Source organism: Dermacentor albipictus, chromosome 2, assembly GCF_038994185.2.
Source record: "Dermacentor albipictus isolate Rhodes 1998 colony chromosome 2, USDA_Dalb.pri_finalv2, whole genome shotgun sequence".
NCBI classification, from domain to species: domain Eukaryota; kingdom Metazoa; phylum Arthropoda; class Arachnida; order Ixodida; family Ixodidae; genus Dermacentor; species Dermacentor albipictus.
The window spans coordinates 121,209,627-121,353,805 of NC_091822.1; the positions used below are offsets into that span (position 1 = coordinate 121,209,627).

At 45.3% G+C, this 144,179-nt stretch overlaps 1 long non-coding RNA gene across 1 annotated transcript; it reads right to left on the reverse strand.

Moving 5' to 3' along the window:
- Positions 1-12,391: 12,391 nt before the first annotated feature.
- LOC139056080 (uncharacterized) lies at positions 12,392-89,244 on the reverse strand. Its single transcript, XR_011512144.1, has 3 exons — positions 89,164-89,244; positions 18,041-18,142; positions 12,392-12,602 (listed from the first exon to the last, which is right to left on the reverse strand). It is a non-coding gene; the product is annotated as an uncharacterized lncRNA (long non-coding RNA).
- Between the last annotated feature and the right edge of the window lie 54,935 nt (positions 89,245-144,179).

Below are 144,179 nucleotides of genomic sequence, written 5' to 3' on the forward strand. Positions count from 1 at the left end.
TTGTGTTCACAAGCACTGTGTGACTGCATTTCATCAAACTGCAATAACCATATAAAGGCAACATTTGCGTACTTGAATTGCATACTTGGGTACTTGCACACAAACAGTTGGGATTCTGCTTCTGCACAATGCCAACTGTTCTACGAGTGACCAGGAACCTTTCAGGCTCTGCCCTTTTGCCTCGGCGCCCTGCTTTAGTTTAATGGGAATAAGCTTTCAGACTTACTTTTACTTCGCTTGCTTTCTGTAACACATTGGTTAAAGAGAACAAATTATCCTGCAGATATGTTAAAGGTGCTCACACAGCTGCCTTAGTACCCCTTGAAAGTAACAGCGGTTCTTATTTTCGACATGACATCGGCAGTAATTTCGCGTGGCAATCACTGCGGAATTATCGGCACCGTAGTAGCGACGGTGCTAGGGCTTACTGATACTTCAATAAAATGAGACATCTATTCACGGAGAAGACAGCGTCCGTCTTCAGCATTGCGTCTTCTGTGCCTCTAGTAAGTAAGTCTCATGAAGGATAATTATGTTGCTGGTATGTTTCCCACAGAATTGTTTTATGAATGCGTTTGGTTAAGGCTCGCACCTTTATTCATTTATTACAATAATTGCGCGACATGCTTGAGAAAATTCAGTTAGTTAAAGAAAAGATCGGCAAGCGGACTTCTTTCCACATTGAGTTAGAACTCACCAGATAAGTAATTCTGTAGTGACGGAAAAAAAGAAGCAGAGATGTGAGAGAAACGCGCTCAAACTACGAACATTTTTTTTTTGACCTCTTTCCTCTCATGTGTCTCTTAACCACTCCCCCCATTCACCCCCTTGGAGTGTAGATTTTGCGCAGTGCATTCATTATGAATCAACTAGCCTGCAAAAAAAAAATTTCTTTACCAGGTAACCTCGTCGTGTAGTGTGAGAGGACGCACAGTTACTGAATGAAGACACTGAGTTTGTGCGACACGCGTGTTTACCGTCTAGCAGCAGGTGTAAGGCTACAAAAACACCGTAGAGGGCATGGCGTTGAGGAAAACTGTATAAAAGTAAGTCACTGAGAGGGTGTGAGTGAGAGTGTGCGAGTGAGAGTGTGCGAGTGAGAGTGTGCGAGTGAGAGAGTGCGAGTGAGAGAGTGCGAGTGAGAGAGTGTGAGCGTGTGTGTGTATGTTGGGGGGTGGAGCACACAATAACTAAAAGAGCCTGCATTTGTGTCACCTGCAATAAATTTACCTACCCGCAAGCTTTTACAATTCACGCCGGTCGGACTGCGTCCGCCAACAGCTGGCATAAAAAAACTACGACCAAGTGATCAGTGACAGGATGCTATTTTCCCTGAGTGGTTGCAGGTGCTAAGATCGCGAGTTTTATTCACTGTACGTGGTTTCTTAGACATGTTTATTGGTGGAAATTTATTAAGCAATGTTTGCGTTTGTGCTAGTTTGTAGCTTATCGATATTAACAGTGTGAAAGAAAGATGAAGTGCAAAGAAGACGACAAGGCAAGCGCTGTCCTCTTAATCTTTTCTATAAAAACTCGAATAATCAACATTTTGTAACGGAATAGACACCGTGATCGGTATGGATGAAGTCGCGATAAAAAGCGTATCTTCCGATGGTCTTCAGGATCATTCGTCAGGTGTTGCACCTTGCTTGTAGAGAATCACTGCGGGCCCTCGTTGAAATTTGCAATACTGCCTAAAAAGGATCTTTGTAGCCTAGAAGAGACAAGTCGATGGAAGATGGAAACTTTATGCGATATATATTGAACGTTGAAGGCTTCCCCCCTCGAGCCTAGGTTTAGACAAGGGTACTTCTGTTTGCCAGGTAGGACATTAAAAAACGTTGTTTGTTCGACAATTGTAAACGCTTCCACTGAAGACCTACATAAAGATGAACATGGATACACATCAAAACATTTTTCCAAAGAAATGTTCTGAGATGGCCTCCACGTGATTTCTACAAAACTGCTTTGCCATGTGCTGGAAAGAAATAAAAAGAAGCTTCGTAAACACAACTCGTCTATTTAAAATATATTGCATAGATTTCACAATTTTATCAGTGCTAACCAATACAAAACACTATCTTTTCTTTTTTTCCTAACAATTAAAGCTTCACCAGCTCTTATCACGCCATCAACAGAGCGACAATGACATGCTTAGAGAGGAAACACACCCCAGAGGCAGCCATTAGCCAGACACAGTCACGGCACTTCTAAGTTTTGCCAGACTAGTGAAAGCGTTGTGATTATATGTCCGAGCTACAACACCAAATTGCTATTTTGTCGACAAAGAGCTATTTGGTTCTCATCATGAGTACATGCAGTGCGACAGCGCTAGCACTCCGGCCATTCTAGCCGAACACACTAGCTTATCTGCCACGCCTTGCAGCCGTTAATGACACTAGTCGCAGAAACAGGCGCGATGATAGATGACATCTATCCCGAAAAAAACACGAAATTTGGCTCAGTGTTTTTCTTTCTTCGCTCGCTCTCTCCGCTACAGCAGGTGAGTATAAGCACGAAACAACACCATCAATAACACGGCCTCCATAAGGCAAGAAGAAGCGTGGCTCTTTCACTTCGCGTATCACCATCACTAATCAAGTACCGCAGTCATCGTGTGGGGCCCATACGAAACGTCATTTCGAGGCATTATAAAAAAATATAAACGGATTCCCTGTTTGGTCACTGTCTCGTGTATTCACCCACTTGCTCCATCCTGGGCACTTTTGTTTGTGATGCGTGGTTTGCGCCCTCATTAAAAAAGAGACAATACAGTGATGAGCGGTCACTGTTAATTAAGAATGACAGCACGCCACCGCGGAACTAATCAACTACATTGAAGAAGGCTCACTGAGCGGGCAACGTGCTTTATGCGAAGATGTTTGATAGAGAACTTGTACATGGGGCCTCATGTGCTGGGATAACCTGGTAGTGAGTAATTTCATATATTAGCAAATATTCCGTTATTGTAGTCACACGTATGTGTAACATCAAAGCGCATGGTTTCGCTTGCTATAGACATCCTGCTTCGATCAAAGGGCCCGACAACGCTCAACGCGCCCATGCCGACGCCAGCGCGCAGTTTTGGGGCCCCTTCTACCTCAGGCATCGTTTTGCAGATCATATTGAATGCAATCCTACATCAATATCCCAACGGCTGTCATGATGTTGTGAAACGTTTTACGTGTCGCGCATCATATTACCAAGACGCTTTTCCTACGTGCAATAAAGGACCCGCACCCATTCAGAGAGGGGCGCAGTTTGTTATGATAAAGGCTTATCTAACTGCTGCTATTATCGACCTGTCAAACGTGAGAGACATTCAGACGTACGTTCCCATGACAAGATCATTTGCCTCGTCCCGGAAAAGGATGTTACGATAAGCCTGGGTATCGACCTGTCAAGTATAAGAAGCATTCAAGCGGGGGACCCTATACCGACATATCTGCACACTTCCTTGAAACAGCGTCACCCCTTTTATTCCCCCAGCGGACACAAAGGGAAGGACGAAGAAAAGAAAACCCGAAGGACAGGAGGTCGTCGACGGCAGAACCTGACAAAAGCACTAGTACTTTCACAGGTTCCCCAAAAAGACATCGACGACCACAAGACCACAAGGAGTAATTAAGCCCGCCTTGGCCGCCGTATGATCAACCTGTCAAGTGTGACAAACGTTCAAGCGGGCGTCCCCATGTCGACATAATTTCCCTTTCCTCCGAAACAGCGTCACTACTTTTATTCCCCGAGCTCACATAAAGGGAACGACGAAGAAACGAAAACCCATGGGCAGGAGGTCGTCGACAGCAGTACCTGACGAAAGTACTAATATTTCCACAGGTTCCTCAAGAAGACAGCGACGAGCACAAGACCTCAAGGAGTTATTTAAGGCCACCTTCTCTGCCGTGTTAATCAGAACCGCTCGAGACTCGGAGAAGAGTGAGTAAACATGTACCAGTGAAATGAATACAATATTTTCAACTTTTTTTAGTCATCACGATGCCTGGCTTCGTCGTCGTTTCTCGATTCTTGGGGTGAAGAGCCACCTCACCCGGTCCAGATCGTATCACCGCGACAGGCGCTTGCTCTGCGTTTCCCTGGATGGCGCTGCGATTCCACACAGCACCGGTAGCGCGTGTTCTTATTATTAGTGTTAATATTAGTATTATATTGTGCACTTTCGATTATCCGGATGCACCCGCGCGCTTTCCGGGCTGACCGTGCGCCGTGTGCTGTAGCCAACGTGATCTGGCGCGTGTGCAAAGGTGAAGTGCGAGCATGCGAAGTCAAGTCGAGAAGGTTGAGGGCTTGATGCGCGCTGCTTTCCTGCACTCACAGTGTTAGAAGTCATGCGAACGGCTGAGTATGGAGGAACAACGCCGTATAAGGAAGGGAGCGAAAGCATGTAGTGTTTCACACACCAGCGGTGTGGATGCGAGTGCTGGCACTCATTGAGCAAACTCTTCTCTCGTGCGTCACTGGACACGTGGCGTTATGCTTGTTTAGTTTCTAAGCGATTGCGTCGTGAAATCTACGTTGTCCACATAACTACGAGCAAAGCTTTGCTATTGCTGTCAATCGGAGCGTGATCTTATGTAGATGTTGCAATTAAAACGTGCTGGCAATCTCTTGGATACGTGGCTCACCTGCATCGCCAATAAAATATTTTGACGAAGTAAAAATTTGGCAGTAGTTCACATCGAACTAGAAAATGAACACGTCCTACACAGACAATATAGCAGCTTGAACAATGCATCAATAAAGAAACGCTTTATTAATAGACTGAATCAGTTAATGCGAGTACACAATGTTGGTAGATCGCTCGTGGCACACCACGCAATGAAATCCTCTAACTGGCTCTGACAAATAGAAGCATCTGGGGTTCATTTCCATGAACCGTAAGGGGACCAGACATCCCACTTTAGAGGCGACACGCGCTGCTTGAACCACCGTGGTCCCACTCTGTACAGGTAGAATGGCGTTTTGTCATGCTGTGGGCTTTCCGGACTCCGAGTTGTCCAGAAATACATGCGCTGTGGTGCCGAAACCTTTTGCAAATATCTGGGGTGTAGTGACACCACGGTCGAAGACTTGGGAGGCAGGCACCAAAGTGAAACACTGCCAGAAACGAGGCAGCCGCAGCTGCAATTGCATAACGGTTCGGAAAGTGGACCATTCGCTCGTGCTCATGTGATTGGCTACAATGACGCTTTTGCTGACAAGAGCAGGGTTCTGGTCAATCAAGCGAGGGCACGTTAACGGTTCGCTGTCCGAACCATTATAAGAGCGCACAGCTGCGATAACTCAGAACTACTTACGGTTTGAACGTTTTCTCTACCATGCAACATTGACTTCTCTATGCGTTGGTTAACGAGCCGTAGCCAAGCGAAATAGCAGACTCAGCCAACATTAAGATACCGTGTTTGTCCGGCATATGGTGTTCGAAGCACGTGGAATAATTCCAAAGCACAAGCACAAATTTACTGAATAGCTCAGGAAAAAAAATTCCTTTCACAGACACAAAACATGGAATTAATGTGAAACGTCGTTTCTATCTCTTACTCCTGTCCCCCTTTGGCGTCCGATGAATCTGGTTTCATTAGTAAGTACCCCATAAACGTTCCAGATTATTATATTTAAATAACACGTTAAGCTAAATTCCTTGGTACCGGGAGAACGTGAAATACACTAACGCATATGAAGTAAATCTGTAAATTGCCCATTTCTGCGAATGCCTTGGTGTTAGCAACCTTCCCGTGAAAGGGTCTCCGAACATCCGTAAACCGCTGCCACGCAACCAAGTGGATAAACAAAAGGTCCACTTATTTCTTCTTTGGTTGCTAGCAATGTCCACATGAAAGGGACCGGCTATAGCTCTTTGAAGGGTGGCACGGTCTTCGTCTCCTGCTTGCTGACGAAGCACCAGAGGTGCCACAACCACCTTTTGTGATCGCAGTAGAAGTGCGGCACCCACGTCGTATGGCGTATTTTTTTTCCTTTGCTCTACCGTGGAAACGCCTACTCTATCAGATGTCTCCCATTTCTTGCTTGTCACCAGCCTCAAGATACGAGAGAGACGGGAACTGTTATCCTACTCTGTGGTTTTATGCCGTAGTTTCTCCCACCTAAGGCAGCACGCCAGACCTTGCCCATTACCGCCCACCACTCCAACCTTCTTTTTGTTCGTGATATGCATAGACGACCACCGTCTAACTCAGGCCACCCCCGATACCTGCATCTATTTTGGAAGCTCTCGTCTGCCCGCACACAGAGGCAGCATCGATCAATCCTCCCCCCCTCCCCCCCAGCTGTCTTCGACAGAGGCTGAGAGCGAGGAAAAGCACAAAGAGCAGTGGCGTGCTCGCTGCAGTAGCGCAGCAGGTGTGGAGACCGCATCCTTAATCCCGGCTCTCCCCAACTCTGTGTCCCCAGATCGTGATCGATCTTAGCCTTTACTGCGCCGTTGAATGGAATGCATTAATGCCACGGCTGATGGCGCCTACAGGAAATGCTTCCTCTGAATACGGCCCGTTCCGCAGCTGGACATCTTTTAGCCATCTAGATTTCACTCTCTCTCCCACTCTTTGCGACATACGTTTATAAAGAAGGAGGAGCTTTGTCGCAATTTTTTCATCTGTGAGCTCTACCTTTCCTATCGTATCCCGCTTAGAGAAGCTTTTTTTGCATTATTACTCGCTAAATGGCCATCCTATCACTGATTAAAACGCTGCATTTCACTCACTTGAATGTTATCTACCTTGTTATTTCTGTTTTCGGGAAAATTGAAAAATACAAATGAACGCTCCAGTATTCGCACTTCCAGCATCACTAGGTGGAGCGGCGCCAATTCAACACGGCGGGTGATAAAGGCGATGGACTGGTCAATAAAACAGACGTGTCTGGAGAAGTAGGCCGCTTGCGAGTTCTTAGTGTCACTAACGCTTGGTCAGCGTGGACCTTGTTGTACACGTAAATATGTTAACGCTGCGGAGTTCTCCAGGAGAGGAGAATTCATTTCAGCTAGCCTTTTGTCTGGATGACATTTATTTCGTGTAACTAGACTTACAATTGCGTCACATATGAAAGCCACGTGAGAGAGCTAGTAGTCTGACTGAGACAAAATGCTCCGACGGTGTTCTTATTAACTTTCGCCTGAGGAAAGGTATCATTGGAAACTTCCCCCAATAAGCGGAGTGAGGGTGAGGAGGAGGGGTAGACAGCAGAACATGGGAATCAAGAGTCTAGTTCATGCGTAATTCGATGAAAAGAAACCGTCGTGGTAGTGAAACTTTTCAGCATAAAGGACAGTCTCTTAAGAGGTGCAGTATTAAAGGTAGTGAGCCAGATCTAGGTAAAAGTCAGGGTGGTGGAAATCTGGTCATGGTGTTGATTGTGGCCACACAAGTTTGATGTATACGGAAGCTGGCGGTGTTTCAACCCGGAAGTCACAGTCGCAGATCGACAAAATCATGCAATAAAATTCCAGAAGGTCAAAGCTGCCAACAGAGGCGCAACACCACACCGCTTTAAACAGCCCACTCATCCGAAAATGTTTGCTCTGAGGCTGAATTCACAAAGATTTCAGCTTCGTGCAGATTATATTTCATTGCCCACCCGCCTTCGCTTGTATCACACCCGTTATCTCGATTGTCTGTTATTCGTTTGTTAACAACAGTTTGAAATAAAATACTTTCTGTGAGTATACAGGTCCGTATCTGCGAATGCGAATGGTGGCACTTTCTTAATGCTTTATAATCAGGAGTGTCAAAATGAAAATAAAAAAGTTTATATATGTGGAGAATGGGAAGCCGATCACGTGGTAGAGGTAGAGAAGAGCTGCGAGAGCTTAGAGCTATTTGCTCCGGACCACCGCGAGTTGCACTTGTCTCCTCCATGATACAGGACACGTGCCGAGTGAGCTCCTGAATCACACTTTCCAATGTGGTGAACGCGGTTTAAATCATGCATCAGGGACCCCAAAGAGGTGGGACGTATTCCTAATGAATTTCTCCCACTCCACGGCTAAATCATCATTAATTTTTTTTTCACGTAGATTTGTACGTTGTACAACGCACACTAAACGGAATTTATGCTACCAAGCCTGCTATTTTATGAAAGATTCTCCCTCACTTCGTTGTGACACATTAGATAAAATGGGCTGTTGTTGCTACTAAGACGGTAGTAAAAAACGACACATATGTGCCCCAATATATACGACACGGTACTGCCAACTCCATCCTTTTGTAACCCCTCAACAACAGGATCGTTTTGTCGAACTTGTTCTTTATCTGTGAAGTTGAATAGCGTGTATGTGGCGTATGAGTCTGTATGCAGGCAGTAGAAGGGGGAAGAATAAGAATTAATGCCTTATACAAGCTTTATCAATGATGTTATGTGGAAGATAAACACACGTGCGAGAATATTTGCAGACTGTGCTACACGATGACGTGTTCTTCGCCTATAGCCGCTGCTTGATGAGGGTCACATTGTAACCCCAGGACGTAGCCCCAAAGAAGATGCGTGTGACTCTGTGTCTACGTTTTTTTTGTGTGTTTCTGTATGTGCGGTAGGTATACATTATGTCTTTTATTTACAAATCATATGCACAAAAGGAGCATTGCGCTGAGCGAGTTGGAGCCTCGCTTCCGCTCTTGGTCATCTTCGGTACGCCGAAAGGTGTCTGCCATTGCGGAGAACTGGCACCTGGCAATTTGAACATGCATCGGAACAAGCAAAACTATTCTGCGTTCGTCGTTAAGATTGCCTTTGCCATGCATTGCACATTCAACATCCGGATCCGGAAAGCTTGATTGCGAAATGTACGCATCTGTCTGTCATGGTTGCTTTTTGTTAAGACAGAACAGGCAGCACAACGTTCTTCTTGAAAACCAGAGAAGGCCCCACTTCAGTGATGCACAATTATCTGTCTCTCTAATAGCGTCGACCGTTGAAGAGAAAGCACAAACACACAAACAGGAAGGCCACGAGATTAATCAGACGGACGTCCGGCTGACTTCCCTGCTTGGGGTAAACGGTACTTGGTGAATTCAAAGAAAGAAGGCAAGGGAAAGGGAAAAAGGAGAGAGAGAGAGAGAGAGAGAGAGAGAGAGAGAGAGAGTGCCCGTAAGTTCCGTAGCACTGTCTCGTTTGGAGCAGGCGGTATTGACCAAACGTGCCGAGCAGTTTGTCTACAGCATGGCGCCGATGTCTGCAAATCACGATCATATAAAGCCAAGACACAATGACATCAACGAAAGCATAGGCGGAATTACATGTTTTAATTGAAATGTAGCAGTGACAAATAAGGGGAAATGAAAAGGTGGACGACATAAAAACAGGGCGCAGGTGGGATAGGAATGCACGTCATCGCATTACGCGGGCGGTGCTCTCACCAATTGCGCTATGGCGGCGCCGTTTTCCCATCTAATTTCTTGAGTGTTATGTGTACTAGATCTAGGACTTAGAGCGTTAACCAGAATTACTGGCGCAGCGGTGGCGCGGTTATAACCGAAAAAAGAAAGAAGAGCCATTCACAATTCACTTATCAGAAGGGATGATAAACTACGTGTGAAGTAGGTGGAAAAAATTAAGAGAACGAATCAAGCAAATGCGATGAGTGACTGGCAGCACGCCTGCCAACCACGACCGGATAGGCTGTGCTTAGAAATCATATACTTTCGCTGGAATAACAAAAAAAGGCGAGGTTCCATTCACCTTGCCCGAGCGAGGTGACTGGGAGGTACAGAAGAACGTAAAAGCTGAACTCTGCGGAAAAAAGAAGAAGATTCCAGCCTGAAAACTGGCGCTTTTGAAGGAGAATAAGAGAAACAGGTAAACAGTGAGGGCAGCTTTGGTTCATTGACTTTAGAAGAAGATACTTTATTTGATTAAGAAGAACGGCCAAAGTGGGCAGTGACCTGTCCCCTGATATTGACTTGCTCAATGACCTTTTATTTCTTTGATATTTTCATTTCCTTTTCATGTCGCGTAGAGGCGATTTTAAGGAATCCCGCGTCTCACCAACCTCCAGGTTTCTTTTCGCACCGCACTCGGCGGGTCCCTGCGCTTAAAGAAAAAAGAACAACGAAGAATCTGTGTATGTGAGAGAGGATAATAAAAAGGCGTTCGCAAGCAAAAATATGAAGGGACATTAAACTTCCGCAGGATAAACAAACTTTAATCAGTAAAGCAAAGAAGATATATGAAAAAAAGAGCAAACGAAGAATATAAAGCTTCTCCAAGGCACTTCTATCCTATAGAGTAATGAAGACACCCCGCTGCGTAATACAACGGCTCGAGGTTGCGTTCTTGTGAGTTCAGTGCACGACACGGGGGTGTTGTGTGCAGAGATAAGTTAATAACAAAGTGGTAAGAGAAAGGTGACTCTCTCCTGCTGGAAACGGAGACTTGACTTTTTTTACTCAGCCACACTTCTCACGTTTTTGAGATAACGTGGTAAAAGTAGCGCTAACCATGCTGATACTGATCGAGGGACACTGTTAGCCCGAATGTCGGAGCAGTGCGTGTAATTATAGAAGAAACGTGCAATGGTCCAGCCAATATAGCGCCACCAACAGTGAGGGTGATGACGACGACGACAACAGCAACAACAAGCACAGCGTCCAGAAACGTAAGTTTCCGGACGCTCGAGTGGGTAAGCGCCAAACTCATCAAGGACATCATCATCATCAAACGTAAGTAACAAAAGTGTTCGGCTTATTCTGCTCGTTTATGCAAAAAGCTGCTAACGTTAGCTTTACATGTCGTTCTAGCGAATATATCGGGAAATATTTTGAGCACTAACCATGGTAACTGTCAGTATTTCGTTTTTTCTCGCTGGCTAACGAAACCGGTGCGCTTGTGCCAGACGTCGGACAACAAGACAACGAGGGCCATCACATCACTGTGAAGTTCGCGATCGAATCAAGACGGTTTCATTGATAAATTTGTAATTCTTTATTTGGCCCCATGTTGCTTTGGACCATTTCAAAAAATTTTACTAGTTTTTTTTTTCATGCGAATTATTTTCCTAGATCACCCGATTCTTCGCCAATCGCCCATATAACGGACATAAGTCACTCAGAGAAAAGGCGTTTTACGTTCCTGACGTTCTGACGTTTACATGCCAAAACCACGATATCATTATGAGGCACGCCGTAATGGGAGACTCGGGGTTAATTTTTACCCCCTCCGTTGCATTATTGTACAGCCTGTGCACAGCATATGGGTATTTTTGCATTTCGCACGCATCGAAATGCGGCCGCCGCGGCCGGGAGTCGATCCCGCAAAATGCGTCGGTTTCGCTCGCAGGCGTGTTGCGCCAATGCAAGCACTGCATTTCGGGATTATAAGCAAAGCAGCAAATTTATCCTCCACAGAATGAAGCAGGAAGGACGCTGAAGATCCTGGGCGCATGACTGAAAACTTAAGAAACAATGCGCAAAATTATCTATGTGCTGCAAGCGGGTAATTAGATCGAATTAGAGAGGGGACTAAGCACACACACACACACACAAACACACACACACACACACACACACACACACACACACACACACACACACACACACACACACATACATACATACATACATACATGTATGTATGTTGTCACGTAGTAGTGAGGTTGGAGAATGCAACAAGACTTATTGACGAAACTAGCTTTTAATTGGGCGAAACTGCGCCCTCGAAAACAGGCTACGCTCACAGAACAACGATAGGGGGAACTCAGTCGGGGATCCTCGAAAATCTGATGTGCCGGTCAAGCGCGTCGGCTTTTATACACGAGTCATCGAAGGGTCCACAGTGATCGGTGGTGCGCGCGTGTCTTCCAGAAAGTTCTGCACAATTCGCGTCGCACATGCAATCAGATTAGACAAGCTTCGGTGACAATAGAACCATAGAGAAAGACATTCAACAAGAGCGGACATGCCCATAGAGCCCAACGGCCGAATTGACTGTAGCGCACCAAGCGGATGGGATTAACTGTGTCACAACGCTGGATGCGGCCACTGTGTTTGAAAAGTACCCAAAAAAGCAATGAAATTTGGTACAATAATGTTCGGGGTCAGAAGAAGCGCCAAAACTGGTCCCAGTAAGATTCAGGACACGTTAAAATGACTCACAAGGCGGAGGTTCTTTTCGCTAACCACGTAAGAAATGCACGTGTGTTGGGAGCGTGCCCAAAAACAACCAGAATAAGTTTTAATAATGTTGGGGCTCATAGAAAGCGTCGCAAACATCTCCCAGTATGAGTCATTAACTCAAATTGACTACGCCAGGATGGCCGAGCTGTTTTTCGCTAACTGCGTCACAAGTGTCGGTTCCATGCCGTAAAAGCCAAAATTGCTTGAAATGCTTCGCCGACTGTCAAACAAACTTTCTCACCTTGTCGTAGTGCAATAGTGCAGTGGTGCGGTGTGGAAGTGCAGAAGGAATGCAAGAACACGATGGGAGCCCAACAAACACGCCACATCCAAAAGAGATGGTTCGCCGAACAGGCGAACTTCACATGCGCAACCGGACTCGCTGGCTTCGGTGGCCAGTCTGGTCAGTCGGTGGTCATGACGCATGCATCTGCCGCCTGGCGTGCCGTTAGCTTCATGCTAGGTAACGCAAGAAAAATAGGTCGGAAAGTATATTTCATTTCTGCGCTAAACTTTTAATTTTAGCGGGAAAGAATAAATAATAAATAAGACGTCTGTAAGTTAATTTCACATTCTGTTTTCCGATGCTCGCGCCAATTTACGGGTGGGATTAACCCTAGGCGTGACGTGTTTCCTGTTGTCAGTTTTTGCCGAGTGTCCCTTCTTGATGAATGTTTTTCTCTAAGACAGAACCATCGATAACTTTCGAGAAGTTTCCCATACATGCGGGCGCGTCCCACGTGACCGATAACATTTGTTAAACGGTGAAAAGCGCTCTCCAGCAAAAGATAAACCAGTCCACGTGTCAATCAATATACATATACATATATACTCCCTGACGAAGGGCAGACCCAGGCCAGAACGTGGGAAATAAAGCTTCGTTATTTTCGTACCTGCTTCCTCAATCTACAATTGCCTGTTCCGCTACGGCATCCCGGCAGACACTCATTCTTTAAATATACCGGGCGTCGCTGTTAACAATTAGGTCCAGAGAAATGGTACCGACTCCATAGTAGCCGTAGTCGTGTGTACTTACAGGTAGTATTATTTTCATCACGAAGTATTGTTTCTAATTAGTGAGCTTTTTAATTATTGTTTTATTCGCAAACAAATTGTTACGTGGGAAGACGCCGACGAAAAGCTATATACAAGTATATTTACAAGGAAATACGCCGCATTTGGCCAAGTGGCAACAGCCCGCGCTAGCCTTTTATCATCGTCGTTGTCTTCACCCTGCTTGCCTCTTTGTCATCGCAAATACTGTTCCGTAGCAATATTAATGACGAAGTTGTAGGCCACCTCAAGTAACTTCCTAGTCAAGTATTTGCTTCGTGCTCAGTTTTGCCTCGTTGGTTTTTCCGAGAAAAACCAAACGCGCGTGAAACATCCAAATTACGCATTAGATATGCGCTCGTGCGCCCCTACTCAAGTGCTCCCAAGCAAATAGCCACGACACACAGCTTCACTAGCGGCGGCAGCTCGACACATGGATTCGCGCTATGATGGTAGCGACATCATGAGAACACGCCGCTGACGCAGTGATAAGCGTAGCGGAACCGTAGTAGGGGAAGAGGGATTTGAAAGCCGGGAAACCGTGACGCTGCACTTGGTACTGTAATTTTGCGCGCTCATGCTGTGGAAGTTCATTTTGTTGCCTTTAGCAATAGAAACAAATAAACCTTGCGCAGGCTATGCCCATCTAATGCGTTTTGACGGATCTGTACGGCCAGCATAGGCCGTTGTCGATTACGTAAATCATTTTTGCTTCACGTGTCAGCGCGTAGATAATAACGGGAGATCTCCACGCCAGTGACCTGCTCACCAAGCAGACAGTCCTACCTTTCACGAATGATCAGAAGCCTAAAATGATCCTTGCTCTGGGGCGGCGCACGGCGACAGCAGAAAGGCAGCCAAGCTGCGCCGGATGCTGCATAGTGGAGGACGCACTATTCCGTCAACAATACTTAGAACATGCGAAGTCCTTTGCAAGACGAGTAGCTTCACAAGAAAGCGGCACAGGACTCCGACGGTTGTTCAAGAAGCGGAAACGGATGTTTTGGCATTCGTGGCAGCTAACCTTCGCGGTAGTGTGCGTGACGCCAGTCCGGAGGCCGGAAACTCAAGGTAGCGGCCTCCGGACTGTATATATATATAAATATATATATATATAAATATATATATATATATATATATATATATATATATATATATATATATATATATATATATATATATATATATATATATATATATATATATATGTAATTACGCATTAGATCACATGAAGAAAACGAAGACCAGTGAACGTGCTTGCGGTCCCGAGTGGAGGAAGGAAGAAGAGGACGACGCTCAGGTGATAAACCAGCTGACCGCTCTTGCGGTCACCTTCGCGACTTAAAGTAAACGGTCCCCTTCATCCGTAAGGGTTACAAATGGTCTCCTTCGCACGCAACAAAGTGGTGGAGGTGCCGGGGTACCGCTCACAGCAACGGAACCATCACTGCCGCAGCTTCGTCGAAGCCGTCGACTTGCCGGCCTCCCGCCATCAGCCGTGACCATCTTCGACATGCCAGAAGAAGGAGCCACTCCGAGGGCAGCGCCTAGCAGTCCACTGCCTTACTACCGAGTTCCACCCACCTTCGGAGGCAAAGCGGGGAAAGATGCCGACGAGTGGCTCGTCCTCTACAAACGAGTGAGCAAATCCAACGGGTGGGATGCAACCGCTCAGCTCACCAATGTGGTGTTCTCCCTGACCGATACCGCCCTCGTGTGGTATGAGAACCACGAGGACGCGCTTACGACGTGGGACCATTTTGCGACGAGCTAAAGGCTTGTTTTGGGGACTCAGTCGCCAGAAAGAAGCGTGCGGAGCAGCCACTGTCTCAACGGGCGCAGCTACCAGGTGAGACATTTTTCTTATTTATTTTTATTTTATTTACAGTACACCCTGCAGCGCCGAAGCATTATAGCAGGGGAGTGGGTACATGCACAACATATATCGAAGAAGTATTAAAGCTGTGCAAGGTGGTCAGTGCTCGCATGTCGGAAGAAGATAAAGTCGGACATTTGCTGAAAGGAGTGGCTGAGGATGTGTATAATTTTCTAATTGGAAAGGAGAGCCTCAGTTCTGTGTCTGACGTCATTCGGCACTGCAGAACTTTTGAAACGCTCAAGATGCGTCGGATTGCGCCAAAGTTTGGTCGATTGGCAAACATTACGACGGTTGCCAGTGTGGACACGAGTCCTTGCCTCGACCTTCCTTCCACCATCCGACAGATCGTCCGCGAGGAACTTTCCCGCCGCGAGCAGTTGCATTCAACTGCTGATCACCATGGCGTGTACACGTAATGTGAGGCTATGATGACGCCACATTCGGCCCCTTGGCAACCGATGGTTACCGCAGCGGCCGTAGAGTACAGTGCAGCCCCACAGCCGAGGATGACAACACGCCCTCCGACTCCGCGCTATGACCAACGTGCTCAACGCACGCCTACTCGACGCCCGATGTATCGTCGTGAGACACGCCACGAACCAACCCACTACACGCGGGAAAATGATAATATCCGCTTCATCGACGCACAACCAAGGTTTCGACCTCTCCCGGTGTGTTATTCCTGTGGCGTCCCGGGTCATATATCGCGGTTTTGCAACCAGCGTATGACCACGTGGTATGGCCAGCCCTCAGAGTTTTCTCGGCCCTCTGAACGGTCACACGCTGCCCCGTGGCCAGCACACGTATCATCTGGCGACGAGTATTGGCTCAGTGGCTCCCGGAATCGCTCCCCGGCATCTGACAGGAGTTTGACACCCCCACCGCAACGTCGTGCTCCCCGTTCTCCCTCACTGCTGCGTCGCACCGCGTCCCCTTCGTCACCGGAAAACTAGCTAGCGCGGCCGATGGAGGTGAGGTCGCTGGAGACGTGCTATTGACAGAAATACCTCCTGTGTTGATGCTGAAAAACAAAGTGCGCGTGCTTGTAGATAATGTCCCTGTGATGGCTCTGGTGGACACAGGCGCAACAATTTCCGTCATGAGTGTCTCTTTTAAACACGTGTTAGGGCGAAAGGTTTTGTTTAAATGGGACGAAGATTCAAAGTTCTGTGGAGTGAGTGGTGAGCCATTGCGACCTATTGGTGTGTGTAGTGCTGACGTATTTTTGGGAGGCCATGTTATTACGACAGAGTTTGTAATTATTCCTCGGTCGACTCATGATGTTATTCTCGGCATGGACTTCTTGCGGGAGTGTGGTGCTACTGTCGACTGTCGCACAGGAAAAGTATTCTTAAGTGGTAGGATTCCATCAGGACTCCTGGAGAATCCTGTAGATCGCGAAACTACACTGTGTGTTTGTGGTGATACGGTCATACCTGCATCATCTACCGTTTGCGTTCCCGTTGTCTGTTGCGGCGCCGATTCCGACTACTTCGAAGCTACCGTAGAACCGATGCACTTTAACTGTATGAAGAAGAATGTGTTGGTGCCACATTGTGTGGTGTCGATAAAAGGTGGACGCACTGGCTTATGGACCGTAAACTGTTCTAAGGAGCCCGTTCTACTATCAGATGGCATGAAATTAGCCTTCGCCAGGGAACACGCGTCCTTATCAGTGGCTGAATTTACAGATGTGCCGGAAGAACCTGATGGCCACAGTTCGGAAACGGCCCTTTTGTCGATGGTATATAAATCGCTCAGCACGAGTGAACGCCGAACGTTAGTGGGTGTGCTTTCGAAGCACGTTTCGGTATTCGACTTTGCGCAGCAGGACAATGTACCTGCAATCCCTGCGTCTCGAACGCGCCATACCATCAACACGGGTTCGGCAAATCCGATTAGACAAAAGCCATATCGTGTTTCACCATCAGAGCGCCAGATTATCAATGAACAAGTGCACGAAATGATGAAAAAGGGAGTTGTACAAGAGTCAGCAAGTCCGTGGGTAGCTCCAGTGATTCTTGTTAAAAAAAAAGATGGATCTTGGAGATTTTGCGTCGACTATCACCGTTTGAATGCTGTAACAAAAAAGGACGTGTACCCACTCCCACGTATTGATGACGCAATAGACTGCCTTCATTCCGCCTCTTACTTTTCCTCAGCAGATTTACGATCCAGCTATTGGCAAATTCCGATGCATCCTGACGACAAGGAGAAGACTGCCTTTATAACCCCTGACGGGCTCTTCGAATTTAATGTGATGCCATTTGGATTGTGCAACGCTCCGGCAACTTTCGAGAGATTTATGGACACTGTATTGCGTGGCTTGAAGTGGAACATCTGCATGTGCTACCTCGACGACGTCGTCATCTTTGGCCGCACCTTCAGCGAACACAACTCGCGTCTGGATATTGTCCTGAACTGCATCAGAAACGCTGGTCTAGTGTTAAACTCTAAGAAATGCCACTTCGGAGACCGCCAAACCCTTGTGCTTGGGCACCTCGTCGACAAGGATGGCATCCGCCCTGATCCCCAGAAAACAGCAGCCGTTGAAGCGTTCAGTGCACCGCGCTCTGTAAAGGAGCTCCGTAGTTTTCTGGGGCTTTGTTCCTATTTCCGCCGATTTATTCCTAAATTCGCCGACGTTGCATATCCGCTGACATGCCTGCTACGGAAGGACACCCCTTTTGAGTGGACTCCGGAGTGTGACTCTTCTTTTCGTCAGTTGAAGTTCCTGCTGACGTCACCACCGGTTCTTCAACACTTCAGTCCTTCAGCTCGGACAGAACTCCATACAGATACCAGTGGCATCGGTATTGGTGCCGTCCTAGTTCAACGCTACGGTGACCGCGAACACGTGATCGCATATGCAAGCCGCTCATTAAGTAGGCCCGAGCAGAAGTACACTGTGACGGAACAAGAATGCCTCGCAGTAATATTTGCGGTTCAGCGGTTTCGTTCTTACCTGTATGGACGCCCCTTTACGGTGGTCACCGACCACCACTCATTGTGTTGGCTTGTGAATCTTCGTGACCCTTGTGGCCGCCTTGCGCGCTGGGCGCTCCGACTGCAAGAATACAGCGTTCAAGAATACGTTCACTGGTCTTCGTTTTCTTCATGCGTAACAATATATATATATATATATATATATATATATATATATATATATATATATATATATATATATATATATATATATATATATATATATATATATATATATATCATCAGCCTTTATTATGTCCACTGCAGGACGAAGGCCCCTGTCGCCCGCCAACCATTTCCAGCTAGCGCCTGCGAATTTCCCCATTTCTTAGCCCCACCTAGTCTTCTACCGTCCTCGACTGCGTTTCCCTCCTCTTGGTACCCATACTGTAACCCTAACCTGCGCATTACATGACCTGCCCAGCTCTATTTTCTTCTCTTAATGTTGATTAGAATATCGACTATACCCGTTTGCTCTCTGATCCAAACTGCTCTCTTTCTCCTAACGTTATGCCCTTCACTTAACTTAACGCTCCTTATGTTGGTCTTGGTCTTAAGCTCCTTTCTCAATCTCCAAGTCCCTGTCCCATATGTCATCACCGGTAAAATGCACTGATTGTACGCCTTCCTTTTCAATGACAATGGTAAGTTTCCAGTCAGGAGCTGACAATGTCTGCGGTATACGATCCAACCCATTTCTATTATTTTATGAATTTCCTTCTCGTGACTAGGGTTCCCTGCGATAAGTTGACCTAGGTAAACGTGCTCCTTCACAGAATGTAGAGGCTGACAGGCGATCCTGAACTCTCGTTTTCTTGCCAATCTACTCATCATTTTCGTTGTCTTCTGCATATTAATCTTCAAACCCGCCGTGGTTGTTCAGTGGCTATGGTGTTGGGCTGCTAAGCACGAGGTCGCGGGATCTAATTCCGGCCACGGCGGCCGCATTTCGATGGGGGCGAAAACACCCGTGTGCTTCGATATAGGTGCACGTTAAAGAACCTCAGGTGGTAGAAATTTCCGGAGTCCTTCACTATGGCATGCCTCATAATCAAAAAGCGGTTTTGGCGCGTAAAACCTCATAATTTTTTTAACCCCACTCTTACACTTTCTCTGTAAAGGTCCTCAATCATTTGTTGTAACTCGTCTGCAGTATTGCTGAATAGAACAATGTAATCGGCAAAGCGAATGTTGCTGAGATATTCGCCGTCGATCCTTACTCCTCAGCCTTCCCAGTTTAATAGCTTGAATACTTCTTCCAAGCACGCATTGAATAGCATTGGAGAGATTGTGTCTCCCTGTCTGACCAGTTTCTTTATAGGTATCTTCCTACTTTTCTTGTGTAGAATTAAGGTAGCTCCGGAATCTCCATAGATATTTTCCAATGTATTTACGTAAGCGGTCTGTACTCCTTGATTACGCAAAGCCCCTATGACTAGTGCTATCTCTACTGAATCAAATGCCTTTTCGTAATCTATGAAAGCCTTACAGAGAGGCTTATTGTACTCTGTCGATTTCTCGAAGACCTGCATAATTACATGGATGTGATCCATTGTTGAGTACCGCTTCCTAGGCCAGCCTGTTCCCTTGGTTGACTAAAGTCCAGTGTTGCCCTTATTCTATTGGATAATAATTTGGCAAATATTTTGTATAATATAGGGAGCAAGCTAATGGGCCTATAATTTTTAAATTCCTTAACATCTCCATTTTCGTGGATTAGTATAATGTTAGCATTAGTATAATGCTAGTAGCATTAGTATAACGTTAGTAATTAGTATAATAAATAGCATTCTTCAAGTTTTCTGGGACTCTTGGAGTCGACAGACCGTTCGAATAAAGAGCCGCCAGTTTTCCAAGCATTATGTCTCCTCTGTCTTTGGTTAAATCGACTGTTATTCCATCTTCGTTTGCCGCTCTTCCTCGTTTTATGTCCTGCAAGGCCCTTCTGTCCTCATCGCTAGTTATAGGAGGATTTTCTGTGTCCTGTTCATTACTGTTTCTAATGGAGGTATCCGGACTCCTATGGGTATATGGGACTCCTATGGGTATAGTATTCTTCTGCTTCTTTTACTATATCTTCGAGATTGCTGATGATAATACCCTGCTTGTCTTTCAGTGCATACATCTTGGTTTGTCCTATGTCAAGTTTCTTTCTCACTGATTTCAGGCTGCGTCCATGTTTTGCGGCTTCTTAATCTTTTTCACGTTATAATTTCGAATATCACTTATTTTCACCTTGTTGATCAGTTTGACAGTTCCATAAATTCTACCTTATCTCTTAAGTTGAACACTTTCATTCTTCGTCGTTTCTTTATTAGGACGTTTGCTACTTGGGAGAGCTTGCCTACTGGTCGCCTTGGTGCCATGCCCCCCATATAAATAAATAAATAAATAAATATATATATATATATATATATATATATATATATATATATATATATATATATATATATATATATATATATATATATATATATATATATATATACGCCGCGGTAGCTCAATTGGTAGAGCAGCGCACGCGAAATGCGAAGGTTGTGGGATCGTTTCTGCGGCAAGTTTGTTTTAGCACCACCGTTCATTTCCATAAATTTATCGTTCCTTTATTTCATTCATTAAGTACAAGTGATTTCCCCTATGTTGTCTTTGGCGTCAGTGTTTGTTGGCTTCCTATAAGATGACTGATAAAAATCGGGTCCCTTGGTGAACTCCCTTTATTCTAGTTTATATATATATATACATATATATATATATATATATATATATATATATATATATATATATATATATATATATATATATATATATATATATTGAAGAAATAAGAAAGTGCCAGTGAACGCTTGCCTTACTCAACATCCTCTGTTCAGTGAGGTGTTAAAGGAACACTAAAGGTGCATACTAAGTCGACGTGGACTGTTTAAATACCATTGCACAAACCTCGCAACGCTTGTTTCGTGCTAAGAAACGACTTCGTTTACGAGAAAATTGTATCAGAAGTGTCCGAATACCTTTTTCGAAATTTTAATCTCCCGCCACCCAACCGGGGGTGTGGTGACGTTACATACGCCATCACCACCCTTTGCTGCCGTCGGTGAGTAAAACGGCACCCGACAGACGGCGACACCGAATCAAGACAAAGCGACGGATTCGTCGCCGCTGCAACTTCTTTTTGGTCAAGTGCCGTGGACAGCTCGAGCACCCTGCGACATCACGCGGAAGTCGAATTCTCTGCTACTTGCACTTTGTGCGAGTTTCGCAAGGCAGCATAACCAGCGCAGCACTACGCGACCAGGAAAGTACTGAAACACGAAACCGTGTGCGGCGCAGAGTCAAACGAAAACAAAAGCTTTAGACCACCCACGTCGTTGTCAACGGCAACTAAAATTAGTTCTCTTTTCTAAACATGAAATGGAACTGGACAAGTATAGCATTTATTTGATCTGATAATACAATACGAGGGTATTTTTTGTAACGAGTAGCTGAGTCCTAGTGAAAGGATTTAACTGAGGACTGCTTTCACCATCGGGCAAGTGCTTGAATGACCCGGGGGAGTCTGTAATCATTTCCTGCATTTACCTCGATTTCTGCATTTTTAAGGACCTGCTCACGATTATATTGACGCCTTAGAGATTCGCGAGCGCTAATCCATCACTTTAGTTTGACTTAGTATTTCCTTTTAGTGTCTCTTTAAGGAATGACTTAAGTGATCGTCTACATGCTCGCCCACATACGAGATAGAAAGATGAGACAGAAAAGAGAAATTGCATGGTGAGGGGGGGGGGGGGGGAGAGTTAAGGTAACTGCATCTAAGCGTGACGCAGATGAAGTAATTTTGAAATAAATTGTGATGGTACCTTGAACAAAACCGGTGGGCTATTAGAGAGGCAAAATGTTTATGAATGCTAGGTAAACGCAACCCGACGAATCAGGGCAATTGGACGGACTGATGAAACTCAAACAATATGGTAGGATAACGGAAGTAGACTTGTGACTTACACGGGTGAGTTATGAGAAAGACATCGAAAGGCCCATGTTCTCATGCTTGCGTATATTTACGAAAGGATGAACCAGTACATCATCATTGTTTTGCTTTAGGACGCGAACACTTTCGCACCAGAAAAATATATATATACATATACCAACCTTAGTACACCCTACGATCTACTTTATTGTACACTGTGTCTGTTATCTCATCCTCTCTAGGTACCATACAAATACAACGTTTGCTAAAGTCAAAACCAATAACGCCGCGCCGAAGCTGAGCGGAGTCTGCGAAGGACTCTAGAAGAGACGGCCTGTCTAGATGCAAAACTGCATGCTTTCATGCACGAACACCGCGACCCGGCGGCTATCAGCTTTCATCGCATCAGCCGTCACCTCAGCGCCTTCGCTTTGCGCACTAACCAATAAATTCTAACCACTACAGTATCTGAGTGTGTGCGTTGCATGTGTTGCTTTGTGCCGATTCAGGCTCGGTCTTAAACGCGGATATGGTTGCACGAATACAGCCTTCTTAGAACGAAATCAGCACAACAGGTTTTAATTCACCCATACTACATATTTCAATAACGTTTACTAACCTGCAGTGCATATTAAAGCGACGAAAACAAGAACAAATGACCAACTGTCGGCAAGTGAACGCAGACCTTGTCTTCTGTCGGCCAGTTTCAGACGCCCTGTGAATTATCTGCCACAATTTAGGCAAAGGTATTCATTATATGGACAATTTTAGAATATTTGCATTTCATCAAAACGATGCGGGGTGCCATAGCGTTATATTTAGCCTTTTTAACGAACACTATATGTGCACTTTACGGTGTACATAGCGACGTACGTTTTATTGCCTTCACTGCTGTAATTTCCATGGTGCAGCGGTTGACGACGCGGTCTCTCGTTTCTCGTTTAGGAGCTTGTCAGTGGAACTAAAAAAAAACAGTTAATAATTGCACCAGGTGAATCATATAACCTAAATAAGCCTTTTGCTACAAGATTTCACAGAACCTTTATGTTACACTTTCTTTAGAATGGAAAATATGCGGAGTCATTTTTCCGGTATAGTTTTTTTTTTCTGAAATGTTCGTATTTGATTAGAAAAATTTGTTATTCATCCGCCCCCCCCCCCCTCCAGCCTGATTTCGCGCAATGTAGCCTGCAATCACATCGTCACTCAGTAACGGGCTGTCAACGTCACGTGCGCATATCTGCACTTCGCGATCACGCACGGCGCACGTTGTTCGGCGAACCACATGTTCCCCGAGGCCAGGAGCGATAGGTGTAATCTTTGTGGGGCGAGAGGGACCCTCGACCACATAATATGGGAATGTCCGTACTCTCCCGGGGGAACGCACAAAATAGGTAGTAGAGACACCTGGTAGACCCTGCTGCGCAGCTCGGACTCTGAGCTCCAGCTCCGGCTCGTCCAACTGGCTGAAGAGGCTGCTGGGACCCAAGACCTCCCAGCCTGCATCTGAGGCGGCGGCACTCGCCCCCTGACTTGCCTGTCGGGGGGTGGGTAGACCACCTAATCCGTTGGAAAATAAAGTTTATTCTATCTATCTATCCAGAGAGCCCACGATGCGGCGGTTAGGCTCGGCCTACCAGTCCCCACGTGGGAGCGGCCCGCAGCTCTGCCCTAGGGCAAAGCGTCTCAGGACCTTGCTATTAAAGTTCTTTGTCTGTCTGTCTGTCTGTCTGTCTGTCTGTCTGTCTGTCTGTCTGTCTGTCTGTCTGTCTGTCTGTCTGTCTGTCTGTCTGTCTGTCTGTCTGTCTGTCTGTCTGTCTGTCTGTCTGTCTGTCTGTCTGTCTTGTTATTCATCCGCCCCCCCCCCCCTCCAGCCTGATTTCGCGCAATGTAGCCTGCAATCACATCGTCACTCAGTAACGGGCTGTCAACGTCACGTGCGCATATCTGCACTTCGCGATCACGCACGGCGCACGTTGTTCGGCGAACCACATGTTCCCCGAGGCCAGGAGCGATAGGTGTAATCTTTGTGGGGCGAGAGGGACCCTCGACCACATAATATGGGAATGTCCGTACTCTCCCGGGGGAACGCACAAAATAGGTAGTAGAGACACCTGGTAGACCCTGCTGCGCAGCTCGGACTCTGAGCTCCAGCTCCGGCTCGTCCAACTGGCTGAAGAGGCTGCTGGGACCCAAGACCTCCCAGCCTGCATCTGAGGCGGCGGCACTCGCCCCCTGACTTGCCTGTCGGGGGGTGGGTAGACCACCTAATCCGTTGGAAAATAAAGTTTATTCTATCTATCTATCCAGAGAGCCCACGATGCGGCGGTTAGGCTCGGCCTACCAGTCCCCACGTGGGAGCGGCCCGCAGCTCTGCCCTAGGGCAAAGCGTCTCAGGACCTTGCTATTAAAGTTCTCTGTCTGTCTGTCTGTCTGTCTGTCTGTCTGTCTGTCTGTCTGTCTGTCTGTCTGTCTGTCTGTCTGTCTGTCTGTCTGTCTGTCTGTCTGTCTGTCTGTCTGTCTGTCTGTCTGTCTGTCTGTCTGTCTGTCTGTCTGTCTGTCTGTCTGTCTGTCTGTCTGTCTGTCTGTCTGTCTGTCTGTCTGTCTGTCTGTCTGTCTGTCTGTCTGTCTGTCTGTCTGTCTGTCTGTCTGTCTGTCTGTCTGTCTGTCTGTCTGTCTGTCTGTCCGTCCGTCCGTCCGTCCGTCCGTCCGTCCGTCCGTCCGTCCGTCCGTCCGTCCGTCCGTCCGTCCGTCCGTCCGTCCGTCCGTCCGTCCGTCCGTCCGTCCGTCTGTCTGTCTGTCTGTCTGTCTGTCTGTCTGTCTGTCTGTCTGTCTGTCTGTCTGTCTGTCTGTCTGTCTGTCTGTCTGTCTGTCTGTCTGTCTGTCCGTCCGTCCGTCCGTCCGTCCGTCCGTCCGTCCGTCCGTCCGTCCGTCCGTCCGTCCGTCCGTCCGTCCGTCCGTCCGTCCGTCCGTCCGTCCGTCCGTCCGTCCGTCCGTCCGTCCGTCCGTCCGTCCGTCCGTCTGTCTGTCTGTCTGTCTGTCTGTCTGTCTGTCTGTCTGTCTGTCTGTCTGTCTGTCTGTCTGTCTGTCTGTCTGTCTGTCTGTCTGTCTGTCTGTCTGTCTGTCTGTCTGTCTGTCTGTCTGTCTGTCTGTCTGTCTGTCTGTCTGTCTGTCTGTCTGTCTGTCTGTCTGTCTGTCTGTCTGTCTGTCTGTCTGTCTGTCTGTCTGTCTGTCTGTCTGTCTGTCTGTCTGTCTGTCTGTCTGTCTGTCTGTCTGTCTGTCTGTCTGTCTGTCTGTCTGTCTGTCTGTCTGTCTGTCTGTCTGTCTGTCTGTCTGTCTGTCTGTCTGTCTGTCTGTCTGTCTGTCTGTCTGTCTGTCTGTCTGTCTGTCTGTCTGTCTGTCTGTCTGTCTGTCTGTCTGTCTGTCTGTCTGTCTGTCTGTCTGTCTGTCTGTCTGTCTGTCTGTCTGTCTGTCTGTCTGTCTGTCTGTCTGTCTGTCTGTCTGTCTGTCTGTCTGTCTGTCTGTCTGTCTGTCTGTCTGTCTGTCTGTCTGTCTGTCTGTCTGTCTGTCTGTCTGTCTGTCTGTCTGTCTGTCTGTCTGTCTGTCTGTCTGTCTGTCTGTCTGTCTGTCTGTCTGTCTGTCTGTCTGTCTGTCTGTCTGTCTGTCTGTCTGTCTGTCTGTCTGTCTGTCTGTCTGTCTGTCTGTCTGTCTGTCTGTCTGTCTGTCTGTCTGTCTGTCTGTCTGTCTGTCTGTCTGTCTGTCTGTCTGTCTGTCTGTCTGTCTCTATCTCGGCGCCACGAGTGAAAACAAAACGGCTCCGGTCTAAGCGATCATATAGTATGTCACGTTATTTCAATTATTCGCCGCACAGGCCGAAATAGCGGACATTCAAAATGTCACGCGCTAGCTATCGACTTCCAGAAGAGCGTCCTCCATCATCCTGCCGAAGGCACGGCAGAAATAAAACTGTTCGATCGACTGCGTCGTTGCACGCATAGCTGCTTGTTTAGCCTTTGTTCTTTCGTGCACTCCCACACCTGTTTGATGCCACAGAGGGTGTTTCAGCTAAGCAGTGCCCAAATTTAAAGAAAATAAATCAAAGTCCGCGTTACGAGAATGCGACCAACTCAGTATTGTTCGCTGATAACTTGAGCAGCACAAAGTAAATTTTGCCATGAGCTTAGATAATTATTTCACAATAGTCAAATAACCAGCTTTTATAGCACTGATACAGACGCAAAATATTAAACTTATAAGTTGTAGAACCTAATTGAGAAGCATCCAAATATTTTTTTTTCCGTGGTGTGAGAACTGCTGCGGTTTTCATTTTTCCGTTGTGAAATTAAGCGCGTGAAATTAAAAAAAATACCATGTGGCTATATATGCCCTATCCAGTAGGCTACAAACGAGAGCGTGTTAATTTCCCTTATTGCTGCCTTGTGAAAGCTCGCAGTTTGAGATAATGTGTTAGTCGGCAACGCCTTAGAGATCGGTCCGTGTTGTAGCGCAACGGGTTGTAACATTTCTTCTCCAAAGTTAAAGCCGAACCGTCCTCATGTCGACGCCATCACACTATCGTGTCGCACTGCTTCTGTCATGTCACACTTGATCACATGATGCACACAACTGCTTGCTTTACACAAACGTGTTGATCCATCTCGTAACTCTCTCGAAAACCCCAAACGATGCTAGATGGCCAGATACTTGCAAAATTATTCGCACAAGAACGTTTCCTAGAGCTTGTGGGTGCTGCATATTTTTCTTTTCTTTCTTGCGTTGTTCCTTTCTTACTCTACCATCCTTTCTTTCCCCTTTTACCATCTGAGTTGGTGTGAAAACTGGAAGCTTCTCTTCCAAATGACCTCCTTCTTTTTTCGATATTTATTATCTCTCTCTCTCTCTCGGGCACATGTTCTTCCAACTGAGTTCTGTCTCAAGCGTGTCCGAGTTCCCTGCGACGTCTTTGTCACACCGCTGCCTTTGTCCTGTAATTTAATACCGTAAGCCACACTTTCATATTTTTTTATTCTACCCACGCGCAGACGCTCCAATAGCCTCTGACAAGTATAGTACACCCCTTTCTACCCCCTACACACCCCCTTTTACCCTAGCAGAAGAACATTTGCCGATCGCGTGGAGTGTTGTCGGCCGTTTGTCAGCTCGGGTGCGGCAAGTTGTAAAAGTCGCTCCGTTCTTATTTACGGTCGCGTTCCCCGGAGTGCAAAGGGGAATCGTGCGGCATAAACACAGCGAGTGGAAGCTCTGCAGTTAACCATCACCCTTGCTGGAGGGAAATGTGTTCCGTGCTCTTCTGGAAATAAGTTTGAACGCTGCCCGCCACAGGGCGTCGGCTGCTGCTCAGTCCACCTGAGAGCCGCAATCCCCAAAGCCCATGGCACCACCCTCTCTCAGGCGAGCCCCATGCCGCTCGATACCATATAATAAGGTACGCTCCGCCACCGTGCCGCACTATTCCTCTACGGTGCTTTCATATAATACGAGTGTTGGTTCTGCCCTGCCGAATTCTCTTCTTAGCGACTGCGCTTTTTCTTTTCCTTCTTCTTACTCAGAGAGACTTTCCATTTCTTTCGAATCTGCACGTCCACGTGAATGTCTGCGTCCTCGAGTGACAAAAAAAAAAGCGAGACAAAAAGCGGGGAAAGGAATTGCAGAGACTGCTCTTCATTTTTCTTCACAAAGCCAGAGAGGAGTCAGACGTATCATAGCATCGGTATAATTTGTGCTTATTCGTGCATTCGTTCGTGTTAACGCATCAATCTGGTATACCGCCCACCCTCTCGAGTCCCCAGCTTGCATCTATCAGGTCATCGAGTGCTGCTTGATTTTCTTACTCTCGTCCAGAGCAGCACGCTCGAATACCATATAGGTAATTATGTAGATACGCAGGCAAGAATATCACTAATTACGGCAGCGCTACCCTGCGAATAGCCCGAATGCAACGACTGTAACAGTGCAACATTTGCATACCAGCTTGTACGCCTCATTTCAAACTATTTTTACAAAGACAGGGAGCACGAAATGAACGAAATGTTTCTCGACGAGAGCCTCACCAAGTCGACACTTTAACGGTCCAGTCTGAAGTTGTTTGTGCGCGAAACGCGACACGACACGTCGTAATTTAGGGCTGCCGCAAGAATATGCCCTAAGTCAAGCAACAGGGAAGTTTAGCTTATTCTGCGGCCTTCCAAGCTCTCGAGACACTTGCAACAGCCCGAGTGCTTACGGCACCGCCTCCCCTACACAACTTTTGCTTTCCATTTGAAGGCAACAAAAACACAAGCGCTGGTGTTTGGCAGACGAGCCCTTTCACATTTCCCTGCGCACGTCGCTTCATTTAAAACAGAGTAAGTCGATCCTCCAGCAGAGTACTTTTTCAGCCAACGCTCCCATACACTCTGCTGCTTTGGAGTTGAGAGGGCCCAGAGGAAAGAAACAATCGTCGGCCGATAATGCTTAAATTGGAACGGCGTTCGGGATTCAGATGTTTGTAAACACGCTCAAACGTTCTTTTATAGAGGGATAACAGCATTCAATGTCATGGTGTTACTTGTTCGTGCTTGCGCTGATTTCGTTTTAAATTGAACAAAGAAAGTGATTGCATCTGGCCTTTCAGAACGTTTCTGAAACTTTCTTCATAAGACTCCCATGCTTAATTATACCTTCTTTTTTTTTCTGCATTGCAAATTTTATGTGCTTGTTTCTGAACGTAGAAAGCGAGCGATGAATTGTTGAATTGTTCAGGACAACTGCAGAAACTATTCGATTTGCGAGATTCCGACTCAATTGCACACCACAAACCTCCTAGCAATAGAAAAGAATTACATATATATATATATATATATATATATATATATATATATATATATATATATATATATATATATATATATATATATATATATATATATATATATATATATGCGTATAAATTTCGTGTTGTAACTTCTCAAGCGTATTCGCTGGAAGACCGCGCTGGGCCAAAACACGGGACACACAACAAATAGTCGTGGCTCTCTTACGCAGGTTCAAATCCAAAAATATTCATTCTATTTTATCGTTACAATAGTGAGATTTCAGTCCTGTAAGATCATCCCGCGACTACATTTACAGTGTCGCTGCCGCACAAAATAAAAAAAGAATGCACCGCCAACTGCTCCACCTTTTTTGTTTCTTCAATTTATTAAAATTGTTTTCGCAATAAGGCAAAATATTTCACAAATTATGGTTTTTCGTTACCTTAAGCTCGACCACTGTTTTTTTTTTTTGTCTCTATGCATATTTCTTGAGTTTACTTAATTTCTTAGATACTAGCAACAATCCTTTTAACTCATCTCATTAAAACACATTGTACATTGATTGCCACTATGTAATTAGTGTTGTAAATTTCACAAGTGAGCGCACCTACAAGTTCTTCCGACCAGAAACAAGTCACAACTGAAATCATGCACCTACGTCCATCGCCTTCACTTGGTATTTTGCCTGTATGACGTCATGAATGACTGATCTATTTCCCGAAGCTAATTTTGTGTGTTGTTTTATTACAAGAGCTCCTCCCGGTCGTTCACGCCATCCTCCCTCTTGATAAGCCATGCATTGTGCGTATGTGGACATTAGTCAAATAATTACCACACACAGACCAAAAGAAGCATCGATGTGAACCTTCGCAAAATTCGAGGAGGCGAACATGCACATATAGGTGAGTAACCTAAGCATATATCTCCACTAATTAGCTACTAATATAGCAATAACCCTTCTCGGCGCTATCTGCACGCTCATACAGGCGGACATAAATAACAAAATCACCAATGAACTAGTCATATTCAAAACGGATCGCATGCCTCATAGAGCATTTGGGACTGGACCTGTGCTACAAGGTTGAATAAAAATTTTGGCACAAGCAACCTCGGGTTGATATGTTTGTCAGAGATAGCTGTCAAAGCGTCCCTCAGCATATCATGTTATGCAATAACACACACACACGTACGCACACACACACACACACACACACACACACACACACACACACACACACACACACACACACATCGTGTGCATTACAGCTTGTTTCGAAAGAAGTGCGAGAGAGGAACTCCGCTGCCGCATGGCGCGTCTCAGCGTTCGCACGTACCGGCGCAGGATGCATCTCGGAGGCCATGCTCAGGCTTCGCAGGGGCACCGCTGTGAAAGAAGCGCGAATGGAAGCGCGAAGGACGTGTCCCGCTGCCGTACACGCCTCATTCATGACTCATTGCGGCGGTGGGTGGCAATACGTTGTGTCGTATATTGATTCAACACTAAACGCATTACCATGGAGAGTGATCGTTACATGGCTTCTGCCACTTTTTCGTTTGTTGTTGTTGTTGTTACACAGAACACGAATAGGTGCCTAGTAGCGTCTAGTGACAACGAGTGTCTCAAATTTGTCGCATTTGTCGCGAACATATAATGCGCAGTTGCTAATATCGCACCGTCCAACTGCCAGTGTGTCGTGATCATGGCCCACAGTGTCTGTATTGTCATTTGCTGCAATACCGTTTTCTAAACACTTAACGGCCAGTAATTGACTAACCACCAAGTGTGATAATGTCAAAGAAAGCTACAACGTCAGCAAATGCGAGGGCTTTCTGTAAAACGAGTTGGAAGGCATACCCCTGGTTGTTTATTCTCATTTGCAGTATGTCGTTATGTAGGGGTTCGCTTATCAGTCTTTTCACAATCTTTTACATTAGGCATGTTTTTTTCAAGTGGCTAGATAACTGTTTTCCAAGAATGCGGGGCGGGAACCGTTAATGTTATCATAACACACATTCTTATCAAAAGTTACCGCGTGCAGTCCACGCTGTATAAACCTCACAACGCTCAATATAGAATTGAGAATTCCTAACGTGTTGTGCATCTCTACGATATTCGTGAATATGCGAGAAAGATACATGAAATGTGGCAAAACTGAATATTTAAATGAACAAAAAGGGTTGCCCCTTGAAGGGGATAAAAAACATTGAAGGGATTATGTTGAAGATATGCATGCGAACGCCACAGGCTCGGAAAACCTCTAGCTTTTTCTATTTCTTTTTCTATACTTCTCATCACCTTCTTCTCAGCCCTCTCTTTCCCTTCTACCGAATTCTTTCATGTCAATAAGTAAACGAATATGCGCTGGTTAAGCACACAGCCTCATCATAAAAAGAGCCTTCTCTTTCAAATATTTGCAAGAACCGAACATAAATGTGCATATTAGTGAGAGCGTCAAATAGTGTTTAGTTAAATCCATGATTCCAGTCTTAAATTACCTACCAATGTTGTTCCAAACAATGGTGTAAATACTTTACGGGTGATATACCAACGACCATCACTAGTAGACGAGAAATTGCATCGACAGGAAAGGTTGTAAGGTCGGAGCGTAATTTCTGTCTATCGAAATTTGAGTCCTAAACTGTGGGAAATGATATTCACGCTTCCAGCATACAACTATGAATGCTGCAAGAAACATCGAAAGAGGCTGACGAGGAGGAGGAGGAGAAACATTTATTTAAAAAAATAAAAGAAAGGACAAGCAGGTGTCTTTCTGCTTGTGCGGGAGGCGCCCTTAGTCCAGGGCTCCTGCGGCTCTTGCTGTCTCCCGGGCCCGCCGCACCAGTTGCTGCTGGTTACGAGGGTGCGAACTAGTCAGCACGGCCTCCCACTGCTCGGGTGTGGGGTTGGGTATTTGCGGGGCCGCCTTCACGTTGGGGCACGCCCATGTGGTATGATAAAGGGAGGCGTAATCATTAGAAAAAGGACATTTGTATGAATATAGTGTAGAGTGGAAAAAAGACGCAGTGAGGTTATGCAGGGCCTACTGGGAATACCTTGTGCGCTTAATAATGAGCGCCCTACTATTCGTGTGGCTGTATTAGAGAAGCCACATTTATTTACCAATGTTGCAACATTCTTTAGCAAACTGCACGAGCACCTCCAGCTCTTACGAGCACCTCCAGCTCTTACGAGCAGCTCCAGCTCTGAGAGCTGAGCTCTTATAGCTCAGCTCTCAGCAGACACCGTTCTTTATGCTGTTGTTTCACGTAACTAGAGCGAAATATTAAAAATAGAATGGTTAAACTTCCAGCACTGAAACCAACGGCCCGCGGCGGCCGCATTTCGATGGGGCCGAAATTCGCCCCTGTACCGTGCATTGGAGGCACATTAAATATCCTCAAGTGGTCAAACTTAATCTGGAATCCCCCACTTCGGCGTGCTTCATCAAATCGTCGTTTCGACACGTAAAACCCCAGAATTATATTCAATTCGAAACCAACGGCATAGTGTTCGTAGTCTTCTAGAGTTACTCACTCTTTTTTGAAGAATGAATAGCATTAAAAATTTTAAATATTCGTTTTATGGATTAAGTTCTATATGAAAAGGTTTTGGAACGTGCTCAGAAACACCCAATTGGGTTGTTTGCATGTCGTTATACTTACTGTGAGTTCTTTTTCTGACCTCTCAGGAAAGCCTGCAAAAATTTCACCGACGAATACGGTACTTCCTAATGCAAAATTTTAGAGTAGCTCTATGCGTGCTTTTATTTCGCAATATATTCACTGGGGTGGACAATCTGTCTCGTGCTGCACGTTCCAAACGGGCCGAATTGTCGCGCGTCTGCCTCGGTAATCGGCAGATCGCGAGCGGCAGCGCGTGAATGACGCGTGGGTGCGATTCGCAGTAGCCGCCGCAGACAGACCTCCGCTCATGCAGCGCTTTGTTGCAATACCGACGATGCATGCTATTCTGGCGCCATATGGTAGCCATCATCGTCGCGCAGCCCGTGTTTTGCCGCACTACGATTTTATGATCACGCTTTCGTTCCACCGATGACGAGAGCGGCCCTTCGTCGCAGGAAGGTCGGGCAACCAGTGTCCGGGGTGACAACACACAAAGAGCGTCACATTGAGCCTTACTTGTAGACGCGCGCCATCGCCCCTTGCAGGAGCAGTGATCGCCATCACATGCGCTGGTACCACGGACTGACCTCAACAGAAGACGCCGCGAGCGTAGCCCTCTCCACCTCGCGGCAGCCTGGACCTCCTCGTAAGCGCAAATGAGATCGCCCACGCGGCTGGTAAGGCTGTGGCCGCCGGCAACTCAGGGCAGCCTTTCTTTCATCTGCCGCTGCGCCCGCGTTCGCTTTCTTTCTCCGCCGCGCTCGTTCGCTCGGTTACGCAGAAGCCGTCGACGCTCGCCGCAGGAACGGACTATTGAGAGCTGCGGTCTAATATCAGAAAATTGTGTCACTTCACGCTTGCGCGTGCAGTGCACGTCACTCTCACTCGTGTTTTTAAAGAACGAAGCCCGCATGTCAGTGGAAAGCCGATGAGTGTGCTTGTATCCTTGTTCAGCTCATGCCTATCTTTTGTCATTTAGGACCGTCACGGACTCTATCATTGCAACGACGGTGCTGGCGTATAGGCTGGACGCAGTGGCCGATTTCTTTATTATTTTTTGATGAGTGTGGGGACATAGCTGTTTATTAAAACACGACTGACAGCGTTGCAATCCAGACACGTGTCAGAACAGGAGATGTTTCTCAATGTTCAATGCAAAACAGTGCCAAAGCTCGAAGATTGGTTAGAATAAATGAAAGCTTAATTTATCGTTTTTGTTTAGCTGACATAATTAAACGCAACTAAGAAGGCCAAATTTGTGTCGAAGTGGGCGGCCATGGAGCAACATGTTGTTATGCTTGCCAGGCTAGCCAATCAAGGCAAAGCGTCCTGCGAGACCGCACTTTGGACACAGCATTTTATAACATCAACCATGGCTTTACGCATGCTATGTTACTGAAACTGTCTATAATCAGATTTTAACGAATGCGTATAGACCCTTCGAAGGCGCACTTAGCGCTTTCCAAGTATTCGTTTGCAAAGTGCAATGTTGGGGTGTTTCTCTGCGAAGTTTGTCAAATGAACTTTCTCTGAGATGTCTTACCAACACCAACCTAGCTATATGTCCATGCGTAAATTGCTGCCCCACGCAAAGGTGCGCAGCAAAGCCGAGCAAACGAGAGTAAGGATGATGACGTCACTCGGCCACTCACTTATTCCTGCGTTTCAGGCCTGCCCTGTGCGCTACGGAACGGACCATGTGCCTCCGCGCAACAAACTTCCGCAAATGGACCTAAATTGCAGGTTTCCTGGGACAGTGAAGTACACTTGTGGTATAACTCGAACGAGGCGTGGTCGGAAATGTCTGGATGTAACTCTCACCGTGGTTATTATTCCCCTTCTTTGCAGCTTCAGTCATACTCACATTTCTTTTGAATAAAGTCGCAACGAGCAAAAAATAAGAGGTGTACTTATGTTGCATGCGAGTTCTACAAGGACGAAAAAAAATAGTGAATAAAGATATTGAGTCTTAGTTGTGTTAAACAAGAGAAGCCGTATATGTGCTTCTGAACAGGCATTGGGCCCGTGGACTGTAATTTCGAGGTATTTCAGAAGGCGAGATATCTCTATAGGAATGACAAATCATCTCGAAAGAGTAAACCTGGTAGCGCAGGAAGGAGCAATACGGCGAGGATTCAGCACCTGGTCCACTTAGAACGCGGCAATTTTGGCCCATTCGCCGAAATTTATGCGCGATGCACACGGTTGAGCGTGTGATTCCGACGAGAACATTAGTATGCAGCAGACCACGGCTTGCCGTACCTGGCACTTGAAGGGTGTTTCTTTAGAGCTGCTTCTTCTAGGCAAGAAAATCTGCATTAGGGCAGATGCACGGGTGCACCCCTTCACACTGGGAATTCCGCACATTACCATTTGAGAGGCAGAGGGAACGTATTTCCTCTGTTATGTTACAATTTCTTTTCTGTCTTTCTGCATTTAAGATCGACTTTAAACAAAATTAGACGTGTTTTTTTTCTTATTTAGTGCATGGTTGGGCGAAAGCTTCGGCCTGAAACTGAACATTATCTCACTTCTCCGTGTGTTGTCAACACTTACTTCACCACAGCGCTCTCGAGAAGTACACAGTTGCGCGAGATATCTAAAACTCCAGTTTTAAAGCGGCGACGTTAGCAATGCGAAATGTCAAAAGGGGTAGCGCAGCCCAAGGCAACTCGTCGGAAAACGAAAATTAGGTGGACTAGAAACGGGCACAAGAGTTAACGACGTTGAGTTTTCTTTTTTTTTTCTTGGCCTGATAATGCCGTTGTATTTTTATTCTCGGCGAGTACAAAGCAGTTCGGTACCTTTATAGTTCACAGTTCCTTTTTTTTAGGACTCCCACTAAGCGCGTCGACTTCGTGAAGCGCTTCTCCTTACATCGTCACCGTTGGGAGCGAGGGAAAGTAAAGGAGCGCAGCAAGTGCTATCTTGGGAAAAATGTCCACGCACGGCAGCCCTTTGTTCAAAATCTGGCGCCGTGGGCTACATGTCTCGGCGTTAGGCGCCTTTTTCCGGGCGCGTCCTGAAGATAGCGTATAATTCCGAAAAGCACTTAGGATTAAAACAAAAAAAATCAAGCAGCACATGAAAGTTGCGTAAATGTTCGTCATTACAAAAAGCAATATTGAGTGCGAACTCATTGAATTATATTTTACAAGATTAAAAAGACTGCGATAAGAAAAGAATCCTGGAAAGAGAATTCGCGCTATTTCGTACGCGCACCATGAGGCTGATACTCTGACGGGATGGGAGAAGGTTAGCAGAGCCTGTTAATTCTACTGCACATGGCTTGGTCACCAATGTGGCTTCCGGTCCTTATCAGCGGGAGTGTTCGGTGTCGGGATTTTATGCTTCAGTATAGGTTATGCAGAATGAAGGCTGTTTCAGAGTAACGAGTCCAGTGCTGCGCAGAGAGTGCATACATTGTGACAAACACTAATCTTTGCAGCATGGATTAGAGAGGTGGCGGACTTGTAAATTAGGCACGACGGGCACTCCTGAATGAAGGCGTCTGTGTCAAGACGCCCTGTTGGCGTCAATAAAGTTTCTCGTGATGAGAAATGTATGTAAATTGATGGCGGGATGCGAAAACGCTGGCGTGCCGTACTTGCAGTGCGTGTTATAGAACCCACGTGATCAAAATTATTCCGCAGTCCTCCACCACGCGGTCCTTCGTAACGCATTCTGCAGTTTCTGCACGTTGCACCCCATGGTTTGCACAACATTTGTTGAGTAGTTTATGCCACTGAAGCTAAAGAAGAAATCTAAGAAAGGAAGACTGAATAAGGTTAACATCATGGGTAATATGGTGTGCAGTTTACTGTCCAACGCTGGCGATTAAAAAAGATGAAGGTATAGAGTGCAAGGCTTCTGCGGGAAGCATAAGATAGGCATGAAATAGAAGCAATACTGCAACCCTCCCACAGGCCAGCTGTTTGAAGGAAGCCGCATCTGCTGTGCTTATTACTAGTGTCGCCTTTATGCTGATGCATATGCACTGTTCTAGAAGAAATGTTTGTTTGTAGACTGGCCAGTTCGTTTGGTGTTGACGACACTGTACAGTGTATACTCAGTAAACTAATTGTAATTTGGGCCAACGTCGGCGCTTATTTGTTCAAAGGGACACAGATGACATCCTCTATTGATCGCAGCGTGGATATGACTTGTCGATCTACAACAGACGCCTCATCAGCAAGAGTCTCCTAGGCGTAGCGTTGGGATAGCAGGTATCACGGCAAGAATAGAGGTGTGCATAATAGCAGTCGTATAAAGCCGGACGACTGTCGGTGTTGATGCGATGCATTCGACGACGGTAAAGTTCAGGTGATTCTATGTAAGTGCAATGCTGCCTGACCATTTGTTTAAGTGTGGTTATCTTGTTATATTGCGTAGCATTCGTTGGCTCATCGAAATACTAGGCGTTAACAAGGTACATGGTTCGCATCGCTTTTCTGCTCTGCAAATAAAAAAAAATAATGCAGGTGTCTCACGTTGTGAGCGAAAAGTTCGCTTATTGTATATCCATGTCATATATGACTGGATATGGTGCCTTGTTCCTCAGGCATCAGACATCTAATGTTGATGTTGCTCAGGTGCATTATATTGCGGAGAGTGCCCTGCATTTTATGCCGATGACAGCAACCAGGGTGTTTTTTCTCTTTAATGCTAAGTCACGCATCCTTAATTTCATTACCCTCAAGAATATTCAAGGACATAAGTAGAGATCACCTTCGAGTCAGATTGTGTAGCAAGCATTTATGCATGGGCTTCAATGAAATGCACTCTACGTGGAAGATGCGGTATGAAATGATCTTTTGGCCTCACGACACACTGTACACTTGAATTGTCGTTCGGGTAAAGGTCACCTTAGACAAGATGAAATTCGATGTCCTCGTGGTTACAAGAAAGGTTTGCCGGTTTCACGAGGGGGCAGCCACACGGTATATCAGCAAGACAAGGCCACTAAAGATTTCAAAGTTATCACTACAAGAAACAAAACTCTGCCCCTCACACCTCTAATGCATGTATATTTCCCACAAAAAAATGAATAAACAGTTTGGGAGTCTCTAAACCACAACAACCCAAAAAGGTAGACCTAATAGTCTTAGTTCAGAGAATACACATAAATTGTAAGTCAAAACAAAAAGCATATTACAAACCTGCACGGTCTACAAGGAGCGAATTGATCGTACACTAATTGCGGCAATTCGCCTTTACAAAGGCCGTAGAACTCGTTAGAACCCAATTACATCGGTGCTCACCATGCCGTTCCTGCGATGCCTAAGAGAAAGAAAATTTGTTCAGTCGTCAAAAGCTGGCCGAAGAAAGAATCTTCGATGACCGTACTAATGTTTTGCGAAAATGTAAGGCGCGTACTAAAAAAGCTATGCCAAACAGAACTAGAATTTGTCCAAGAAATACAGTAGAGTTAACTGGAGTCCTACTGAAAAGGGTGGGGCCAACGTGCTTCTTGCTATTCTATTTCACTTAACTATAAATGCGAAACGTGCGCTACAAATAAAAGCAATAAAGAAATCAAAAAGCCCAGCGCTCTTTAACTTGTTATTCTTGAAGCTAAAGAACAGAATTCCTGCAATACACAGAAACATGACTGCGCCAGTCATGCGTTAGCAGGAAGCATATTTGTTCCTCAAATAGATGTTGATTTTTATCACTGCTCACATCCCTTCTCGGACTTTATAAAACAAGGGGCGTCATTCTTTTTTCTCTCTTTTTCTGAGTTGCATGTGTTATATAGGCAAAATAAAAAAAAACTATTATTAGCCTTGACAGCATGAAGTTCTTGAAGCAGCGGATGTCCGCTATCTCGAATACTATGCTCTCATGCACAGAACAAAAATAAATGTCTCGTTATCTTGCGCTCCTTCTCAATTTTGATTCAATATTTGATTTCTTTCCTGGTAGTGTCAGCAATCGGGGTTCTTTTATGCGAAGCATATTACGAGAGCTCAACCCAGCTCCTCAGGCGCGGCGGTGTCGCCTTCAATACCACGTGACACCGTGATGTCACGACAGAGGAGGAACGGGGCTCCAACTCGCGCCGTCGCTCGCGGCGTCGCGGCGGTATATAAGCAGCTGCGCTTGCCTCTGCTAGACACTCACGAGGTGAGATGCCTCTTGGAGACAGAGCTGCTCGTTGGAATGAGAAGCGAAGGTAGCGGCGTGCTACAGAGACTGTTTCTAGGTGGCTTTGCTACGGCGCAGTGACTACGCGCCCCGCATCGGACGCGGTGAGCGTCGAGCAACGCAGCGTTCGGCGCGACAACGAAATGTGTGCCTGAGCATGCGCCGCACGCCTGAGCCGACGCCGACGACACCGGCTTTTCTGCGACACGAGCTCCTTAACGCTGTCGCGTTAAAATAAAGGCTAGTATGCTTCGCATCCTGGGCTTAACCTTAGCTAAGCCACAGCCAGTTTTTTTTGTACAGTATAGTGAACCAAGGCAGACATAACCTGATAAACTATGAGGGGATGCTGTTAATATGTAATGTATTTCCATGCTTATGACACGGACAATATCAACTACCTTCCCTTCCCACGTAAGTGTTGTCTAGAGAAGGCGTCTTTCGTGCTGCCTTTCTTCTTTATTCTTTTTTTTCTTTTTTATTCGCCGTTGGTTGAGGAACTTATATAGTTTCTTTAGCTGGGCTCCTTCCTTCGGCACTTAGTGAAAGAATAAAAAATGGCTGTGGCTTAGGTAAGGTTAAGCCCAGGATGCGAAGCATACTAGCCTTTATTTTAGTTGTTGAACCACTGTTTAGCCTGGTGAACTGCTGTTGCTTGGCTATATTTGGTTCGGCTAGACGAAGAAACAACTCATGCATTACTTCTTCGCCTTCAAGAGTGGAACGCGGCAGCGTTCCCGTCGACCCGCCAAGGGGTGTAAGACAATGGGCTACAGGGCAGCGACTACGCGCCCCGCATTGGACGCGGTGAGCGTCGAGCAAAGCAGCGTTCGGCGCGGCAACGAAATGTGCGCCTGAGCAAGAGACGCACGCCTTAGAAACAGCGCGTTTCTAAGGCAACACCGCATTCACTAGAGGCGCTTTTGTACCGCTTTGAAGCGTTGTACTCGTGGCTCAGTGGTAGCGTCTCCGTCCCACACTCCGGAGACCCTGGTTCGATTCCCACCCAGCCCGTCTTGCAAGAGTTGAGCCAAAGCCACTTCTCCTCTGTCGTGACGTCACGGTGTCACGTGATTTCATGGTCACCGCCGCGCCTGAGGAGCTGGGTTGAGCCCTCGTAATATGCTTCGCATAAAAATAAATTTTGGGGTTTCACGTGCCAAAGCCACGATCTGATTATGAGACACGCCATATTCGGGGATTCCGGAAATGTGGACCACCTGGGGTTCTTTAACGTGAACCTAAATCTAAGTGCACGGCTTTCTTCGTATTTCGCCACCGTCGAAATGCGGCAGTCGTGGCCTGGATTCGATTCCGTGAACTCGTGCTTACCAGCCCAACACCATAGCCGCTAAGCAACTACGGCGGGTAGTTAATGAAATAACCGTTTCGAAACTGAGGCTCCGAGTAGTTTCAATGGAATGCGTACTACTTACGTTATAACGTTAACTGTCGCGCACTCGCGTGGTACGTGTCACGTCGAAGTGAAATTATTTTTAATGCGATAGCGTTGAGGGGCCCGTGTCGCAGAAAATCCTGCGTCGGCGTCCCGCCTACTGCGTCGACCGTCGTTTCGGTAAAACAATATTTCGAACCATGTAAACTAAAGTTACTGAAATAATTGAAATTCTCAAAGTAAAACACGTCAGCAAAATTGCAAAGTACGATTTACACAGAGCCTGCAGACAGTATAGCGTCGGATTGTAAATTGAATATACAAGAAAAAGTAATTTTGTTACGCGAAAACTCAAACACAAACCCCTGTTCCAGCGTTTCTACAGTTCAAATACCGGCCACGACGTCCGCGCGCAAATCTCGTAGGCCACGGAGCGGCACGCCGGGTTCCTTCCAACACTTCCAGATGGCGCTCGCCTCCGTCGCATTGCGACCCAGGCAGGAGACCGCGTTTATACCAGAAAGCTCGCCTTTGTGCATAGCATTCATAGCCAGCGTTTCCTGGTAAACATTATGCTTACTTAGGCTGCAGTTACCGGGAAGCATGAGAAGCACCCAAGAATCTTTGAATGCTATGGCACTCCACTCCTGAAGACGAAGCTTAGGCGTCCTCCAAATTTTTGTTTCATGTTAGACCTTTCTAACGCTAGTTATTGAAAGTAGCTTATATATTGTATATAGTGTAATAAATTAGTGTAATATATTGTATATACTGAATTGAGTCTTGTATTTGCACGTCCAAACGAAAGTGATATTCTGTTTTTTAGTAAACTCAGTTCCTCTTATGTTGGTGAAAAGTAAACAAAACCCGGGGCACTCCTCTTATGTTGCGAACCAATTCATGGTAATTGGTTCATGCGAAAAATCAGATTCCTCCTCGTTACCTACGCAAAACAAAGATCTACGCACATTGTCAGTCAAAAGGCCGGTGGCGGCCCCTGTTCCTGTGATGTACATGAAGACCTCTTAACAAATGTGTACCGTTGGGTTGGAAACGCCTGCTAAACGCGTAGTAAACATGTGCTTGTGTATTTCTTTTGACAGATTTCTCTGGAATAGACTGACAATACGCTGGGCAAATCTTGTTTTGATTAAGCTGTAATATGCAGATTGACACTTGGTTACACGGGAACCTTCTAATAATCTTTTTATTGCAAGCATTGCGGGAAACGGTATTAAGAAAACGCAGGATTGCGTGGGCTTACGAGAGCGCAAAGAATTAAAACACTCCCATTAGAAGCGCCAAACTATCGACAGCATTATCTTTATCCCAGTCGACGTCTTATATGAACTTGATCAACAGAAATTTCTAAGACTGAAACTTGTGATTCTTGTGACTACCAAGTAATAATGTTTGCTAAAATGGCTGCGCAGAACAACGCCGTGCTTCTCAAGCCAGCTCGATCGACCTTAAAGCAAGAATCCCTTAAAGACGCTATGGGTTTATGCTTATGCTTCGACGGGGTGTCACCAACTTCATATATATTTGAAAGTTTACCTTGGAATTTGTGTTTCGTTATTCCCAGGATATTGTTGCTGAAACCAGTCGACTGCCATTGTAGACCCTCTTGCACTTCAATGAGTCACAGATTGTAAGAGCTTATATAAGATTATCATTACCGGTAGAAATAGAAGGACACAGAAAGAGCACAAATTTTTGCATCATTTGCACCAGTTACCTCTGTTGAATTCCGTTGCATTCAGTATATACTAGCGAAATAAAAGATATTGCATAGAAGATATATGGGATCCTATGCTAAGAGCCCATTTAAGAAGATTTACAGCTGGCTTGGAAATCGGAAAACATTTCGACAATTCCAAGAAGTGACCGTTAGCTCCCTGAACGCTCTGCATAATCCACCCACAAGTAAAGCGCTGAATTGCACAAAGGACAAGTAAGAGCCCAGAGGAAACTTTCGTAATAGGTATCAGTTGACGCAGAAAAAAAGAACAAGAAAACTATAACGTAAACGTTGGATCAGTACAATGTCAACGAAGAAGCCATTTGGGAGTGCATTTCGCACAGAGGAAAAAAAAGAGAATAATGTCTGGATTGACCGGTCGAATAAGATAAAAGGAAGCACAAAGAGCCGCCAGACGTCAACCAGCGAGAAGGTCACTTTGCCTTACGCACTTTCAGACACGGAGAGCTTATTTGATTACTTGGAGCGTCTACAGTTGCTGCTGCAGTGTAGACGCTGTTGCATCACTGCTTTGCCCCTATGCGTTGTTAGTTTTTGTTTACTCTGCGCGGTCAGCAACCTCTGGTCAGCAACTTAGGTGCCCTTGAAATGGCCTCCCGTATTTCTCTACACCAGTCCGTCTGCTTTTGAGGACGCAACGTAACCCACAGCGGATACAGTGAAAAGTACCATGAAGAAGGAATCTGATTGCGAAAGTTAGGCCTCCTTCTGGCTTTGACGGGCCTGAACCTTTCTCTATCCTCTACAAAGTGGCACTAATGATAATCATAATACTAATTATTATTATTATTATTATTATTATTATTATTATTATTATTATTATTATTATTATTATTATTATTATTATTATTATTATTATTATTATTATTATTATTATTATTATTCAAGATGCATACCTGTGAAGCAGGGTACAACAAAAAAGAGCTAGATGGAATTTATTTTGACCTCAGTATTTTGAAGCCACAACATACTCCTTCAAATGTTGACAAATCTTAATCTGCTTCACTATGCCACATGCTACCTACGCGACCGGTACTGCTATGTTAGCGTAAATGGTCAGTCGCCAGAACTTTATGGGGACACAAGTGGATTTCCTCAAGGGTTCCTTTTCTTTTCTCGCTTTCTATTAACGACGTTTCGGCAGTCATTCAAAACTCTTCAGTTTTGTTATGTGCTGATGACGCGAAACTTTCCAAAGCGCTAAAAAATGTTAATAATGGCGCCTCTCTTCAGAAGCATGTTGAAAATTTTGCGTCATGGTGCTCTGAAATCGAGCTGTTCATGAAGGCATCAATAACGATAGTTGTAAGCTTTGCGCTGAACACTAACAGGACTTTCTTTCCCTATGGCGTTAAAGATGTTCTCTAGTCAAGAGCCCAGGGAACGAAGGACCTTGGAGTGTACTTCGACAGCTGTCTGAGTTTCTCGCTCAACGCTCGACAGGCGAGGTAGCGTGCATTTCTAACGCTCGGCAAAATATATCGACCGACGAGAGACTTCAAGCAAACTGGGCCATTTGTAACTTTCCATAACAGCGTGTGCCTTCCAGTTCTTAAGTACGCCTCCATGGTTTGGGGCGGCACTTGTAGTTCAAAGTCTGAACTTCTCGAAAATGTGCAGGGAAAGTTTACATTGATATTTCAACATCGATGCTGTCAAAAGCCTTTCATCACCATAGAGCTAACACAGACACTCACGTTACCTACCCTCACCTGTAGACGCAACAAATCGCATGCTCCTTTTATTCACAAATTAATGGACGGAAAAATCTGTTGCTCGCACTTGCTTTCTTTTGTGCGCTTTTAAATTCTTCAAATAGGCACAAGGAAACAGCGCGCCTTTCAGCCTTCAGATTTTTTGACCCGCTATCTACACTGTAAACGCAAATGAGCCGAAAAGGGCATATTAAGGGATGTCACCTCCCTTGAGACTACGTGCCTGAAAACCGTGCTCCCTTACTGTGGTGCAGAAATGTTCAGCGTCCTCCATTTCGCTCCCTCGCAAAATGGGGATGAAAGAAGGAGAAAGAACCTCAATTCTACATCCTTATTAAGAGGGAGTTTCGAAGATAGAGGCCTCCCTTTCGCGTAAACGGAGTTCTCTGTTTCTTATTTTATGCGTTATTTTATTTTAGTATACACATCTGTGAGAAGGAGACGAGAAAGGAGAGATATATTGTCCAAGTGGTTGCTTTTCTTTCTTTTAATTCTGCCAATTTATACATTTCCAGAGTGCAAGCCAGCTTATTTAGGGCGATATAAAAGACGACTTGTTCGTCTCGTTGATCACAATGTCCTGTCGCGCTGCCAGAACCACCGGTCGGCACCTGACGACCTGACTTCGGAAGCGCGACCATGCAAAACTTCGACGGCTTCGGCCGTAGAATGTCCTCGCTTCTGTTTGTTTTCCCATCAACTAAAAGTGAAACTGAAGGCAAAGCCCTCGAAGCGCCACTGTCGTCGGCGCCGGTGACGGCACCTGTTTTGCTCTTCGTAGTTCTGCGCGTGTGTCTATGTGCGTTCTTACGACCGTCGGAGAGTGTTGCGTGTAATATGTGGAACCTCACAAGAATACCTGCCCCCTGCGCAGCACGGCGGTGATCGGCCACCGCGTAGCCATCGCCTTGTGATCTGTGTACTACAATACACTTTTGTGGTTCGCGCGGCCGTGCTCGGGCATTACTGCGCCACGATATGAAAGCGGCTAGTGAAACCTCGCCCACAGTCCTCACAAAATCGGAGCGCGTACGGTGTGGACTGCTTTGGAAACGGCGCGTTTCGGATTACCGCTTGCCCAGTTGCCTTATGTTTCACGCGGCCTTATATATTCAGCTGCGGTGGCGAGTACGGCGCGGACCCATTGCGTAATGCACATAATGCTCACACCTTTTATGCTGCGGTGTTGAGACCCGTCGGTCCGCTGAAGAAAACTCAAGGAGCTAGTGCCGCACGAAAAAGAGACATTGTTTTGTTTCTTTCAATTTCTCCCGTTTTACGTGCCGGAACCACGATCTGATTACGAGGCACGCCGCATGCAGTTGGGGACTTCGGATTAATATTGATCTCCTGGGGTTCTTTACCGTGCTCAGCCACGGCACGCGGGCGTTCTTGCACGCCACCGCATCGAAGTGCGGCCGCCGTGGCCAGGATATGATCCTGCGACCTCGTGCTTAATACTAAGCACAACGCCAAGGACACATAGCAACCACGGCGGGTCAAAGAGTGTTGTATTTTCGTCATGAGGTGTGTTTGATAACCATTCCCTAAGTGTCGATATAGGTTGTGACAGCGATTTGTGTCACAGCAACATTATTTCTAAGGCGGCAAATTACTGCTATGCAGCATGAACAATGCAAACAGCCAGCCTGTTTCTGTGTTAAATGGAGGCATGCAGTGTGCAGTGTATGCACACAATTATGTTCATTTTATCAGTTTTGTGAAATAAGCCTAAAACTGCATGCATGCATTTTCACTGGAAAATCTGTACCAGCACTTTCTTGTACCAAATTGTCTATGCACAGAAGTCTGTGCATTAGAAATAAATTTCAGGCAGTTACAGCATACAATTTCTTTTTCTTAATTAATAAAGGGAAAATCAGACATCCACCCGTTCATAGCAATTGCTACAAAGGAAGCCCATACGGGTTCCTCGAAAGAAAAGCCTCAGAGTTGAAGAAAAATTCGTCCTGGTCCGGGACTCGAACCGGGGACCACCACCTTTCCGGGGCAGCCGCTCTATTATCTGAGCTAACCAGGCGGCTAGCAGATGGCAGGGCGAAGTCGAATTTGTCGACAACACACGAAGCAAAGACAAGTGTTTGACGTAGTAGTTCAGCAGAACTAAAGTCTGCAGAACATGTCTAAAGTGAGCTCCATCATCAGGGCAGTTAGGGCTCCCAAAAACACAAGTGCCAAAAATCTGGAGGCTCTTGGTATTCACAACACATATGAAGAACATGCCACAGCAGTGGTCACGCCTCAGACAGAACGTCTGAATTCGACAAAACAAGGAAAGGCCCTATTGAAAAAGGTGGGATATCCCCTGAGAGCGCAGTATGGCTGGGAAAAAACAGTTTCGCTACCCAGACAAACAAGAGAGAAAATTATAGTTTCACCAATCCCAAAGAATATGAGCACGGAACACCACCAAAGCAGGAAAGGGCAATCAAAGGCTTTACTAAAGAAGTATGAAAGAAATCCAGACATATACTACACAAATGCATGTAGAGTGGCAGCAGACAAATTCACAATAGTGGCCTTCAATCGGTTCACAGTGATAACAACCTCCATTCGTAACCCTTCAACCTGTACCATGGATGCAGCAGCCATAGCACTGGCCTTTCGAGGTGCAGACAGACAGACAGACAGACAGACAAAGGACTTTAATGACAAGGTCCTGAGAAGCTTTGCCCTAGGGCAGAGCTGCGGGCTGCTCCCACGTGGGGACTGTTAGGCCGAGCCTAACTGCCGCATCGTGGGCTCTCTGGACAGCCTAAGTTTGACGTGCATATTCTGAACGTTAAGAGACAGGAAGATAGCGGTATGGATTAGAGAGAAAACGAGGACAGCCGATATTCTAATTGTCATTAAGTAAAATAAGTGGAGCTGGGCAGGCCATATAGTGGGTAGCCTAAGTTTGACGTGCATATTCTGAGCTCCGGATGGCAGAGCTCCCAAAAGAAACAATCTGCATTGGCTATGGTGTACCTCTAAGGCAGCATGCTGTTCGTTAATGACGGGTACCCTCCCACGCAAAACTCACAGAATTGAACCAGGTGGTAATTTGGTGCCCGGCGCATTCTGGACTCGAGGGAAATGAGAGGGCAGACCGACTGCTCGGGCAATAAGCATCCAAGCACTAGTCGGTCCTTTCAAGGAACCCCCCATTGACCCACGTGACACCTTCGAAAACCAGGAAAAAGAGAGACAAAAATACAGGCGTCCGCACCCCAACCTTATGGGAGAACAGGCCAGGGATTAGTGCTGTGTACAGACTAACACATACTTGTTGGGGGGCTAGTTGGTGCATGTTTCCAGAAGAGGGTTACAGTGCCGAAAAAACACAACACACAGCAAGCGAGACGCTGCTGTGTGTTGTGTTTTTTCGGCGCTGTAACCCTCTTCTGGAGACTAACACATATCTACGCCTACAAATACTCAGTAAGATACACTCTGCATTCTATGAAAGTATGTGTTCTTGGTGCGGGGAGCTGCCAACTCTTGCCCACGTAACATGAATGTATAAAGTACAGTCTCCAAATTCCAATTCGCCCCTTACGACGAAAGTGCCAAGTAACAGACAATGGAATGTTTGGCTTGCTAGTGAAAATGCAGAGAGCTCTTCTTGATCAAGCCCAGCAAACCACAGAGACCGGTGGAGCCCTGGACTGAGGGACGCACCGACCGCCCAAACCACTAAGAGAAATAAAGTTTATACTACTACTACTTGCCCTTAGTGCTATCAGCCATCAAGTTTACGTGCAATTACATATGAGCCACATGTCACTTGATTCACTCAGTTTCCATTCAGAAAATGCACTCTTTGTTGGAGGGCATGCATGATTGATTGTTTATGTGCAACATTTTTTTGCCACAGAAGGGCATGTAATATGGAAACCGACGTAATCATTAATACACTCTGCAGCAACTTGTTCTGAATTGAACTTTTAAAAATAAAGAGCAGTTTCAATAAATGACAACATGAGTTTGTTTTTTTATCTCGCTGAGTAGTGTGCTACCGTCTGGGTTTTTTTTATTCCACGTGGTAGAGGTGTGTGGCTGTCATTGTATTGCTTTTAAGCTTCTGCAATAAGTGTGCTTCTGGCACCTGGGACAAATTCTCAAAGCAAATATGTTTCAGGTAATTGTGAATTCTATTCAAACATGACACACATATTGCTGTATTTGTCTTGGAAAATTTATTCAGGCAAGCAGCTTTTATAGCTTCAGTAAATTGTTCATTGTGGCAAATTCAGCTGACCCTTTTCAAGACTAACCATTAATTTTACAGCAGTGGCTTTCTATAATTCTAGTATTCAGTGTGTATACTGCTTCTTTTCAGGTATGTTAACATCATACAAGTCTGCATTCCTAAGAACTTAAACAGCCAGAGGCCACATTGCAAAGACGGGGATCTGAGTATCAAGAAAAAAAATCGATAATGAAGGTAGCAAGAAGTACTCACAAGCAAATGTTTATTGTCAGAGGGATGCAAGAATAATACAGCCCATGCAGGAGGTGCATGAAAGCCAGATAATAGCCACAAAAAACAAAGCCTACTCATATGTCACAGCCATTTTAATCAAAAATACATTTAACTCCAGTGAATGCATAATGAAGCCTTGCTACTTATGTCAATTTACTAGCATTACCACCCAGTACTGCTGTGCTCCTGAATGGTGGCTCACGTTTGCAGGCAGCAATAGGTGCAGCGACATCCATCATTCGTGCATCACTCATTTTGGACAATACACACCTTGCTGCAAGGAAAAGGAGCCACAGTATAGCTTTCTAACAATTCTTGGCAATTAGTTTGAGAGAGGCATTTCCAACCACACCAGACTAGACCGGCATTGCCTTGCAGCATGCTCGACACAGGGAACGTAACTTCTTGCCCCCAAACCCAAAATTTCTGTTTACCTGGCATAAGATGATGTGCAGACAATCCTCACCTGCCCCCTGCCTTGCTCGCCCCCCCCTACACATGTACAAAAATATTCCTGGCTATGGCACTGGTCCTTGTTACAAGAAATAGAAGTACAGATCCTTGCTCTCGATGTTCGCCAATCTGGAACACGATAAAATTGGCTAGGCAAAATAAAGAAGACACCAATGTCAACCTTCCAGCTGATATGAAGGATTGCTTCAAAATATGGAGGGGCATGTACCGAAGTAGCCAGTAATGCTGTTTGGTCTGCACTCCAGCCACGTATTATTTATCAGGCTCAGTTTTACTGGCTCTCACCGAAGCAGAAGGACCAGATTGAGATCATTATTCAGAATGGGATGAGGGCAATAGCTGCTCTCCCTCTGTTCACTCAAGAACATGCCCAGGTGAACACCATGGCAGTGTTGCTGATTCAATGGGAATGAGCATGTGAATTAAAGAGGTTGCATGTTGCAGTCACTTCTGATTGCATGGGTGCAAGAACAGACTTAAGGCTATGGCACGGCTGTACACTGATGTTCCTTTGGACCAATGTATTTTGTACAGACGCTGCTATTACAGGAGATGGAAGCATAGTATGAGTACTACCGTCTTTATAAAAATAAGGAATATACAATGGATGTCTGCAACTCTACTTGAGCTTCATACCATACATGATAAGAGTCTGCAGAGTAGGGCTGGTACGCGATAGTCACACATGACACCAATGAGGCAGCCTCATTTTTATCAAACATCGCCCAAATACAGACACACACCAATTCCTTGAGTGTCATTTAACAGCTGAAGCAAGACAGTAAAGCCACATAGCTTTGTCAGAGGATACACAAGCTTCACAACTACACACTTTTAATGCTTGCTTACACTAGGTACAGGGACACATCTCTGGCCTTTTCAATGCCATGGCAGATAACAAAGCACACGACAACATCAACGACATGTATCTACCTGCACCTCTTGTGCCAGGCTCACTTACCGTCTTTCTACCCCGGAAAGTTTGCTCTGATGTGACACATGCTTTTACACTCAAATTCGACAGCCTTTGCTGCATCAATCTTGCCAGCACTGTCAAGGACACAGTATTCTTAACTGCAATTTATCATCAGGAAATACGTAATTTTAATAATGTGAGAGCAGGCATTTTGACTGACTTATTATGAATGGAAAGAAATGTCACTGCTGCCTGAATGAAGAGAGTAATCTTCTGCAGTTGTAGAAAGTCAGTGTAGCTTCATGCAATGCTGTTTCACAGCAAGTTTGTACAAAGGATCATTACAGGCAGGGAATTATAGGCCTAATTGTGCTTTTCACTTGCTCTGAATGTGACCTTAAACAAAGCATTGTGTGTAAAAAGGGGAAATGTTCTTTGAAATGGAGCATCTATCACCAAGTAGAATTTTGCCTTTTGAGACTTTTTAGCATCCATGGTGGAGAGATTAAATTGCTAGTGTATCTCTATAAGTCATGCCTCTAAAGATGCACTTGGCGTTTAGGAAGGTAAATTTTTTTGACCAGGGAGGGACATGCAGAAAAAACTTTAGTGAGAGAAGCATCTGCAAGGTTGCCAGAATGGACTCGGGCCACCCGGGCATTATGTGCGGTGAGGCATAGCCTTTCCACCGCTGCCCGGGCCCACTGGATAGCCCATAGTTGGTTGTGTAGTTCCGAGCTAGTCAGAGCACTTAGCCATCGCTCCTCGAGAAGGCCTGGTTCTATCTTGTCCTCTACATATACTGATCTGATCTGTGTGCACTTCCATAAGATGTGTGCCATGTCTGCGTGTTCGTGCTTGCAGAGCTTGCAGCTCGTGTCTGAGTATTGTGTTGAATTTAATCTGTTTAAATGTACTGGGTTTTGGAACGTTCTGATTTGCAACCTTCTCCAATCTGTTTCTTGAGACCTGTCGAGTTGTTTGCGGTGTTGTGGGTATGTTTCTCTTTGTTTCGTATAGTGTGTCAGTATGTCGTGGTACCTGACCAGTCTGTCCCTGTTGTCTCGTATTGCTACTTTGTTGTCGTCTCCTCCCCGCAGTCCTTCCTATTTCCCTGGGGGCTGCGGGGTGTTGGGCTGTCACTGTCCGAGCTGCAGTGAGTTAGTTCTCGCGTGGCTCGATGGGCCTTCTCGTGAGAATGGGAGGGCTATTCAGGGTTACTTCTCCCTTATGTGCCGGGATCCATTTGAGGTATTTGGGTCATGTCAGAGAAACACAAATGTATTGTTCCAACATGGTACAGTGTTACTCTGCTGTTAGAAAGGTGATTCAGAAGAGCTCTCTAACTCCATTTACTAAATTTTCAGAGGCGATTGCAGTGGGTGATTTCCCTGTTACTCTGCTATTGCTAGTCTGGTGCTTACGGTCGGTGATATACAGAGCATACCAGTCTTGGAGCTCAACTTTCAAGAGCCAAGAGGCATGTCATGGGTGATTAAATCATGCATTTTCTCAGTCAGATGGAATTGTCACATTAAAACGGTGTACAAGCATTTCATCGTCAGTACAGTTGTGAAAAGGTGGTAGTTTTGTGTAGTATAGCCTCCAAAATGCCTGACCAGTGGCGTTCTTTGTTGAGCCAACCATTCAGGCCTCCCCACTAGCTAAATTGTGGACACCACAGGTAGTATCTCCTCCATGCTGGGTTACGAGTTTATTAGGCTTTTTTTTAACAAACAATTAATTTATTCTTTATTTTTGCTGTCATTTTGATGGCCTGTCTATGCTTCTTGTTTTCAAAGGCTATATTATTTTCATTATTGTGGCCTTCAATGTTTAAAACTGTAATATCCCATATAATCCACCGCGTTACTTGTAAGAGAGAAATCAATATAGAACAAACAGTAGATGTGGGCAAATGTATATGCATTAATTGACTTGGACATTCACCTGCGAAGGCCTAAAGTCAGGTTGCTCAATGGATCGAATAATCTCAGTTGGAGAGCAGCACTGAGTGTGTTGATATGCCTCTCACTCATCCAGTATACGTAAATGCATGCCTAACCAAGACACTTTCAGCCTTTAGTAAAATAATTAAGTTAATATGTTGTGTAATGCTGTTCACTTGAGATTGTGAATGGAACTGTTATTAAAATGAGCAAGCTAGAGACAACTATTGCAGTGTTTAATGCAGTGTTTATAATTCGTGGTAAGTGCAGCATGATATTGCAAAAGAACATAAATAATGCTCATCTCAATGTTTCTATCTATGCCTTTCATTTATCTCTTTGTCTCTTTGAAATTAAGCAGCAGGGCATAACACAAGCACTGCTGCTTACGTTTATAATGGAGACATCAGTGGGTTTCAGACAGAGCCAACTCCTGTCCCTTATGCACATATGTTTTGCACATATGCAATATGTACGGTACTGCACATATATGCCGCGCTCATCATTCGTCTACGCGCTAATAGGAAGTTCGTTTATAGTTGTGTGCGAGAAAAATACTAAACATCATTTCATCGGCATGTCGTCGGCGAGCAATATATATCTCATGAGAGCCTCTCAACTGTACGTGCCAATTCGACCGATCGAGTCATACATACATACGGCGCGATTCGCCATACACGAACATATATATTCAGGGCCAGTATATCACATGGATTCCTCTCTCGGGGTTACCATTGTTATTATTACCTACCGTCCATATAAACGACCTATGATAGCGTACGCGCAGCACCGTAAGGACGGCACCTCGATCCGGCCTGCCTGCTCTATCGCCGACGACGTCGCAGTAAAAATATATATATATATATATATATATATATTGGCTTTAAGCATAACCGTCGGAATAAAGTGATCGCAATCGCACCTACTGTGTAACACAATAAGGAAAACAAAGCGAATGCCAATTAACAGAGCTGCGATACGGAAGCGGCCGACGTTTCACGTAGCGTCAACACGCTAACTTAATTGTTGACAAAACATGATTTTACGACTAGCGCTGGCCACACAGGAAGCGTTGTCAGCCGCATATGCCAAACTCGGTCCGAAGACGCTCGGGGCGGGCAAGCAATTACTCGGGCCCGGGCCGGGCTTGGACCTAGGAGCGTCTAGCCGGGGAACATTCACTGGCGACAGCCGGGAAGTCAGCGAGTCGCTGAAAGTTCTTGCGCGAGCGGAACGCAAGCAAAATTCAAATATGTTCATTGCGACTACATATTTACAATGTCCACCGTCTACAATCGGGCAGCGCGAAGCATTGGGCCTCGCAACAGCTACGCAATTAGCTAAGAACCCTCGGGCTAATCACAGGTCATATATCGAACCCCGCGTCATAATAACGGGCTATTTTCCCATGCCCTTCACCTGCGGGCTTCCCTCACGCAGCGAGCATACCATCCAAAAGTCAATCTATTATTGCCCGGCCGGCATCGCGCACGGCGGACGTGAGGCGGCACACAACGACGGAAGCTTTGCCCAAGCCGGATTAGCAAACGGCGAGAAACTGCCGTATTGTAATAAGTCGTGGTTATCAGCGCGTGAAATGACAAGGAATAGCTCGATCATAACCTACGCTTATCCATACCGGCCTAGTCGCTGCGGTCGCGGATATGACACATAGCGTTACAGAAAGGTGTTCACAAAGCATTAACAGCCCTGCTCGTGTATTTAATAACATTTTCTACTCATCGGACCTTTGCGCTAGCTGTTACCAAAACTAAGATAAATCCTAAGCAATTCGCCCGCCTTGCAGTCTTGCTGACATAATGTGACTGGTGAAAGTTATTCTAATGCATGCACATAAATCGTATTCACATGTGCATATGTTGATTGTTTACTTCAGCATGAAAAGAAAAATATGCTCCATCTGTATAATTTCACATAATTACATTTTCCTTCCTTTCTTTCCTTTTCTTTTACTGTTGTGGTGGGTTGAGTACAATCTACAAACAAAATATTTATGTCACTTTTGCACTACTCCATCACTTAGGAACAGCAAATCAGCAATCAGGACAGATTTACTAATTTTCTTATTATTTTTAAAATTTGTATTCGTTATGAGACAGATCACACTTAGCTTGCTTGCTTTATAACAATCTCTTGGTCAACGACGACACGTATGTTTGGGACTCTGAAGTAAACTGTGCAGTGCATCTGTCTCGGCATTCTTTGGAATGACAAGCCAAACCTTCATCTTCTGCAAGTGTGGAAACTAACAGTTTATGCAACCACACACCCATAACACTTCTACAAACCTGTCATTCTTATACACAAATGGTTGAAGTGTGATGTCAAAATATATGTCACTTTCATCACTCATTGATTCATGCGCGACATCTCTTGCACTTTTTTAGACGAAACTGACATCCTGAAAATCATTTGGCCAGGAAATTTTAACACGTGATTACCAGCCCTTGCATTCGAGGGCCGTCTTGATGATTTAATGTAACTGTTGTCTCGTTTTCGTATGTTTTTTATCAAAACACAACTGCCATCGTTCACGTCCATAATTAATCAGTGTCATTGTTTTACTAGCTATATAATTACGTCATCTACAGCGAAAGTTTTTAGGCCCTTATACAGCCATGTCACACCTACCATAATAAATTCACTGTCCACCCCATTCAGAATAAATCCTTTAAATTACCATTTGTCATGGCGCTCTTTGGCCACAACTGGCCCTTGCGCCATTAAAAACCACATATCATCATCTCTTGTACTAATCAAGACTTGGCTAAACGATACCATCTCCAATAAAATTTTTCTTTCCACATCTGCATACAATACTTTTTGTTGTTAATGATGCAACTGCATAGAAGGTGGCATGCTCATAGCTTTAAAAAAATAATTTCTTGTAGTTCACTGGCGTTCGTTCATTCGTAGAGCACATTTTCATTTCACTTCAATGCTCAAGCAGAATGTTATCATAAGCACATACTACTGCCCTCCAGATGTAAATTAAGCATTTTCAAGCGAGTTTCAAAACATTCTAAATGAAGTGCATATGCTATTTTGGCATTCTACTCTGATCATTTATGGCAATTTTAATTTCTCCGTTATTAACTGGACAACAGAATCTGTCGCAGCTGCTCATGCTCAATAGCACGTTTTCCTTCATTCCTGTCTACACTTCCCATTACCTCAACTCATTACTCTCCCAACCTGTTCATCATGTACATTGGCCAATATTCTAGATCTCATCAGAGGTAGACAAATTAACATTCAAATATGCAAAGCCATCAAAATCGCCCTGGGCCTACCATCTATGGCTTCGACTACGAGACTTCTCAAGATGGGCGTACACAACCCTTGGCAAGAATTAGCAAGCTCATAAAGCCAGTCAGTTAGAATGACTTAACCTCACGCCCACCGGGAGATCAGTGCTGCAACGGCCGAGCTGCGGTGAAACCTTTATAAGCCACCATGGACCGAAAAGGAAGAATTCCTCCAAACATCCGCAAATCCCTGTGCAAAGCACCAATCACACGCAACATGCACCTCACGTACAACAAGACAAGAAGACAAACCCGAGTGGATGCCCTGCGGCGAAGACACAAGCAAGATCCGGACGCCAGATACATCGACGCAGCCAAATACCCGCAATGAAATGCTTACACCCTGAACGTCGTAGATTCTCAGGGTAGAGAGCTAGCGTCTGCCGGGTCCATGCACAAAACCCTGAGACTGCAGAAGAGACTGCAATCACACTAGCAACTACCACGTGCAAGGACGCAGCTATCGTTTTTTCTTATTCTGAAGCAGCTGTCACGAACTACGCTAAGGGTCACGTGTCGACAGAAGCACTAAAGATATTGAAGCACAACAGCACTCTGATCCCCTATACCTGCGTGACCTGGGTTCCTGGGCATGACGGGCTGGAGGGGAACGAAGCAGCACATGCCGCGGCCCGAGGCCACACCTGCCGGCCCAACCCTTCCTACTCTCAAGATGCCCGGTCTGCGTCAGCAGGAGCAGAGACCGTACCCGTCACCTACTCAGAGATCCTTCAACATCACAGGGTGGAATGCAGGGTGTAGCCACCACCTCACCCAAACCTCACCAAAGAAAAAAGTACCACACTCGGAAGACTACAGAGTAACACTTACACCCACGGAATACTCATGCACAGACTATACCCAATGCTACAAGGATACCACTGCCCAATGTGCGACTTACCAGACTCCTTGGCGCACCTGATTCTCGAGTGTCCATGGCATCTAAATACAGATGCATCGCCTTCACCGAAAGAATATAATGCCAGACAAGAAAGCGAAGACCTCATTGAAACGTGGGAGGCCAAGCTCGTCTCCGAGGGCCTGGAACAACAATGACACCTCGTCGCCAGGGCCAAGGAGTCAGCAAAGGCCAGAGGGTTCCTGGAATGAGGAGACCTCCCACCGAGAGTAGAACTGGGATTTAACCCGGATACTGTTTCAAAAATAAATGTTTATTCCTCCTCCTCATCTCGACGAGCGATCCTCTAATCTGTTCCGGCATTACTCACCTGGACAGGCTGTCTGATCATGCAGTTATAGTAGGTCTGCTTGACTTATCTTTAACAAAAAAGAAAGCATGGCATGGCAAAGATGCATATTATGTGACAAAGAATGCCAGCTGCTACTAAAATCCACACGTCAGCAAGTTTACAGCTATGATTTATTATGAATAACAGTGATTATGGCACGTAGTAAACCCCTATTCACAGCCTGACATAATCCTAATTCTGGTGGTGACGTAGTTCCCGAGTTATAGTGTGTGCAGTCATTAAATGACATGTTTTGTTGAGTGTCCACCTGCGAAGAGATCACTGCATGCCCTGACTTCCCCATGCAATCTGACATGTCTGAAATTGTTATTAATGAGTCGGGCATTTTTACCTTACTAAACAGATTAAAAAAATTCATTTACATCAGGTCACAGCAAATTTAATAACAAGCTACTCAAGAATGTGTCACAGTGTCTCGACATACCCCCCTGGGTCCATTCCTAAGACTAGTGAGTGGCTAAAGTCATCCCATTCTATAAATCCGGCGAGTGTTTCTCACCCCTTAACTACCAATGAAGATCAACCAGCACAATTTGCAAACTTATGGAACACATTATTATTTCACAAGTCATCGACTATTTCGAAGATCCCAGTTGAACATTCAACTACCAGCACAGGTTTTCATTTACATTACGACTTAACATCAAACCACCACATTTACTCCATCTTTGCATCAGTTGGCCACTCTCTTGGCATCATCAAATGAAACCTAAAGCATGCTCTTGTCAACATACATAAACTTGCTTACACTACACTAATCCACACAAAGCTCGAATACTCATCACTAATATAGTACTCTGGCAGGTATACATTGTTGACGAGATTGCATTTGTTCGAAACTGGGCTGCTCACCTTCATATTTTCGAACTATTCATCTTACACTTGAGTGTCATCATTAAAAGCACGTACCGATTTACAAGCACTATCCCTTCGCCACAAATCAGTGCGTCTTTGCCTGCTTGACAAACTTTATAATCATACTTCCCTTCACAATAATTTCTTTCGGTCACCACCTGTCGTCTTTTCATGCCGGGATCACCACCTCAAATTCAAGTGCACATCATGTCACACGTTACAATATGCATGCTCTTTTACACCCTGCATCATCACTGAATGGAACTGCTTTCCCTCTGATACTGCCACAGAATCTGACACTAAAATTTTACGACGTGCTATGCACTGTTAATTAGTTGCCTTTTTTATTACATTCTTGTTTAGTTATTTTTGTGAGTTACTAATAAATACCTGTATTAATACCGTAGTCCATGTGGGCATGCATATTTTCAACATTTGATTGTGCTGTGTGCATAACTTTCGTTTTGCAATTCCTTATGATTTCTTACTCTGTTTCTTAATAGCTAAGCAATGTTAGCATACTTTTGTTCTGTACTTTGTCCTATTATTTATTGTAACTATTACTTTGTAATCTCATTTATGTTTGTACTCCTCCCTCCCTTGTTATGTAATGCGCTCAACTGAATGCCTTTAAGGGCACCATTGAGCACTGCAGCATTGCTACTTTGATGTAGCAGTGTTGTGAGGCATTTTGCCACCCCAGGTAAAGTTAACTACTGCACTCCTCTCCACTCTAGTACCAAATTCAGGCGCATCATACAAATAATTTTAAGGCACATTGTAAGGCATTGGTAACTAGTATGGGAAGAAAGTTGGTGCATGGGTTTCCAGGCATCACGTCATTGTTATTTCAAAAGTCAGTCATCCATACTGCATTTGAAATTGGATATTTTACGGAATCCAACATTGTCCTTTGACCATTGGTGAAATGTAGATGTTAAAGTGGGGTGAGGAACGACTAGGTGCGATGTGCCCATCTAGAGCTGCCAAACCTAAGTGGCCACCTGTTTCGCCTACAATACAAAATACCTCTGCTTGGTTGTGTTGCTGGTCAGATATATACCTACAAAATAACAGAAGGTGCTGCTGTGCCAATATATTCACAAAAGTCTTTTTACAGGTGCCATCCATTAGCATTAAAACATGGCCTGCACAACAAGCACAGTATCTTAAGTGGAAATCTTGCATACAGAAATGTAGAAACGTGTAAACAAGGCACCGTGCTAAAATTTGTCTTGTGAATTCCTACTGTGCCAACTGTGCAGATTGATGACATATAGTTCGATGTGGGAGCTGGCCCAATCCACATGTACACAAAGGAAAATGATTCACCTCTTAAATATGTGAAATGACGCCTAGGTAGGCACAATAAATTTTCAGCTCTGTATGCTTCAGTGTTATGCTAGAAGAAAACGTTTTTTTAGTGTGTTGCTGATTCACAATTATATACCAACTATGCGTATAGAAGAAGAATCTGCAATCTTTTAGGCTGTGTGTTAAAATACCATGTATACAAACCAAGGGAAAACATTGGGAAGGCGGGAGATGGAAATTCAAGAGGATGAGCAAAACGAGAACATGGTGAAAGCAGGAGCCAACATTTCAACAAGTGGGCTTGTCTTCTTCAAGACGGCATATGCTTTCCTCATCACAGTTACAGATATTAAGAATTAGTTCAGTTGATGCCCAGCCTGACACTGCGTGATTATACTGACACATATGCATACAATTGTTTGTCCTTTTTCTGTGGATTGCATTTCACCTACTAACAACTGAAAGATATCAGTCAACGCGAGATGACAATAGTGTTGTACTTTGCGGAAGGTATATATGTATATAGCACCAGTGATTATGTTACGACCTTTGACAAGTCATGTGACGCGCTTGACAAACCATGCTCACCGCTAGGTTGTGCTTTAAGTGGCACATGTTTTTTTGGGCACAGGTTTGACCAATAAAGAGTTAATGCTTTGAAGTGATGTTGCCAGTGTGTTATTCTACACTGTCACGACAACGCGACAATGCTCTGAAGTATATTTATTGATTTGACAGCAAGAATTCCATAGACATTCTCTGTGGCATGAAGGAAGGAGATGCAGATCTGAATCATTATCATAATTATATATACATATTATTACTGTATTAACCATTAATATATGTCGTTGTACTGTGCGGTAGTACAATACATAGTATACCGATCAACACAGTCAGTGCTCAAAGTTACCCGGGCCTGGAGAGAGTCCGTCCTCTCTTCCATTTTCTGAGCAACGGCTCGGCCCCGCCTTTGCAGGTCAACTGTAACACTGCGGCAACCATTCGACAAGCACTAAAAGTGATTTTATTTCCAGTAGTGCCTTCTGAGGGGAAATTCCAATTCTCCAATTTTTGGAATAATGACTTAAATAAATAACAACTCGGTTTACAACCTCTGTCTGAGCAGCGTGATCATGAATGCCTTAAATTGTTGCATAATCTAATTAACACCCCACGCTACTCATTAAAGAACAACTATCTGTGTCCTGATAAATTGAAACCTACTAGGAATAGCCACAAACTTAGCCTTTCACCATTTCAACCGCATATTAACCTATTTAAGTATAGCTTCTTTCCTCATACAATTGAAAAATGGAACTTCATTACTCCCAGGTGAAACTTGGTCAGTGCCTTTAGAGAAATTTTTGTTAAGTTAACTTGATTCATGCTGTGTTTTTTTATATTGATTGTATCTTTTATTTTGAAGGTATCATGTTTCTTAAGTTGCTGAAGTTGATTTGTGCAGAAGAATATTTTGTTATATGCAGTGTACAAACCCACTCCTGTGATAGCCCAATTCGCTACTCATTACACGCTACTCATTACAGTTGGCCCGCCTTTGCAGGTCAACTGTAACACTGCGGCAACCATTCGACAAGCACTAAAAGTGATTTTATTTCCAGTAGTGCCTTGTGAGGGGAAATTCCAACTCTCCAATTTTTGGAATAATGACTTAAATAAATAACAACTCGGTTTACAACCTCTGTCTGAGCAGCGTGATCATGAATGCCTTAAATTGTTGCATAATCTAATTAACACCCCACGCTACTCATTAAAGAACAACTATCTGTGTCCTGATAAATTGAAACCTACTAGGAATAGCCACTAACTTAGCCTTTCACCATTTCAACCGCATATTAACCTATTTAAGTATAGCTTCTTTCCTCATACAATTGAAAAATGGAACTTAATTACTCCCAGGTGAAACTTGTTCACTGCCTTTAGAGAAATTTTTGTTAAGTTAACTTGAATCATGCTGTGTTTTTTATATTGATTGTATCTTTTATTTTGAAGGTATCACATGTTTCTTAAGTTGCTGAAGTTGATTTGTGCAGAAGAATATTTTGTTATATGCAGTGTACAAACCCACTCCTGTGATAGCCCAATTGGGCTACAGTATGTGAAAATAAAAATAAATAAATGAATAAGTGATTAATCAGCTGATAGGGAATGAGCAAAAACAGGGCAACAGCTATATTGTCCTACTTCTGCATGCATTTCCCCAAGGCATTGCACATCACCACCCTTAATTGCTCGACTAATTAAGATTCTTGACACAGCTAGCATACTGTTTCATGAGTCAGTTGAGTGTGAACCTACCTGTTCGTGAATTATTGAAGGTTCACCTTCGTTTCTTAGTTTACAAATTAATTTTAATTCGTTTATTTTTGCATTACGAGTACAGTGGGCTACCATGCATGTATTTTGTACACTTTTGCAGTAAGCAGGTGTGAAACCATGAAATATATTCTTGTAGTGCCCTGTGGTTCTGGGTCCTTTCGGCTCCTCTTACTACCGGTACCACTAGCCGTTACCACCAGTGGTGCGGCCGTTATGTCGATACCGCTGAAGTGCTTTATTGAGCGATATGTGTGAACGTGACACGCGCGGCTTGCCCGTAAATCCGTGCGCGTGCGGCGTCAACAGAAACACGCCGCTTTTCTTTTTCTGGTGAAAATGGGGCACAACATCGAATAAACGAAGCTTTTCACAACACGTTTACAAACGGACAAACACGAAAGAATCACCAATCTGACTCATCATTGACATGTCTAATTGACCAACGATTTGGCGGCTGTCCATTGTATTAGTTAGGTTGTTAATTATGCTGTTTCTCACTGGTCACCCAAGCGAGACTGTACTAGTAATCATGCAAGCCGTTCGTTTTCTTGCATTTCGTGACTCGTCCGGCTCTTTTTGCCGACGAGAAGCAGCCTAATACTCGCTCCATCCCCAGCAACAATACTCTAGAGAACGAAATATTGTCCCTCTATTTGAACCCCATTCAACCAGGTTCAGTGCCCTCAATATTGAGCCACAATATGTAAGGAATATCGTTTAAAGGCCGCAGGCCAGCTGACAATGGACATAAATCGGAGGGGCCAAAGAAACTAGACTAAAACATTGTTTGCCGTGAGTATTTTCTAAACAGCATGTGCCTTATATCTTAAATAAATAAATAAATATAAAGAAATCTAGACTGAAATAAATAAATATAAAGAAATCTAGACGGACATATGTTAGAACTTTGTTTCGTTCCGTCCATATTTAAGCTCTTCTAGGTGGCGCCACAACAGCTCATCGAAATGCACCCGGCGCGAATTCGAATCCACAGCGAGATTTGAGCGCGGGAAGCTGCTGTGTGCCGGTATGCCGGGGTAGGCTAGACAGCTCAAAATTTTCTGTTTGTACTTACGAGGCAGCAGTATTTGACAGAAAATAATAATACTTTGATGCTCTTCTCACGCCTACAAGCGAAGGCGGCGTGATTAACAACACAGCGTAATGCGCAACGGTGAACGCCAACGAACTCCACCACCAACCTGGGCGAAGCATTTTGGTAAGCTTATATTTTATTTCTTGTTTGCAAAGTTTGTCGTAGGCAAACAATTTTTTTCTTTATTTCTAAAAGGATCGCATTTGACTTCGCTATCGTGAGTCTCGCGTCGTGAACAACGCCTTCTGCGATATCCAGAACGTATTCATGTGCTCAGTGCGCATGCATGATGTAAGACGATACTACTGATATGGAATAAGCAGAACTGTGTAACCTCTATGTCGTACAGGGGGGAAGAGGCGCGAAGATATTTCAGTTAAATAAAAACGACACGTCTCGTTTTTACTCGTCCTTTTGTTTTAGTTACTGTATATTTTGTTAATGTATCGTCATTTGGTTTACCAGCCATGGCCGGACTTGGTGCTCTCGTTCTCGCGTGCAAATGTCCCGGTTTGCTGAGGGGGCACTGTGAGCAGCGCCAGACCTTACGCCAGACAGGGCGCGATTCCCCCTGTTATTGAGTCCCTGGCCAAAAACTTATTTCTGGTATAGGAAAAATTTTCACAGCTCTTCACTATACCCACCGTGGTTGCTTATAGTGGCTGTGGTGCTGGGCTGCTAAGCGCGAGGTCGTAAGATCGAATCCCGGCCACGGCGGCCGCATTTTGATGGGGGCGGAATGCGGAAACACCCGTGTACTTTGATTTAGGTGCACGTTAAAGAACCCGAGGTGGTCAAAATTATTTCGGAGTCCCCCCACTATGGCGGGCCTCATAATCAGATCGTGGTTTTAACGCGATAGCGTTTTAAAAGGTAAAACTCCATGATTTATTTTTTTTTACATCCGCACTATGTGTCTTGATATGGTCTCCCTTGTTTAAGCGTGTTGGTACAAGCCTTTACCTTAGTTTTAGCTTTAAGATTTGATCATATTCTCTCGGTACGTAATGCATTTATATACAACAACCGCGGATAGAAGCTGCGACTGTTTGAGATCGTAGCGCCTTTCCTCTAAGTTGTAGTGATTAGATGTTATTGGAGATGTCTAAGGTTGGAAATGCTTTTTTTCATCCTTCACATTCTAGAATGCAAATTTATACTAGGGTAATTAAAACTTGCAAAATGCAGTGTGAAACTTAATACTAAACTTTATTTATTCAAAGAAAATAAACGATATTTTCAATATCCCTCTATAATAGCATCATCATGCACTGTGGACACTGAACCGGTTCGAAGGCACAAATTGACTGAATGGATTCTTGTCTTGCTTTAGCATAACTCAGTTTGAGCATGAAAGAAAATGTACAGGTGACAGGAGGATGAGTGCTAAATTTCAACTGGTGTTATTCCATGACCCTACTGCACATTATATGCGCCACTCATAGCACACATGAGAAAAAGATTGAAACAACAACCTTACTAGAAGCATATGGCTGCAGTTCATTGAAAATGTGCCGACCAACTTAGAAAGTAAAGTTCCTTGTCTGATAAAGATAGGAGGGTGTACTCACGCACATCCTAATGTATTTGGCAATGGCATTAGCCTCAATAATCTCGCGCATCACTTGAGTGCGACTGCATCCTATGATGACACATTCTTTAAAAAAACTAGTTTGCATCCACAAGTCTTGCAATGCATGGCAAGGGACCTACTTCAATAACTTTTATGAAGGTTGTAACTATGCTTGCCCAAGCAATCATTGATACCCCTTCCCGTCTGTCTAATGTAGATGCCTTGCACGACAAGGGAAACTTGTATACCACAGCTCAAGTGCAATCAGCATGCCCGTTCATGTCTTTTTTCCAACCAGTGTGTCAAAAGTTGCGTAAAATACCGGCAAACATGCAATGACCAGTACGTCACTTGACATTTATTCTGCGATACTCTGCTATCTCAACTGCAGGTTGCCAAGAATTAAAAATTACCAGAGGACACTACTCGAATGGTGTTGATAGACACCTTGATGAGTGTTGTTCATGGCAGCCACTGCAAATATTTCTCGTTCAGTGTGCACGAACATGTTTCATTAGCTAAATTTTTAAATTTACCTAATCGATGAGAAGCGAAAAAGTTTTGTATGGTGGTTACAAATGGTCGGTAACAGCATTTAAAACAGCCTAGGATTTGTGAAGACTTCCTTTAACGAGAAAAAGCCCGTGAAATAACTAAAAGGTGAAAATAAACTGTCCTGACCATGACAACGCTTCAGCGCACCAAATATTGCATCAAGCTCTCCGCAAACTTTGCCAAATAGGGGCACTGGGAATGAGCAGCTGCAGTTTTTTCTCGACATGTCAGTAGTTTTTGGCGTGCAAGTACAGTCCCTACCAAACACGAAGTAGCGCAATCATGGTAACCGTTTACTTTGTGAACCTTTACAAGACTGTGCCCCAGGTTTGCACATTGGTAATATATGCAGTATGCTGATGGCAATGTTTCCGTCTGAGACCACTTACATTACTGATGCGGGGCGCATTGTCACGTGAATTACTAAAGAAAAATTTGCGTGTTGTGTATTTTTTTTTGTCGGAAAAAAGAAAGACCACACTTGACCTAGGTCGTTGTAACACTGTTATCGGTCATTTCTCGGCGTATTCCACAATCTTTGCATTGGCACCGTGTTGGATAAGTAAGAAAATAAACATTCGTTACAATTACATATTAACTGCTTGTTCACCACGAAAAAAAAAAGAAACTTCAGTAGCACTAACATAAGTCTATCAAAATAGAGGGGGCGATGTTCATGGAAAGCACTCATTAATTTTTTTCTTGGCCACAGTTAGTTGTCACATCCAGTATGTAATTTAATGGTGGTTTTCGAGAAACATGTACAGGTTTCCTTCTTAGCTTCATGCTAAAGTAGGGTGGGTGAAAATTTTTCCTGTCATGAATTTTACTTGCCTTGCAGGCTTCCGCAGAACTGATCTGCCATAATCAAATAGTGCTCTGTAAAGTAAACTAAGCAACACCTTTTCTTCATATGCCTGTATTTCACTCATTGACCTTTACCAAGCTACTCATGTAAACATGTATTTACTGCTCCAAAACGGGCAATTCATGCTCCAGTGTGTCAAATTTGCTGCTCTCAGAGCTGCTCCAAAACTTCTTTGACTGCTTCCATCCCTGCATGAGTGGCCCATATAATGTTTAACGAAATTATGACTGGCATCCCAGAAACTTCAACATGTTAGCATCCGTCTGCCAAAGTGCCTGCATCTCAACATTTTGGTTAGAACTGATCACTTTATTTGCTGCAGGACTGAAGCTGCCTCGATATCTACAATACATTGGATACTACGTGCAGGATAATGAATGGCTACCTGAACGATGCTTGAAGCGGCAAGCTCTACAGTATCACTTATGCTCCTTTCCATGGGTTGGCAAGAGGAACCGTGGCACACAGCTCCACAGGCACCTGTGCTCTTCACTACCTTCGGAGAAGATGCATTGGTATGCTGTACATATATTTTAGTGTGGGTTCCAGCTGCATCTCTTGCACTGTCATTTGATGTGCAGGCAGAGGAGTTGCCTATTGGGCGCAAGTGTTGGTTAAAGATACAAAAAGGAAGGTGCTTCTTTGAACACTGATGACCCTGTCCTCCACATATTTCTTTTCATTTTCTTGTTACCTTATTTTTGCTGGTTATATAAAGGTCGCAGGCAATTAAACCAAGAAAAGCATTGGTGTAATTAGCTGTGGTTAAAATTGAAATGTAGAAAATATTGAAAGAAAGTAATGAAAGCAGACAAAAAGACCTTGTCTCTGGTGGTGACTGAACCCAGAACCTTTGCAGTACACACGTGATGCGCTACCAATTGTGCTGACTTGGGTATTTATGTGTGGTATACGTGGCCCTGGGAGTGTTAGCCAGCGCCATTTAGAGCCGTGGTGGGCAGATGTAGAACATCCTTTTTTGCATGATGGTGTCGTGTAACACCTGAACTGAAGTGAGCAGGCATGTGGTTAATAAACCCATGCATGCTACCTTGAGGCATCAAGGCTATGAGGTTTCAGACCCCCGCAAGAATGAATGAGAAGGAAAATGGGTTTCATTTTTTTAAAATCACGTCCATATAAAGCCAACAGGCTTTTCTTTGATAAAGGTGATTATTCTGCCATTTCACAGGAATTATTCGCTCATTTATCTGTTTTTGATTATCTTTGTGAGAATTCTGATGTTGTACAAATGTAGTCTCTTTTTAAAACAAGTTACAGAACTGACGGAAAAGTATGTACCGAGTGTCCATTCAGTTGGGCTGAAAAACTAAGAAACCATGGGTGAAGCCTAGTATCCTGAGGTTAATAAGGAAAAGAAGAGTATATAACGCATTCAAAAGAACACAAAGCAGTTATCAGTTTAAGAAGCAGGTCAAAGTAACTAATGGATATAAAACTAAAGTTCACATTGGGAAGGGTCCGTATTCAATCGACTTAATGATAATATGAAAACAAATCCAAAGCTTTTTTGGAAATACGTAAGAGGATGCGGATCTGACTCAACGGGAGTAAATGAAATTGTTCACCATCATAAGGTCCTATCCGATGATACAGCTAAGGTAGCTTGCTTTAATGATTTTTTTATTCTGCATTGCTTGCCCACAACAACCTTTGGAAAATTTCATGTGAGAGCTGAGCCATGATGCAACCTGTCGAATTCAGTGTTGGTGGTATCGAATCATTGTTACAAAGTATAGATGAAACTAATGCCCCCAGCCCAGATGGTATTTCTCCCCGCATATTGAAGTGCTGTACCTGGCCAATCGCATCTTACCTATACCTAATGTACACTAGATCTCTTTCTACTGGAGTGCTGCCGGATGATTGGAAAATGGCACATGTAGTTACGGTTCATAAGGGTGGTCCAAAAAAATATGTAAACAATCATAGGCCTATCTCTTTAACATCCATTTCCTGTAAAATATTAGAGCATATTTTGTACAAATAAATAATGTTACATTTATTACAACATAGAACATAGATTATAATATTAGAATTGTTGTACAGGACTGTCCTGTACAACACAGCTAATTGAATTCTATCACGACTCAGTCGCTCAGGTGGATGAGAACGGGCAAAGTCATTGTGTCTTAGATTTTCGAAAGGCGATTGTTATGGTTTGTCACTCATTGCTCCTTCAAAAACTTCATGAGGCAAATGTTAAGGAGTGTGTAACTGGATTGCCAATTACTTGTCGCAGCATCGGCAATGCATAATACTGAACGGTGCTACTTCTTGTGTCGAGGTCACATCGAGAGTTCCTCAGGGGTCTTTTGTTAGGGCCGCTTTTGTTCTTAGTTTCTATTAACAATATTCCTGCCGGGATATCTTGGCGTTTACGCTGGTTTGCCGACGACTGTATAGTGTATAAAAAAATAAAAAATAAACAGGACTTCATCGATGTGCAGGTTGATCTTACTAACATTCTCTTATGGTGTGAGAAGTGGAAAATCCAACTAAATAAAAAAATGTGTTCATCTGTTTTTCACGAAAAAAAGAAAATTATAGAAACGCGTTATTTTTTTAACACTGATATTATTGACCAGCAATATATGGGTGTGATGTTTTCAAGTGATTGTTCTTGGAACGCACATGTGAGTAATGTAGTTGCAAATGCTGCCAGAGCGCTAAATTTTATTCAGCGAAGTTTGAAATCTTCAACTTTTGCCCTAAAGAATACTGCTTATATTTCATTCGTTCATCCGATCTTGGAGTACACGTGTTGTGTTTGGGACCCTCATCAGAAAACCTTGATCGACCAAATCGAGAGAATACAAAACAGAGCGGGAAGGTTCGTTCGTGGGTGATACAAGCGGGAGGAGAGCTGCACTGCAATGAAAAGTGAGCTCGGATGGGAAGCGCTCTCGTCTTGCCCATGGAAACTGCGACTAAAATTGCTATTTAGCATATATAATAACAAAACCGGAAATAATAGAGACACCTATTTTAAACCACCGCACCATGTATCTAAGAGAACAGATCATGACTTTAAAATTCGAAAATACCAAACTAGAACGGACCTTTATGCTGTCATTTTTTGCCCAAACTGCAACAGAGTGGAATCGATTATCTTGTGACCAAGTGTGCTGTGCGAATGAAGATGTGTTTTTTTCGAAGTTGTAACCCCCCTGCTTGCACGCCCCCGGGCAGTGCGGGATAAATAATAAAGGCACTGAAGCCAAGAAAAGCATAGGGGTAACTAGCTGTGGTTGAAACTGAATAGTTGAATTCGCCCTGCGGCCATCTATCAAATTTCACTGCAATGCATTATCGTAACTCAATGGGCAGCCCATTTAAAAATTATAATTCAGAAGACTGCCAGAATTTCAACAAATGATCAGTTAGCAAGAATGAGAGTGCACGCCTTTCTAATATTCTGTGTATTTATGGCTCTTATTCGTAACTTTTCTGCTGTGTTATATCAGTGTTTTAATTCGGACCAAGACTGCTATAATGTAGCAAAGAGGTTACGGTCCAGTGGCATAAATGTGCATGTTAAAGAGAGGGCAAATCATCTCGACATTGTTAACTGAGAGTTGTTTAAACTTGAGCAGCCTTCCGAAGTATACTTCTTTTGAAGTTGCTGCTCATTGAGTTACCCTGGTACACTGTGTCGTGTGAGCTACTGCAATGAGATGGTGCTTCGTACACGGTCATGTAAGATGCAGAACAATGCCTCGGGGAGAGTGGACCAGACTGTGTAAGCAGAGCCGGCATGTAGCCGTACGTGTTTTGCATATGCGACCTAGTAAACAGTCCCCAGTTAGCACTTATGTTTTGTCAATTATGTATGCTCGTCATCCGGCCACGACATGGAGGCAGCGGTGGGATACTCGACAACGCTGTGAGAAGTGCACCACGCAAGTAGAAGTCTACACATGCAGCGCAGTGCAGTGAATACGAAACTTTGCTACCCATGGCTTTGCCTACAGTTTCCACAGCCCAGCACGCAGCTTCGCTCAACTCGTTCATCATCGAACTGCCGGAAAAACTTGATTTTTGGTGACCCGAGGAGTGGAAACAGTGGTTCATGAGATGGGAGTGCTATAGAGCCATCTCCAGACTAAAGAAGCAATACGGCGAGACGCAAGTGAACACACTCATTATGCCATGGGTCGTGAAGCAGAAGACGTCCTAGCCTTGCTCAGGCGCTGTGATGCTGAGAAACTCGACTACAACACAGTAATGCAAGTGTTCATAAAAAATTTACTGCCACGGATGAACGTGTTATACGAGTGTGCAAAGTTCAACAGCCGGAAGCAAGACGCGCATGAGACAGCCGATATGTTCATCACTGAACTCATCAGAATAGCTGAAGCCTCTGAGTACAGTGCCCTGAAAGAGGAACTGACCTGTGATAGACTCGTGGTCGGTCCTACAGACGCACAGGTAAGTGAGAAGCTGCAACATAACGCCGAGCTTACTCTGGAAGCCGCTGTCAATGCTGCTCACAACATGGTGACAATCAAACAGCAGCAAAAGGACCTACGGCCACAGCTACAGTAACTTGAAGCTGTCGACACCATGCACAGCTTCTCAAAGAGCAAAGGAAAGTCAAATAATTATCGAAAAAAACAGTGTGACCAAAGTGCACAGACATGCAAGTGGTACGGTTCAACAGAACACCTATGGTTAACCATCACACACTATGTGCCCAGCGAATGGCAAAACATGCAGTGCCTGCAGTAAAAAGGAACACTGCTGCCGTATGCTTTTCTGCTTCCAAAAAGCAGAACAAAAAGCACATACCAAGCTGTTTTGGAAGAGGTTTACTTGGACAATTATCTGACCAACAGGATCCTGGGCCATGGAAAATCAATGTGATGGTCAATGGCTTGCCAGTGAAGTTCAAGGTAAACACTGGTGCAAATGTAACTAATGCCAACAAGCCTCTACGACGAACAAGTCATGGGCAACATGAAGCAAGCAAATGAACAGCTGCTCGGACCCAACTGGACCAAAATAGCAACGGTTAGACTTCACTGCGACCCTGTGCTGAAATGGCTGGTTGTGTCAAGAAGAAATTTATGTAATAGACTAGCTGCATGACGCACTTTTTGACGTCCCGCAATCAAGTCCTTCAATGTCCTCCAAGTCTCCTAAAAGTAGCAGAGTCAGCAGGCAAGGTCAGTGACTCAGCCAACATTTTATGCCGCTACCTCTACCTGGCTACAGACCGATTACAAAATATCGCTACTCCTTGATGCCAAGCAGTGTGCTATTATGTACTCGAGGCGAGTACCTCTGCCCATGTTGCCGAGTGTCCAATGCGAGTTGGAGAGAATGGAAAGTCTGGGTATCATCATAAAGGTCAAAGAGACCACAGAGTGGCGTGCACCTATGGTAGGCAAGCTTCAAATCTGCAGTGACTTTGGAAGGTTGAAATAGAACGTTCTCTGAGAACGAGTCTTAGTGCCCACCGTCGATGATTGCCTGCCCAAACTCGCCGGAGCTGCCTGGTTTAGCAAAATTGACGCTAGGGCCGGTTATTGGTTACTGGTTACCTGTGTCCTAGAGGTACAACACTTTCCTGACGCCAATTGGCCATTTAAGTTCCTCCGATTGCCCTTCGGAATTTCCACAGCAACTGAAGTTTTCTACAGGGAAATGCTAAGACCGCTAGAAGGCCTGCACGGCCAAGCCTGTCTGCAAGACTACATAATAGTGTTTGACCGCACGAAGGCAGAACATGATGCATGACTGCACAAAGTACTTCAGCGCCTGGAAGAAGCTGGCATCACCCTAAACACAGGAGAGTGTACTACACCAGCAGTAAAAAAATCGGGCCCCTTCGTTAACCCCCTTCTTCATTACATAATGCGGTTCTCGAATCTGGCGACATTGGTGCCTTCAGGTAGCATGTGTGGGTTTATTGACCAGTTGCCTTCCCCCCAAAAGATCGCATACTCGTGATGCCTGCGGCAGAAAGGATGCTCTACATCCCCCGCCAAGGTTTGTGAGTCGTGGCACTGGCTAACAATCCCAGGGTTAGTTCTAATAGTAACATAAATATCCCAGAAAATGGATGGGAAGACGGTGCCATGGTAGCTCAATCGGTAGAACATCACACGCGTAATATGAAGATGTGGAATCGTTCCCGAACTGCGGGAAGTTGTTTCTTCATCCACTTTCAATTTCATTAATTTATAATTTTTTATTTCAATTAGTAAATACAAGTAATTTCCTCTGTGTTGTCCTTGGTATCTTTGTTTGTAGGTGTCTTATGATATGATTAATAAAAATCGGGCCCCTTGGTTAACCTGCTTTCTTGTTCATAACATAACAAGGGTCTCGAATCCGGCAACATTGAAACCTTCAGTTGGCATGTGGGGCTTTACTGACCACTTGCCTTCACCCAAAAAGATCACGTAATTGTGACGCCTGCAGCAGAAAGGATGTTCCACATCCATCGCCAAGGTTTGTGAGCAGTGGTGCTGGCTAACACTCCTAGGGTTAGTTGTAGTAGTAACACATAAATACCCCAGGAAGTGGATGAGAAGACGGCGCTGCTGTAGCTCAATTGGTAGAGCACCGCACGCAAAATGCGAAGGTTGTGGAATCGTTCCCCACCTGCGACAAGCTGTTTTTTCGTCCACTTTCAATTCCATTAATTTATAATTTATTTAATTGAGTAAGTATAAGTGATTACCCCTGTGTTGTCCTTGGTGTTTTCGTTGGCTTCTTATGATATGATTACTAAACATCGGGCCCCTTGGTTAACCCCCTTTCTTCTCATTCTCCAGCAGTCTGTGGAATTCCTTGTACACATTGTATTGGCAAACGGTATCACTGCTGACCCTGAAAAGGTCAATGTGCTGTCAGGTAGCAGAACCAACAGACGAAGGATGTAGAAGTATGTTCCTTCTTGGGATGGCCCGCCACCTGGTCTGTTTTTTCCAAGGCTCTCACAGCTCGCAAAACCATTACATGATCTGCTTCACAGTGATGCTTAATCCATCAAAAGCCATTGACGACGATATTGGTGCTCACCCAGTACAACCATTAGTCTTCTCACTGTGTCTGCATATGCATCATCCTACAGTCTTGGGGCAGTCCTACAAGAGACAGAAGATCGTAGGCTTGTAGTTGACTGTGCCTCAAGGTCCCTCTCTGACATAGAGACATAATATGCTTGTATAGAGAAAGAAGCACTGGCAGTTACATGGGCCTGCAAGCATTTCCGCTGCTACCTGGTAAGTCTGCAGTTTCATGTAGAAAGAGACCATAAGCCGCTAGTGCTTCTGCTGTCATCAAACTGCCTGGGTGAACCGAGTCCACATCTGCAGCGGGTCCGAATGAGACTGCTGGATTACCCCATTTCCCACATATTTGGCAAGGAAATATGCCCTGCTGACGTGCTCTCAAGGAAACTGCAGAAAGAAACAGGCAGTAGCAGCCCAGGGACCATCAGCGAGGCCATCATAGAACACGAAATTCTTACAATGGAACTGCCGTCTGCCTCCCAAGACTTGCTAGAGAGGATAAAGGCCATGCAAATGAATGATCCCGTTTTAGCAAGGGTCAGGGGCTACTGTACGTCATGGCCCAAACAAGTTGCTGCCGCCAGAAGTGCAGAGGTACACAGAATTTATCCATGAACTGACACTGGTGGATGAAATTTTACTCAAAGGCAGTTACGTTATCATCCCACTGAATATGCAAAGTGATGTGCTTTAGCGCTTGCATACTGGTCGTCAGGTTCTTGGAAGATGTAAGGCTTGAGCCACTCAGTCAGTCTGGTGGCCAGATATTAACCAACACATCCAGAGTTATGTGTCAAAACGTCCTGTCTGTCAATAGCACTGTAAACCAGGCACAGCCTGTGATACACACTCCACTTTCAGAACACCCATGGGAAGTGATTGGAATTGATCTCTTTGAGAATGGAGAGATTACCTCGTAGTGGTGGACTATTACTCGCGCTTTTTTGAACACATGAAGTTGAGGCATACTACCACACAGAACATAACTCAAGCACTGAGCCAGATCTTCGCTCACTTTGAGACACCAGCTATTATATGACAGGACAACGGTCCTTAGTTCGCTTTGGCACAATTCAGCATGTTCGTCAAGCAATGGGAATTATGCGATGTAACCAGTAGCACCTACTTACACCAGAGCAACGGTGCTGCAGAAAGAACTGTACAGATGGCTAAGCAGTTGCTCAAGAAGTCGTCCAACATTCAAAAGGCTCTGCTTGCTCATCATGACCTCCAGGCAAAGAAGGGCTCACACTTGCTGAACTCATAGGAAAATGCCTCAGAACCGATGTGCCAGTGGCACCAAGAATGCTGAAGCCACTGGGGAACACTAGGACATTCAAGAAAAGAAATGAAGCATATACGGTCAAGCAGCGCAAGTAATACGAGTGGCAACACAGGACTTTGGAAAAAGACCCTATTCAACCACAGACTGCCGTCCATATCCTGTCCGGTGCTGCAACAGGGACAGTAGTTGGGCCAGCTCACACTTAACGTTCATATGCGGTGAGCACAGCTAGTGGTTTCACTCGCTGCACAAGTAAGCATTTGCAGCCATCGCAACCTGGAGCATTCACAAGAAGTGGACTAAGAGTTCGAAGAGCACGTGAGAAGTAAGAGCTCCAAGTCTACTTAACTTATGGCTGGGGCCACTCTAAAGCAAGGGAGATGTGTGCGCCACCGCAACAAGATGGCGCTACGTACACCATCATGTGAGATGTGGAACGATGCCTCTGGGAGAGCGGCCCAGACCATGCGAGCAAAGCCAGCATGTAGCCTTGCATGCGTTGCATATGTAACCTATTATACAGTTGTCACTTAAAAAAAAGTGTTGTATGCTCGTCACTTGATCACGACACATAGCTTCCGACAATAGCGGAAGGTGCATTGTCCAAAATTTCTAGATATGCTTGTGCCACTTCATCCTTCAATACATATGAGAACAGAAATCTTTTAAAATAAAAATCGATGCGACATAAAATGAGCAAAAATCCGTATAAGCCAGTTTGTTGTGTAGAGTAGTGGATGTCAAATAAGGAAAAAAAAAGGCAGACTGTAAATGCAAGGGATTGACAAGGCGAGGTTTTGAGTTGTGGTAGAAGGGGAGAGGAAAGGGGCTACTCATGTTGGGTTCTTTCAGGAGTTGAGATAAAGACCAGAAACACAAAAGAATTTACATGCAGTGGTAGGCACTGCCAATCCAGTGTGCCATGTTTTCTAAGAAAGCAGGACCTATTCATATAATCTCTGGAAGTTCATAAAAGAGGGGGAGGGATGAAGGATTGCAAAGAAGGGAACAGGGTCAAACAAATTGAGGTGAAGCAACCTGTGTAAACCGAAAGCAAAAAAACATTCATACACATACTTGTGAGAAATAGAAAAAAAATAAGAAAATGAATCATTACACAGTCACTCCCACTCTTTGATATTAAGAGCTTATGATATCAGTTGTGCATTCGTGTTTCTACTCCCAAAAATATATTTCAGGTGAGGGATGACAAGTGCATGTGTTACAATGCTCACCTACATTGGTCTTCCTTTGTTTTTATATTCTGCAAATGTTCTCTTGCCCTTTCATCAGTACAGCGTCCAATTTTGCTTGTGTAGAGCTTACCAGAAGTAAGAGGTTATTTGATAAACCATTCAAGTGGCACAATTCATGAACGGTGTTGCATGCCTTTTGTTAAAAACAGCTGTATTTTTACACTCAAGCATGGGAACAAAGCTTAGATGGCTTCTTCGGAACCAGCGACACAAATGGTGCCCCATATTTGTCATCAAACTTCTTCAGTCAGTGCAACTGCTGTGCTCTGAGGCAGTGCCTCTGGCTGCTTCAAACTGCGCGCTTTTGTCTTTTGCTGCTTTCAACTCCTGAAGTTTTTGCAGTAGGGATTCTGAGATTCCGATGATGAGTGAGGGAGGCCAGCTGCTATGAACCTGCCAACCTGAGCACAAAAGCTATTGCGCATTGTGTGAATACACATTTTTAGAGCCTATTCAAGGCACATTGGGGCAATAGTTGGTTTAACATGGGTGTAGGCTGGTTCATACAGTAGCTAACCATTCTTTGCTCTTGGTTGGTAACTTCGGGAAACATGCTTTAGGGTGACCATCAAATGTTTATCTAAGATATGCAGTGCATTGTCAATGGTTTAATGAAGTTGAGTCTGACGAAGTCTTGTCCGGTTAGGAAGAGTTAAGGGAAAAAACAGAACTGACACTGACCAAGGTGAAAAAATATCTAAAGCACGTGGGAGCTTTGCTAACAATGCTTTCGCCATGCGTGTCTCATGTGTAAAGGTTAGTGCTTTTCCATGCTCGTTAAAAAGATTTCAAATGTAATCTACTGTATTCTCATGTGTCATATTGGAGTTAGGTTGTAAAAGAATTAAGATATCGATGTATCTAAAAACACTTAGAACCATGGCCTTGTCAAATATGTAGTGATGTAATGTCACAAAGCACAGGAGCATTGTGATCATCACACCTCAATACCCCTACTGCAAAAGCTTAAATTCCAAATGCAAAGAAATTTCACTTTTGCTAAATTGGTAATAAATGAGTAGTAAATACTACTGTAGTGATCTTGGCAAAGCTGCGGGGCTGGTAACTGTCTAATTTTCGTTTTGGTATTCTTTTAATAGTGTATTAGCAGATGACGCATGAACCTGGTGGTTAGTGGCTATGACGAGAGTCCACATCACCCGCCGTGGTTGCTCAGTGGCTATGGTGTTAGGCTGCTGAGCACAGGGTCGCAGGATCGAAACCCGGCTACGGCGGCGGCATTTCGATGGGGGCGAAATGCGAAAACACCCGTGTACTTAATTTAGGTGCACGTTAAAGAACCCCTGGTGGTCGAAATTTCCGGAGTCCTCCACTACGGCGTGCCTCATAATCAGAAAGTGGTTTTGGCACGTAAAACCCCATAATTTTTTTTTTGAGAGTCCACATCGCCTCCAGGTTTTTTATCACACTGCAGACAGCTGCAGGTGGTCCCTTATCTCGTAGGCCGAACTAAGGAGCCCTGCAATCCGAGTCATGCTTCACTGCCAGTTACTGGTAATTGTGGCATTCATTTCAGTCTCGCTATCAAGAATGCTAGAAGGCTGTTTTGTATTTACACTGTTTGAATCATTTTTTACGCAGCCCTAACTTTTGTTGTAGTTGGGCTTTAAGGGCTTTAAAACAGCAAAAGCCAGCAGTGCACACACTTAAAAGCAGCTGAAGCAGCTGGAAGTACTGCCTCATGAGCACCAAGTGACGCACTCACTGCAGAAGGTTGCCTGCAAGCATGTGCTCTGAGTTGTGCTGTTTGATGTTGCACTGCTAAGCCTGAGGGTGAATGATCAAATTGTAGGTGTGTCAGCTGCATTTTGATAGGTGTTAAATGCATGTGTGCTGTGCATTCATTGTATGCACAGTAGAGTAACCAAGGGGGTCAAAATTAATCCAGATTCCCTCGTACTTCATGCCTCATAATCATATTGTGGTTTTGGCACATAAAACTACAGAATTTGGTTCAATTTATTAGTTGGTGCTCTTTGATTTTCCATTTCTCTAATTTTCTTGCTTAGAAAAGCTCTGTTCTTGCTACAAATGATCAATTTATTATTATGAAAGGCTAACCTTCAATCTAACTTAACTCATTATTTTCCTTTAGTGTCCCTTTACCGCGCATTAAAAGCATGGAACACTAATACTTTTGCATTAATTTTTATTTGACTCGTGCTCAACAGCTAGATGGCATAGAAGCTGAACTACTACTGTGGGCTTCAAGTTGATAGGTTGCCATATAAAAGCTTGTCTTCTTTTAGAGATAAAAACACTTGAGCCTAGTTTTCTGTCTTTAGATAGACTACTGAGAAAGGCAAACATCGCTTGCATGATAGATAAGTGATTAGTTAATTGTGCTCAGTTTTTGCCCCCACCCCAAAAAAGGAAAGTGAACATAATTGTATATTTTAGTTGCAGAACTTGAAACTAGGAAGCGAAATGCACTTAACCATTTCCCTACTGAGGATGAGCAAGGCTTGTCATTTAAATTTGTGCCTGTACAACTAAGGCTGCACTGGGTCTATCAGAAGTAAAACCATAAAGTTCTGCTTTGCTGTTCATAGGGTTGGCTCCACTACGCACTTCTTTTTAATGCATGATGATACCACAGGGCAGTATGTTTCTATACTGGCAGCCAACTTTTCAAAATGATGTCATCATCTTGTAGAAGCTCTGATTGAGAACTCCCGGAGTCAACCTCACAAAACAAAAAATGCAAATCCCTAGCTACTCACGTCATCGCTTAGAAATAAAAATTAAATTCAAGGGTTTTGTATGCCATAACTACAATTTGATCTTAAGACATGCTGTAGTGTGGGACTTCAGATTAATTTTGACCATCTGGGGTTCCTTAACATGTACCCAATGCACGGTACACAGGTATTTTTGCATTTTGCCCCCATTAAAATGTGGCGGCGCTGTGGCTGGGATTCAAGCCCTTGGGCTTAGTAGCGCCGCACCATAGCCACTATGCCCCCACAGCCGGTATGTTATGACTGGTCACTTGCCAGTTCTCTATGTGCATTCTGCTAACTGCTAAAAGTCAAAAGCCAACAAGGAGACACTTTGTGTGCTAAAAACATCCCTCAGGTGATCGGAAGAGATGCTCTTGAAGGGAAATCAAGACATGGTGTAAATACTGCTGCATGGCACTGTGCAATATTCATTGCTTTGGTCTTCAGAACAGTCAAAGCCAAGTTACACGGGCATTCATCAGTTATAGTATTGCTGTTTTGGAGCAAAGAACACATCTTTTCAGCTAAACTATTTCCTTCGCTTCTAGTAACCCACCTGAACCAGCAGAAGTGTGCTATATGCGACAAAGATAAAATATATAAAAGATACAAAGAACTTTTATGTCCCTGTTATATAGCTCACATTGTATTACCAGCATCGTTTGGGCTAATAACATTACAGTGGACAACATATATTATGGCAGAGCTTCTGCTTAAGCTACTAAGTCAGACATACTAGTAGACGTATAGCGCGCAGAAATGGGCACAAAGAAACACATTGAAAGTGCTCGCACCAAGTACCACCCGATTTTATTCTTGGAGGGAGTGCAATTATAGCCACATTCACTCTTTTTGGGATAGTGATGAGTCTGACTGGTCCAGTGATTTCATTTTACCTACTCAGTGCCATGTACAAGCGGCAATGTTTTCATCAGCTTGGTGTGAGTGATGTCAATTTCTGAACAAAATGATATCTGAGGGTGCAGTGAGCAGAAATTGGGCAGAAGTTGGTTTCCATGGGTTTTAAAAATGACCGTGCAAAGTGAGGTGGCTGCAGTGACAAAGGTTGCCTGTCCAGTGCAAGAATCCCATATCATATCAAAATGTCATGTATTTGTTCATCTGAAGTAAAGAATAGAAGCTGGAAAGCTAAAAACTCATGTTTGAAGCTTCAACTTAATACTAATGATTGGGAGCAATATTTGGGCCCCTAGCGACCTGTTTAGAAAAAAACACTTTTTTTGCTTACTACTCTGCGGTTTACTTATCGTGCTGCACCTGCAATAACATATAAGAAGCCAACAAACACTTGCACCAAGAACAACATAGGGGAGCTTACTTCAGGTTAAATGAAATAACGAAACAATAAATTAATAGAAATGAAAGTGGATGAAAAGACAACTTGCCGCAGGTGAGGAACGATTCCACAACGTTCGCATGTCGCGTGCGATTCTCTACCAATAGAGCTACTGTGGCGCCGTTTCCCGTCCACTTTCTTGGGTATTTATGTTTCCTTGTAGAACCCTGCGAGTGTTATCCAGCGCCACGACTCACAGACCATGGCGGTGGACGTGATACACACTTTCTGCCGCAGGCGTCACGAGAACGTGATCTTTTTTGGGTGAAAGCAACCGGTCAAGAAACCCACACATACTACTTGATGGCATCAATGTTGCCGGATTTGAGACCCTCGTTATGTAATAAATGAGGAGAAAGGGGGGTAACTGGGGGCCCAATCTTTATTAGTCATATCATAATAAGCCAACAAACACTGACACCAAGGACAACATATGGGGAATTACATGAGCTTAATAAATGAAATAACGAAAGGCTAAATTAATGGAAATGAAAGTGGATGAAAAAACAACTTGCCGCAACTTATGGGATCGTTCCCTACCTGCGGCAAGTTGTTTTTTCATCCACTTTCATTTCGATTGATTTATCGCATCGTTATTTCATTTATTAAGCTCAAGTAATTTCCCCTATGTTGTCCTTGGTGTCAGTGTTTGTTGGCTTATGATATGACTAAACAAAATTGGGCCCCGCAATTAACCCCCTTTCTTCTCATTTATTTCTTCTCTATTGGTAGAGAATCGCACGTGAAATGCAAAGGTTGTGGGATCGTTCCTCACGTTCGGCAAGTTGTTTTTTTATCCACTTTCATTTCCATTAATTAATCATTTTGTTATTTCATTTATTAAGCTCAAGTAATTTCTCCTATGTTGTCCTTGGTGTTAGTGCTTGTTGCCTTTTTATGATATTACTAATAAAAATCGGGGCCCTCGGTTAACCCCCTATCTTCCTGGAAGAACATGTTTCATGGAGGATAAAAAAAAGTACGCTTGACTTTCTTCCAAAATATGTGCTTCATGTAGACTGTTTCTGCATCCTTGTCTGTTTGCAACCTAAAAACATGAAAGTCAGCTAATAAAAGACAGCAGAAAGTTGTAAACAAACTGCGAATATTGCAGTAAGGAAACTCTTCACAAAGAATAGCTCATAAAAATAGTTTGGAAATTTCGCTGGTTTTCTGAAAATAAAATTGGCATGGAAAAGGTTAATCTTGTATGGGGCACTAAGAAAAGTAGCGAAACAAATTACCGTATTTATTCGAATCTAGGCCGATAGCTATTTTTTTTCAAATAATCATATTCCTAACTCTAGGGTTGGGTTAGATTCAAGGATTTAAAGAGAAAAAAAACACTTCAGTTTTTCATTGAAACTGCTAAATATGGTACACAGCTAGCGCCATCTAGAAAAGTCAGTATCGCAGCCGCTACTAGCCATGCCAGTAGCCAGCCGTACACAAGTGAGGTTGCCATTTTGACCTGTGTTGTGTCGGCCGTATCAGTGTGCGGCATGGTGTTATTGCTATGGCACCAAGCAGGTGACACTACAGTGCCGCTTTCAAGCGAAAAATTGTGATAGCTGCAGAGGCATCGTCAAACCTTCAAGCCGAGCGGGACTTCGGCGTCGACGATAAAGATGTCCGTCATTGGAGGGGACGACATCAGCTCTTTTTGTGCGCCGGTACGAGGATGGCTTTTAGCGGACCAAAGAAAGGCCATTACCACGAAGTGGAGACAGTTTTGGCCAACTTTGTCTGGACGCAGAGGCAGCTGCCCTTCCAGTGACAACAGAAGTGCTCCATGCAAAAGCTAGGGAGCTTTCGAGGGAGCGAGGCCTAATGCCAAAGGATTTCAAAGCTAGCCGGAGCTAGCTTCAGAAATTCATGAAGCGCTTTGGCTTCAGCCTCCGACGTCGCACTTCAATCACCCAGAAACTGCCAAGCGATTTCGAAGAAAAGCTGATAGCTTTCCAGTGCTACGTGCTGCGAAAGAGAGAAGTGGCAGGCCACAACCTTCGGCAAATCGGCAACGCCCACCAGGCGGCTGTGTATTTTGATATGCCAGTGGCATACACAGTGAATGAAAAGGGTGCCAAGGAGGTGAAGGTGTGCTCTGCGGGCTACGTCAAGCAGTGCACAACTGTGATGCTGTGCTGCACAGCTGATGGACATAAACTCCCTCCTTATATGATATTTAAAAGGAAGACCATGCCTGCTCAAGAGACTTTCCCAAGAAATGTCATTGTGCAGGTAAATAAGAATGGATGACGGGTGCGATTGTGGAAGAGTGGGTTAAGATTGTGTGGCGATGGCGTCCAGGAGCCCTTTTGACAAAGAACTCGCTTGTTGTTGTCGACTCCTACCGTGGGCACTTGACCGACAATGTGAAGGCTGCACTCGCACAAGCGAACACGGACCTCGCTGTCATACGGGGCAGCATGATGGGCCAGTTGCAGCCACTTGATGTCTGCATCAACAAACGTTTCAAGGATCGTCTGCTGAAATATTACACGGACTGGTGGACTGACGAAGACCACATGCTAATGGAAACGGCCGCATCAAACGTGCATCGCTATCGCAGCTGGTGGGCTGGGTAGCTCAGCCTGGAATGACATCCCAGGCACATTGATCGTGCACGCCTTTAAAAAGTGCAGCATATCTAATGCACTGACGGTACCGAAGATAGTGCACTGTTTGAAGGTGACAGGGACAAGGGACACAGCGAAAAGTCTAGCAGCGACGACAACGTTCAATGAGCTCTGCACGTTCAGATTCAATAAATGCAGTTTGCATTTTGTGAATGCTGTCCTCGCTTTTTTTGTTCAGCCTACATCCGAGGTAGTATATTTTTTTGTTGGCTTCGAACTTTAGGGGGTCGGCTAGAATTGGGGTCGGCCTAGATTCGAGTAAATATGGTAGTCACCTAACGCAATGTGTGTAATGAATCTAGGGTAAATGCTTTACAAAAAATTACATGTTTTTGATGAGAGAGAGAGAGTAAAACATCTTTATTAATAATATTTGAATGGCAAGAGCAGTGTGGGAGGACTGCTCTCGCCATTCAAATATCATTAATAAAGATGTTTTACTCTCTCTCTCTCGTCAAAAACATGTAATTTTTTATAAAGCATTTACCCTCGATTCATTACACATTGCGTTAGGTGACTACCGTATTTACTCGAATCTGACAAGAGATGGTGATTATTTTTTGACACATGTCGATCTTTGTTTGCTAATGTGGAAAACCCCAATCACGTCCTTCTCAGCTCTGTCAGGGCTCTTTGCAACTAACCTTATGTGCTGGCTGGAAGATAGGGAAACACCCATGGCTCATATGTGCAGCCAGATGGCTACTGTAGTTATTCTTCATGCAAGTTCTGGGTTCACCAACTCCCTCATTGAAACACTGATAATGGTTATGGTTAGTAATACTCGTTTCCATCCAAGAGCAAAATCAGCTTGTAGTTGGTGCTGGTCCGGTTGATGGCTCTTTCTCCTTGTTTTTTCATGCTATCATACTTCTAAGAATAAATAATCTTGCATACTATTGCTGAAAGCTGGGAGAGTTGGTTATTGGCATTAGGAAACAGTTACTTGACTATAAGATGAAGCACATGAAATGCACAAGATGAGCATTGCACATGAACTTGTTTTAGTATATGAGTGCGATTATATGCATGCATGAAAGGCTCACATTTGTAGCAAGAGTTGACTATATGCGACATATAAGATACATCACTCATTCTATTTTGCGTGTACCATACATCTTTTTCAAGTAATCAATTTTTCTATTCGAGATTTCAATAGAAGGTGTGCTGTTGCATTTATCGGTTTGTCTGGAAAGGCCCTTATATATCAGTGTACACTTTTAGCCTTATATCTTCTGAGTATTTTGTGCTGTTGTATTTTGCCATGTATTGACATCTTTTACAATGTCCTGCAAGTTTTTCAGACCTTGCTAACCTGCGCAGAATGCTCAACCTGTCTTTGGGGCACCTTTGAGTGCATTTAATGCCTTCAGCGGAAAGTGTTACGTAGGATAAACCAGTATTTGTGTTAATGGCAGGCTGCAGGAGCATCATGCACAGATGTAGATGGTAACAGTATGTGGATATCTCGCAAAACATTGCAAAAGATGCCAAACTGTGCCAAAATTTGACTGTACACATGCACTTTGCAAATATAAGGCAGGGAAGTGCAGATTTGCATACTAGGCCTTTTCCATCCAAGAAACCAATAACTGCATTAACAAACCTTCTACAGGGGTCTTGAATAAAGAAGTTGGTTACTTGAACAATATGATGTATGACATGGGTGCATCATGAATCACAGTTTATATGTCGTGTATTGTGAAATTTCCTGCAAATGTGTCGTTTTTATTTATGTAGTCATTGTTTAGTGAGGTCATTTCATTTCCCACACCCATTCTGTGCACATCATGTTGGTATTTTGTTTTGTCTTAGAACTGTAATTATGTTTCATAAAACCTTACATTGCTAAAATTTGACTTTGGGGCAGTTTGGTCTTTTCATCCACGTTCTTGTTTTTGTCATTTCCCTTACCATGTAAGCATTTTTCTGGAACACTTGCAGTATTTCGTCATGCTCCTGCGTTTAGAAGCCAGATGTCTGTCTCTGAGTAGCCCAAACCACTTGAAGCATGCAAATCTGATGCATCCTCAATGGAACTCCACAGTGAACGTATTGCTAAAATATTTTTCAGGGGATGAAGCACTTCTGTAACTGCCGAGTTTTGCAGCAATAAAGAAGCAGAATGCTTGCATCTGTGTAATCTGTATTTAACTTTCTTTGTATCATCTTTTATCTGACTGTCTGTCAGCATGGTAACATTGCATATTGTCTTCTTTCTTAGCATTCATAGGTTCCAAATTGCTCCTATGTTTTTGTCCTCACATTTTCTGCAATATCCTTCACCAGAAGGACAACTACCAGTTCACCTAATTTACCACTTTTACAGGCAACCAATTACCCATAATAGTAGTGTAATGCCCATTGCTTAAAAGCTCCTAAACAATTTTGCACATCTGAAAGTTTCTTGAATTCATGCACGCAGGTGCTGTTTGTAATATGGCTGAATGCTCAAGTGATTGGTTTTTCAGGCCAATGTGAAAGAAAAACCCCAGTACCTGTGTCGCTTTATGATGTTGACCTGTATTTATTACGTTGGTAAACTGTGTGCACTCTGAAGATATGCGCAATACTGCTGGTGTTTTGTATTATCTGTGTATAATAAGACAACACATTGTATTATCAAGAACACATTCATTTTATTAGTTTTTTAATGTGTTGTCATTTACTTTCATTGTTAGTACTGCTAGGCATCCTAATACCTAATTAAAGAGCTTCTGCAGATATAGAGTTGATTCAAAATTTCAGAAACTTTTAATCGTGCAGCTATAGGTTCTTTTAATGATAAGCTCTTTCTTCAATACAAAATAGTGGTTCCTAAATTGGTTATTCGTACCTACAAACCACCCTAGCTGGATGAAAATACTTTTCAGAAACTGCTCGAAGGTCTATTATATTTAATCAAGTCAGATAAGAAGATACTCTTTGCAGATACGTAACATTAATGGTCCATCTCAATTAATGAAACATTCTGGAAAGCCTTGTAGTCATTCATAGAAACACTTGTTTGTAGCTTTGTCAGTGCCGTAATGTTTCAGCCTTAGTCTACAAGATAACGATGCTCACACGATGTGAAATTTTCACAAAGTATTCTGTGTGTGCGTTCTGCAACATAAAAGGAAGAGGTCTGAACACTGGCCAAAATAGTTTAAAATAGTTATTTGCATTTTGGCTCCCCCTGGGAGTCTTGTTCACAAGGCTCCCGTGATGGAGCCAAAACATAAATAACTATTTTAAGCCATATTGGTCGGTGTCTGGACCTCTTCCTTTTAGTATGCATCATCCCGACCAGATGGGCTTTTGTCATACTCTCGACTTCATCCAGTCTGCAACTGTACAATGCGTTCGTGTTGTCTACTTCTCTGCTCTTGTGTCTGCACACCTCACCTTTTTTTTGCATAATGAATCCTTAGCAACTAGATCAGCTTTCTGTCCTAAGGTACAATGGGCTGTAATTTTTCCTAAAATCTGAGGTGGCCAAGATACACTTGGCGTGATAGCATTGAATGGCCCAGCACTGTTGAATAATTCGTGATGCTGTGTTTAAATATTCATGTGGTGTCAGTTTGCAATACAATAGTACATAATCTATTTACGTTTGGTTTTTCAGGATGCTCCCAATCATGCACTGCCATCTCAACAGTACCATGGCTTTTTGTGTGGATTCCTTCCATTTTGAATGCCACCACTGCTTGCACAGCATCACAGCCTGCCTGCCTTGATCTTGCTGAAGAAGAAAATACAAAATGCCTATTTTTTTAAATGCGTGCATGGCTCCACGCAGGACACCACCTGGCGTCGGGGTGTTAGGGCTTTTTGCAGAGAAAATGTTTGTAATAATGCCTTGTGTGTGCCCTAGTGGCTAAATGTTGGCCTCTTTGCCTGTGTAAAAATTTCACACTTATGGATACTGTTAAGGGTTCCTGTATTATTGTTATTACTTACAGTTTCCTGTTCAGGATTCCTGTATTGGAAATTTTTGTTTCATTATAAAACTAAAAATTATAGTTGAATTGTTGCTTTGTGTGATATGCAATATTCAGCCGAAGGTGGTCAGCAGAGGTCGAACAAGCGTTATATCAGGTGGAGAAATTTTTTTGAGCAGGGGACTTCTTCGTTAGGGTAACAACTGTTTTTCTTGGCATTATTTATATAGTTCACTTTTCTCCACTTCATGGATATCCAGCAAAATGACTGAGTGCATAGGGAGGGTGAGGCAAGTTTAAATGCTCAACATGGGGATTTAGTTAGGATAGCAAGGTGTGTAGAAGTAGGGGAGTTTGGGAGGTTGCTGACACCGATTTCTATGAGTGATCTTGTTGTTTGTGTCAATGTCGGTTATATAATGCGAGGCGTCTTCTGAGGCAAGAAACTTTGAAAAAGCTCCTTATAGCTGTGGAAATTCAGTACGTGCCCCCTGGGGCTACCATGGGTTTGTCACTGTGGCCATTGGTTATCACTTGGGGCCACTGGGTAGATGCAGCTCTTCAACGAACTTTTTTGACACAAACTTGTGTATGTACACTGGGTGTGTGCCACTGCATGTGTGCCACTCTTTAATGGACCTCTTTGATGCTGACTTAGGTCATGGGGCATCACAACAAGAACCTACGTAGTGGCATCTGTGTATGCATGTAAGTGAGCTGAAATTGTTTGCTTGGATTTTCTTTCCCTGACGACTAGTCCCCTTGTTGAATTTACTTCTGCCTGAGATATCACCTGTTTGACTACTGTTATCACATTATGCCCCATTTTGCTGTGAACTTGTCATGTTCTCTAGCTGGCAAGCTTGAATTTCAGGTACTGCACAGTGCTAAGGAAATTGATTCAGAGTGGGTGGTACTACCTCGGCTTTTCTTTGCAGCTGCGTGTTACATGAGAGAATAAGTTGTATGTAGATGTCTATTAGAAATAGCATAGGTATTCAAAAGTACTTTCATTATGTTCTAGGTCATTGGTGCTGTCTGGCCTCTTTGCATCATTTTTTGTAGCATGCTTGTTTACGTGCAAAAACAAATGTGGCCTGTTCTAATGCCTGCAAGGACTGCCCAATAGCTCATGATGTTTTGAGCCACTCAATTTCAGTCTTGGCTGCACTTGTGGATTTTCAACATCACTGAAGCTTGCAATATGCTTGAATTTCCTGCCAAACTGGTTTGCTTGTTTGTATCCAATTTATTGAATTATTTCACTTTCATTATGCTAATAGTCATTGATTGTAATATTATGCTGGCACATTTGATTCTGGAACTGTAATAAATTTCCAGACATTTTATTGCTTTGTCATAATTTTTGCACCTTGTTAGACACAATCTACTAAACACACAAAAAACTCCCTTCAACCTCGTAAAATTCCCAAAAGGTGCATAATAAACTCCCGACCTACCTGTAAAAGCTCTAATAAAGAGCTAAAATGCACTCCCAAAGCATCTGTTTAAAACTCCCTTAATAAAACAGCTCCCTAAAGCTGTAAAAATTAACTCCCAAACATTCTCTTATATATTCCCATAAAAAGAAAAAATTCAACTCTCAAAATTAACCATAATTGCTCCCTTAAGCAAAGCTCCCAAAATATGGGAACAGTTGCTCCCATGTTTACACCTAAGCACTCCTACAAGGAGGCAAAATAATTTCCCAAAGGTCTCCTTCAACACTCCCTTAAGAAGCCAAACGTTTCCGAAAATGTACGTAAGGACTCCCATCGTTTCTCCTATAAATTCCCATAAGCAGCAAAATAAAATACCCATGTCAACATGTAAAAGCTCCCAAAGCTCCTCAAAAAGTTCCATAGTGCTGGTGTCCAAAAGAGGAATGAAAAACTCCCAACGTTCCCCATAAAGACTCCTGCAACCGCTCAGGGGTTGGTGTTTAAAGGAGAATTCAAAAACTCCCATAATTCCCCATAAAACCACCAAACACAAGGAGGTGAAAAAAAACTCCGTTCGAAGGGAGGATCTTGTCCTCCCTTAAGGGCTTGAGTTATGCAACGAGGCCAAAACTCCCTAAAAGGGTCAAACCTGTTTACAGTGTAGAGTGCAGGCGACATACAACGCCCATTCAGAATGCCTGGATATCTTCATGCCCAATTTTAATATTTTCCTGAAAGGAGTTGCAGATGAATTTCAACGACTGAATAAAAAAACCCGTGGTTCTGTAATCCTTTCTTCTCTTTCTCTACTTTTCCTCTGTATTCTCCTTGTGCACACATTTTATGCTTTGTTAAAATCTATATTCGCGAAGTTATTATGCTTTTTTTTATGTGTGCGCGCGTGTTTATATGTGTGTGAGCTTGCATTGCTCTTCCTGTGCATTGTTGTGCCCAGTGCGCCTGCACTGAGACCACTTTTCCTGGGCACTTTAATAAACACCTTTGATTGATCGGTTTGATTTATTGATTATTATTAATAATATTTTAATGTACGCGTGCGCTAGCACTCGCAGCTCATGATTGTACCTGGGTAGGGTAAATAAAGGATTGACTATGGTGATTATTAACGCGATAGCGTTAAGGAGCTCGTGTCGCAGAAAAGCCGGTGTCGTCGGCGTCGGGTGTCGGCGTCGGCGGCGTTGACCGTGAGCGATAAATCACGGCAGGCTCTTCATAAATAAAAAGCAACTTCCAAGATTGGCCCGGTGGGAATCGAACCCAGGTCTCCGGAGTGTGAGACAGAGACGCTACCACTCAGCCACGAGTTCGATGCTTCCAAGCGGTGCAAACGCGCCTTTAGTGAATGCGGTGTTGCCTTCGAAACCAGCCGTGGAAAGTTATACTGCGGTGTATATCGGTAATTATGAACATGTAACGTACAGAAGTCACAATTACACGAGTTGCGAAGTGCGTTTCCGCTGCATTTCTTCTGCGCTTTCCGCACACGCAGAGCCATCTTGCGGCAAACACAGAAGACCCCCTCCTCTCAATGTACGGCGCTGCCCCGACAGGAGGCGCGCCGCGCGCGCATTGGGACCGCTGCCAGGCGCGTCGCGGGACTCCCTCTCCCCTGACGACGCTTCGCCGTGCTTCCGGTTTAGATTACTATCTATCTCTCTGCCCGTGCCGATCACGACGTTTGGCGTAGATCGTTTTCCCTCCGAGACACCGAGTTCTTTGGTTCGTTTCGTTCGCTCAGGCGCACGTTTCGTTGTCGCGCCGAACGCTGCGTTGCTCGACGTTCACCGCGTGATAGGTGGGCGCTAAGTCCGATGCGGGGCGCATCGTAAGTGATTGCTGTGCCGTAGCGCATTGTCTTATACCCCTTGGCGGGTCGACGGGAACGCTGTCGCGTCCCACTCTTGAAGGCGAAGCTTAAGCGTCCTCCAATTTTATTATTATTATTATTATTATTATTATTATTATTATTAGTAGTAGTAGTAGTAGTAGTAGTAGTAGTAGTAGTAGTAGTAGTAGTAGTAGTAGTAGTAGTATTACTACTCGATAGGAAAACATATAGAGTGAACAACTGTAATAAGTGTTGGTGCTACAGCACTGCTGACCCTGCTGACGTGTAATGCATATTTTTGTGATCTAACACAGCGGCTGTCTCTGGTATTAATGTGCGTCATCAAAAAGAATGGCTGTCAAGGAAGTAGTGCATTAAATGCTGAAAAACAAGAAACTTTCTACGGTAAGGACTCCATACACAATTAAAACGTGAAAACACGTATCTTCAGCCCAATGCAAGAGCTAACAACGATCGAGCGCACATCGCCTGGTACAAAGGTTGACAGAGAGCGTTATTGCCATACTGTAAATATGTCACGTGTCTGGCTTTAGATATGGCCATATTTCTTTTGCAGAGCTAGCGCACCGTGTTTTTTCAGAAGCCGCAGCGCGCAAGCTTCTTTAACAAACAATGCAAAGCCCTCTGCACCTAACGGCATGTGTTCATAGGCTGCATTTCTTAACGAACCATTTTACTTGAAATAACGCATGTTTGGGCACGTTGGCGTTCAATTTCTGCATCTAGCGCACAACACAAGACGGTTTTCACGCTGTCCTTGTCTTATGTTGATCGCTAGATGCAAAAATTTATTTTATTTACCCATTTATTTTACCCATTTTATTTTACTTTCTAACGTCGACATTGTTTCGAACGTCCCTCGCAGCTCGGACGCTGCTGTGTCGCTGTCATCGCTAACATAACGCTCATTGCTGTGAGTGATAAAAAAAAAAGAATGCAAAATGAATTTGAATGTTACAAATGTACAGCAGCCATTTATGGCTTCATGGCCGCCATGCCCTCCTCCGTCTCTTGCTTATACGGAAAACAGCGACACAACGAAATACGAAGAGAATGTATTTAACAACGTGCAAAAGAACATCTTACCGTGAAACGGCAACGAAGCAGTAGTGTCAGACGCTGGCAGAGGAACCCGACAACAATCCTTGGGCGCATTTTACAGAATAACGTTGCCGCCAGACCGGCGACGGTGCCTGACTGGGCTTCGCACGTGCTCGGTCCAGCCGTCTGTCAAGGTGCTAGCACGGCCGCAGCCGAAGCCGTATTTCTTGATCTGCTCTGCCACCTAGCGGAATCGGCGAATCTCCGCATCTGGGCCGCAAAATAGCTCGAGTGTGCACTCTCGTCGTTTACTATGTTATTATATGGTCGTCTTTCGATGTCAGCTGTTGTTGAATTTAAAAGATTCGTGCGAGAGCTGTGCAGTGAACGCCGTCCCCCTGCGTGTGTTTACGGTGGACGGGACACTATGACACAATATAATGCGAAACATGACAAATTTCACTATCTCCGAAGCCGTGGCTCTTGTGGCGCCTGTGCCCTGGCATAGTGCGTTAGATAGTAGGTCGCGGCAATTACCCACTTGTTGCCGTTAGTAGACAAAGAAAAAGCCTCGAGAATGTCCGAGCCGACTTGGTCGAATGGCTCGGGAGGAGGTTGAATGGATTGCATTAACCCGGAAGGCTTCAATGACAGTGCATGATTTTCGCCGCTGATATTCACGGCAGCCTTTGACGTTTGCCGAAAGCCAGGGCCAGTAATACATCACGCGCATTCTGGCAAGCGTTCGCGAGGAACCTAACGGGCCGATGAGGTCATGGCCAGCGACGAGGGTATTGTCCCGCAAGTCCTTTGCCAATACAAGGAGATAGGCTCGGCCTTTCCAGCGCGTATTTTTTCTGATTAGCGCCTTGTCTACTGAAGAGAAGTACGTCAACACGGGATATGAATGGCGTGGTATGCTTGTTGAGCACCCCTCCAAGAGGTCGATGATAGGTCGAATCTCAGCGTCGTCGCGCTACTGTCTCATCAAGTACGATACGTCAATGACGCTCAGGAAACCGTCATCGTACCCTGACACTCCACAGTTAATCACGTGATATTAGTAATTTTTCGGTGGTTTTCGTTAGCAGGCCGAAAAATAAACGGGGTTAAGTGGTTTGCTGGAAACATGCTAGTTTCAGGTTTCTTTCAATTTGCTACAAAGTCTTCCCTCATAGCACGCCATTCAGAGCAGTAACTAAAGATTAGCGAATTGCAATGAATTATGAAATCGAACGAGATCAACAAAAATATTACTAGCGTCTAGCCTACTCGACTGTGAACAACATGAACTTCGTTATTTTGGCCTGTCTTTATTAGCTTTTATAGTTAGTGGCCTGTCTTTATTTAAAATATAGGCGATGAATGATAGCTGGGACACCCTGTATAATTTTATCATTGCTTTTGTAATGATACCGAGCGCATGCAGATATAACAACATATGAATAATTTTAGTACATAACTAGTGCACGTTTACTGCAAATATTGGTGATAACAAACTCAATCTCAATCGGATGCGCCTTTCTTACAACGAGGTTCGACATTATTTAAATAATATTTTATGAACGCATATCACAATATTAATGTATATCAACAAACAACTTGACAGCGTTGATTCTTTGCGTGCTCCAGAATAACGCCGACCATACCTTCATGAAAAAAAAACTTATTCTTTAACTACAGTTTCCGATTTGAAGGAAGCATCAGCGTATTCGTTCTCTCCGTTCACCCAGTGCTATTTAAATCATTCCCAAGTGCCAATATACGTCAACTTACTTAATCATCCTCCTTGCTATACAATTCTGTTATACATAGTGACACTGGCAGAGGAATACTATTTTTCATACTTATTTTTACGTGGCCCGAACCTACGCGATATATCCTGTTATACAATAAATAACCTGCGTGTTAATGAAACATCTGCAATAGTGATTGCAGCAAAACTCATGCTCTCTTCATGCCTTTAAAAGTTACCGCGTCGTGCAGAGTGCGTCCCCTATGCATACGATGTTGTTTTCTCATTCTCATCATTCAAGTGTAAGTATATTGTGTGCCTGCTATATAGACGCTTTCAGCAGCTTAGGCTGTCTCGCATTTGTTGGTAACCTTTAGCGCTGGCTGGCTGAAAATTTCTACCTTTGGGGCGATTCACTCGTTCGTTTACTTATGCCATGCATAACGGCATTGTGCATGGTTGTACAGAAGGGAATCCAAAGATACAAACGATTCATGCACGCGTAGAAGGATACTTTCCCACCTCGCTTACTGCCTCTTTTCATTGCAGCGGGCGACGATCAGTTTGCTGCCGGCACTCCCATTGTTGGGATACTCCTGCGCGTGCCTTCATTGTCGAGATTTCGCGAGAGATTCAGCGAGGTTGCACTGCGCAAAAAAGCAGTGAATATTTTTATGAAAATGCTTTAAAGCGTGCCTACATGGTTCCATGTTTGCTATGTTCCTATAGCTGGCAGAGCTCGAGCGTAAGCTGGCAGTCTGCGACGTGCCCGTTCCTACCGGCCCCTGAATTGCTAACGACACGGCGATGCAGATAACGGTTGCAATAAAAAAAGAACAGCGGCTTGGCACCGACGCCACATCCACGAACGCGCCGACCGTGACGACGGCAACAGCGTTTTGTTTAGCAGTGCAGTTTTTGTTTGCATTAGTTTCACCGTGGTAGCGTTTGCGCAGCCATTTGAGGCCCAGAAAGCTACGTTGTCGTCGAAGGTCAGTGCCCCTGTTGCCATTGTTGTATTGTGTGGTTTGATTGCTGTCCCGTATAAAGCGATGTGTCATGCTTGCGGATTAAACATTACGCCCTTCAGCATACAAATCGCAAACAGTATCGCCATGTTGCATTTAACGCATTCTCGCGCCTATCGCGGCGATGATGTCAAAGTCGTTTGTTTGCCATTGAACGACACCGTGGTGTCCGTCGCGAAAAGAGCCATTACAAAAACTAATAATGGGCCGTGCTACAGACTACTTGCTTGTATGCCGGCTAAGGATAACTGGCAATGCGTTGTTGCGTAATTCCGAAGGAAACGTTGTTTATGGCAGTATTGCGGCGTGCAGTCTTCGTAGATAGTTGGCGGGCAACTTAGATGCGACTGATTGTAATCAGTGAGTAAACACATGAGGACGACCTAATAAGAACACAGGCAGCGCTTGTCCGGCATTATTCATCAATGCGCGCCATGCTTGCAACGATGCAAGTGTTCATAGAATTTGTGCAGAGTTTAAGCAGCGTTGTCCATCTACTTAGGTATATAAACTTGTGTTCAAGTAATACGGTGATGGGGGCTATAGTTGACGAAATATCATGGATAGACGCGCTGCCTAAAGGCGTATGAAGAAGGTTAACAACAGTATCATCGTGTCTGTTTTTGGTAACCTATATGTGCATTGTTCCGACCACTCAACTCTGAAACATTTACCACCTTACTGTGTACATGCTCATACATTTCTTTCATAGTTTGTAGGCATATTGCGGTAATCTTAGGTCAATTTACAGCCATGCTTCATACACCCGCTTGCATAGCACCATTTCACAGCTATAATAACATTGTTCGCGCGCTCTTTGGCCCTAAATGACCCTTGTGCCAATAAACACCACGCATCAGCATGTGTGCATTTTTACTCCTTTAAGCAGCCTGTCTATGGCGCAGCTACAGCACAGCTGTTCGCAAATGCGAGGACGAAAGCAATGTCAATCAGTTGACCATTGCTGCCGATTACGTGACAGGGAAGGTAAATGTACACGGCACTTTCGACCGCAACATGTGTCATAACGGACCTTCCGCTCAGCGTAGCAACTGCTCAACAGGCACCAATAACATTCACTCTGCTATGCAAAGGGCGCTGTTGCATGTTTTTTTTTTCTTCATTTCTCAGCATGTCTTGGGTTCGTTGCGTGGTTGCTGGCTTTCGTCTTTGACTTTGATTCAGTTTGCATTGGGGGATAGCTTCGTGTTCGCCCATCTTTCTTTAAAAGAGGGGCTTTGATGTTTTATTATCCAGGTAGCACGTCATGCAACGCTCGCAACAGAAACTCCCTGGACTGATGTATGCGGACGACACGACATAGGGCTGCTAGCGGGCAGTAAAACATATTTACATACGCTTGCCAATATACGTGGCAATGAAGCGACAAATCTAGGCCTCAAGTTTAGCACAGAGAAATCGGGAATTTTTATCTTTAATGAAGAGACAAGAATTGCGTGGTGTCAATTCAATAGCAAATAATACCCATAGTCAAACAATATAAATACCTCGGCGTGTACCTAAACGAAAGAAAGACGTACTAAGGGAATCCAAAAAAGGAATAAAAAAATAGAGGGGACGTGGAATACTTCAGTAATGAAACAAAGAGCACTGTGGGGCCGCAATAAGTAAGAGGTGGTGCGTGGAATCTGGAAAGGAGTAATGGTGCCAGCGATAAATTTCGCAAATGCAAATCTATGCTTAAATACGGATATGTTGTAGAGGTTGGAAGTCAACGAAAGATCGGTACGCCGGTTGGTTTTCGGAGCCCACAGTAAAACCACAAATGACGCAGTGCAGCGTGACACGGTTTGAGCCTTGTTTGGAGTTAGAGAACCACAAAGTAAGATTAGTTTTGAAGAAAGACTCCGGAACATGGATCAAAATAAATGGGTAGCTAAAGTGCACAAGTATGTGTACTTGAAAGGCATGGGCACAGAATGGAGGAAGAGGTCGAGAAAGTTGGCAACCAAGTAGAGAATAATTGAAAATGTAAACAGACAACCAGGAGTCATCATGAAGAAAGTGGGAGAAACAGCCACCTGCAATTGGACGCAAAGAATGGAAAGAAAAAGGACCGTGGAGATTTACAAAAATGAGAAGAAAGATATTAGAAGGCAAAGTCTGTATGATAACAGAAAGGGCGGTGCCTTACTATTTGGGGCTCGAGCCGGTTACCTAAGGACAAAAACATACGGAGAAAATGTTCGGAAACACGAGTGGATGAGGCATGTGGATGCTGCAGCGAAAATCCAGAGAGGACTCAGCACATACCAATGGAATGCGAAGGAATTCACCCAGTGAAAACCGTAGGTAACGTAGACCTTCTGGAAGCGCTTGCATTCAAAGTGGACGGAAACGTCAACCCTAGCACAATTGGCAGTGCAATGCGCGCGTAATGCGGGTGTTGTCGGTTCGTCTCCTACCAACGACAAGTTACCTTTTCGTCCACTTTCTTTCCCGTTTTTTTATTATTTTCTTCATTTCCCATTTCAGAGCTAATTTTCCCGATGATTTCCTTGGCTTCATTTTCTCTCGACTGCATATGATCATTAACACAAATCGATCCGCTTGGTTTCCCTTCTCTGGACCAGCGTATGGAATCGCTTTCGTAGTCTACCATTTTTTTTTACTTGCTTGCGCACTCGCTTAGCGTGATGCTATACCAATGCTTAATGTGGCGGCGTTCAGACGGGCATCGCCGAAAGTTCCCCTTGGTCCTCAGTTCCTTCACTCTTACTGCTTCCCTCTGACTCGGATCGGGATTTTTTTGCAATCCCACTCGGAGAATCGGATCGACCACCCGAATTGTCTATAAATGTACCGCGTAGGCACAGATCAAATCTGGCAGAAATATTGAAAGGAGAAAAAAAAAGGCAAAGCGGGCGCTCCCGCCGATATCCAGCCACAAAATCCGACCTCGTATTGCCACCAGTGATGCTCTCGGCCAAAGAGGCCCGTAATAAATTATTTGTAAACGCTGTCGCAAGTTTAGAATGCCAGCCACCGATGCTCTCTTTCTGCGTACAAAGTATTTTACGTTGATTGCTGCACTACACTACAGTATAGCAATTTGTCCTCTGCGTATAGAGTAGAAACCAAACCTTAAAAAAATGGCAGTTACTATAAGAGCAGGGACTCAAAGGGCTATGCTACAAAATTAAATCTGAAGTACTGATTTCGTTGTTCAGAATCACTTCGTGTTAGGTTCCGTCGAATAACCATGAGGCAACAAATAAGGAGCGGGCTAAGACAGCTGCCGATGCTGCAGCACGCTGACGAAAGTGCACTGCTCCTCAATGCGTAGTTTTTGAAGTCGAGCGTATGCCTAGCTGGCTATAAGGTTCCGTAAAGCTCAGAATATTACAGAGAATAACTTAGATTGCAATTCTGTGATGGGATTGTAGGAAGAATTCTTGTATTATATGTTATCGCTCTATCAGGGCCTTCTCGCACCATGTTAAGGTACAAGAAGCCGCCCTCTTCCGAATGACCTACGAAGACCCATGTAGTTACGCATTGTTTCGCACAAGAATGTAATTTACCCGCTAGCGCAAGAAATTATAGGGCCAGTTGTCTATTTCCGTGGCCGTCAATGTACTCTATAGCTCGTCTACAATTAACAAGGTCGCATTCAGTGTTGCACCACTGCTGAAATGATTTCCCGCTGTTCTTTCTCTTATACTCACAGTTTAATACTACGCGTCTCTCTCGATAATAGGAGAACGCTTCTGGCTTCTTCTTTCTGCATTCTTTTCCCTTTTCTTTCTTTCTGTTGCAGGCAGTATTCTGTGAGTTCGTTTTGCATTACCTTGATTGGTTTTATCCAGTACTTTTAAAAATTGTTATTCTTCTTTTCTCCCCGATAAACAGATTTTTCAATGAAGCTAAACCCTCAGTTTTTCTTTATTTGCCCAGGGAAACACACACACAAAAAAAGAGAGACCGAGATAGAGAGAGCAAGAAGGCTTGCGGGATGGTAGCGCCAACAAAGCCGATGAGGTATTCTAGGCTTTGCATGCAGTCAGCCGTTGCGGTGGATTCCCATCAGTTGTGCGCTTCAGGCACGCTCGTTCCTGTGGTGACAAATGAGAGCCAGAGCTGGGAAACCACCAAATATCGTGGGTCATTCCATTCCGAGTTGGGCAGAGACTGTGGTGCATCGGAAATTTCAGTAGTTCCTTTTGCTTGCACTTCATTTCCACGAGCATCAGGCTTTCTGGGAGATTTGCGTTTTCCCATTTGCCATGAGGCACTGGCGTAGTCCGCCCGCAGCAATAATCTTATTTTTCGCTTTGGCGGTGGGTAATGCCCGCTACTTTTCTACTTTTACTTTCTGTGTCTTGAAAATATAAATGATCGTTCATGACCTCATTCGCTTGCCTTTCTCACTTATTGGCCACTCTTACGTGCGCCATATGGACCGTGAAAGCAAGTAGAATATATCGTTTCATCTTGCAAATTATAATGAAAAACGTTATATATATATATATATATATATATATATATATATATATATATATATATATATATATATATATATATATATATATATATATATATATATATATATATATATTGCTCAAGCAGACACGCAATGAGAATCCGAATATATATATATATATATATATATATATATATGTCTTGAGCATATCTAAGCGATATGTCAATGCATCCACTTCTTCCCTTCGGTGTGACTTCTATAATTTCTTAGAGCCCTGCTCTGCCTCTTGTCTCTTTGCTATCTCTCTCTAGGTATTACAGCAAACAATGAGGACAGATCCACAATAGTCAGATACATTTCCACGAGTGCTGTAGGAAACAGGCAGTCATATGCACAAAACCGCATTTATTCAATTCTTAGTTTTGCTGTTCTTATGCACGACAGTGTAGTACTTTTGTGTTGTTTGCTTCGCCACAGGCTTTTCCTGTTGGTATTGAGAGGATGACTTGTGACCTTAACTACCAGCCGCGTTGGCTTAGCGCCTACGGTTTTGGCACATAATACCTGAGAATTCATTTCAATTCGACCAAACATACATTATGAGGGATCGATTGCACGGTACCATTCTCTTCCAATTCTTTTCCTATACGCGCTTTGTCAGTGATCCAAGTGTCACTGCGCTTAAGTTATCGCCAGTAGTGAGCGGTGGCTGAATATGCTGGCTTTGACGCAACTTTTTAGTGGGAAGAATTTTTGACGTGACAGCCTCCTTGCACAAAATTTGCACAATGATGACAGAAGCATTTTGGGAAACTGCGCCTGTAGCACGATACTGCAGCAAGTGGTTCTTACTGTGGCGTCGTCAGCGTATAGGCTACAAAGGTGACGTCTTGGGCCTTTATTCGCAAAGTGCACATCCTGGACACTAAGATTCACAAATATTTTGCATATAAGATCACTTTAAGCTGGCTGTCCTTGCTCTCTTGCTTTGAGCACTCCCGCAATCCAGCCCGTGGTATTACTCTTCCGCAGGCGCACCAAAACGAGAAATTCCCCGCATTTTTCCGACCACAGAACCCACCATGATGGTCTCTTCACCCGTAATCGGTGGATTCCAATCCACACTGTACTCCACGGCAGAAGTGAAGTCAGCCGTCCTTAATATGTACCTTTCGACCAGGCCCTGATGCTATGCGGCCGAGCCCTTAATAAACAAATTCCCAATATGTCTTTCACTATGGGGCCTCACATTCTTTTCCTATGCTAGTTTCCTCGTTCGTCAGAACCGATGCGGTTTGTTTGAAGCTTAGCTGGTGCTGCAGCACATGTGCTGCATTAGCGACGGGATATCGCACCCCATTTTGGGTCTGCAGTAAAAATCTGCAGTTCTCCAATGCCTCGTGCCTTAGTCCATTTTTCGATACAGCGATGCCTGTGCACAGTGATGCTGAATGTTTACGGTGATAGGGCAATAATCTGAGAATGTTTATTCTCTTTTCTCCACCCAAAGATTGAGGCAATGTGAAATAAAAAAAGTGAAGTTTCTTCTTGTTTTCTTTTTAACGGAACTCAGTCGCCAGCCAAAGTTGGTCTTTAATCTCCTCTGCTACTCTGTAGAGGGAAAATGGGACAAAGGAAGAAATGAGCGATGTGTGATGATGAAGTGTAGAAGGAAGTTAATAGGAACAGATACACCTCGGGGCTTGCCGCATGTCAAATGCCGTGCGGTCATCCTAAGCTCCTTATCAAATCTTTAGTCCTAGTTGCGCTTATAATCGCGGCAGACCTCTTTGCGTCAGGCTATGGACCGAAACAAAGTCGTGAAATAGTGGTCGACTATCCGCCAATGCAATAAAGAAAGCCAGCTCCTGTCGTTGCTTACGCGTATGGGACAGAAAGAGAAAACACACGCGCAATTTTACAGGCAACCGAGAATTTGCAAAGAGTGATAACTGCGAAGACCCGTTTGACGGAAGACCTGTTGTGAGCAGTGTCGCTACAGCTGCGAAATCACTAACCGCTAACTAACGTGAATGCCGGGTCATAAAACAGCTGGATTAGTTTTCTGTGTTCTTTTCTCCTCCGCACCATTACCCCCTTCTTTCGTGCTTTCTTCTAATTATTCAAATTACCTGCGTTTTTCGTTTCTTACTACAGCCATATTCGTAGGACCGCGTCCTTTCAAGTACAGTGAAGCCGGTCACGTATTGACCGGAACATCACTGCCCGGTTCTACCCTTTATTGGCGTGTTGGACAGTGGAAGAAGCATAACAAGTGCCAATGTGCAAAACCGTCACGCTCGCCGAGGAAAAGTAATTTGTATCTGATTACGAGCAAGCGCAAGGTGTGTACCCAGGTGGCGCCTGATCACTCGCGCTGGCCTCTCTCGCATACAGAAACCACGCCCGGTGGTCGGCGCGGTAATAACGCATGACGCGTAAGTGGCTGCGGTGATTGATTGACCCTGTTTAGCATAAACTGCCCGTGTATTTGCTTCCCAGTGTATTATGTCGTTCTGCCGCTGAAACACCAAAATGCAAGAGACTGGTGTTTGAAAGCGTAAGAGAAAGGCTCTTTATAAATGACTTTAAAATGGTGGGAATTATCATGTCCTAGCAAAAGCTCAAATATTAGGCAAGTGCTTCTTCCATCTATATCTTTTTTCTCATTCCACTGGAAGCTTCTACACAGGGACGCGAAAGAAAAAACGCCACATAGGCGGATTGGTAAAGGCACAGCAAGCTTCGCTTTAAACTATACCTACCGAATCTTCAATGTGTGATGGTAATGGCAATGGTTTTTTTTAGTATATATGGTATAAAGGTAACGTAAGTTAAACGTAAGTAAGCAAGAATGATAAATGCTGAAAAGCTGCATTGATACATCGGTTGAAATGTCAGATATGTCAGTTAGACATAGTCAATACAGAAGCGTGTACACGCACTTATGAAAACTATAATCGTCATAAGTATTGCCCTTATGGCACGGTAATGTGAAATTTTCTTACCCTTAGCTGTGTCAGGCTGCAACATTTATTTTTGTTTTGTCAATAAGTGTCTTGAAAGTTGATCAGCCTGAGACTTGATTCAATGGGAGAAAGAATAATCAAAAGTAGCAATATGTTGTTTTCTAATTTATTTTCTCCGCATTATGACTTCTTAACTTAACGAATCTAAAGGTTGTTTGAAAAAGAAATGATAACACGACACTGTTTCTTAACTGGTTAACGTCGTCGAAATCAAACAGAGCGAAACGCACGAAGGATGATAGGCTCAGAAGAATGTTCAATCAATTGGTTGATACGACGAAAATGCGTCACAATTTACCCTTCCGAAATTTTAAGTAACCATCACGACGACTAAAGAAACCCACAAGGCTCCTTAACAACGCTTGACGCCTTTCACCTCACGCTGTACTCAAATGCACGTGCCTGCACAAGACATGTCTGAACCTCTCAAACGCCACAGCCCGTCTGTCAAGTCCGCCGCAGCGCGTCCCATCTAGAATCCCGCTTTTGCTTTGCCGGTCTGCCTAGTGTTCCTGTATATACAGGGACACTGTATATACATACCTGTATCACTGTGTATACAGGAATACAGGGTCTGCCAGCTACAAGCGCCGAAGCACGACGTCACGCGCTACCTGTATTGCTACTGATTGATAAAGTGTGACGTCGCTCCACCCTCGCCCTCCTTCACACACCCTCTAACACCTTCTCTCCATCCGTCGTTCCCCATATCCATTGGTGACGTCAAATCTTCTCACATACCTCCTTCTCTTCTACGCCACAAGGGGACCGAAGGATGCCACTGGGCTTTTTGTTCCCATGACCATTCTAATGCTAACGCATTAAAAAAAACGCAGCGCCCGTATAGAAGAAGTGGCCGAAGAAGGCAGATGCACTTCACGTCGGCTCCGTCTTCGGTCAATGATTTCGCAGGGAAGTCACCGAAAATCACCGAGTTTTTGCTACCATCTCACGCAGCAAGTTACCAAGATTCTGCCGATACCAACTTCAAGGTGGGAATCCCATTTTTCGAACTTCTACGCCAAATTTTCGTCTGCCACACCGGCAGCCGCGGTGGTGGCTGCCGCGAGCCTAGGCCTATAGGCGCCCCCGCAAGAAGTACACGTGGCGCGCGCCCACGCTCGCTCGCCGACGGAAGAAATGGAGGTTCTCGTGCAAGGGCAGAACATTTCCCAAGCAGAATTTGAGGCTGGCACGGGCTGGAGTACCGTCGGCTCGAAAAAGCAAGCCGTTGAGAGATCGAATACGAGCAGTTTCGGCGCCCACCTCGGCACCGGAGGAAGGAAGAAGCGCGAGCAGAAACTGAAACAACAGTTAATCAAGGCCAGCCGCATGCCATATCTACCGAAGGGTGATTTCAAGATTATCATCCGCCCAAAGGGAGGCCTCAAGATTGGCGAATTAGGAGCGGCCCGAGTAGCTTCGTGCGTCTACCAAGCTGCTGGCATACCCGGGGAGCACAGGGAAGACGACACCGTGTGCCTCAACGTACAACAGAACATCATCGTAGTGAGTACCCCCAGTGAAGCCAATGCAGACAGATATCAAAGAGTCGAGCGCCTCGTGGTCAACGGCCAGGCCTATGAGACCAACGCATATGAATCGGCACCCGACTTAACTTCCAAAGGAGTCATCAGGGGTATACCTCTCGAAGATTCGCCCCGCGACATCACCGCCCAGGTCGTTACCCCCAAGAATCCTACGGCAATCGCTGCGAAACGACTCAGCAATACCACCACGGTCATCGTGCTGTTTTCCGGACTGAAAGTTCCCTCCTTCGTCCGCTACGGAGGCGCTCTCATCAGGTGCGCGTTGTACAGAAAACAACTTGACCTGTGCTTCCAATGCGGCAGACTGGGCCACCGCATGGACGTGTGCCCCAATCCGCAGGACCGCATCTGTAGAGGCTGCGGCACGGCCAACCCAGGTCTCGACCACCAGTGCAACCCCCTTTGCCAACTTTGCGGGGGTGAGCACTTAACGGCCGATAAGAATTGCAAGGCTCGCTTCAAGACGCCATATATAGTCAAGAGACGACGCTGGGAAAGACAACGCCAACAGGAAGAATTTCTAGCATCGCAGGCTACGAGGGAATCTGTTGGACGCCCTTCCCGAGATACCAGGCCCGGTTCACGCTCGAGGGCCCGCTCGAGAACCAGAAAGTCCAGATCACGGAGCCGCACACCCAGACCGGCCCGAACCAGATCCAGGAGCCGTACGCGTTCGCTTTCCCGCCGCAGCGGAGGCGGCCCGGAGGTAGCAGAGGCCACCAACAAGGTGAGCTGGGCAGACGTGGTCAAAGGCTCGTCGCGCCGCGGCGGAACTGAGGAAACTGCAGCTTCTAAAGAAATAGCAGAAATGAGACGGGAAAATGCGCAGTTGAGAGAATTAATCTCACACCTCACGAGAGAAATCCAGGAACTTAAGAATAGTCGAAGGGTGGAGATATCTCCCCGTCTGAGTACTTGTAGTGCAGGTGCAGCTGCGGTAACTCCTAATAATAGCATCGAGGAGGACGACAACCCTCCGCCACCTAAGAGAAAGGCTCCAGCCGTTAGCAGCCAAACCGGATCACAACTGGCAGACCTAGGACAGAAATTAACAGAAATGCAAAATGTACTCAAAGAACAAGCGGAAGCCGTCGGCAACCTCACGCTGGCGGTCTCGACCATAATGTCGAGAATTGACAAATTCGAAAGCAACGTGGCCAACCTAAGTCTTAGAGTAGCCAAGCTGCAGCCAGTAACCACCGCAGGGGCCCCCATAACTGGGGTCGCATCTAATCAATTCCACGACATCCCTGTAAACAACGCAGGAGCATCTGGGGTCGTTCAGACCTCCAGCCCTCAGCCAGACCAAAATAGGCAAGCACGGTAAAAGAGGCGCGCTGACGATATGGCAGTGGAATTGCAGGAGTTACGCCGCAAAAAAAGCGGTCCTGCAACAACACCTTAAAAACAAATCGAGACCCGATGTAATAATGCCACAAGAGACACACGAATTAGCAAAACTACCCGGTTACCAAGCCATCGGTCCCCCATCCGGGGAGAACCAAGCGGTAACTACTTTGGTCAGGAAAGGCTTAGTCGTCGTTCGTCACGACCTTAAGGTAGCGCAGATTGAACAAGTATTCGTAAAAATTATACCTAAAAGCAAAAGCCAAAGCAGCACGTTTATCCTCAATCTATACAGCAAGCCAGCGCACATACGACAGCGCTTTCTAACCCTTTTTAGGAGGGCCACCGACATCGCGGGCTCCCATCCCCTACTAATCGGGGGAGATTTTAACGCTCCGCACGGAGCGTGGGGCTATGCCTATACAAGAGCCAAAGGCAAGGCTTTATGGCAGGATATACAGGAAACAGGCCTGACCCTCATCACCGACCCCAGCTCCCCCACCAGAATGGGAACAGGGCTGACAAGAGACACCACGCCCGATCTTACATTAGTGAAGAACGCAAGAGGAGCAAGTTGGAATAACACGTTCGAAGACCTTGGTAGTGACCACAGAATTCTCGAAACGAAATTATTGGAGAATTTAATGGTCGAACCCAACAAAACTTTCAAATGGACGGACTGGGACCAGTTCCGCAAGAATCGAGCCGGAATGACGCACGCGCCCATCACAGACATTCAACAATGGGCCGAACAAGTGATGGCTGACGTCAATGAAGTTACAAAGACCGTGACGCCAGAACTTCCCGTCGAGAAGATCGACAGCCGCCTGGTGCACATGTGGGAGGCCAAACGATCGCTTCAAGCCAGGTGGCAGAAACAAAGACACAATAGGAAGTTGAGGAAACGCATAGCGTTACTCAACAAACAAATAGAAGAACACTGCAAAACACTCAGTAAACAACAATGGAATGAGATCTGCAACGAGATGGACGGACGTATTGGCACCGGTCACACATGGCGCCTGCTCCGACACCTGCTAGACCCGACCAAGACCAAGGCAACACATCGGGAAACCATGCGCAAGCTAATACACACACACACCAAGGACGAGGAAGAAATCCTTTCCGACCTCTGCGACAGATACGCCCCGCACAGCCCGACTGTTCAACACGGCGAATACACGGGAAATCCCAATCTCTCTCTGGACAGAGACTTTGGCGAGGCGGAAATCCGGGCCGCTTTACAAAAGCTCAACAGCAAGTCGGCCCCGGGACCGGACGGCGTAACTAATAAGACCCTTCGTAACTTGGACAACGAGACCATCTCCGAACTGACCAAGTACATCAACGATTGCTGGACCCGAGGATGCATCCCTGACCAGTGGAAAAGAGCAAAAATGGTGCTCATCCCCAAACCAGGGAAACCCCCAGATCTGGCCAACCTGCGACCAATATCCCTTACGTCGTGCGTCGGCAAGTTGATGGAGCACGCCTTCCTCACCCGTATCAACGCACACTTGGACGACGTGGAAGCGTATCCAGACACCATGCTCGGATTTCGAGCTCATCTCTCCACGCAGGATGCAATGTTGCAAATCAAGCACCAGATACTCGACAACAAGACAAGAGGTACTAGGGCCATTCTAGGATTAGACCTCAAGAAAGCCTTCGATAATGCAGCTCACGCAGCCATACTACGCAGCATTGCCGCACTCAATCTAGGAAACCGTGCGTACAGCTATGTTAAGGATTTCCTCACAAACAGGAAAGTCTCCTTAACGCTGGGCAAACTCGCATCCGAAGACAGGAACATAGGCAGCGTCGGCACCCCGCAAGGCTCGGTCATCTCGCCGATGCTCTTTAATCTCATTATGATCGGCCTCCCCGAGCGCCTCAACGCCATCGAGGGAGTGCATCACACAATATACGCGGACGACGTTACGATCTGGGTGTCCGAGGGAAGCGACGGAGAAATCGAACAGCGATTACAGACCGCGGTCGAGGTGGTGGAGGAGTACCTCGTCGGAACCGGTCTCGTCTGCTCGCCAGAAAAATCGGAACTCCTCCTCTACCGCCCGACGCTTAGGGGAAGACCCCCCAAGGCTTACATCCAGCATGCTGCATGCGAAGAAATTTGCATACGCACCAAAGACGGACAAGAAATACCCAGGGTGAAGCAGATTAAGGTGCTCGGATTCATCATAGAATCGAACGGCAACAACGGAGAAACGGTCAGGAATTTGGAGACTAAGATCACGAACACGATGAGGCTCATCAGAAGAATCAACAACAGACATCAGGGTATGAGGGAGGCCAACGTCGTCAGACTCATACACTCCTTCGTTATTAGCCACATTACCTATGTGGCCGCCTACCACAACTGGTACGCGGCCGAATATGCCAAATTGAACACCCTCATTAGAAGAGCATACAAGATGGCACTGGGCCTTCCAGACAGCACCAGCACGGAACTGCTGCTACAGCTGGGCGTCCACAACACGCTTGAAGAGTTAATTGAAGCACACCAAATCTCGCAACTCGAAAGACTAGCGAAGACACGAACAGGCAGGAGTATCCTGGACAAACTCGGGATAAGTTATCACAAGCAGCACGGCGACAAGACATCCCTTCCAAGCGCGATCAGGGAAAAGCTGCAGGTGGCTAATATACCCAAGAACATGAGCCCCGAATTCAATCAGGGTCGAAGAGAGAGTAGAGCCAAGGCTTTACTCAAAGCCTTCGGTAGGGACAAGGAAGCGCTGTTCGTAGACGCGGCAGAATACGAGGATCGACGTGCTTTTGCAGTGGCCGTCCTCAATACCGAGAAACAATTGGTCAGTTGTTGTAGCATACGTGTAAAAAACCCCGAGGTAGCGGAAGAGATGGCGATAGCCCTAGCCATCGTTAACCCCAGTTGTAGATACGTAATCAGTGACTCGCAGACGGCGGTCAGAAACTATGCACAAGGCAGAATTTCGCCGACGGCTGAGGCTATACTCAAAGCTAACGCGAACTATGTCATCTCCGAGGAGACGGAGGAACGACACATTATATGGTTCCCGGCTCACAGGTCCCTCGACACCCCCGTACCCAACCTCAACGAGGAGGTCCACCGCGTAGCGCGAGGTCTCACGTTCCGCGCCCGCGAAGAAGGATCCTCTCTTGGGGTTGGAAATCCAACGGAGGCATGGACAGAGAGGGACAGAATGACCAGATACTGTGACATTACAAAATTTTATCAAAACTCAAGGCGGGTTTATTCGCCCCCTAACCCCAAACTCGACAGGGCCCAAGCGGTAGACTGGCGGCAGCTACAAACAAAGACTTTCCCCAACCCCGTCCATCTCAGGAGGATATATCCGGACGTCTACTCAGATGATAACTGCAAGCTATGCAGCAGGGCTCACGCAACTCTTAGACACATTCTCTGGGAATGTGACGTTATATGCGAAGAAAATGCAGTTTCCCCAGATGAAGCTGCGGCGCGATGGACGGCCGCGTTGCGCAGCTCAAACCTCGAAAATCAACTATGGGCCATCCAGCAAGCCCGTGAGGCGGCGAGGAGACAGGATCTCCGGACCTCCTCGGGGGCGGCCTAGGCCCAGGCCACGAATTTGCCGGATTGTTAATAAAGTTGTTACCACCACCACCACCGTATAGCCGGCATGTATTGTCTTGCGTTTATTTCACACTGTTTGAGTGCGATGATGTTAACCTATGAATTCGATCAATTTGCCGTTTTAATCTGTAGTGCCCCATGCCTCAGGCCTGGGCCGCAGGCCACAACTTCCTCCGCATGCAGCGCCCGTCAAGGAGCAGGAAGACCAGAGCACTCGTATGCTCCAGCCTTGCCATTTATACGTGAGGCAGACCGGCCTTGTTCTGCACCAGCTTGACCGAATGATAGTAGCCACATCCAAGTTACGTATTTTGCGTAACTTGGATGCCAAGGCGTCTCGCCATGAGCAGCTAGTAGTTAGCGCACGCTTTCGTGCTTGCGTCTAACGTGACCTGAAATTTTGCGTGCTTCGAGGCAAGGTTGTGTGTTCAAAACTAACTGAAATTGGCGAGGCCCGATAACTACGATACTGACAAGAAGTGTGGCCAAAGCTTCATTCCTACGGGGGAGGGCGCGGAGTAAAGTTAGCTGTCGATATTTGGCTTTAGTACGATAGTCGTACTTCCAGAAGTCCGTAGAGAGATGTAATTCCTACCAAAATTCTACTCATATTTTCGCTTACTTTACCCTGTTTAATAAACTGCGTTAATAAGCATACGCAGTGATAGTAGGAAGAAACGGACTGATCGAAACACCCATCTTGATTCATGTCAGCTATTGGCCAATACCGGTTGCGTATGGGAATCTGCTATATTACGCAATAATACTGCGCAAGAAGCGTGAGGAGAAGGCTTCTGTTGGAAAGGGAGCATGTCAGAAGAAGGCAATTTTGGGCTCTGCTCGCGCACTCCACGCGCCACGCAAGACTGCAAAGTTTAGCTGAGATGTTCACAGCAGCCTATACTATACTCGGACTGCGTTTTTTCACAAAACCCGAGGAGTGGTTCAGGGCCTCTCTTAAGGACATGTATAGCGGCGGGAGGCAAAAAAATCTATGAATATATTGTCTCTGCTTTTGGTTGTCCGCTGCTAATTATTCCTATGCGCTGTTGACCAGTTTTTTCTGTTTGTGCAGTATATGACAGGCTCAGTGGCTTACTGGCTCGATCTCTAAACTTGCGTAGTCTATTCATAATCTTTAGTTGGCCTTGAACAAACGAAATTTAAAGCGAGACCGTTTCTATTTAGGTGCTCGTGAAACGCAGAACTGATCTCATTAGAGGTGTGCTCAGCTACCATGACCAGGGTTATTGCCACCTAGTCCATCAGAAATCGAAATAATTATTTTGCTGAGATTCTTCAAGCGCGCCATTTAGTTTTGTAGTAGAGAGTGAAATTGGTTCAACCTCTATTAGCTTGAACCAATTTAATAAATAAGAAAGTTTTGAGGCTATATGCCTAGCAGGTTCGTTATAAAACAACCATTTGGCTCAACCTTGAGGCCTTCGGTAATACTCTCTAATTACTTGTTTCATAGTGTTCGAGAAACGCGAAGTCTACAATAAGTGGCGTTATACTCTCGCTTTAAGTGCGATGAGCCACCGCTGATCAAAGTGCCTACTTACTCCGCCCCGCGTTGTGGGCGCTTTCCCTACGAGACTGACACAGGCGCTGTCCCTTCGAAAAGTGGCTGGCGATCGTCTCGAGCGGGCTGTCTACGCTGTCTAGGCGGCTACGAACCCCTTTGTGTGATCGCAGCAAAAAAGCGAGAACCCGAGCTTCCCGGCTCCATATTTCTCTTTGCCAGCCCTTGGGCTACGCGTCACCATATATCTTCCTTCGTGGTTCTCTAAAGATAGCAAAAGAGGACTGATTCCTATGACTGCTCTTTCCCTTCATCTCAAGACACCGGTCTCCCGCTTCTGCATTGGAAAGGAGCACTGGCGACGAGCAATCCACTGGATGGACTCCGTAATGCCGCTAATGCAGCTCACTTCTGCCTCATTTCCAATACATAAGTGAACGCTGACTCGGTTCCCTTCGCCTAGCAGACGGAACGTCTGCTTTTCCTTCGAAACACTTTCGTGTTAACGCGCTCAGAGCAACTATCGTGGAATAACCAGCGCAAAATGTAGGTATATGGATGCATATAAACAGCTGTATAGCAAAGGAAGGCATTTAAACCGGACCGGTTGTCATCATCATAATAGCAGCAAAGCAGGGATTGGGCTCACATAGCTTTGTCATCGTACCGTATGGGTTACGCAAACTGTCGTCCATCTAGTCTGTCGCTGTTCTGTTTCTTCGGAAGCAGAAACCGGCTCGTTCTCCCTGGTGAAAAAGCGCTTGCGTTTGCTGATGAGTGGAATGGGAGGCTGGCAATCTTCCGTCAGCCACCATTAGGTGGCGCGCTACATCGAGGCACCCTAGTAACGACAGCAGAGGGAGGAAGTGGGGAGAATGTTAGCGAAGGAATAGAAAGAGAGAGAGAGAGAGAGACGAGGCAGTTTTGTGAGGTACAGCGCTACAACCCAGAATGCCGCCGAAGCATGCACTTAGTGCCGATGAGACGGAGGCTCTAAAGCGTCGAGTGGAGTAAGAACAACAAACACAAGCGGAACAGGCAAGGTAACATTTCACATCCCGTCACGACTGTCGTATGCCGTGAATATATCACCGCCAAATAGCATCGATGAATGCAAGCAGCAGACAAAGCTTCGCTTACATCGATTCCCACAGTGCGTGGGATCTGCATATATTTTTGCACAATGAGCTAGTTGATGTTTTCGCAGCAAAAGTAAGAATATCATTACGGATTTCCAATAGTGGCTGATCCTGGAGCAAAGATCCTGAGTAGAAAAATAAATAGACACATAAAAATAGACATTGAATTCTGAGACAGGGGACCAAAAGTTTCCGAAAGTTAACAAAAATGTTCACCACGATCATTCGTTATGGCGGAATGGCAGCGAACAAAGTTGCTGTAGATCATGGGCTTTTGAGTTTCAAGACGACGAATGCTAGATCATTTGGACGCGTTTTCATGAAACCTGGTCGCAAACCTGGCCAATTTGGTAAATGCTTTGTACAATTTCCCTTTTAACGTAGATGGGGCGCTTAAGCCGTGGACCCATAATTCATTCGCCAGCACTAGTTTGGGATGTAATTCTACAGCAACCCTAGGGACCTAATTAACTATACAACTGCACCAGCGTACATTCACGCTTTAATACATCTTAATCTACCAACATCTAATGAAGCAATGTAAAATTTGGTAGTGCCTGTCATTCAAGCTTTTAACAGAACCTCATTCTGTTTCGTTTTGATATACATTGCAAGGAGATGAGCTTTTAGATACGCCTTGTACAGGGTCGTTAACGCTATGTTAAACAGTTTTCCCCCTACATGGAGCTCTCAGTGCGCTTGTGCATTACTAGTTGCTAAAATGACATGTCAACGCTGAAAACCCCAAATTTCGTTCAGAGTCCTTGCCTATGTATGCACAGCATTTTCTTTATCATAGGCTGTCTCCCTTATTCATTTCCGAGTTTGAATTTAAGCGCCATATGCTTTCATTCAAAGAGATGTTTAGTTTGGTATTGATAAATTGTTGCTGCCTTGCACAAAGAGTCCAAGGCAGATCTAGAATGTGACCAACCACGGCGAAACACACAAGAACAGCGATAACGTGTTTGAATATTCGATGGCCTGTCATGCGAAAATTCAATGCTGCATTCAAACATTGATAAAAGCTTCAGACCAAGTCGACGAGAAGTAGTACAACCATATCAAGACCGCGTGAAATTTTATCTTCGAGCCACCAGTGAGTGCACACTTGACCTGCGCAGGAGCCTATGTATCCGTGGTCGCAGTGTAAAAAAAAAATATGCTTCTCAGTGTTCGCAGGTCGTTTCTTGTGTTCAATATCAAATTCCTTTTGCTGCAGTGGTATGCTGTGTGTTCTACAACTGCACCATCCTATCTTTCTCGACGGTTGTGGCATTCTTCAGTGAGCACAAGACGGTTGTGGCGGACCGGGTGTAATGCAAGAAAATGCTCTTGCAACTTGGTCTGGTAGCGCTCAAATTACTCAAAGTAATTCCGGCGTCATGTACTATGCACCATTTCATAACCCCTGTGTTCCTTTGGCAAGATAAACAGCAAATTACTTACTTTAGAACTGTACAGCCCGATGTGGCCCCAGAGTAAACAAGGCAGAGGGTAAACGTTAATAAAGAATGTGCAAATATTGCTCGTGCTGCTAGTTTGTAATTCCACTGACTCGCGCAATGTCACAAAATGAAGTCATAAGAACTAACTATACCAAATTACACCTCAATTGCTGAATGAAGGTTCACGCCTGTGCTATTTAATGAAATTCATATGCACCTGGACAACTGAGACGCTTGCACCGCGCTGCCCTTAAGCGAAAAGCTCCACCAATTAAGGCAACTAGCCATTCTTGTGCAAGTGGCGCTTGTCGAGATTTTTGGTTACGTCAGTGCGCTTTTGAAATTTGTGCGATGTTCATTCGGGGAAGCACGTATGACAACAAATAAAGCTTTGAAGCTTGCCGACAACAAAAGCAAAGAAAAAAAATAAACAAGCAGAACACAACTTTATCCTGCAGAACGATGCTACCGGATGCGGCTCGAAAGGAAACGTTTTGTTCACGCTCACTCATTTGATTGAAGCAACTGCACAGCTTCCGCCTTGATGCATGTGGTGGCATGGTTAGCATAGCGCGACCGCATTTACATACTCGCAGATTGGTGGGCACCGGGTACAGCGTCTTCATGTGGAGCCAAGCCACCTTTTCCCCGATGCCGCTCGCTTATACACTCTAGAGACGTTCATTTGCATGAAGGCATTAGCGGTTCAAGACGAAACGTGAATGTGTTTTTTATTTTTTTGCTTTGCCTCGTCGACAAGTTATACCAGGCCTCACTGTCTGGAGACGTGCATACCACAGAGGGAACGTAGTGATTTATTCGTAAACCTTAACTAAACGTGTTCATGAGGTTCGGTCTTGCAGGATGAAGGAAAAGCACTGCCGCGTGGTGAACTTGGCTACAGGATTCGCCCTACTCCTATCGGATGTTTGAGGCGAAATGTTTAGGGTTAACGTTGTTGACAGAAAACGCTCGCAATTAATGACATGAGGAGCCCCTTGGGTGCATCAGCGAGACTAATAAATGTAAATAATTTTTTGACGTGAAGCGTCCCTAAATATGGTGAAAGTGACTCACTTGCTGAAACCAATGTAATGAGAACAAGTTTTAGCATAATCTCTTGCATCTTTGCAACCATGCCATTCACGCGTATTACTTAGATATCGTTGTGCATAGGAGAAAAAAGCCGTTGCTAGACCACGCATGTGTAACGTGCGCAGATGGCGCCGTTGTCGCGCCATATATGAAGCAATCAGAGCGAAATTTATCCTCTCGCGCCTTCTACATAGTGACGTTGCTGGACAGTACGTTTGTCACTCCTAACACGAATGATTGAGTTTAAGAGTGCTCACTATTTCATAGTAGCTATAATTTATCGAACTTGAGCTTGCGTTCCTCAGGAGTTGGAAGGCGTATACAAGGGCGCTATAATTTAAAGCTATTCCTAACTTTTCTATTCCAATTTTGAAATAAGTCCTCCGCCATTGGTCGAAAGCTTTTTTGAACCACCGCCACTTCGCCTGTGTGTCACGCGAATTCGCAAAATCCGCGATAGCTCCCTATCTGATATGACGTGAACACACTGATTATACATGACTGAAAAGAAGAAAAGAATAGTTATTTATGATTCAACGATTTTCGCCATTAGACCTCGGCTATTGGTCAAAAGCTTTCGGGCGACACCCACTTCACGTGCCTGTCCCGTGACGTCACAAAACCGCGAGAACTCACTACGTCAAAGTGACGTGTAAGTTTTAAAGACGCATTAATATATCCGAACAAAACTGAATTCTGAATAGCCACAGGCTGCCCCGTTCCGAAAGGAATAAAAGATGGCACAGGTACTCGCTACTCGCACCTGCCTGGGAGCATGGGCTTATTTGCATACAATAAAGCTTTCTGCCTGGCCTTTTAACGTTTGCGAGCACTTTCGGCATGTTTACAACCTCGTTCTGCCAACTATTCTTTGCTGAGGATCCGTTTTATTGGCATTCTTAACCTTCCGCTGCACGTCGTCGCAATTTTCGATCGGCCAGTGCAAGATAAGTTAGGGAAAGTGGACCAATCACTGACGCCTGCACCACCCTCTTCAACCGATTATCGATTTTCGGTGCACTGCTTCGATCCCGTCAAAGCCCTCTCCACTTGAGTGTGCTCCTGGCCTCTTGTCAGCCAATTAGATAAGACAACCCGCTCAGTGTAGGCAATGTCATTTGTTTTTAAAACAAATAAAAGTGACTTCTTATAAATGAGGAGAGTGTTTGACTGGTCTTTTCAGACAACACTGCAGATCACCACCCGATGCTTGCGTCAGCGGTTGCGCAAACTTGACGTCAGGGGATTAGAATAAAAACATATTGGAATAGTTTTTGGTTATAGGGCCCCAAATGTGCAATTTATTGCAAATATTTCAAACGTTCTCGCCTATCCCGCCCACTTCTTAATGCGCACTCAACACCCTCCTCCCCCCCCCCGCACACACACACACACATATACACACTCCAACAAGGCCCGGGCAACTATGAAACATGTATGTTACAGTTTCTGCCTGGGTACCAAGCAAATCGGAAAGATAGAAAATGAGAAGAAAGCACCCTCTGCAGTCGAAATTAAAGTTATATACACTCCATTGAAACGTGGCTCATATGTACACATAGCCACATACTCGTTGACTCAATTTGGTCTGATGGTTGGTTTCGAACCCTGTTCTCTCCACACAGCCAGCCTGATGCTGTAACCATTTGGCCATGGACTGCACAGTGACCTCGGTAAGCGAGAAAACGGTGAGCTAGGTAGCTAGCTATCTAGACATACATACATACATACATACATACATACATACATACATACATACATACATACATACATACATACATACATACATACATACATACATACATACATACATACATACATACATACATACATACATACATACATACATACATACATACATACATACATACATACATACATACATACATACATACATACATACATACATACATACATACATACAGACAGACAGACAGACAGACAGACAGACAGACAGACAGACAGACAGACAGACAGACAGACAGACAGACAGACAGACCCCGCAAAGAGCGTGAGGTACCAGAAGAATGCTAACGCACTAAAAAAGCCATCAAAGATGTTTGTATATACAGTAACTGAGTCTTGACAATAGGCAAGATGCTATAGTAGCATTATGTGGCGTCCTAACTGAGGTACCGAACAAGGCTTCAGCTGCTGCCACAGAAATGCGAAAACCTATTTTTTCGCAGTGATAAGGCCACCAATGTGTACAGCTGGGCTGCAAGTGAATGGGCTATGATGTGCTGCTACCAGTAGAAATTTAGCTCATCACGTGTGTTGTGGAGCGCTATAGGAGTGCGGATTGCCTGCTAGCACTGCTTTCCCACAGTAGCTAAATTTTCCTTTCAGTTTGGAGTTACTTACATATCGTGTACGTCTGTAGGCCCAATGAACTGCCGCAACACAGATATAACTTTCCATATGTAGAGCATCGATGTATAATTTGTTTTGTCTATGAGCGACAGTCAAGTCTGTCAATCACAGTGAACATGGCTATTTTCACTAATATTTTTAAGAACTTATTTCGCATGTTTTGCGAGAATATTAAAGCGGGTCTACATGTGAGAAGTTTAAATGAAATGCAGACGAACCCGTAGCACGAACAAAAATCTCCATTGCTAAAGCTCGTAGCACGTAAGAAGAGCTTGGAATCTGGGCAATTTTTGATAACACGGCCACGGAATTACCAGGTGAGTACATAAAATCCGGCAGGCGTCATAGCAATTTGTGTGTTCGTCTATTGGCCACGCTTTTAGTAAACAAAAAAGAAAAGAGAGTGAGAGGAGAAACAAAGGAAGAGTACGCTCATTATTCCTCATAATCCCGGCTACCACCAACACTAACATGGCGGAGCGGCACAAATGTCGCAAGTCGCTTTTCATAGCCTTTATTTAAACCACGCCATTTTAAACACTTTATTATACCGACTAATCTCACCTGCGCGATCACGCACCTGTGGCCGCGCGGCCATTCGAACTACTGCAGGAGTTTCCTCGTAGTGGTTCTAATAATACGTTATAACCCTTGTTTTTTTTTTTTGTTGCTTTAAGCTGGTCGAATGCCTGAGCTCAGGAACCCTATATCGCAAGGCTGACCCAATTTGACTTTGTTCCGATCTCCTGACGGCAAACTTACGCAACCGCCGACGCAAGTATCAACCCACAGCCTTGTTTGAAAATCCCAATCAAACAGTCCCTTTCATTATATGCTGCTTTAAAAGCAAATTTAATTGCCTACTCTGACAGTTTTTTCTTAATCTAATTGGCTTAGATATGGCCAGGAGGACGCAGAAAGTAGAGAGGGTTTTGGTGGAGACGAGCTAGGGCAGTGAAAGTAGATAACCAAAAGAGAAGAGTGATGCCGGCTTCTGCGATTGGCCCGCTTCCCTTGCTTAGCTAGTAGTGGCTGGTCTAAAAACGTGGCGGCGCGCAGCCGAAGACCAAAAATGTCGCTGAAACGAATTCCCAGCAAAATAGAGTTTGCTGAGCTATTTTCCATTCTTGGTGAAAGGGATCGACAACGTTATACTGCCACATTTTTTTTTTTTACGATACGCAACTAAATCCATTTTCCCTGACAGCTCTGAGTAGCCAATGCCAGAGCTATCGGCGGGCAGTCACCTTCTATTCGTTTAAGAATGGGACCAAGCTCCGGATTTTCAGGAACCTTCTGTGCGCATTATAATGCACCATCAGCGTGGTATTGTGACGCCGCGTTCTGGTTCCTTGTGGATGATATTGATTGCAAGCAAGTGTTCACGAAGTTTTCCACCCGCCTTTGTGACATAAGATATCTTTAGCTTAATTTTAGTCGACTTCTCAGAAATAATGAATGATGAATGAAATAATGAATAAAAATATAGACATAACATCAGGGTAAAGTAATCACGAGCGCATTGCAAATTTTTCTGGTAGCTTCACTTGCGCAGTGAAGGCAAATTAGGCAAGATATAGGTCTTGAGACTTTTTACATTCTAGCTCACGGACAACTTTTCTTGTGTATGAAGCGAAGGCTACGGAGACTAAGCCCACCTCTTTCACCGCTGCTAGATGTAGTTCCGCAGTTTTCCTCACGTCTTATTACGTGGGAAATAGGATTTTTTTCGTTTATTACAGCACTTAATTTAAATCAATGCATAACATTCAGCAGTCAAATATTGGTATTTTATTGTGCTCTTACTTTGCTCTTTCGAGTTTTCACACAACCGGAACCGTCGCACGTTTTGCACATTCATGAAACGCAAAATGACGCCCGTGTCTTCTGGTGAGTGTTCGTCGCCTGCTGTCCTGCCAATCAACTCCCCTCAGAGGCTGTTGACTAACTTTACCAACTAAAGACGGTTGACGCACGCACAAATTTTTTTCTAGCGTCTGCGCGGAAATAAAGCGAGCCCCTCTGGAAATCGCAACCATGGACACATACAAACGAGTGAGCGAGCTGACTGCTGCGCCGGCTCTACCGATCGCAGCATCGGTGGCGCGTCGCCATACGGCTGCCTCTGAGCTCCGACGCAGGCTGCGATGCTTGCAACACGTCGTATGTGAATGAACATTGATTCACGCCGAGTTATTGTATCTGCCTTGACTAGAGAGGTTGTGTGGTTGTGCGGACTATATTGCGTACGAATGCAGTCAGGCGCAGAAGCTCCGCCCTCGTAGCTTTCGCTTCATAGCCAAAAAAGTTGTCTGCGAGTATAGTGAAATTATCCGGTCACCGAGGTTGGCACTTCACACAGCTCGTAGAAATACTTCTTCTAACGTTCATCAATGCCTGTCAAGATGCAGTTTTTTTTTCTTGGAAATTTATTATATATATCGCATTTCTTTTCTGTTTCTTTAGAGGCTTGGATGGAAAAGAACATTAATGGGCTTCACGTGCCAAAAGCATAGTCCGATTATGAATCACGCCGTAGTTGGAAGCTCCAAGATAATTTTGCCCATTTGGGACCCGCAAACGTGCACCTAGCGGATGGTGCACGAGCATTTTCCATTCCAATTCGTGCTCAGGAACGCGATACCATGGCCACTGAGATGCTGCACCGGCTGAAGGTGGAATTCAACTTCTTGACACAGTAATTTGTCCCCCAAAACCACAGGATTTTGGACTATTGGTTCATTGACTAATTGAGACCATAGCGTTTTATTGTCAAGGACATGACCGTGATGTGTGGTGCGCGACATAGTGCGGTATCCGGGACGATCGGAAGCAGACGACACTGAGTGCACGCGCGCCGATGTGGGAGAAGGAAAACGACGACGCCGAAGAGCGTCGGGCACGAGAACGCGCGGCGCATGAAACAACAAAAAGAAAAGCAACCAATCAAGAAAAACCACGGAGCGTCGGGCAGCCAATCCGAAAATGCCAAATCGGCCAGACCAAAAGAAAAAGCGTGGTGCGCTGACACGCAAGAGCACACGCAAGAGGACACACAGGGAGACGCCGGGGAGACGCCAGGAGAGTCCCAGAAAACGACGGCAGGAGGAGGTCAACCACCGGAGCGGGCGTTGAAGACGGGCCGTCGGGTTCCGGACCCGAGCCCACCAGGACTTCACCCGCCCGGGGCCTCCTGCCAACCTGTTCCTGTGCGTCGCCCGTCTACCTGAGCGTGCCGTCAGCTCCTCGAGGCCGGCGGTGAGCTTCTGCGCCAGTGGGCAGGACGAGTACAGTCGGGCTTCGGGCCCGAGCTCTACGCCAGCTACCCGGCCAGGACGCCACCCCCGTCTGCCGTGCCGCCTGCTGTCCGAGGCCGGCGTTCGAGCTTCCGCGCCGTGGGCAAGAGGGGAGCAGTCGGGCTACGGGCCCGAGCTCTCTGCCCGGCCAGAACGCCGCCCCCGTCCACTCCTGCCATCCAGCCGCCAGCGTTACCTCGCCTAGCCGGAGCTGGCGCGCTCCCGGCGCCCGGTCGGTCAGCTAACGCCGCAACCTTTGGTGAGACCGGCGCCACTCCTTTCGCCAGCTTGTCGCCGCGTCGCCGCGTCGAGACTCTGACGCGTCCCCGCCCTCGTGGCAAGCCCGGACTCTCGCACTCGTTAACCTCATGCAAGCCCTAGGTGTGTTTCTTGCCGCAATGTCTGCTTGAGTGTGTATTTTAGGCATGCTTTCTGTTTCCTGCTATTTACTTTATGCCTCCTTTTTTGTTTGATTAAAAGTCTTTGTGTGTGCGTCCAAACCAACGGCTTTGTCCTCAATTGCGTTCTCGGAGGCTCCGCCTAAGAGAACCAACCGAACCATTGAGAACACGAACCTTTGGCCCCATATTTGGGTCATCACAATGACAAGTGCAGGAAGAGCGCACGTCTTGTCGTCTTTCTTGCCCATGTCAATTAAGCATTATGATACCAATTAACGTTTCAGTCGTGTATTTGGAAATAGTCTGCGTTGAGCCCTACAAACATCCAAAACTGGAAGTTTGTTCCCAGGAGAAAATTTTCCGAGCGATAGCAAGGTGTGACGGTGCACTCGACATCTTCGGATTATCTTTTAGCAATGCTCGCGAGCAACATGGCGTGGAGCGGCACGCGAGGAAACTCCTGATGCGCATCAGGAACAGCACCCTGTCCACCACCAGGCGTGTCACGATGCAGCCCCCACTGAAGTCCCGCCCCTTAAGAGGAACACTCGCGTACGGCGGCGTTGCAGACGTTGCACCTCAATGGCACATACCGATGGAAAACCAACACCCTTTTTCAGTGCTTAGCTAATGAATTTAATATTAGTTTGAACTTTACGGTTACTTCTCGTCACATCAGCGTATGCACTGCAGCGTCACATGCACGTCGCTGCTTTATAGAAATGCTAGTCTGGTCGAGCCTAAAGACCATGCCAGCAGTACGAGTTCTGAACGCTACCATGACTCTGTTGCAGAACTGATTGAGCAGTGTATGATGCTGTGTCCATGTTGATTCTGCGGCTTCAGAGCCAAACACACTGCGTATCCCTCACCTGCGCACATCGGCGCCTTCGCTACCCTGCCATCGCGGCGACAACGGCGGCGCCAACCAATGAAAGCTGGGCATACATCTCTCATCTCGCCACTTTGCTTTGCCATCATTGCGGCTTTCCACAAGAATATCGAGCACAGAGCATTTGCTGTAGTGGTCATTGTTTACTTTAACGAAAAGTCTGTTAAAAAGACGTGCGTTGGACGTGAGTTCCTTCAAACCACTTTTAGACTTCTCCAAAGCGGGAAAGCGCTGACATAGAATTTTACGAAATGTATTGCGTTTAGTCATATTAATCACGAAGGCTCTTCAGGAAGGAATACACGTGACGTTCGACGAACCACTTTCGGATATTAAAATCAACGCTCTGATCTTGGGAAGCCCTGAGCATCCGTAAAAATCGATTTGCAGTAACCCTTTGTAATGTTCTTGATATTCTTACCTGTATAGCGCCTGTTAATAGTGCGTACATATGTGTAATCTGTGCACAAAGTCTAGTACATATCGTGAGTTTCGGTACATAGTGCATATAAACATTTTCTACAGTATATAAAGTAGAAAGTATAAACAATAAACCGCATCCACACCTCTAATTCTCAGTGAAAACGTGCACGGACAGAAATATTGCTTGCTGTGACTATAAGTACTGCGTGCACAATTTTCCAAGTTACGGTAACCTGTCCTTCTATTATTACATAGCTAAACTTCCATTTGTGGAGTACCGTATTTGTAGCGAATCAATTCAATTTTACGCAAATGAATTTAACAATTTTTGGTACATTAAACTCTGCGAAAAATGAGAATTCCGTTTGCTCTCCACTAGTTAATTCCTGTGCAAGTGAGTTTGCGCTAAGGAGGAATATTGTAGTACGCATCTAATGCGAAGTATTTCTTGCGTCTTCCAGCGGCTTTGCAGTAGATGTCTTGCACGATGTTTAGTTTATTCTGTTGAGGATTTGCCCAGTTTATTGATGAGCATAGGGTGTATTTAGGCCTAAAGCAGACGGATTAGAAACTGACCTAGCCGACACAAAGGGTTTGAGAAGGATATAAAACGTAAAAAAACACAGTTGACCCCAGAATGAGCATGTGGTGCAATTGGGCCTAAAGCAGGCGGATTAAAAACTTGGCGTAGCCGACACAAGGGGTTTGAGAAGGATACAAACTGTAAAAAACAGGGTAGATCACAGATTGAGCAGATAGTGTAATTGGGTTTAAAGCAGACGGAGTAAAAACTGGCCTAGCCGACTAAGCGGTTTCGAGAAAGATGTAATTCGAAGCTCTTCTACTCTGTCTGGGCATTCAGCACAGTCCACAGTGTGGAAACATTCCCACAAACTGCATCGCTCGCTCTGAGAAAGACACGTCTTTGCATGGTGCCATTATCCGAAAATGTGGCACTGACGATTTGATCTGACTCCCTTATTATTACGGGCATATCGCCAACACTGAAAGCATTCTAGTGGGCGGGGAGAAAGTGCTTCAACCTGTATTATAAAGGTCATGCCTTGATCTCTGACGGCCTACAGTTGTGGCTGCAAAGGTAAAGATGACCGCCTGTTTGCGGGGACTCTGATTCGCAGAAACTCGTGAACAAAGGTAGAATGAGATGGCACTTGTCGTGGAATACACCTGCAGGGCTCTGAAGCACGTATTTTCGCGTCGACTCCATGAACAAGCCCCTTAATGCAAGTCAGATGAGCAGGAATAAAAGTGTGCACCGGGTGATTAGCAAACAGTTCACACTTTCGAAGGTCGGAGATACAGGTGCGGTCTGGCGAACAGCACAGAATGCCACCTCCGGTAAATCGTCGGACATAAGTTGTGCTACGCAAGTGCGGAGTTGTTTTCCGAAGCTCTGCTTGAATTGCTTTTGGATTCTTCACACGGATGAATCTCTCATCGGCCGGCACTTCACGATACTTTCGACGAGGACTTCTCGTGCGAAAGACCCGAATGTTCACAACCACTTTCTCCTAAGAACGGCGTTCAAGTCGTTTTCGCGCACTCGTCTTGGAGTTTTCAGGGAAGTTTGTGAACAATAACTTGCTTAAGCTCATAATACAAACTGCGATGAAAATCTGGCATCTATTCAAAAGCTGCGGACACCTACTAAGAAAGCGCTACTACTAATAGCACAAAGAAAGCTCCCACTGCTAGAATATGTGCCGACCTATGATAAGTAGAATCGTCCAGGGCATGGCTTTTATGTGACGTCACCCGGGCTTTTAGTATCCCCCAGCCTCGCGCTGGAAATTCACGCTGTTGAACCGGTTACTTACAATTTCCTTCCGAATTCCCCCCGGTAGGCTAAAGAATAATTCCTTGTCTTGATAGTGCACTGAATAATATCCTGGCAATGCATTGAACCCAGAATGCGTTCGCATATTTGCAACGTGCACGAAACAGTTCAAGGGCACTGTGCAGTATATTGTGGAGAATGCAGTTGTAAGCCGCTTTTCAAATATTGCATGGTGATCGCCAAGCATACCAACCAGGTGACTAAAGAAATGATTGAGGCGACAGCAATTAATCGCCTGCGAGTTAAATGCGTCAGTGTGATTTTCAGAGGGTTGTCACCAAAATAACTTTATTGTTGACGGCACAATCCACGGCTAAAGAACTGAGTGTGCTTGGAGCATAGATAAGTCTTCTTTGGGGCGTGCTGCACATGATACTGTTTTCATATTCCAGTTGTTTGTAGCTTTCTCTTTTACCCAACCGGATAAACCCCATACCTCATCAGTGTATATACTTCGCCCTTTATGCCTATAAAGTTCAGTTAACAATTTGCACTTAGGTTAGTCGAGTCTCCTGTGTTTGTCTGCTAGTATTTGCATAAAAGCATGCGGTGGCGGAATGCTACCAACTCGCACGAACCAGTACCCTAACCCCTGTTCAGTTGTTTTGTTCTCTGTTGAATTCACAGAGCAAGAAAATTATGAAGAGGAACACAGAGTAGCAGGGCGTGCGCCAAACATACGTGGCGTACGCACAGTTACTCTGTGTTATTGTCGTCGCGATTTTGTACTGCTTGTTCCACTTCGACATGAACAATAAAGTAGCTCGAAATAATATTCTGGTAGAGCGGATGTCTAGCACATGCCACAAGGGGTCAGCGTAGCAGTTGGAACTCATTGAACTAGCACGTCCTCTATATTCTCCTGAAATTATTTCCCAATTAGAACTCTACAAGAAACTGAGAAATGATAACAGATGTCCAACCAAGGCAAAGCGACTGGTGCTCAGGCTTGCTCTGTGAGCTATATAGTGACTATTAGCAGCGATTCGAGATATCTTCCCGCAAACTTGTGGCGAAATGCTTTGGCCTTTAGAGAAAATAAGTTTGCAGGAAAACGTTCCTTATACGTGCGGACAAAACATTATAATACATCATTGTATGTGCCTTGTTGCAGACCTTGGCCAAGAATAAACCAATGCCGGTGTTAACTTCTGTGAAATAATGATACCACAAGAACTCAACGGGGTTAAACGGTCAGTCAGAACATGTAGGCTAGAAGTGCGGTAAGTAATTTTGTTATATATGGCCGACCAATATCGATAGTTTTCTCTAGTGTACCAGCCACAATAATGTGTCGCCTAAACATGCTTCAGTTACTGCTGCATACTACTTCCACTAACTGCTATATACTTTCTTTGAAGGAATATCTGGTGTCAGGAATTGCAATTTGGTCGATTTATTTGCTGTTGATAAGCAAGAAATTGCAAGAAACGGCACAGGATTGCTATTATTTCCCTAACAATTATATCATTCTATTAGCACTGATTTAATTCACATACCATAAAGGACACGGCTTTTGCCAACAAATGGGCATTTCTAAGTTTGTTGCGACACACCAGCTATAGGCGGTACGTGCACATTTTTAACGATGTCCTGCGTGGGAAAGCTATTGTGTGGTTTGTCGTTTTTTAGCGCGCCTATATGTGGCGTCTTTACCTACGCTATATATTTATGTGTAAAGTACCTTACATACATACATACATACATACATACATACATACATACATACATACATACATACATACATACATACATACATACATACATACATACATACATACATACATACATACATACATACATACATACATACATACATACATACATACATACATACATACATACATACATACATACATACATACATACATACATACATTTCTGTGTGTACCTTTCTTAACTCTTTCATTCTTAAGATCTGAAGCAGTGCGATAGAGGAAAACTTAGGCCATACGCTTCTCTAGAATTCACCATAACCTCCTCTTTACTTCAGTACGCAGAGGTTACCCTTCGAATAAATGCGCTTCCACTACTGCAGCACAGCAGAGGGAGTCGTCGCAGCGTTTTCTGGTAGAGGGATTGGACGAAGTGCGCACAAACCATCCCAAGAATACAGCCATAGGTCGCATCTTCTGAAAAGCGGCTGCTCGTTGCCGTCGTAATAAATATGCTAATGGACACAGTGCTCCTAGGAGACACGCGTGGACGAGGAAGGAGTGGAGACGAGAGAAGCAGGGACACACGAGCCACAACTCCAGGAGCGAAGTGTCGGGGTAGCGAACGTGGCGACAATTTCGGTGACACTTGGAAGCGAGGGAAGCGGGCCCGCATTCATGAATAATCTTATTCAACGTTATTTCTCCAGACAGTATACCAACATTCTTTCGGTGGTGAATATATCAGGCATGGGAAGGGCTGCTTCAGTGTATCGACATTGCCCACGTCCTCGGCTACCATCTTGTTATTCAGCTTCCAAACCCTCGTTTCCTGAGCTTGCGTTAGTAGTTGTATGAAATTGATGAGGTCACAGGTCATAGGCGAAAGAAGTTTTTTAGGAAGACAAAAAGAAAAGAAAGAAAAATCATTACCCTGGATCTACGCTGTGCAGACCAACGGGAACCTCGTTGATGTTCAAATCAACAAATTGGTTGCCCAAATTTTGACTTATTCTGCAGCTCTGTCCCGGCTGCCACGGACGCCTGTTAGAGTTGTTTCGGGAGGTCCTTTATATCGCTTACCCCACGAAAATAATATAGAAGCGGAGTATCTCGCGAGAAAGCTTATTCAGGGCAACATTTGCGGTTTTACCCTACATGTACAGTGTAATGGCTCACCATTGCAAAAGTGCAAATATTCTAAATTGTCAAAATGACTCAAAGAGTCCTTGCTATTTCGCTTGAGGTTAAACTATTCAATATTATAAATTGTTCATTTCCGTTCGAATACAAGAGACAACACTTATTGGAGACTCGGGAAATAAAAATTGATGCAAGTGGTGACCGTTGCGAATGTTTCTGCTTCAGGCGAGCCATGGTTGTTGCGTAGAGACATTAGTTTCCAGTGAGCACGTTGTGTACATATCAACCGCTTAACGATGGCCAGTTATTCAATAAGGATCCATCACTTTATCGCACGAATATGTTGTCTCAATGTAGTCTTCGCAGTCACTGGTTCGTCAGTGCGACCGCGCTTACATCTCACCCTTTGGTGTCCAATGTTGCTCAGGCGCAACACCTCAAACAATATTGTATTCCTCGCCCCGTACTATGAATTTATACATCTAGCGCCATTTGATGACAAGCTCGAGTATGCTATACGTAGTGAAGGAGGAAAAAAGAAGCCATTACGAGCTCACTGTTCTTCTAATGGTTTTTTAAAGAACAAGCGCACGCGCGGGTTCTGATCGGCTCCAGCACGTGCGGAGAAGAGGGGAGCAAACTTTTGCTGTCTAGACAAAAACTGGATATTTTGAAATGAGTTTTTTCTTTATCTAGCTCAGATGCTCTTACCGGTGCTATTAATGGCAGTCAAGCAAGCTTGAAGTGTTCCGTGTAGTCGTAATTAACCTGGGAAATACCTGGATGGTCACCTTGTGCTTTCTTGCCAAATATATATAATCTAATTTCAGACAGATAGATTCTAACTTTTTATGGGCTCTAAACCAACGCTAGCTTTTTCATTTATTTACCCGAATTTCCAAAGATTTCTGCATCAAAGGGAAGTGATGGTTTGTGCAGTACTACTGCAGTCAGCTTCGTAAACTGTCAGCGCTCCGTGCGAGTATAAGGTGGCATGCTGACGTTTTGTTTACTTACTGTTACTGTCTTGACGCAGCAGACAACTCAAAGTAATTGTTTATCGTTTACGAAATTCTCAGTTTTCTGGAGGCTGAGTTCTTTATCGGCCGCAGTACGCGTTTGTACCAAATAATGTGAATACTTCCCTTATAATTAAGCGAATTTCATGAAGCTTTTACGCTTCACTTCGATGAAAAAAAAAATGAGAAAGACATTCGATATACGATTCGACATTCTTAGGTCGTTTGTCTAGCATATTTGCGTTCGATTAACTTCTGAAATTTCGCTCACCACACGTCTCTACCCGCCATTCGTGCTGGCACATTGTGCTTCAACCGTCAGTTAAAGCGACGTGAAATCAAACTTACGGATGTCACTGCAAGAAATCAAGGCAGACAGTGTCCTCACTTGTTGCCGACAGCTCAAGCGGTCGAGCTAATCGATAACTTGCACGCTGAGAGCAATTCGCCGCACGGGTGCTTCGAGCGCATTCATCGATTTAGCATGCGCGCATCGCTGGCGGCCAACGCTGCCAATGCTCCATTAATTCTCGTTTAAGCGAGCTGACGCGGACACGGCTTATAGCCGTGTACGCCGTGGAAAATGCACCCGAAAGGGTGAACAAGCAAATTTTATCATTTATTAAACCTCCCTCTCGGAACTCGCTGACGCTTAAACGGGCGGCAGTGGCCGGCTGACGCTAGTCGATGCCGGGTGTTTTTACGTCGTCGCCACTCGTTTCGCGGAATAAGCTGGAGTGCGTGCAAAATAGCTTTGCATTTTTAAAACGTTTTCGAGCGTCGTGATTTATTACGCGTTGTGTGCTAGCCAAGATTGCACGCATTTCATTTTAGGTGGAAAAACAAAAAATTACCGACGATTACGTTACTTCCTAATGCGAAATTTGAGCGCAGCAAATAAGCTGTTTCACCTTTTCGATAGATTGAGGCAAAGAAATCGAGCAACACATGTATGCGCTATCACAGAATTTTTTTTTATTTTTCACACGTATTCCTTTAACAAAGACTCCACTAACAGTTCTTGACAGTCATGAAGGAAGCTTTGTGGTCGGAGAAATAGACTGATATATGTTCGCCTTGGTACACCAATGCTTGATTCTCAAAGACGAGATCTATACAAGTGCCTCGCGAGGTTGTCACAGCCGTGGGACGCGTTACGAGCGAGAGGAACGGGATGTTCTCCCGCATAAGTGTTAGGAAATTGCTGTTTGTCTTTATGTCAACATTAAAGTCCCCCACTACTAACATCGGTGTGGATCGATGGACGGTTAATGCGAGTTGCAGGAAGTGCACGACGTCTTTCGTGAGTGCGGTAGCGGACTCACGAAAGCGGTATCAGTCGGTCGCTGCTAGCGCTGGGGGGATGAAAGGGGGGCGGGGCTGGTTACGAGGCCGACGATAACGCCGACGACGACGCGAAACCCAGGAACGGACGCCAAAGAGCCATTTGTGTAGCCAGCCCTCCTCCACAGTCTCTCCTCCTCCCTTCCATCATCCTCCCTCGCCCGGAGAGCCGACAGCGCGCATGCGCGGCGGCGGAGCAGATTCGTCGGCGAGCTGGTTACGAGGCCGACGACAACGCCGACGACGACGCGAAACCCAGGAACGGACGCCAAAGAGCCATTTGTGTAGCCAGCCCTCCTCCTCCCTTCCATCATCCTCCCTCGCCCGGAGAGCCGACAGCGCGCATGCGCGGCGGCGGAGCAGCAGATTCGTCGGCGAGCTGGTTACGAGGCCGACGCCGACGACGACAACGCCGACGACGACGCGAAACCCAGGAACGGACGCCAAAGAGCTGCGCTCTAAAAAAAAAGGAACTGTCAGTTTACAGTGATAGTGTGCGCATAATATGTAACTGCAACAATACATTGTGTAGTAGCAGCGCACAAGCTCTACATGAAGTGGTTTGTATTAAAAAAAAACAAGATGCTGCAGAAGCTCCGCATGATGTCATAAAATAGGGCATCCCATCGAATATGATTTAAAGTGCCCTTGATCAGTTTACCTCACTGCGAAATAATAAGCTTTATGAGGTGATAACGTGTTCATATTCGTGTGTGCTAGGTATCAACCTGCTCCACGGAATGAAAGCAGCGCAAACTTCAAGTGAAAGCCTGCATGCCATACATCTGGAGAGAACCAGTCTTATTGCTCGAGGATCAAGGTCGAACGCATAAGGGCTTCTACGTATACGACGCACTACCGGCAATCCCAGTAGTTACGTCACGTGACCTTGGTAAGTATTTTAATGAAGAAAAAAAAACCACCACAACAATTGCGCCGTACTGAGTGAAACGAATAAAAGTGACAGTCACTTTAGCATACGCTAAAGAAGGCGAAAGCCTGCGTGCTCACGAGACATTTATTAAAATAATTTGACGTTATGATTCGAATGCCTTGTTACTTCCTATTACTTGTTTCCGTTTTTCTTGTTTTTCGCTTCTCTTTTTCAATCCCTTAGATATCGTTAGTGGTTTGGCGCGGTTGACAGCACGTTATAAGGGTCGTGGCAAGTCTATCAAGACTATTAACACACATACTCAGGATCATGAAGTCGAGGGTTCAATGGAAGCCCGTTTGATTGGGATGAAACATGAAGCTATTATAAAACGACAGACACCGACCAAGAAAAATGCTAAATATGAATAAAAATATAATACGTTACGGTATCGCTACGGAAGTCTTGTTCACAATGGGTTGAAGGAAAGTTCATGGAAGCTTACATATCCTTCAGCACGTGATACGTAAGTAGCGCGTGTACGTGTGTAGCGAAGTGCCGTAGCGAAGCCGAAACGTTTCAAAAACCTATTAATTGTTAGCGTTTCTTTTTTTCGGTGTCTGTCGTTTTATTGTATGATTCGCAGGTTCACTGAATGGTTGTTTTTACACTTTGATCGATGAGGGTAGCTATATGGGCTTGTATATGTGGTGCCTTATACTTTCTTATAGCGCATGCAGAATGAGAGGGACACAGAAAGGCAAATTAGACAAACACACAGCGCTCACTTTCAACAACAGATTTATTTCCAGTTCTCGTACAGGCACTTATACTCCCCAAAACGTCATAAGAGAGGTGTGCATTGTTTGCCAAAAACCCTTTTGTGGCCACACTATTTATTTAGAAGGGTGTCCGTTCAACGCAAACCGAGATAATCGAGTGCTTCTTTTAGTGGCACGGGCATTGAGAGACAGTCTTGTTTCTTGGGCCGAACTACCGGTTCTATTCTTGAGACAACCGGGGACGGAATTCAAAATAAATTAGAAAAAGAAGTAGAAAAAATAGTAGAGTGCAATATTCACGGGTTTCATTATCAGACCATAAGTTTAGTTACCAGTTAGTACAGTTCGAAATTCACGGGTGTCATTATAGATATGATATCAGACCATAGGTTTAGCTAGAAGTTGAGTTACTGAAGTGACTGGAATAATTAGGAATAATTAGAAATCAGTGAATACCACACACCAAAGTACAGAATCGTAGATTTTAGAGAACCACAGCGTGAGCATGACGTGAGCAATCGCCAAGACGAATTGACGTTAATTGAACGACGATGGTGTATGACCACGAAGGCAGGACGACGATGGGATGATGTTACTGAATTCATGACAATAGTACAACGGCAGCGTGATGACGTCGACGGCACAAAGACAACGGTATGATGACGACTGTGGGACAACGTGGCAGTACGTGTTGCACACCGATTTTAGAATGACGACGAAACAACGACTGCGACGGCATTACGACCACTGTATGAGGACAAAAGCCTGACGATGACTGTGGGACCGCAACACAACAACAACGATGGCATGAGGACAATCGCCTGACAAGTAGTGTATGACGACAATGGCGTAAGGCAAAAGGATAGACAGTTGGGCGAGTTGGTCCGGTAACATTATTTTGGCTGCTAGCGCGAAGTGAAACACGGACACAGAAAGGAGCAGACAGGACGAGCGCTCGTCCTGTCTGCTCCTTTCTGTGTCCGTGTTTCACTTCGCGCTAGAAGCCAAAAAAAAAAAAAGACAATGGCGTAATGGCGACGGCATCTCAAAACCTGTATGACGACAATGCGATCATGACGACGGCATGACGAGAGGCGGTTGGCGAATCTGGAATGATGTCGCAACGACCATGACGGAATCACCCCCACGAGCACATACTTAGTGGCGTAAGCTTCTAGACAACTTGGCCCACTTGGTCGGCGTAAAAGCCGTGACGACGACTGCATGGCGAGAATTAGATAACAAAACTTGATTGACGACGATTGAAGGACCGTGACGGCATCACGACCGTGACTTGGGCCATTGTGTCTGCGAAAGAGTCTGTACAGGCAGATACGATGGATAGATAGTCTCAAAATACTTGAAATAGACAAAGAATGCTAATCGCGTTTATACATCGGTGCTGTAAAGGTACGGCTGAAGTTTAAGTTCTTGTTCTTTAAGTGAGCAAACAAATGCGGGGCTTCGGAATTTAGAGCATTGGAAGAGCGCGTGCTCGGACCGGGTAAGCACTTGCAAACCCGGGCCCGGGCCGGGCTCAGACATGGGAGCTCGGGCTCAGGTAGGGCACGGGCCTCGGTCGGGCTCGGATTAGGCTCGGACATGCTATTTGCAACTCCACAAAGCTGAAGACCATAAAAACTGCAGCCCGATAGAAATTTTAGATCAGTGGTGTCTGTCGATTAATGGGAAAGTCGAGGCAGGAAGACCACGACAAATCAGCTGCACGCTGCACAAATAAGTATACATTAGCGGCGCTATCCGGCTACGTGCAAAACGGTACCAGTAATCAACCGTGCTTCCTGTACGCCCCGCTTCTTAATGCGATCGGCACCCTTTGCCTCCTTCAGGCACTATCTATCTATCTATCTATCTATCTATCTATCTATCTATCTATCTATCTATCTATCTATCTATCTATCTATCTATCTATCTATCTATCTATCTATCTATCTATCTATCTATCTATCTATCTATCTATCTATCTATCTATCTATCTATCTATCTATCTATCTATCTATCTATCTATCTATCTATCTATCTATCTATCTATCTATCTATCTATCTATCTATCTATCTATCTATCTATCTATCTTACGTCATGTGACCCAATTGTCTACTAACTTTTCCATAACGTATTGAGTCACACGTAATGTCATCGCCATCATACAGTCATGGTCATCCGGTTCGAGTGATGTTCTCGTAACGCCGTCCTACGATCGTCATCGTTCCGGAAACGTCTTATCCTAGTCGTCAAAAATTGTCGTCATATCCTCATCGTCATACCACCTTTGCAGTCTCATCGACGTCTTTCCATCATAATTAAGATGTCGTCATTCAATCGTGATTCCGTCGCGTTTGTCATGCCATCGTCATCATTGCATAGTCGACGCATGGTCATCTTCAAACATTTGTTGCCATGCCGTGGTCGTGACACCTTCGTGGTCGTTGCATCGTCATCATTAGAGCTTCGTCATCTAATTATCGTCGTACTGTCGACGTCCCGCCATTTTCATCATACAGTCATGGTCACACCATCATCGTCGTACACTTGTGATTCCATGCTGGCTAGACCAGCGCCTTCACGCAACTGTAGCAGCGTCGCTATCATTTCAGAAATGTCATCCGATTGTTGTCGCGCCGTAGCCTTCATACCGCCTTCGTCGTTCCAGCAACATAGTTTTTCCTTCATTCCGTTATAATCGTGCTATGGTCATTCAATCGTGATGAGGGCACTGTCGTGATCCCATTCTAAATGCGTCGTGTTTATGAATCGGCATCATGTCAGAACCATCCCATCCACGTCATGCCGTCATCCTCATAATTCATCCGGCATTCTATCGACGTCATTTCTCCTTCGTAATTGGATCGTCGTCACTGCATGCGCCGTCAGCATGCGGTCATCATTCCACCGTAGTGAGATGGTCCTACCGGCGAGAAATAGTCATAAAGAAGCGGGTCAATCACGATGACAGTGTATGTCGCATATAGCCCAATCACGCGAAATGTTAGAAGGATCAACACAGAGTCTAAATAAAGGTATCTTAGCCAATACGGTGTGTAACTACGTGGTCTGTACATTGCGTGAATGCTAATCGCCTAATCTTCAATAGCCATATTAACACGGGTTCTGCCGGAATTCTTGCGTCTTCATGACGCTAAAAAACTCTAGTCAGCATTCTTTCCAGGTTATTAAGACCTCGAATTTGTAGAGCTAATCGTGCTCAGGCATCACACGAACGACCCGATGTTCGACGTAGGTAGCGCGGTGATATTGACAGTTGCCCCGCCTGTCAACAAGGGGAATCGCATAGGGTGGTTGCGAGTGGCGGCGAAAGGCAAATTTTAGAAGTTGCTAGACACCATGGAGCCGAATCAAAATGAAAATTAGTTGAAGAGATATTTTCATTTCAATCGCGCTGAATAATCTGGAAACTATTTTATTGGGAAGAGACTGAAAGCAAAAAAAAAATACCTAGACTGTCTTCAGGTATTCAAGCTGTCCTTCCCATAGCAACCCCAGGGGTTCTCAATGCGAGGAGTTTCGGTACAACTGGTTACATACTTCAAAAGTGGAAGACGTGCCTAGAGACAGAGTCGCCTACAATATTTTGTTGTGCCAGAAAAATTTGTAGATTTTTACAGCGGGCACTGATGTACCGCTGTGGACTACCTGTGCGCGGTCATTTTAATGGAAAAACAAAAATGAAATACTCTTTTAACAACTTCATAGAGTACTTAAATAAAGGTGTAGTAAGTAATTTCTGTACATCTAATTTATAATTTTTGTATGTGTGTAGAGGCATAGAGCTTCCCTCTACTGGTCTGGGGTTCCAATATTTTTCTTCTTTATTTTCTTCTTCAAGCAAGTTCAATATTCTGTCATAGTTTATCGCATAATTAGTCCAGCTAAATAAATTTATTATCCTTAGACTTTCAAGTGTTCATTGTGTTCAGATAAATACTTTAGGCCTGCTCGGATGCTGCGAAATTTCTCATTTACTCTATCTGTTCCCCTTTCTCCCACCCCCAGTGTAGAGTAGCAAACCGGGTGCCCCTCTGGTTGATCTCCCTGCCGTTCCTGTCCTTGCTCTCTCTCCTTTCACCACTGCTGAGATGTATTTTAAAAAGAAAACAGAACGCAGAAACCTTTATTGTCTCAGTGAATTTTTCTTTTGAATCCTATTTTCGCACGTTAAGTGGCTCAACCATTGCGTTAGCGGCTTTGCGTGTGTTTTTACAGCACTAGGTTGGCTCCTTTCGAAACGCTTACAAGCACTTACACTGTACTTACTGACACTGTAGTGAGGAGAAAATAAACATCATTGTCATTGTCACTGTCAAGCAAATAGATCATATGCCGATCTGACGAGAAAAAAAGAGCTACGTTGCCTGCGTTTTACATGCACTGTACTGTAGCAAAAGTAGACAGAGTCCAAATTTGTACGTATGACGAAAGAAGTGTGCCTATATTCTCACCTGAAAACTAAACATCTTGATAATGAAGCCGAATAAAGCAATAAAATTGGCGTGCTCCAAGTGAAACTATTAATGGACATGAGCGTTAGCCTCGCGGAACACGAATTTCCGTTTAATTAACCGAAGTTTCCAGCAGCCACGTATTACGGTATTCGCGAAAGCCAATAGACCATCGCACTTAAATTTACATTCTCGCCAAACTGATTGGCTTGAGTTACATCACTGTACTTCAGAATGATAATTTCAGATTCAAAAGAGAGATGAAATGGTTCGCGGGGTGTACGCGAGTACTCACCTATGCCTTCGCTATTGGCCTCGAGCTCCACCACTGGAAAAGCTGGCGCCACCGTCGGCGTGACGTGCTAGGAGGGATCACGTGGACATAGCGGCTGCGTCGGCTGCTTCGGGCGCGCCGAAGCGACCTGAAAACGAGTTTAAATTCCCTCGTACGCTGCGGTCTTCATTTAGTGGCGAAATTTTCCCGCTTCGAGTGTCTCCTTTACAACGCTTGAAAGCACTACAATAGGTAGTGGCTGCCTTTGAAGGCGCGCAACATGGTAGGCTACTGCTCGGTGCCGCAGAGCCGGACGCACGTAACGGAGGCCGGTGTCAGCCTTATTCACACGTAGCCGCAAGACAAGAAGCTGCGTGAAGCTTGGCTCGCGAAACATAGAACCGGCAAACAGTCATCGGCTACAACTCGGGTACGCAGCAAGCACAGACGCGAGGAAGATTTCTGCTACGGCGCCCGGTCTGCCATGTTCTGAAAACGCGCACTGAGACGCTCGCCCGAGTCTGTTGTCCGACTAATGTCATGACGGTTTGGTGTATGAACTTGTCGATGCTATAGATACTGGCAACTTCAGTGGAGTGGAAAGGTAGTGGTAAGAAGCACATTTAAAAGAAGCATGGCATATGGTCATGTTTGCGTTATGAATTAATGCACTGGATTACAAAAAACAGGAGCAGAGTGAAATTTCACGCTGAGAGCACCTATAAACATGCAGTGCGACGCAACTCGAGAAATAGCATTGAAAGGTCAAAGAATTTATAAGAAAAAAAAGATTGAGTCATCGCGACGGCACATCACCGTACCCGTAGGCGTCTAAGTCTCTACAATGAAATTATTTTTGAACAGCTCAGATAGCGCCCACGCAACAATGGTTGCTTGTATACTGTCAAATGCTCATATTCTGCGGCCTAAAGCTCATGGCACGGTGCGAAAACGCGCGCGCGGAGAAAGCGAAACAGTGCGCGGAAAAGCATGCAGACGCGCAGTCGGTCGCTGCGAATCTGCGCGATCGCTGCATTGAGGCTTCGTTCTATTACTCTCCATTTAGTTTTACAAACACTATAAGAACATATTTCACATAGTTTGCTCTCAGCGTTTACCTACCTTTCACGCAAGAAGCCGGTTCGGAAGACTCCATCGCGGCGACCACGCGCAGCGGCGTTCACTGTACGTATTCGCGGTAAAGAGATAGCGTCTGTAAACGATTGTGCGCTTTCAGTTTGCCCAAGATTATTATTTGGACAGTAAGAAACTTCTCTCGTTTCGAAAGTACTTACAGAAATGTCCGGGAGAGCTCGCGCGTGGTGTTTTCAGTGAGCGCTGACAGCAAAACCTATGAGGAGCGCGCCACGTGATCCCTCATACTACGCCAGCGAGGCGCTTCCGATAGATGGCGACTCCGTAACTCCTCGCCGCCAATAATACATTGCCGCACAACTATTTATGAAATTTTGTACGGCTGTTCATATCGCACTTTAAAGCACGATGATTGTGATCAAAAGATGTACTGTACAGGCGCGGTACAGGTACAGACTGTAAGTGACATCTCTGCCCATCGCAGAGCTCCAAGGAAAGCCACCACTGGCGTATCGTGAAGTCTTAGGAGAAGACTCATCATGGCAAATGAATCCCCAGGCTTCTCGCCGATCGCTTTGATTGCGCCTGCGCCGCTAGACTACATGAGGCGCCGGTACTGGGCCGCTCGGGAGAGTGAACCGATGGGCTCCGTGTTCCCACTAGCAGTGGCCGCGCCTGTACGTTTCTATGTCTTCTTCCATTAATGTAAGGCGGCGTTGGGCCACTCCCGATGCCTGTTGCCAGCCTGATCCCTCCGTATTTCTCTAACTGGCCATTGTATGTGCGTGTTTCGTACCAAATATTCACATAATAATTTGCGCGTGTTTGGCTAGTAATGAAATGAAATGTTTATTGCTCTCACAGTTAAAATAGCTAGCGAGACGGCGCAGGAAGCTGCTCTGATGCAGCTTGAAGCGACCGTTGAACACATGCGAGTATCTTCCACAATAACGGAGAACTTTACCTAGCTTCGTACAGGCTCAAGGGCTAATGGGTCGAACAGATACAGGCGTGGCCGGGGTGGGACCGGGCCGGCACCTATCGGACCCGGGCCGGAATCTATTGGGTCCGGGTCGGGTACGGGCCAGGTTTATAAGCAACGAGACAGGCTGGAGGAGCCAACGCATGGTACTTCCGGGATCTGGCTGGGCACGGACCTGAAAAACCAGCCCTTGCAATGCTCTACTTCGCGTAGTCTGATGAGCAGATTCCCATGTGATTATGGAAGATTGAGTAAAACAGCTAAAGGTACAATCTACTTCGTTGTTCAAGCAAAAGGATGCAGTGAAATTCTCTTTTCTTAGCTCTTACACTTTTCTAAGTGCAAGCGGTTGTGTCTACCCAGGACGAACCTGGCCGTAACGCATCGCTTTTTTTTCCTAGTGCTATAATATGCTCATCAGAAAACTGATCCCACACAGGATAAGCATATTACACAATTGCTAAAACTTCCTTTATACGCTGTTTTTCTTTCGCGTTAATTATTGCGTGTTCTTAACTATGTTGCGAGACATCAAAAGCATTCCCCGCATTGCTAACTACAGTAGTAACACGTTATGACCAAAACATATCTTCTCATGGCATATCACCTAAATAAATGAGTGGTATATTTTATTTATTGGCCACTTAACAAATACATATAACGGCTTTTGGACTATATCTGTTTTTCTAGTAAAGGTAACGTGCACACAGCGTGCTCAGGGACATGCTATTAGTGACACATCAATTTTCTACGCGCGTCAGCTTACCTACCGCGGTGGCTTAGAGGCTGTATATTGCGCTGTATTGAGAGGCGTATCGCGCTGGTATGCACGAAGTCACGTGATCAAATCCCGGTCATGGCGGCCGCGCTTCGATACATGTGAAATACAAAAACGCCTGTATCTCGTGCATTGGGGGCATGCTACAGTTCCCCTGTAGGCGTCGAAATTATTCCGCATTCCTCCACTATGGCGTTTCTAAATAATCAAATCCTGGGTTTGTCGCGTGAAACGCCAGAATTCAACTCCATTGATTTCGTTTCAGGTTCGCCGCCATTAGAAAACAGCATCTCGTTAGATGTCCTTGCACATGGTACACAATCATCCGCAAGAATTGTATCTCGGTATCATACCAGCACAAATAAAAACAAATTCACGGAGCGGCTTCATTTCACAAGGCGTCTGGCCTTTAAATTACGAAATCGTGGGATGCACAGAGGATATTCATAGAAGGCTTTTGAAGGTCGCTCGCAGATATATTTATTTTATAAATAAAAAACATCACCGCCCCTTCCAGTCCGTGACGGTGCTCGAACAGCGAAGCTGTGGTTACACCTAGTAGTACACCATGCAAGTCAAACTTTGCAAGCGACCTATATTGCAAATATTTTGTTTCACTATTCTCTCACCTCACTTTCGTTTTTGTGTGCTTCGCATGGTGAGCATGTTTTAGGAGTGATTTTTTTGCGGTTCTCCCTGTTTTGTTTTGTTTTTCTTGCGCGAAGTTTTCTGTTTGTGTTTTGTGACTTTTGCCGCGCTTTTTTTTTGTGTGTGCAAGTTGCTCCGAACTTTTTTTGCGTGCCGGTAATGAGAACAAGGTTTAGCGTGAAATGAAAACCATCTGATTGTTTGTTTATTCGTTTTGTCTGTAATGCTCTATTTGCTTGGTATTGTCTTGTCTCTTCTACCGCTTGATATTGAGTTGTCTCTTGTGCCTGCACTGCTCGATGTGCCTCCTCCGCTTGCATTACATTTTCTGGAGACATTGAATCTTGCATTGCTTCCTCTTGAGTTGGCGGTAGATGACGGCGTTTACATTTCACAATCACAGCCTTGTGTCACAGCCTTGTGCTTGAGACAATGAATGGCTCATACGCCCTTAAGCAATGGCACGTACCTCCGTAAACGCGGCCTTTCCATTACGAAGACAGAAAAGCAGTGAAATTCGGAGGAAGAGCCCCCGCGGGGTTCTGCAAACGTCTGGGCATGGGAGGATCGTATGACCAGTTTTCACGACATCACGGCACAGTACCAATTACAAAGACGCATATGCCCATTCCCTCACGCTAGGTTAGACAGGACGCAAGCAGTACACTTCAGACAATTACAGACAGACTCTTACAGAAATCCCAGACTCATGCACGCCATTTATCCAGACATGTACACTACAAACAGATGCACATCGTGTGGCGAGGTTGCCACACTAAATCACACGTTATGGGAGTGTCGGGACCTAACAAACAAGTCGGGCAGTACCGATCCCTCCGTCTCTTCCACCGCCAGCCTCCAGTCACGCTGGATGACCGCACTGCTCAGCTCTGACCTGACAGCACAACTCTGGGCTGTCCAGCGAACTGAGGAAGCCGCTTCGAGACAAGGTCTCGGAACCGCGTCCGTGGCGGGTGCCCAGACCCACTAAAAAGACGCCGGACTCAAATCTTGTTGATTTGAAATAAAAGTTTACGCTCTCTCTCTCTCTCTGCGCTCGAATGATAAGCGGCAACGGAGCCAGCTGTGGAAGAAGACGACGACGCTCGAGGCATTGCTGATGTTGATAGCTTTAGCGAACACCCCCAACAACGGCACAGGGTCCGCATAAAGAGCTTCGCGGTAAAAAAAAAAAAAAAATTGATTCGCCATCCCAACCCTCCAAAAGTGGATGTCCAGAGGAGCTGTTGAATACCACCGCTACAACTGCTGAGGGGGTATGCAATGCTTTATTTCTTTAGAGTAATGATAGTAATGATAATTTTGAAAGCGCGCAGCTGCTTAGAGGGTGATTAATGACATTTAGCTTGAGAGAAATGCTAGTAATGGAAAATTACAATAATGGTAATTTGAACAGCACGCCGCCTCTGGTCGCATTGTCTTTTCTTCTTCCCTTTGCCACTCCTCTTATTCACGCAGCTCTTCGAGATTCCTAACTATGCGTTCGCTACCCGTAGCGGTGCTGCATCAGCAATGAAATCAGTTGCTAGGCTGGTTCTTTTGTATACGAAAGTTCGGTGACGTCATTACCCACGTTTCAACTTGTCGTCGCCGCTGCAGTTTGCGCAATAGCAATTTTTACCGCAAATCGTATGCGGGGAGCACTCTTGCTTCGCGTTGTCAACAGGTGCGCCTTATCTTCAATTATGTGGTTCGGTTGCTTGTTTTATGCTTTTTCTTTATTGATTAACGAATGCTGTCCTGCATGTTGTATGCACTTTTCACTTTACTTAGCTGAGTGCATGAAACCTGCTTCTTCTCCGCTGGAGTCAATCCGGTAATGCCCTACCTCCGGGACTGGCCCACACTTCTGCCCACGGACATCGACCCGCAAACTGTCGAGCAACTAGAGGCTAACAGCTTCACCGTAAAAAAAAAGACAGAAAGAGAAAAAGAAATGATTCATCACCAAGGCAACGCGCGGATGAGCAGCAGAAGCAACAACAAATGCCGCACAGATCAGCGCAGCCAGCGTAACGCATAGCAGCTAGCGCTCAAAACGCGCGCGCCCGAAACTGAAATCCGAAGTATGATTGAGCCATGATTAACCGTTCAAAACAATGCTAACAGTTTGTTCACTGTACAGGAAGCAGAGCCCGCTGTGCAAATGGAGCCAATCTGAAAGGCAGGGCTACGATGATACTGCATTGTATAACCTCCGTAGCCTTTCTCCACGCCGATCAGCGCCGCCAGTGTAATGGTACGTCCACACTAGCGACAAAAAATTGGAGGACGCTTAAGCTTCGCCTTCAAGAGTGGGACGCGACAGCGTTCCCGTCGATCCGCCAAGGGGTATAAGACAATGCGCTACGGCACAGCGATCACTTACGATGCGCCCCGCATCGGACTTAGCGCCCACCTATCACGCGGTGAGCGTCGAGCAACGCAGCGTTCGGCGCGTCAACGAAACGTGCGCCTGAGCGAACGGAACGAACCAAAGAACTCGGTGTCTCGGAGGGGAAACGATCTACGCCAGCCAAACGTCGTGATCGGCACGGGCAGAGAGATAGATAGTAATCTAAACCGGGAGCACGGCGAAGCGTCGTCAGGGGAGAGGGAGTCCCGCGACGCGCCTGGCAGCGGTCCAAATGCGCGCGCGGCGCGCCTCCTGTCGGGGCAGCGCCGTACATTGAGAGGAGGGGGTCTTCTGTGTTTGCCGCAAGATGGCTCTGCGTGTGCGGAAAGCGCAGAAGAAATGCAGCGGAAACGCACTTCGCAACTCGTGTAATTGTGACTTCTGTACGTTACATGTTCATAATTACCGATATACACCGCAGTATAACTTTCCACGGCTCGTTTCGAAGGCAACACCGCATTCACTAGAGGCGCGTTTGCACCGCTTGGAAGCATCGAACTCGTGGCTGAGTGGTAGCGTCTCCGTCTCACACTCCGGAGACCCTGGTTCGATTCCCACCGGACCAATCTTGGGACTTGCTTTTTATTTATGAAGCGCCTGCCGTGATTTATCGCTCACGGTCAACGCCGCAAACGCCGACGCCGACGCCGACACCGACGCCGATGACACCGGCTTTTCTGCGACACGAGCTCCTTAACGCTATCGCGTTAAAACGCGCGCGACACAACGCGCGCGGCGAGCGGTGCTGTCGCGCGCGGCAAGATTCACGAAAAGCGGCAGCAACGCGCGGCAAACGCGCGAATGGGTGCGAGACCCATTTTTCGCGGCAGACGCGAAACGTCCACCAATCAGAAGCGAGCCGCTTTACGAGCCGCGCTGTTGTGGCGCCACCTGTCGCATAAGCAAAGAATCATAATCTATGGGCTCTGAGACTGAACAGTGACACGCGCGCCGTAAAATCTCAGAGGCCATTTCCAGTCAAGGGGGCTGTTTTTGTTAAGCCTTACCACACCGCCACTGAGGCGTAGACGAAGAATTCGCCTCGCAATGGAGGCGTTTTTGGAAACCGTTCGCGGATATGCGTACCTCTATGATAAATCGAGCGTCGGACAAGGAGCTGCGCGCCAACCGCTGGCACATTATGGACAGCAGTTTGGCATGACAGGTGAGTAATTGGTGAAGGTGGGGAAGCAGAGTGCGCGCCTGGCCCTCAGTGTCGCTGTACTGCACTCAAAACTTTCTCGTCCGCTGTCTGGCACGTCGGCGTCGCACAAGTAAAGAACAAACAAGTATTATAGTGTTCACAGTCACCAGTAGCTCCTCGTCCGTATCCGACATGCCTGAGCGTGGCCGGCAGTGGCGCAAAAAAACACAGACACTTCCGATGGAAGACGAAATGGGCAGAACGGAGAGCACGTTGTCGCGAGAAGTATCGAATGGAACGAGACAACGCGGGACTCCACGGGCCGCTGCCGCGTGCCGCAAAACGCGACTGTGGACTTGCTCGCACGCGTCTGCCGCGCGGTCGCTTGCCGCGTGCGGCGTGTCGCGCGCGTTTTTGTCGCTAGTGTGGGCGTACCATAACGCGTAGTAGGCAAAACTGAAATCGGAAGTACGGTTCCGGTTTTAATGCCAGACTCTTCGCGCAACAGTGACTTCGGCCGCTGAGCTCGGCGAGAGTGCCGGATGTTGTTGACTGCATTTCGCGACGATTAAGCCATGATTAAGCCATAGAGATAGAAATTCAGCAAGAGGGGAAACTCGACGAAAACTCGCAACAGGAAACACGCCACGGCTAATGTTAATCCCATAAGTTAGTTCACACGATCTTCGGAAAAAAAAGAATGTGAAATGAACTGACAGGCAACGTTTCATTTTTATAATTCTTTCACACTAAAACTAAAACGTGTTGCATATATATGAACCTATACTTTGCGTCTTATTTTCTTGCGTCATCTCGCAACAAGCAAACGGCACGCCAGGCGTGAGGGATGCATGCGTCATGCGTCAGACAGGCCACCGAAGCCAGCGAGGCCGGCTGCGCGTCTTTTTTGGATGTAGCCTCGTTTTTGCGCTTCCGGTGTGTTGCGTTCTTTCTGCACTTCCATACGGCACCACTGCACTATTCGACTACGGCAAGGTGAGAAATTTTTATTGACAGTTGCGATGGATTTCAAGCAATTTTGGCTTTTACGGCGCGGATCCAAGGCTTGTGATGCAGTCAGCGAGAAACAGCTCCGCCATCCAGTCGTAGTTAATTTGAGTTAGTCATTCGTACTGGGAGTTGTTTGCGAGGCTTTCTATGAGCCCCAGCATTAGAACAACTTATTTCGGTGGTTTTTAACGCGATAGCGTTAAGGAGCTCGTGTCGCAGAAAAGCCGGTGTCGTCGGCGTCGGCGTCGGCGGCGTTGACCGTGAGCGATAAATCACGGCAGGCGCTTCATAAATAAAAAGCAACTTCCAAGATTGGCCCGGTGGGAATCGAACCAGGGTCTCCGGAGTGTGAGGCGGAGACGCTACCACTCAGCCACGAGTTCGTTGCTTCCAAGCGGTGCAAACGCGCCTCTAGTGAATGCGGTGTTGCCTTCGAAACGAGCCGTAGAAAGTTATACTGCGGTGTATATCGGTAATTATGAACATGTAACGTACAGAAGTCACAATTACACGAGTTGCGAAGTGCGTTTCCGCTGCATTTCTTCTGCGCTTTCCGCACACGCAGAGCCATCTTGCGGCAAACACAGAAGACCCCCTCCTCTCAATGTACGGCGCTGCCCCGACAGGAGGCGCGCCGCGCGCGCATTGGGACCGCTGCCAGGCGCGTCGCGGGACTCCCTCTCCCCTGACGACGCTTCGCCGTGCTTCCGGTTTAGATTACTATCTATCTCTCTGCCCGTGCCGATCACGAGATCGTTTCCCCTCCGAGACACCGAGTTCTTTGGTTCGTTTCGTTCGCTCAGGCGCACGTTTCGTTGCCGCGCCCAACGCTGCGTTGCTCGACGCTCACCGCGTGATAGGTGGGCGCTAAGTCCGATGCGGGGCGCATCGTAAGTGATTGCTGTGCCGTAGCGCATTGTCATATACCCCTTGGCGGGTCGACGGGAACGCTGTCGCGTCCCACTCTTGAAGGCGAAGCTTAAGCGTCCTCCAATTTTTGGGCATGGTCGCTGCACTTACCGGGACACGTTTACCGGGACAAGTTTTGGCACTTTCTCTGACCCCCAGAATTATTGTAACTTTGTTCGTTACTTTTTGGGGTACTTTTCATGCAGAGTGGCCACGCCCAGCGTTGTCACGCAGTTAGCGAAAAGTAGATCGGCCGTGTGATGCAGTTAGTTTCGCGTGTACTGAAACTTACTGGAACCAGTTTTGGCGCTTTTTGTGGCCCCGAACATTATTGCAACTAATTTTGTTTCTTGTTGGAGTATTTTTAACGCATGCTCGCCACGCCTGGGGCTGTGACGCAGTTAGCAAAAAGGGAAGGCGGTCGTGGTGAGAGTTTCGCGTGTACTGAATCCTATACAAGTTTGTGACGCTTTCTATGGCACCGCAACATATACCTTCTTTCCTTATTCAAGCTTGTGGAAGACGCGGTGAGTGATTGTCAAGAGGTATAACACTGCAGCGTGTTGCTTGGGACGGCAGAATGCGCAAAACATAACGCCGAAGCGCTTAAAAACCAAGAACTCGAAAATTCTGTCTTTTGAACGACTGAAAACAGACTTTGCGCCCACGCAGTCCTTTTTAGTGCGAGAAGAAGGCATCCTGCGAGCGTAGAGCATGGTCTGGCTGAGAGCCTGTGTAGTTGCCACCTATATGTATGTAGCGTACTATCGCCTCAGCTGAGGCCTAGATGTTTTGGAAACGCGTAGTCGCCCGTGAATTTGTGCTCTTGAAGTGCAGGAAATTATGCCGAGAATGGGGGAATGTTCGTAAATCTGATGTTTTCTTCATAATCTATAGTACGGCTTGGAATGAGTCAAGTATTTTCAAAGCCATGTATTTCAAAGCGAATTGCTTTTGTTTTAATGTCAACCATTCACCGCTTCCCCAAGTTTCCCCTCTATATACGCAATATTTCTGTAACGTATAAATATGAAAATGACACATGCTTGTAATTTACTTATGCCGTCTGGTGGAGCTTCGTACAGGGAACTACTGCTGCTTACCTGGTCCCACAACGATGGATGAATGCTCAAAAAAGCCCGGAAGGAGCATTTATATAAAGTGAAATAAAGATTTCCTCATTTACAAGGCGTGTTGCGTCTATCTTATTAAATTCCACCTGGCACAGATTCAGGGGAGGCTTGTAATGACCGTTTGGAATATTTGAATTAAATGAACGAGTCCGCACTATAACCGGGCGCGATTGAGCAGCAACAGCAAAAAAAAAAAAAAAAAAAAAAGGCGCCGAATAGCGCTGCCGGCGTGTCGTGTACCAACTGGCGTTCAAAACGCCTGAGGCGAAAATCCAAACCGGAATGAGTTAATCCCCTCCGCTTGATGCACTGCCGTCAATAACGACCACTGGGCATTATGGAACGTCCGACGATGCCCTTCTCCACGATTGAGCGTTCAGAGTACCATTCGACAACAACGTATTTGCTGTGACATTTCGTGCAAACGGAGCCAATCGAAAGGAGTTCTACGATGGTACTATTTCGTATAACCTCAGTAGGTTCTCTGGCTACCACCCGAAATTCCTGTACAAACTTCGTTGAGTCTAAGCAATCTGAAAAAAGTAAACAAACAGTAAAGGTCAGTTCCACGCCGCGGGCATGCCTTTTATCTCGCTGCCTTCATACTATGCATGAGACGAACAGGTATCGACAGTTTCTAGTAGAAATTAAAATAAATTTCTGCAGACACAGTGAACACTGCTTACGTGCGGGAAAGCGAAAGTATTAGAGTCCCTTTGGTGAAATGTGCCTTTCCGCATTTTCCTTGTCCGCGCAAGCTCTCGCTTACAGTCTATCTGTGCCTCGGTAAGGCCAAATTAAGACGTGCCAAGTGTTTCAATGTGCTCGCTTTCCCGCGAGGAGTTTGTTGCGGCTCAGGGTGGCGTTGGGCCACAAATCGGCCAAGCCCATCGCCGAGTACGTCCGGTAGTAGCAATGAAGGGAAAAATTCGCAGTGGGCGCTGTGGCGATACAATGTGCCATACATGAGTACGAAGACGCGAAGGGATGGATCGCGTGCTGCGGAATCCAGCTTCTGAACAAGCACACCTAAGATGGGATCACGGCGCTGCTCATCACGGATTTGGCTCAAAGCGGAGAGCGAGAGTACACATGCATATGCGTAATCGGAGGCTTCAGGCGCATCCACGGGATTTGCGAGACAAACAGTCAGCGTCCCGGTGCAATCGGCCAGACTTATAAGAAACAGAGTATGTTTATTCTTGGAGCCGCTGTGCCCAGCGACCAAGATGCTTAGTGGGATCCTTAAGGAACGAAAACCAGCAAAGTGCGTGGTGATCGGTAGTGACGGTGAAGTTCTGGCTATGCAAGTAGGGGCGGAATTCGCCCACCACCCAAACGAGAGCAAAACACTCCCTTTAATTGATGGAGTAGTTCTGTTCGGCTGTGGAAAGGAGACGGTTGGCATATGCGATAACACGTGCATGTCCATTATGATGCTGGACCAAAACTGAGCCGATTCCGCAGCCGCTGACATCGGTGCGCAGTTCTATTGGAGCTCAGCCGTCAAAATGAGCCAGGACATGGGGTGTAGTGAGCGACGTGATGAGGGTAAAGAAGACCGCAGCTTGTGCAGCACGCCTCCTCCAAAAAAAAAAAAACAAGAGACCTTGCTTCCTTAGCAAGGCCTCTCTGTGGCCAGAGACCTTTGTGACCTGAGAATGGTCACAAACGTCAAACACATCCTAGTAAGAGGAGAGGAGGCGAAGGAAATTGTCAGCTTGATGGGGCGGTAGGTCTGGGGCTATAATTTTGTTCAGGTCGATAGGAGACATATCGGGTGAAGAAAACGGGATATCAGCGCTGTGCGAGCGAGCAACATCAGGTGGAGGCAAGGTAGAGATGACAGTGGTAAAAATTATGGGGTGTTACGCGCCAAAACCACTTTCTGATTAAGAGGCACACCGTAGTGGGGGACTCCGGAAATTTCGACCACCTGGGGTTCTTTAACGTGCACCTAAATCTAAGTACACGGGTGTTTTCGCATTTCGCCTCCATCGAAATGCGGCCGCCGTGGCCGGGATTCGATCCCGCGACCTCGTGCTCAGCAGCCTAACACCATAGCCACTGAGCAACCACGGCGGGTAGATGACAGTGGTAGGAAGGCATCAGCATAGCGAGGGAAATGCCCTGCGGGAGAAATTGGGATTACAGGCCGAAATTCAGTACAGAA